Here is a 106,086-nt window from a genome sequence, read left to right as displayed (position 1 = left end):
TCCATCCATCCATCCATCCATCCATCCATCCATCCATCCATCCATCCCACCAGTGCAGGAGGCAGGAGGCAGTGCAGTCGCTGTGCTGGGGTTTGATGGAAGAACTCCCCTCACCAGATGGGAGCAGTGATACTTTTGTTAAACACGGGAGTTGACAGGGTCTTTTCCAACCTTAATGTTTCTGTGATTCTGTGATTACTGAGCAGCCCCACTAGCCAAAACACTGAACGAACGTGATCAAAAGTTGGAGCAAAAAAATGATTTCAGGGAAGTGGAAGCCACAAAACAAACTGGTGCTAATGTATAATTAATATATTCATGTCAGCATTAATAATAATGCAGAGTTTTGTAGCTGATTTAGTAAAAATGCTGCAGCTTTATGTATTAATAAGTGTAGTAATATTAATGCCACTTTCTGCAATAAATAACATTAATAACAGCATTGCTTCTCGGGGGGGTTAAAAATTCTACTGCTTGCACTTTTTGGCCAGTCAGCACCTCCTTCCCACCACTGATGGGTCTCCCCTTGCACCCTGTGCAGCATCTCCCTGCTCCCTGCAGCACCTCTGAATTCCTGGGGTGGGATTTCCTGGGTAATTCCTGCACTTCCAGCCAGGATCAAAGGTCCTCTCTGGTTTTGTACCCCTAAGTTCTTTATTCCATGCCCCTGGTGGGCCAGGGTGTGTTTGGGAGGGTCTTGGCGTCAGAGGTGGAGCATTTTGCAGAGCTGGGAAAGCTGGGGGCTGGAGAGGAAGGATTTTACTGATCAGCAGTATCAGATCATGGCTCCTGGTCCTTGCTGGATGGAGTACCCAGGGCCTGATGCTGTTGGGTACCATGATGCAATCAGTGAAAATTAAGCTTTATCACTTGGCTGAAGACCTGAATCCTGCCCTGTGCTGGGCCTTCCTGCTGAGCACTGACCAGCAGAAGTTTTCCAGCTCATCTGTGCTCTCACTGGGTTGTACAGTGAGGGGTAGGCCAGCTTAGACCTCTTTTTTTAATTATTATTTGTGAGCCTGCAGGCCCCTTGCTGCTGTTTTTCCTTCTTAATTGGCTCCCAGTGTGTGTGTGTGTGGATGTGCATGTGCCTGCCTCCCTCATCAGCAGCACCCCTGGTATTCAGTGGAGTAATTAGAACATCTAAATCTTCCCTACGTGCCATCCAGACTTTGGGAAATTAGCTGTGATTACCGGGCACCAGCCTGCAGACGTGATGGATCCCACCCCGGCTCCAGATAAATGGGATTGCTCCTCCTGATGGATCCCACCCCGGCTCCAGATAAATGGGATTGCTCCTCGTTTCTCTGGGAAGCCTCGTGTGGTTCAATGGCTTTGGCTGCTCTTGGCTTGGGGAGGATTTAGGGGGAGTTGTACTCCACTGAAACCAAAGGTGGCTGAGCAAACAAAAGCCCTGGGTTTGCTGATGGCTCTTGAGTGAATCCTTCTCCTTCTCCTCCTTCCCTGACCCCGTGCTGGGCTCAGCAGTGGGTTGGGCTCTTTGGGATCTGGTGGGAAGAGCTGGAAAGGTGGCCCTTGTGCCCTACCACAGCCTGGGGGGGAGCAGTGGCCCCTCAAAAGAGGCCTGAACCCCCCAGGGCTGCCTCCATATGTGTGTATATGTGTATATATACATAAATATATAAAAAGACTAAATAAAAACTATATAAATAAAATTTATATATATATAAAGACTAAATAAAATTTATATAAATAAAATGTATATATATATAAGAAGACTAAATAAAATTTATATAAATAAAATGTATATATATATAAGAAGACTAAATAAACTCTATATAAATAAAATGTATATATATATAAGAAGACTAAATAAAATCTATATAAATAAAATTCATATAAATATAAGAAGACTAAATGAAATCTATATAAATAAAATGTATATATATATAAAGACTAAATGAAATCTATATAAATAAAATGTATATATATATAAGAAGACTAAATGAAATCTATATAAATAAAATGTATATATATATATAAGAAGACTAAATAAAATCTATATAAATAAAATTCATATATATAAAGATTAAATAAAATCTAAATAAATAAAAATAATATATATTTATATATTCATATATATAAAAATATATAATCATATATATATATAAAATCTATATAAAATCTAAACCCTAAATATAAAGACTAAAACACGGGAGCTGTTTGGAGCACTGGGTTTCCTGCCTTGCCCCACAGGACACCGTTAGTTCTGCTCTCTGAGCTGGCAGCCTGGAGTGCCCATCCCTCCCTCCCTGTGGCTCTGCCGTGTCCGGGTGTTAATGGCCGGTGAGTAACGAGATGGGGGCAGAGGAGGCTGAGGAGCGAGCATTGATCATCATTAATTGCTTGTTAAATGAGGTGAGGCGTTGGCCACTCACCCATTTCCTTACCACACAGGTTAAGTGGTGTCAAGGAATGCAGAATTTTTCTTTCTGAAGTTTTCCTTTCCTCCTCCCTTTTCCCCCTCCCAACCCAACTGGCAGGCAGGGATCAGCTCCACATCTTACCTTTCTTTGTGTGCTTCCCAGATGTCTTTAATGTTTCTCTGCCTTTCCTTGAGGATGGTGGGGCTCTCTCACCACTCCCAATTAAAAAATAAAAGCCAGGGAACTAACTTTGCTAATGACTTTGACTGGAATCATTAAGGACATCTCAGCATCATGGCTGCTCTTCTCTGCTTTTAGGAGGGATATTGATTTCTGTTTAAATTTAAATCTTGGACGAAATCCTTCATTTTTCTCTGGGCTCCCCAGGAGAGCTGGTCCCTGTTTCTCAGGGATGCAGCTCAGTGGAGGAGCAGGACAGGGAGGAAGAACCTTGGGCAGCATCAGTCACAGAGTGGGCGATTCCCTGGCTCTGCCCAGAGAAGGGGGAGCTGAGGGCTGTCAAGGACCTGCTTTGGGAGCACTGAAAAACAGATAATTGAGGGGAAACTGCTTCAGAATTCACCCAAGAGGAGGCCGGGGTGGCATTTGCAGTGGGGAGGTCTAGTGCTCTGCCTTCTCTCTGCTCTCATTAGATATTTTCCAATTGCTCTTATATATGCCTCAAAGGTTAATGTATGTTTGTGATGAGTGCACTTTGTATAAATGTTAATTAGCCCGGGTGCAATTCGAGGGATCCTTTCCCCTCTGAAAGAAATGCTTTTTCTGTACTTTTAGCCACTCTTTTATTAGTACTTATCCAGGAGATGAGAGCAAAGGCTGGGGGGCTGCAGCTCCCCCCTGGAGCAGCAGGGTTTGGGTGTTTGGGGCTCCCAGAGCCACCTCGGGACTGGGACCAGTCTGGTCATGGTGGGGTTGGGGCTGTTGGGTGTCACTGGGTGATGCAGGGACCTGGCATGGAAAATGGGGCTCCTGGGCTGTTCTCACCCTGCAGGAGACGTGGACCTGTGCCCCCCAAAAGCTCTCAGGGCCAAGGTCCTTCCATCCTTAAGCCACGTCCACAAATCCCAGTGGCTCCACGTGGGTTTACAATGCAACTGAAGTGCTCGTGGATGGGGAATCTCCAGCCACAAACTTCATCTCCAACTTTTATGAGTTACCAAGAGCTGCTCTTCCGTTTGCAACTTGTAGGGGGGGCACAAAATGGGATTTCAGTCAGTGGGAAGGGAGAGGCCATTTCCCAGCTCACATTAGCTGGTGATAATTGCTTTGAGAGCAGAGGTTTAATCTCAGATTTCCCTCTCCCAGCGAGTTCCCAGTGATGTCTGTTCTCTGTGGTGACCAACCCCTTCCCCAAGTGCCACATCCACAGTCTCCCTAAAATCCAGAGCCCCAGAGTAGGGCTGCAGCTCCCACAGCTCCAAGGGCATCTCCTCCACCCCCATGGGGCCCAGCCTGGCAGCCACAGGCAGAACCCACAGTGGGCAGGGGGTGTCTCAGAGCCCCCTCTGTGCCTCAACCACTGTATCTTTGCAACACAAAGGTCAATTGAATTCATTACAGTGTAAAAATGAAGTTCTCTGATTGATTGAAGGTTCCTCTTTAACACTTCAAGTAAATGTGTTGGTTTCACTTGATGGAATGCTTTAAAGGTCTATTATAAAATACCCTTTTATATAAGAAGTAATTTTTTTACATCATTTTTCTTTTCCTTAATTTTTCTGGGACATGATTATCTTTTCTCCCCCTCGCCTCCTTTTCTGTTTAATCGATTTTTTTCTGCTTTTCCCTCCCCAGTGCAAAGGAGGGAGCCTTATTTAAAGGGACAGAGACATAAAATAGAGTGGTGTGATGGATACAACGGCTGGAAGATGAGATGGGTCCATCCATCTCAGGCTTCCCATGGCTCCCATTAGTCACTTGATCTCGGTTTTTAGGGTGAGAGAAGCTGGAGGACAATGGGATGCTGAGCTTCCAGCACAGTGTGGGAGGTTCAGTGCACCTTCCCCACACTCATACTGGGAAGGGGGGTGACATGGGGATCCTGTGCCAGCTGCCACTGCTCCAGCCAGGTTGTGCCCTGCTGAAGGGCAGTGGAATAAGTCCTCAGGGCACAGTTGTGACCTGAACCCTGAGCCATCACCACCACAATGAATTCCATCACCACCACAATGAATTCCCGTGCCCTGCTTTGCCTGGCAGGGGATCCTGAGTGCTCTGGGGAGGGATTTGCTGCCCGCCTGTGCAGCAGCTGCTGAGGAGGGAGGACGGGGACAGAAGGGAGAATGAGCCCATCTGAGGGGGTGACTGACGGCTCCCTGCTCAGGGGAGGCTGCAGCAGGAATTAATTAACTCCTGACAGACCCATGCTAATGAACAACTCCACCAGCTAAACCCAGACTAAGCAGGAGCGAGTTGCTGACACTGGATGGGCTGGTGCAGGCACAGGAGGAAACAGGAGCTGGAGAGTTCCTTTTGGAACAGGTTATCCTGACATTGTCCACACCCAGGAGAGCCCTGCTGCTGATTCCTGGGAGTCACTGGGGATGTGGCAGCCAAAGGCAAACCCCTGACCCAGGGAGCAGCAGCTTGTTTGGCTGGGGCTGGCCTGGCTGTGCCCGAGCAGTGCCCTGTCTCCAGGAGGAGTTCAACACCAAAGCCCTGCTGCTCTTCCCGCTTTGCAGTTTCCTCTCCCCAATATTTGGGTTGCTGTGACCTTTCAAACAGTGGTTTGGTAAGCAGGGATGGTGTGCCAGGGCCGGGCTCACCTGCAGGGCTGAGGGAACTCAACAGGACAATGTGCTTAATTCCCATATTAAGGGAAAGAAATCCTGGTGTCTGTTGGTGCCCCAGGGGATGGACACCACAGACCTCCCTGTCTGCACCTCGGGCAGTGTGAGTAATGCTCTTTGTCAGCTCTGATAAAGCCTGAAATCTATCACCAGCCCTTTCCTCCAAAGGTTTTGTTACCGAGAAAAGTAATTACAATTTGCCCTTAATTCCAGGATTGTGCCTGGAAAACTGGCTGAGAGGAAAGCTCAGGAGGAGGGGGCTGCTGGTCCAGGGCGAAGCCACAGCCTCCTGCCACCTCTGGGACCCTGAGCAGCCACCTCAGGACCTTCTGTACCTGGAAATCATGTGGGGAAGGTGACCAGGGATGGGTGAGGAGGTGGCTGCCCTCGAGCAGGTCCTGCAATGCCAATGCTGGGGAGGTGAGATATCCCCATGGGCATCTCCACGAGTCCCTGCCCTGGACAGCTGGGCCTCTCAGCTGATGGATTAGGCAGAATTTGTTTTTCAAGCCCAGTTGTTCAGTCTGGAAGGGGAAAAACTCTCCTTCTGCCTGTGGATGTGATGCGATGAGACATGTGACGGGGAAGATGAATTGAGGGCTGCATCTGAAGTGCCAGATACATAATCCATCCTAAATAGGCTTCATTAGTGGTAACAATTAAAGTTACCATTGTGGATTGGATACGTTTTCTATTAACTTTGCCCTTGTCTGCAGCTCGGACTCACCTCGCAATAATGAGCTGTGTCACTTCTGATCTATTCTTCATAATAGCTCCTTTCTCCTCTAAATCGGGGCAAAATATGATTTATAGGCAGGGCTGTCGTCTGGGCGTCAGGCTTCCACCAGCAGGAAGGGGGAAATGGGGGCTGGAGATTCCAGCTTTTGGTGGCTCTTTGCGAGGAGTCACCCTCCTTGCCCTGGCCAGAGCTGTGGGAAGCAGGACAGTTGGAAACCTGCTCCTGTCCCCTCCACATCCAAATTCCTTTGTCTCAGTCGAGCTCCAAACCTCTGCCACATGGAGACCGAGCCCCAGCAGCAGCAAAACCCCTTCTGACAAATATGGCCCCTCCTCTCGAGGCTGATTGTCATCTCATTATATCAGTAGTGATTAAGAGAGGAAACTGGCAGTTAATCCTCTGCAAGGTGTTTTGATGATAAATTGAGAGCGCCTGGTATAAAGTTGTAGCATATTAAACTTGATTCTGGGTGGATAAAGCAGGAGGCAGCAGTGATGTGACCCTCTGTTCCAGGGCACCACGGTCTGGAGAGCGCTCAGCCCAGGAATCTTAAGATTTTAAACAATTCTTTATTATTTTTGGTTAATGTGAACCCCGTGTTTCGTGCAGGCAGAGCCAGGAGAAGTTCCCACCCCAGAGCTGTCCCAAGTCCTGGCTCAGCAGCAGGACACTTGGGCAGAGCCACAGCCCCAGCACCGGTGGGACAGGGACACCTCCCTGTCCCTGCAGGGTTTGGCTCTCCAGCTGGGTTGTTTGGAGAAAAAATATCCAGAAGAGGGGAAAAAAACCAAACCCACAAGGAATCGTGACAAATACATTCCATCAGCCCAAGTTAAACAGCCTGCAATGCTCTGGGACCTTTGCTGATAATTAAAAGCAGCACGGTGGCTCTTTGCTGGTGAGAATTTATTCTGTCACTTGACCTTAAAGAAGCCCCTGTGCCAGGCAGTGTCACTGGTGGGTGTCAGGGCTGTCACTGGAGTGCTCTGCTGTGGCTGCTGGTGGTTGTGTCCCTCTCCAGTGGTGGTTGTGTCCCTCTCCAGAGTGTCTGGACGGGCACTCAGGGTCCTGTCACCATCTCTGGCTGTCACCTCTCCCTGTGTGTCAGCCCTTCCCTGAGCAGTGACACTCCTCACTGGGGTTGTGTTGGAAGGATTCACATCCATCCCAAGCAAACCCTTCCCACCAGCGAGGCGGCCTCGCTGCCAGCAGGCGGTTGCCATGACGATGCGGGCCTGGAGCGGCCCTGGCAGATTATTATTTTTATTATTATTGTTTATTATTTTAATCAGGCCCTGGTTTGCGTTGTGGGAGCCAGAGCACCGTGAGGCCACTGCTCTGGAGGGTGGGGTTGGTGCTGGGTGTGGAGGGGAGGTGGGCAGCAACGAGGGGATCTGGGGGCAGGAGCAGAGGGGGTTGATGTCCATGTCCATAGCTTTGCTCAGGGAGGACCAGTGGTGGCAGAGGGCAGGGATGGCACTGGGCTGACCTGTGGATGCTCAAGGGGGTTCTGCAGCCATAGCAGTGCTGTACTGGCACTGCCTGGATGTCACCCCAGCCCTGGGTGCTGTGCCAGCACCGCCTGGCATGGGGGGACACTGAAGCCTTTGGAGGCAGGTGTGGCCCCTCCACGGCCTCAGCTGTGACAGAAGTTTCTCCCTGTGCAGGCAGGAGGCTCAGCAGCTGGTTGAGCACATTTCTCCTCCTGTTGCTGTCCATGCTTCGATGGTGGAGCAGTGCCAGGCAGCCCGGCATGTCCGGGGGGACGTGTGGGTGCTTCAGGGGGTGTTGCACACGTTGGTGCTACTTGGGTTGCAAGCAAAGGGACCGAATCTGTCAAGCAGGGTGGCATTACCTCCCGATTAGCTGGTTGAGCAGAGAAAAGGGGCTGATTTTCCTTTCCTGGGTCTTAAGTCACAGCACCACACAGAGCTCTGTGCAGAGCCCTGCTCAGGCAGTGGTGGACCCCAGATAGCTGAGTGTGTGACCCCCACGTTTGTCCCCACTCTCGGCCTTCTGAGAGGCAGGGAATGGGGGCTGTAAAGCTCCCCCAACACCAGGGGTGTCCCCTGCCTTAGGTCTGTGCAGGGCGAGCGTGGGGTGAGTTCCAGCCGTGCCCGGCACCCGCTTGGCACGTCCTGCACTGCAGGTGGCAGCCCAAGGTCACCAGGATGTCACAGCAGTCCTTGGAACTGAGATTTTTATCTTGTGGAGCTGTTCAGTGCTTTGCTCTCAAAGCCATCCTTCATCCCTCCTGAGGGAAGGGACTGCCTTGCCCAGAGGCTCGCGGAGCTTTTCATACACACGGTATCAATCTCCGTGAGGGAAGCACTTTTATATTGGAGATCTGATGGAGGAATAAATTCCCATAGAAGTAGAAAGCAGAAGCTAATAGGCCTTTTCACAATGAAAGAATAGATCTGCTGACAAAGGCATTTCCAGGGCATCAAAATAAACTGTATTTTCTGGCAAGACCACGGCTCTTCCAGGGCTCCGTCGCCTCTGCAGCAGCCCAGCCCAGAGTGGCCATTCCTGGGGTGCCCAGGGCTGGTTCCTGAGCTCCACTGGGGTGACCCCATGTGTTACCCACACAGACCAGCCCTTGCATGGTGCATCTTGGGTCAGTGATGTCCCTCCTGGCTTCTGGTCCCTCTTCCTGGACACTCCCAGCCAGCACAGGAGCATCCCCCCATCCTGCCAGAGCCCTGGGTCCTCTCCATTCTGGAATTCCTTGGTAGCTGGCAGGCAGGCTCCCAGTGCCTTTTTCATTTCCCCTTTTGGAAAATTATATGTTAATTTGTCTTTCCCATCAATTGATTTTCCAGTTAAAAACCACTCCCTGCCTGCCCTTGCTTCCCATCCCACAGGAAAAGCAGCCCTAGCAAGGAAATGGATACCCCTGGTGCTTAGGAGACCAAAATTTACTGAAGACTTTACTCCCAGTCTCCAGAGTGGGGGGAGAGGAAACGATTTGTCCAATTAATTATAAATGTTTGAATTTAAATGGCTAATGTAGAAGACAGTCAGATATAAACCAGCAAACTACTGGAGTGGTTTATGGGTCCTTAAAGAGCAGTAAATGCTTGTTCTGGTTCTGCTAAGATCACTCAAATGAGTTTTCCTCTCAAATTCAGGGTAGGGTGTGGTGGGAGGCAGAGGGGGAGAGAATTCCTCTTGTATTTTACATACCTCCAGGCAAGCTGTGATAAATGTTTAGCAATTCCTTTCTTTGGATCTGGGAATTTGCCTTTGAGAAACACAGTCGTGTCCCGGTGCTGCAGAGAGGTGAAAAGAGAAAACAAAGAGGAAGAAATCCTTTGGGTCAGTGTCACCTCTTGCTGTAGGATCACTCCTCCACCTGCCTCATCCCTGCCTGTCATCCTCCTTGATGTCTCAGCCCATCACACAGAATGGTGCTGCCGGAATTCCGCAGTGATGGATATTCCAGGTACATCTGTCTGCGTTCCCTGGCTGGAGCATGGCACCAAAGCCCTTCAAACACGGCATTAATGAGCTGATTTACATGGGGAGAGCTCCAACCTGCCCTTTATCTTGTCAAAACCACAGAAATGCAGAGTTGTGAGGCCTGTTGTACAGAGAAATACTGCCTGCAAGGGAGGGATCCCAAATGGAAAAACTTCCTGAGTGACTGAGGGAGAAGGAGCCAGTGGGTCTGTTCGTGGCTTCAGCAGAACAGATCATACAATCACAGAGGATCCTGAGCTGGAAGGGACCCACAAGGATCATCCAGCCCAACTCCTGGCCCTGCACAGACACCCCAGCAATCCCACCCTGTCCCTCAGAGCGTTGTCCAAACACTCCCGGAGTTCTGTCGGGCTTGGAGTCATGACCACTGCTCTGGGAAAGACTTGTCGAGCCAGGGCATTGATGGCACCAGGATTTTCCTGCTGATTTCAGCTCCCAGCCCTTCTTCTTGTGGCTTCCAGCAGTTCACACTCACTGTTGCTATCACATTCCCTCCCACTCCAGAGCCCCTGTTCCCTTCCCACTCCGTGACTCCACCAGTGGTGCTGCTGCAAGTTCTTCTCCATGGTTCCTATTTTGTGGCTGAAAAGGAGCAGACAGACTGGGAGGGGCTAAATTCGACACCTAATTAGTGCATTTTCTGGGTTCTATTTTCCTCTCCTGTCTCCAGACCATCGTGCCCTGAAAACTATTTTCCTGGAGTTCTCTTTGTTGACCCCTAGAGCTCCGAAGCTGTTACCTAAACTAAATGGCTTTTCTTTCCATGCTCCAGCAAAATCCCTCTTGCTTCCAGCACAACCCATCTCCTCCCAGGCCACACAGAAACAATTACAGCAGCACAAGGTTTCTCTACTCACAATTACAAGTCCTTGCGATGCACCGACGGGCTGAGCGAGGGAGCCCATGTGAAGAAATTTGGATTTTGGGATTGGAGGGGGGGTTTTCTGCTTTTCTGAAGCACCACTCCATCCTCCTCCAGGGCAGGCAGGAGTGTCGGGAGCCAGGGAGAACAGGGGTGAGCTGTAACCTGCCTTGTTAGAAAGCAGAAAGTCTCTCACAAATGGATTTCCAATTTCCCATCCACCTGCTTAGCCGAGACAGATTTCTTGCTTTTATAATTACTTTTTGGGTAGTTACACGATCTGGTATCCAGGCAACTTGATGCCTCTTAAATCCTCTTGTAAATCTGTTTTTTTTCTGCTGAGTTTTAGGTGTTGGAGAAACATTAACCAGTCCCTTAGGGCAGACACTGTTTCTCTTCCCCAAAGTCTGCTGGATAGACGCGATGCTGTGACAGATTTAGGGGTTCAGGTCTGGGATGCAGTAGCTCCCACAGGCTCTGTGTGGCACCTCTTGATCTCATTTCCAGTAAGATACTGGCCCAAACAGGCTCTGCCAGCAATGCATCTTGCCTTCCCAGCAGCATCCCAAGGCACCCATGTCTTTCCATGGCTTCAGTCTGTCCCTGCTCCACGAGCCATTTGGGCACATGCTCAGGACCTCTTTATTTCGGGGCTGTTTGTGCCCATCCAGGCCAGGGCAGGCTGTAGATGCTTTTGTTAAAGCAGAGCCACAGTTACTCACTCTGGACTGTCCATCAGGGCTGGTGCAGGAGCAGGCTGAGGGTCACCCAGGCTCATCTCCCCACCCTGCAGGGCTGCACAGGGACTGAGCTCCAGCTGTCCCCTCCTTCCATTTATTCACATTTCCATGGACAGCTGAGGGAGGAAGGAAGAAGGGAAAGGAGAGATGGCACACACTGCTGTTCCAGGCCCCACCAGTGCCTTCATTACCATGCAGGGAGCACGGGTAAGTCAAGCCACCCTGCTAAAGGTCACCCATCAACACGTGCTCCAAGGCTTTGACCTGTGCTGGGGAAAGTGTAATTTAATTAACTCCAGTGTCACTGTTCACACACTGGAGTCACTGGAGATCTGCAGGAGGGTCACATCACAGGTGCTGTTGGATGCCCTGTCCCACCACCTGGCTCCAGCCTTGGCAGCATCGTCCCCCTGTCCCTGTCCCCCCAGGCTGGATGTCCTTCAGCACAGAGCGAGCGCTTGGGCTTGAAGCTGCCACTTGTGGTCCTGGTGGCAACAATTAGGCCATCAGTCAATAAACTAATACTCTCATTTACAGTCATTAGGGACTGTGGATCTAAGCATCTGCTTCTGCTAATGAGTTTAAAAGTTGGCTAAATATGGCAGACCTGCTCTCGTGGAGATGGAAGCAACAGGAGCTCGATGCGGAATTGGGCTCTGGTGAACATGACATCAATTTTAATTAGCAAGTGGCTGCAGTTTCCCAACTAGACCAAAATAAATGGGGGAAGGGAGGGTGCTGCAGGATGCTCAGGGCTCATTCTGGGGGCCCAACTGCCCAGAATGGGGGCCCCAGGCTGAGAAAGCTCCAGGGGAGCCCTCCAGGCACCAGGGGTTTGGAGCCCGGCTGGTGCTCAGCCTCGGCTGCGGGAGCAGCCCTGCTCAGCTGTCACACATATCTTTTAATCTGGTGAGGAATCATTTATTTCCACCTCCAGGCCTAACACAGGCTGCCAGGGGGATGCTGAAGTTTGAAAAGCCCTATCATAGATCTGTTGTAGCTCGGAGAGAAGGGAAAAAGCTTTTCCTCTAAATGACTGTAAATGTGTTTTGCTCGGAGACGGTGGCTCACGGGGGGGGGGCCGGCGATTTGTGAGCTGCTGTTTGACCTGGTTGACAGAGGCCTCCATCACCTGTCACCTCCCAAGGCCAGTGCACCACACAGCGTGGTTTGGGGGGAGAGGAGCAGCCTCTTCCCTCAAGGCCTCTAAGTCTGGACGGTGGGATTGCTCCACGTCCTGCCCGTGGGATGTTAAACCTGGACGTGGTTCCCTGTGATCTCACTGGACAGGGGATGAAACACTCCACAGAGCTCAACCCATCACCCCCTCCAAGCAGCACCACTGTTTTCCTGATGGATCCGTTCCTGCACAACGCCAGGCACCACATCCTGCAGGAATCTCAGTGCAGGTTGAAACAGCAGATAAAAGAAACCGTTGGAAAAGTCCTTTTCCCTTTCCTCGTGGGCTCTTCAGCGAGGCAGATTGAGGCATTAGCAGCTGTCAGGGATGTTTTAAGGCATGGCCTGCTCGGGATAAAAGCAAAGTCCAGACACGGGATTTGGCCTCCACTGGAGATTTTCTCTCTCTTATTTTATGAAGTGATTTTTTTCAGTAGCTACAGGAGTCTACAGATCCAGAAAGGCCCTTATGAGTGAGGGACTGTGGCACGGACTGAGCACTTTTAGGTGGCTGTGCCAGGCCAGATGTGTGCAGCTGGTGGGTAGAGCAGCTGTAGGGATTGGCATTGATTGCATGGAAAGGTCAGGTTTGGTGGGTTTCCAGGCAGAGAGACCCCCAAACAGCATCCTTAAAGGGGGGATAACTGAGAACTGGCTCAGGGAGGCTGGGATAGGGGAAAACCTCTTGCTCTGGAATAAAAGCCCAGCAGATACAGAGCAGGGGAGAGTTTGACAGTGTTTTGTGCAGAGGGAGAAAACCCGGAGGCTGCCCAGGGGCTGCCTGGGGGGGACCCAGCGAGATGCTGGAGAGTGGATGTGCATGAAAATATGTCTGCTCCAACTGGGATGCTCAGCAAGGGCTGGAATTTAGGGGGCTGGTGGTCAGCAGAGCCAATCCTGAGTCCTGATGGGGGGAGCCAGGGAAGGAATCAGCAGCAGTGGGAGCTGGGAAGCAGCAGCCCAGGCCCTGCAGTGTGCTGGAGGAAGACTGAGTGCTGCTTCTGTAGCCAACACTCTTGATGCTCTTTTTAATACATATATTAAAAGGGCGATAATAAGCAAATCCGTCAGTTATGCAAATGAGTGGCAATTGCATCTTGAAGAGCATCCCACAGTTTAATTACATCATAATTGCAATGTAACACTTTAATTACCATATGCATCACGAAATCATGAGCACTGTTTCTAATCTCTCCACTAATATTTCAAATCAAACAGATTGCGCCGGGCCCGGCGTTGTGCCGGATCCCGCCCGTGGAAGCGCCGGATCCATCCCAGCAGAGGGGGATGGAGGTCGGGAAGGGGCTCTCAGTGTCCCTGCATGGCTGTGCTGGTAGCAGATGGCTGGATGAGTGTTCTTGGCTGGAGCTTCCCAGCCCGTCCCGCTGGCAGGGATGTGCCGGAGCCGGTGTGTGCCCGCGGAGCAGGGACAGCCCTGGGCACTGGCACTGCGGTGGCACGTGAGGGGGGCGAGGTGGCCACGCTGGCCACTGCTCCAGAATATTCCCAAAGGTGCTGGTTTAGCCCTAGAGCCACTCAGTCTCCATCCCTGCCTGGTTTTGGAGTGATCACAGCAGCAGGTGAGGCGGCTGCTGGGATAAAAGGATGGAGATTTGTACATTCAGGAGAAGGAATTCAGTGAAAATGCTGCCCCTGGTCCTCCCTTCCCCACCCAGCACAGGAAAATGAATTTCACATTCTCCTCCTCGCCCTGGAGAGGGAAACAATAAAGCTTTCCGAGGCACAGCTTTAGCTGGAGGCCTGGGAATTTGATTTAAACCAGTTGATTCCATAAACCTCCCCAGTTTGTGTGCTTTACTTTTCCTCCCATCCTGCTTCTTTCTTTTCCCCATAAAGCCACATCTAATAAGTGACTTAAGTAACAGATTGGCTTAAAAGGGCCTAAAATTCACGTCTAGGGACTAAGGGAGGAATGTGTTTAGGCAGGGATGTGTGTGATGGAGTGATGGATGAGGGGAGGAGTGTACTGGGGAGGGGACACCCTCCCACCTCTGTGGCAGTGCCTGTCTGCCCCTGGCATGGAATGTTAGTGCTGGGAAGGGGCTGGGGGCTCTCAGCTCTCAGAGGGGGGCCAAGGTGGCCTTCCAGCCCCTCCCAGCAGTGCTGCTCTTGCTGCAGGTTGCAGATGGCTGGTTTGCTGTGCCGGGAGCTGGCAGTGATTTAAAATCATCCCGCGCTAATCCATATAAATTCTTTTAATCGTGGATTTAATCTTTTAAGCGCGCAGTAATTAAATTACACACCAGTCAGAGGCACATCAGCAAAAGGTGTGAGGCTGCAGGCCCCTGGGCAGCAGGAAGAGCTTCAGGACAACCCCAGGGCCAGGAAGATCAGTCATTCAATTCCTCCACTTCTTCCTTGTCATAAGTTTTTCCCTTTCTGTCTCTTTTTCCCAACAGAATCATTCAGGCTGGAAAAGCCCTCCCAGCCCATGGAGTCCCCCCGTGCCCGATTCCCACCTTGTACCCCAGCCCAGAGCACTCAGTGCCACCTCCAATCCTTCCTTGGACACCTGCAGGGATGGGGACTCCACCACCTCCCTGGGGAGCCCCTGCCAATGTTTAACAACCCTTTCCATGAAGAAATTCCTCCTGATGTCCAACCTGACACTCCCCTTGCACAGCTTGAGGCCGTTCCTTCTTGTCCTGTCGGACAAGGAGAGGCAGGAAAGGAGAAGATGCAGCCTCAGAAGGAGCTAATGGCCAGGACAGGGCATGGAGCATCTTCCACGTGCTGGGACACCCTTGAGGAGTGGGAGGAGAGCGGGAGGAAAGCACACCCGAGCTCCCTGAGCAGGACACTTTGATGGGCTGCTGTTAATGGAGGGACACACTGTGACACCCAGAAGCACATTAACAAATTAAACTTTGGTGGTGGGAAGGGGAAAGTCGAGCTGAACTGCGAAGTAGAGAGATGACTGACTTGGGGAATGTGACAATTACTGTACTTAGTGGTTTTTTAACGTTAGGAGCCAAATAGGAGCATATATTTAATTCATTAAAGCAGTATGAAGTGGCTCCCTCCATCCCGGTGCAGTTAATCGGTGCTCAGTGTCTCCTAATGAAGGGGTCCCTGTAAGGTCAGCCCGATGCTCGTTAGCTAATCGAGACTTATTTGTTTTGCAAATTGCTCTCCCATTTTGAACCACTTCGCAGTAATTTCCATGGTGGGGAAGCAGGAGAGAGTTCACAGGCTGGGTTTTGAAGCCCTCAATCTGTCATTGGGAGGAGGATAAAAATAGCCTGGGAAAGAGAAGGAGGAGGCTGCTGGGTTTGTTCCAGGAAATCCAGGCCAGGAATCTCGGGAGCAAGGGGTGGCTGGAGGCTGTGTGGGCAGTGGCACCATCCTGCACATGCCAGGGGACTGGGGAGCATGTGTGTGACACTGGAAACTCCTCACCTTGCCTGGCCTGGCACCACTATCCTGCTCTGCCCTTTCCATCCTCCTCCATGGGGGACCCTGTGTGGTCCATGGGGGTCCTGCTGCCCTGCCCATGTCCTCTGCCCAAACACCTGCATCCTTCATGCACAGAAATGGGAGGGGAGGTTCACAGACACATGTTTCCAGGGATGGCAGGTCCCTGCTGGGTCTGGCAGAGGTGGGAGTGGAGTTGTCCCGGGCAGGGGCCCAGCAGGACAGCACCCATGGGGATTTCTGGCTGGAGGGTGAGCAATGGGGACACCCCTTCTACACCCAGAGAGCCTGAGATAAGGCCAAAGCCTGAGTTAGCTGCTGAAACCCTTTTCTTTCTCTCCACGAGGCATCTGAAGCTCTGGCTGCTGTCCTGAAGCATGAAAGGCCTGCTGTGTCAGGGTGCTCGTGTTTATCCCTGATGGAGGAGGCATCTCCCACCCTTTCCGTGGGTGAGGACCCTCCTCCCTTCTCCCTTGGGTTGTTTGTTTTACAGCTGTGCCCCTGGGAACAAGCTGGCTGACAAGGTGTCCCTTTGCATCCAGATCCAGCGCCATCCCTGTGACTCCCCTCACTCCCTCCTCACCCTCCTGCCTCCCCTGAGCCCCTGAGGCTGGAAGGGGCCAGGACGGACCTGGGCTTTGCTTCTGGAAAAACAGGGAAGAAACCCTGCTTTTCGTGTTCAAAGCACAAAAGCAGAGTGATGTGTAAATTGGGGCTGTCAGCCTTTCCTTCCCAATCCATCAGGCAGGAGCAGCCGTGCCCTCCCCTATCCCGCGGTGGTGATTGAGAGCCCGGCGGCCGTCGCTCCCGATTTCCCGGGGATCCTGAGGAACCAGGAGCGAGAGCAGAAGGCAGGAGCTCCCTGTGCTCGTGCTGGGGCTGCTGCCCCGGCTCTCCGGTGCCTGACCTTTGGCCATGAACTTCCAGCAGGGATTTTTCCCCCGGTTCCAGGGCAGGATGACCGGGAGCACCGCAGGCAGACCCCGGCTTGTCCTGCCTGCTCTGCTCGTTCTGCTTGGCAGTCACTGGCACTCAGTGCAGTGCAGGGGGAGAAAGAACCTTTATTTTCCAATATCACAGGCCAAAAATAAAACCCCAACCTTTATTTTAATTTCCCCCCTGAAGTAATAATGCCCACGGTGTAAAGAAAGAATTCCGCTGAGGCAAGAATTTTTTTCCCAAATGTCATGGAAATGGAGGAATTTCAGCAACTGTATTTGTGTGCAAAAGAGGAGAGAAAGTAGATTAATTTTAAAAGGTTACATTGATTGCAGTCAGGCATGAGCCTGCAGCGAGGAGCCCTGTGCAATTCCCACCCTGAGGTGGGGGAGCAAGCTGCTGTCCTCTCCAAGGGCCATTCCACCCCAGCATCTCCCCAGGATGCTGAGGCACCCCCAGTGCCACACACCAACACTCCTTCACTTTGTGGGAGGAGTGAGAGGACCAAACACACATGACCCTGGAGCAGCCCTGGCTCCCAAGGCTTCAGCCATCAGCACATGAGTCCTCATTGAGCTTGGGGTCGGTGGTGAGGAGTTCCCAGGGAACTTTACTGGACTTTTATTTCTGTGCAGGATCCCTGACATCTGGGAAGAGCTCCTGATCCTTCCAGGTGATGAAGCTGATTTTCTGCAGCTGTATTGACACAAGGAATGTGCTCAGAGGCCCCGTTTCCAGCCACATTGAGGGAGAGGTGAGAGCCTGCCATGGTGGTGGAGCGAGTCGAGTTCAGTGGGGTTTCTCCAGCCCAGTCTGGGACTGTTTGGGGACTGCAGCCCCTCTTGACTCTGCTCCTGAAGACATGGGGAACTGGCTGTGTTTGGAGCTGCCTCTTGGAGACCTACCTGGTCCTCCCTGGTGCACTCTTCCATCATCTCCAGAAACCTTGAGTTTGGTTAGTTCTGGAGCAGTTTGTAAGAACCAGAGAGTGGCAAAGGCGGCCTGGAAGGGTCAGCAAAGCCTGTCTGCTGCATGAGGAAAGTCTGGCACCAGATGGGATCTGTGATCATCACCAGAGGAGTTTGGTGTCTCCCTGGTCTCTCCTCAAATGTTCTTGGTCCTTGGGATAGCTCTGCTGATTTGGCTTCACTTTAGTAGAGAGGGACTCAGTCACCTTCTTCAAGCTCTTGCTGACCTTGTGTTACACCGTCTGGCCATCGGCCTTTGCCACGGGGATGGGATGGACACGGGCTCTTGGGGAGTCTTTTTTCCTTGCCACCAAGGCAGCTCTGCTTTCTACCCACAGATGGTGCCAGTAGCAACTTCCACCTTCTTCCAGGCCAGCGGGACATAACCCTGAGTGGCCACTTGCTGTCGTGACTCATTTGTTTCCCTCGCGAGGCCTAGAGCTGGGGGTGAAGTCGCGCGAGCAGAAAACAAAAGTCCGAGTCTCTCTCTTGAGAACACGAGGGGATTTTTAAACCCCAGTGACCAAATTTCCCCCCCAGAGCCCCTTTTCTCCTCTTCCCCATGGGACCAACCCCTGTTTGGCACCAAGGCCGGCGCACAAGCCGTCCCTCCTCTGCCACCGCCGCCGCCGTCACCGCGGCCTTTCCCGCATCGATGGCGAACCAAGGCTGCCCTTGGCTGCCCCCAAAGCTGTACCTGTGTCTGCACATCAATACCCGTCTCCAGCAGGCGCCCTCAGAGCTTGAAAGCCCTTCCTCCCCGCGGGGTCGTGCCCCACATCAGCGTGGGGTTCCCCGCGCCGCCCGAGCCGTGTTGGAGGAGGAAACGCTTCTCCTTGATCGGGAGGGATAAGAATAGCGAGCGGCAGGTGGGGTGCGGATGAAAGGCGGCCGGCTCTCGTTCTTTCCCCCGCCCCGGGGCGATCTGCCCCCTTCTCTTTGCGAGCAATAATTGCGTGGCACAGCCACAGACGAGTGTCAGGCTCCACCAAAGCCCGAGCGCGGCGAGGCCACGGCTCCCGGCTCGCCGGCAATGAGCGGGGAGGCGGCGAGGAGGCTTTTGATCCCGCTCTTCTTCCTCTGACGTGCTGGAGGATTATCAGGCTCTGAGGAAGGTATTTCTCCGGCTCGAGCTTTCCCTCGCTCTGCAAAGGAGGCCAACTGCTGCTCTGCCATCGCCAGGGGCTAGAGCAGCACGTGGTGGCAGCGCCGGTCCTTCCCCCAGGAGATGCCAAGGCCAGACCCAAACCCATCACCCGGCCATCGCCATGGTGGACACCTCTGTGACCCTTCCTGACGTGGTCCCTGACTTTTGGTGGCTTCTGCTCCTAGAGGTCGTACTGGAGACAGCCTGGTCTGGATTCTGGAGCTCTTGGAGGTGTTGTGACCCCTCAGCATTGTGATTTCCAAGCCCAGCAGCTGTGGTGGGGCACAGTGGCCTCTTGCTTCCCTGTGTTTTTTCAGGTGCTTCCTCTGGCTTTGCTTTCATTAATTTATCACACGCACACAGATCGTAAGCGGGCTCGAACCTCCATCTCCAGCAGCTGAAATCCAATAATTACCCAGCGTATCCCACCTGGAGAAGCGTTCCCGGCTGGTCGGCAAATTGTGAAGGAGTTCACTGTATCCCTTAGAGCGAGAAATTATCCTGGAGTGTAAGTTCTGGCTCCAGCAGCCTTACAGGTACAAAAAATGAAATTAAAGGAGTGGGTGAGATGGAGATTTAAATGATGCTGTAGAAAACACAGAGCAGGGGACACCTTGATTTAACTGGGGGATTCCTTTTTCAATGAAGGGGACCTTCAGCAGTGTCTGAAGGAGATGAAAGGGAAAAAAGTGACACAATGGGAGCCTGGGAGCATCTCCCAGGGCAGGAATCTCACAGTCCTTCTCCCTGCATTGGCGTGGTGCAGCACAACATCATCCCTACAGCTGGTTGGTATTTTTGGGGGGCTATTTTGTCCTATTTTTTAGGAAATGCCAGCATGGATTGGGAACCTTTTTTGGGTCTGGGAGGGAAAAGGTCAGCCTGAGCAAATTTCTCAGCCCAAACTGAAAGCAGAGAGGGGTGAAGCAGTTTCCTTGCTGGTTTCCAGACAGACCCACTCCAGCTTCAGATGGAGCTAATTAAAGTGGTGACATTTTAAGACATGATGATGTGAAATCTCTTGCTTCGAGCCAAGTCTGGGCCCTTTTCAGAGTTCAGTCCTGCTGCCCAGAGTCCCCAGGAGTGGCACAAGCAAACGAAGAGGAGTGATGGGTTGTTTTTAATGTAGTATTTTCCTTAGGGCGCGAGCAAGTTTTTAGTCTTTGGAAGAATTCTGTAACATCAGGCTGATGGGGCAGAGATCCCCCTGGAAAACCAGAACTCTCTGGCTCAGGTGCCTGTGACAGTGTTTGAGTTTTGCCTCTGCTGTGTGTTACCCTTCCTGGGATGGGAGAACAGAGGAGGGGAAGTCCCAGCCCCTTGGGATGGGTGTAAGCTGGGGCGGGTGCACACCCCAAAACCTGTAGCATCACCCCAAGAGCTCTGCCCTGCCCAGAGTGACACGAATCCCTGTTTTCCAGAGGGCTGAAGGCTTTTGGGGCCCCCCTGGGGAGGGGAGGAGCGGGTGGGCTGTGGCTGTGGCAGTGCCATGTGCTGCCAGCAGTGCCGAGGCCGGGGCTGGATGGAGGGAGGGAGCTGCAGTCGGGAGCTGTATCGTGGCTCTTGCACAATGCAGCGTTAAGAGACAAGGCCAGCTCGGCTCAGTGGGGTGCAGGAGGTGATTTGGGGGAAGGAGAGACTGGCTCTGATGGGTGGAATGAGGTTGGAGTGATGGAAAGAGCCCTGCAAAGGGTCGCTGGCTCCGAGCCGGGCTGCAGGGCTGGCAGGGTGAGTGTGCTCTGCTGCCACATGGATGATGTCCCCAGGGCTGTCCCCAGGAGGGGCCTGCCTGCACCAGCCCCAGGGGTACGGATGCACCCTGGCACAGGCAGGATGCAGAGGGGTGGATGGACAGATGGACACACAGGCTGATGTGGATGGAGGGGTTGATCGAGGCATGGGCAGTACATGCCCAGACTGCAGGAGGAAAACCTTGCTTTCCATGTGAAGGGAGGACACTGGAGTCAGCAGGGGATGGATGGGGCAGCAGCAGCGTTTGGCTCTGAACTCACTTTAAAGCCCCACTTCTCATCACCATCCCTTGTGCAGGTGCCCAGGGATAATAATTTGGGGATAGACTATTTCACCGGATTAGAGAAGAGGTGAAGCACCCTGAACTCTGCCCCAGCACCACTCACAGGACAGGTGAGAGGCTGGAGGTGAGCTGGTGGGTTTGGGATGGAGCTGAGCTGGTGGGTTTGGGATGGAGGTGAGCTGGTGGGTGTGGGGATGGAGGTGAGCTGGTGGGTTTGGGATGGAGCTGAGCTGGTGGGTGTGGGGATGGAGCTGAGCTGGTGGGTGTGGGGATGGAGGTGAGCTGGTGGGTGTGAGGATGGTGGCCTCACCCCGGCTGAGACATTTTCTGCTCCGTCATCCTGAGTTTTCTGCTCTGTTTTGCCAGACTGTTCCGGGGAAGGCGGCTGTGCCTCACAGCGCGTTCCCCCAATGCCATCTAGTGTCTGCTCCGGCGGCCCCGGACAGTTATTTTAAGGCATCTGAGCTGATTTATTGCAGAAGGCTCTTTGAGGGCCAACAGGCTGCCCGGGCTGATTATTAACAGCAACACGGATAACTACTCAGTGGATGCGCAGGCTGGGCTGGATTATTTTTATTATCGCTCCCGTTTCGCACTAAAAGCCCACCCCGGCAGGATGGAGTGTGAGGATGCAGTGCCTCCTCCGGGGTGATTAAAGTCTTTCAGCCTTCAGCCACCAGTCTTGTAGCCCCGACATCACCTGAGGCTTAATCACTCAGAAAAGTGCTGTCATGTCCTATTGTCGCCGTATTGGGAGCGCGACCTCTTTCCCATTTAGCTGCCATCTCAAAATAATGTAACTTGCCGGGGGACAGGCGTGACTCAGGAGACTGGTAATGGGATATAAAGACTCTGACCTGCGGGTCGCCCATTCGGATGCTGCCAAGGTCAGCGGGAAGGACAGAGATGTCATTTGTACGGTGATTATTTGGCCAAACAACCCAAACCAGGCGTTAAGGGGCCCATCAGCGGCAGTCAGCGGGTCTGAGGGCTGGGTTGGATTCTGCTCCTACTGGGAGAGCATCCAAGTTCCTCAACCCCTCCCCGAGTTTTGGGACTGTGTGACTGCCCGCGGCCCCCTCCAGCTAAGGAGTTCTTCCTTTCTTCCTTTGCCTCCATTGCAGGGGCAGGGGCTGCATAGGCTGAGACACTCTTATTTCAGCCTTTTTAGGGGAAAAGTGCCACAGCAGCATCTCCCCCCTGTGCCCCACTCATCTGCTCCCAGTGCAGAGAAAGGTTTCTCAGCCCTGGCCCTTGCTCTGCTCCCCACCATCAGCTGCCATGATTTAGGTCCCTGAGAACCTCATCTCCATCCCCAGCCACCGCTGACCACGTGAATTTATCTCCTCGGTAGCAAACCACCTCATCGAGGCAGTTTGAGTGTGTGATTAATTAAGGTCTCCCTAGGAATGAGGTTACTCCCTGCAGCCTCAGGTATAAATCCATGATTAATGGGTGCTGGGTCAGGCAGGGTTTGCCTGCTCTCATCCAAACAGGCCACGAACACGGGTTTTCCTGGAAAAGCTTCCAAACAATCCCGTGGGATGGGGAGTGCAGCTGGCAGCACGGTGGGCAGCCACGGGGCTGGGGAGGGGAGGTACCAGGGCTGAGCTGGGCACTGCAGAGACAGTTCGACCCCAACATCCAGGAGTGCTCACACCACTCTCCCGGCGGCTGAGCCAACATCCAGCCTGCTCTGTGTGTTTAATTTTCACTAATCTGTTTGGGTTCTCTTAATTATCTGCAAACAAACAAGGTGCCTTCCTCTCGGAATAACCGCGGTGCTGGGGACAGGGAGCAGCAGGTGGCGAGGCTGTGCCGACAGCCCTTCCCTGCCGCTCACCCCACTCCAGAACTTCACCCAGGACCTGTTTGTGTGTCTCTATCCAGCGTCAGTAGTGGGGTCTCGCCCTGCCAAGCAGCATCTGCGTGCAGCATCTCCAGCAGCAGCAGCAATTCCTGCTGAGCTGGTGTGGAAAAGCCTTCGCAGTCACTGTGTGCTCCGGAGCTGGAGAAGGCTTTAAACACGAGGCTCTTAAATAAGATGAAAACAGCCCTTCCTTTCTGCTCTTTCATGCTGCCAGAGCCCTCGGGTCGTGTCAGGGCCTGGCTCTCCGTGGGCTGACAGGTTTCCTAACTCCCCTCCCTGCACCGTCAGCACAGGATCAGGAACAGCAAATTCCAGTTGCAGCAGCTGGAGGAGGTGGAAGCCCAGCACCAGCCAGTGCCTCTCGGGAACAGCCCCTGGCTTTGTCCCCCCAAACATCCTCAGGAGCATCAGTGAGCTGGAGAAAACCCTGTGCAGCAGGAAAATGTGTCTGGTCCCGTTTACCTGCTGCCTCCTCCAGAGCTGGCTGTGCTGTTTGATTCATGTCAGCAGCTTGGCTGGTGACTGCGGGATGAATGACGCTATATAAATGCAAAGTGTTATTAATATTTCATGTTGTAGTAAAAATGTACTAATAGGGCTTGTTCCTGGAAGATAAAGTGCTGCCATTAATACACCTCCGTGTCCCCAGCACCGGGGACTCACCTGTGGAGGGGTGGAGGGGCTCTACCTGGAGCAGAAAATGCCCATCTCACCTGGCAGCTCCCCAAAAGAGGGGATTTTAACCCAGAAAGCTGCAAAAGCCACTTCAGACACCCATAAAATCAGGGGCACGTGGGGCAGAACATCCCTCCACCCACTGCTGGGTGCTGCTGGGTGGGGGCTGCTCTGGGCCCTCCCTGGGGGCTGCCCATGGGGGACACAGCCCCTGGGAAATCCCTTCACGGCACAGCCACTACACAGGCATGTTAAAAAAAAATAAAAACGGGCTTGTTTGATTTCAAACTGCAGAACTCTTCCCTGGAGCCATCCGCAAACACTGGTAATTTACTTTACAGCTGTTTAGATTTGTTTCTCTGCGGTTTTTGTTTTTTTTTTTTTTAAACCCCAGCAGAATTGCAAATGAAACGTGTGTTTGCTCCTCAAATGACTCCGGCAGCACCTGAACTCCTGCACCCCACACCTTCTCCTTGGAACCACACCTGCTCCTTGGACCCCCACCCCCTCTGACCCCCATCCCTGTGCCCCACAGCCATGAGACAGGGGCTGGACCTCAAAGAGGGGGGTTCTCTGAGCTGGGGACTTGTCCTGGGAGGGCTCCATGCTCTGGCATCAGGGAGGGGTGATGGGGAAGAGGCTTGTGCCAGCTTGCAGGTAAGGGGAGCATAGATAAGCAGCTTATTAATTCCCAGTAAAATAATCAGATACCACCCACTTGTCAGAGGGTGGGGAGGGATAAAGGCTCTCCTAAAGTATTGCCATGGTGTGAAGTTTGAGTAAAGAAAGGATTACAAAGGGAGGTGTTTGACTAGGCAGCTCCTGGTGCCACAGGCAGGGGCTCCCAGGGCTTTGGCCGTGTTGGAGCAAGGGCAGATGGGTGCAGGGAAGGGATGGAGGGACCCCAGGTTGTACTGGGCACCCCAACACCCCTGCAGCATCTGAGAACACACAGCCCTTCCCTGCACAGCACCAGGGTCAGGCCCCTCACACTGTGGGGCCACCCTTCGCCTCGGGAAATCGGGCAGCTTATGGGACACGTGGGGATCTGCCTCGAGCCTCATCCCTTCCCCCTGGGAATCTCCTCCTCGCTCCCAGGAGCCCGGGAATGACTCATGTGGTGCCTCTTGCACAGGTGATGCGTTCCTGCCAAGAGCAAGCAACGACCTGCAGCAGCACCGGCCTCGGCGAGGGACACCTCGGGTGAGTGGTGTGGGGACCCTGCTCTGCCCCAGGGACGTGGGGCTGGGGCTGGGGGAGTGCATCTGCCCACCCTGACCCCGGAGTGATGGGCTCATCCTGCGCTGCTGCCGGAAGCGTGCACGGAGGAGGAGGAATCAGGGGTTTGTGTGTGTCCCCAGGGATCCACCGGGAGAGATGGGACCCAGCGGCTCCCACAGCAGGGCCGTGCACTGGGACGTCTGTGTGAGCAGGAGCACGGGCTGGGCCGGGCTGCAAAGAGCAGGGGATGTGTTCACCCCTGAGAGCCCCTCGGCGAGGGGGAATCTGATTGTTGTTTTCCTGATAATGAAATATTTAAGGAGAGTCGGTGCCAAATGCAGCCCCAGGGGCCCCGCTCGGTGCGGGGTGTGTTCCTCCAGCACGGCCCAGACCAGGCTCAGATCAGCCACGCAGGGGCTGGGGCTGGTGAGCACTGGTGGCCACCCAGCCCTGGGTCAGCTCCTCGGCATTGCAGGGGCCGTGCAGCCCCCCCCAGCCCACCCAGTGCCTCTGCTCTGACACGGGGCACAGTCGGAGCAGGGCTGGGGAGGGCAGAGGCACCGGCAGATTCCAGCGGTGGGAGAGGACGTGGCCGGGTGAGTCACGGCCCGCCTGCTCCTCGTTGTTGTCCGCCCGGGCCAGGCCTGGCAACGTAAGGAAAATTAATAACAAATACCTGGGCAACGAGGCAGGAGCTGGGGCGGGCGGTGCAGGATGGGGGCTGAGCCATGGGCCAGAGCTGGTGGTGGCTGGAGGATGCCGTGGCTGCTGCAGAACCCCAGGCTTTGCCAGGTCCCCCTCTCTCCAAATTGGGGGACTGTGCTTGGTGGAGACACATCACCTGGACCAGGTCTGTGCTGGGGCACATGTTGGTGGGGTCCCTGCATGTGATCGTGGGCCAGAGAGGGTCCCAGGAGCTGTGCCTTGGGGCACAAAGGGGCTCTAGTGGGGGCCTCTCGCTGCTCCCTGGTGACACAGTGTCTTCCCTCTTCCCTGGCCAGCTAACGGGACCGGGGAGCCATGAACTGGAGCACGTTCGAGGGGCTCCTCAGCGGGGTCAACAAGTACTCCACAGCCTTCGGCCGCGTCTGGCTCTCCCTCGTCTTCATCTTCCGCCTGCTGGTCTACGTGGTGGCGGCCGAGCGGGTCTGGAGCGACGACCACAAGGACTTTGACTGCAACACTCTGCAGCCGGGCTGCACCAACGTCTGCTTCGACCACTTCTTCCCCGTGTCCCACATCCGCCTCTGGGCCCTGCAGCTCATCCTGGTGACGTGTCCGTCCCTCCTGGTCATCATGCACGTGGCCTACCGGGAGGCCAAGGCGCAGCGGCTGCGCGAGGCCGGAGGGGACGGCTGCCACCGCCATCTCTTCGCCAACCCCGGCAAGAAGCGGGGCGGGCTGTGGTGGACGTACCTGCTCAGCCTCATCTTCAAGGCCGGCGTGGATGTGGTCTTCCTCTACATCTTCTACCGCCTCTACAGGAACTACACCCTGCCCCGGCTGGTGAAGTGCGAGCTGCCCCCCTGCCCCAACGTGGTGGACTGCTTCATCTCCCGGCCCACCGAGAAGAACATCTTCACCCTCTTCATGGTGGTCACCGCCTGCGTCTGCGTCGTGCTGAGCCTCGCCGAGGCCGCCTACCTGATTGGCAAGCGGTGCCGGGAGTGCCTGCAGGCTGGTGGTGGGCAGAGCCGGCGGCACAGCCAGGACTGCCCGCTGCCCTGTGCCGAGCCCGTGGGCACGGTGGGACAGGTTTTCCATGGGGCAGACTACAAACCCCCCACGGCCACCATCCCACCCACGGCGTCCTGCCCCAGCACAGCGTCCGAGGAGGAGGCTCTTTCCTAAAGCTGCCCGGGACAAAGCAGGAGCCTCTCACCTGCCGGGCACCTTCATCCCCCTCTTCCTCCTCCGTCCTCCAGTGCAGGAGCGCTGGTGGGGACAGTGCCTTGGAGCTGGGCTGTGCCTGAGGAGTCTCTGCTTCTCCTGTTCTGGGGAAGACACATGACATCGTCCTGCTGAATTTGGGGTAAACCACGTGCTGTAGGACACGTGCAGTGCCCGAGAGCCACGGGGACCAGCAGCTCTGTGGCAGCTGTGAACTGGCAGCAGTGCCCAGCCTTTGAGCTGGACAGACACCCTGATCCCCCAAGGAACCCATCTCCCTGTCCCTCAGCCTAAATCAGCCACAGTGTGGGTGCCGGGGCCGTCTCAGACTGATGCAATCGTCATTAATAACACTCATTAGCCGAGTGGGGACAAGAGCAGGTCCCTGGTGCCGCAGCCACCGCGGGGAAGCGCAGGCGTGAGGATCCAGCCAGGCAGGCAGCGCCCGCCGTGGGCTGCTGGATCATCCTGCCTGGCCAGAGGAAAACACCCCAGCAAAACAGCTGAGTACAGGAGAGGAAAAACACCCCAACCATTGATTAAACAATAACGTTAAATGGCAGAATCTGATCTCATTTATTGCTGTGATATGTCGCACTGGGCCGTGACGTGAGCGGCGCTGTCCTTTTGGAGGCCATCACCAAGCATTAGCTGGGATGAATAATTCACAATAATTTCATGGCAAATGCACTCGTAAGTAACATTAACATCGAACATGTAGCTCGATCTGTTACTGGTTTCTCTTTATTTAGAGGGTGCGATTATTATTTTTTCCATGAGCAGTGACAGCACTCGCTGGCTCTGCCCCAAAGGAAGCAGCACAGGGAGCAAGGGAACACCATCCCTGTGGCCTTTAGGATCAGGGCCATTCTTGGTGACAGTTCATTGCAGCTACTGCTGCTCCAATGAACCAGCTCCCACTTGGGCAAAGCTGAGCCCCTTCCCACAGCTCACCTTGGGGAAAGGACCAGCTGGATGTGCTGGAGGGGGAGGCAGAGGGACCACTGTGACCAGGGGGATGCTGAGGGGGATGCCAAGGGCAGGCAGGGCTGCAGCACTGCTGGATGGGAGGGCAGGGCCTGAACCAGCCACCCCATAAGGGTGAGGATGGTGGAGAAGCCCTGGGGGCATCCCAGCCATCAGCCCAGAACCCTCTGGGCACAGCTCCTTGTGCTGACACCACCGGGGTTGGAAACCTTTGGGGTGAGAGGCAGATGGTGGAATACAGGTAGGTTTTTTTCCCACCTCCTTCTATGTGAAGCTGTGCTTGGTGTCTGCCTCCCTCCCATCCGCTCCCATTGCTGGATCATCCACCCAAAAGTTTTCTTTCCTGAGGCCTCTCACTCACGCCAGAGAGAACACAAAGTTGTTCTTTGTGTGCGAGCCGTTGCCCCGATTTAAAGAGCATGGGCTGGGCTGTTTGTTTTCCAGCAAGGTTGGCTGCTCCTGCTCCGGGCTGTCCCGTGGGTGAAACCTCGAGGTGTTCCCTGACACTAATGGGGCAGAAGATGAGCCCCAGGAGAACCTCCCTGTCCCACTTCCCCACATCAAAGCACAGCTGGAGCTGCTGCCCCGTTGCGAGAGACCTGAAGATCCAGTTGCTGGGTGTTGTTGTGCAGTTCTGTGGTGCTCAGGGCAGACATTGCAGCTGCTCCACAGAGCTCAGGGTGTCTTGCACCACCCAGGCTTGGGATCAGCCCTAACCAGCCCCACAAACGGGAGTGTTTGGCTGGTTCTTTCTGATGTGTTTCCCCCCGAGCTGCCCCGGTCGTTTCTGCAGAAATGGGGGTCTGGGAGCTGGGACATGTCCTGGGATACAGAGGCAGGACCAGTGTCAGCAAAGCAAATACACTGGGGGGTGTCAAAATAAAAGTTGACTATTTCCCAGATTTTGCATCATCACACAGGGAATCCCCCTGTATGTTCTTGTGGGGTCCCAGAAGAGCCCCTGAATTCAGGGGAGAGGGGATTTGAAAGAAACCCACCACTAACTGCAGCCCAGTGGAGAGGACTGTGTGTGCAGGTCAGGGGTAGCCTGGCCTCCCCAGCCTGGGCTTGTTTCTTCCCTGGCCAAACCCTGCCTCTCCGCTGGGAATTGAGGAGAAACTCTCTGATTTATGTCCAGTGTGCTGGAACAAGTGGCTGCTCCCAGGACCCCGTGACTCCTGTGCCCTGTGCTCGTGGGGGAGCCTCATCCCTGGGGACGTGGCCCTGGAGCAGGACAGCTGGGATGCTGTTGGCAGGCAGGAAGCTGAAATAAAAGGCCTGAGTCCAACCTCCTGTGACGCCCCATTTAAGACTCTTTAAAAGAGACTTGGAGGTTTTTCTGCCACTGCAGTGGCCACCTGCTCCTCTGATTGGGTTTTTCCTTCGAGGAGGATCCAAGGTGGGGCCTCTGGCTGTCACTGGGTGTTTCAGTGTTCACATCTGGCACTGAAGCCTTTCACCCATCACCCCGCTGAGCTGGAGCAGGGTGGCAACGTGGTGACATACCCGGGGCACATACCTGAAGTTCTCACGTGCTGAGAGCTGCTGAACCATGCTGGCACCTTGTCCCTGTGCCCACACTGGACCAGTTGGCAGAGGGGTGGTGGAAGGGGCACAGGGATGTGCCCTTTGCTGGCAAACACCCAGCTCAGCACTGAGAAACACTGCAAAGCACGGGGTGTTTCTGCTCCCCACCCAACTGCCTCAGGGAAATCTGCCCAGGCCAAAAGCACCTGAACTTTCTCACCACGGCCACGTGGCCTCTCCTGAAATTCCAAAATTGCAGGCAAGAGACTACCCAAGGGGGGGTCTGGCCCCCCCGCTCTTACAGGGTTTGGCCTCAGGGCAGGGAGCTGCTGCCTGCACAAGAAATCAGAGCTGCCAGTGGTTCTCTACAACTTCCCTCTCTCCTGGGTTTGTCATCTCGAGGGTCACAGCCCCCAGATTCCTGACAAGCTCTCTGCAACAACATAGCTCAAATTCCTGATCCTGCTGATAGGACAAGGCAGTTCCTGGCTGAGGGAGCTCCCACTTTGCTCTTGTCCAGGATGGGGGTTCCTGTGTCTGCCCCCTCCTCTGGGCTCACCCCACTCTGCACCCCAGGCATCTCCTGGGCTCCCATTCCTGTGTGTCCCCAGCTGGGCAAACCCTCACTTGCTTTATTTGACCTTCTGGAGCCAAGAAACCTCTGGACAAGCGGCTCCTTGTCCGCCAGGAGAGCGGGGAGCAAACCTCTCAGGCACCAAGCACCCAGGGGCTCTTCAGATGTGTCCCATGGGAGGGGTGGCCCTGGCAAGGCTCCCGTGAGGCTCCCTTGCCACTTGTCTCCAGGGCGTGCCAGAGGATGCCGGAAAAGCCTCAGGGCACTCTAAAGACCAGGTGAACCGAAGGCAAGGGGAGGCACATTCCTGCCAAGCTGTGTTGGCAAAGACCTCAAATGGGGCTGCTCTATGGGGCATCCACCTGCTCCAGCAGGATGGGGCTGACTCAGCCTCCTGGGAGCCACCAGTGCTCGGGGAGAGGGACACATTCCAGGTCCCACGGGGGCACAGCTGGAGGCAGCAGCAGGGCAGGGTCCCGCTGCGTGGGGACCCTGCTGCCATCCTGCTGGTTGGGGAAGGTCCCATCAGACCGTCCCGGCCCCGCCAGGGCGGTGGCTGCAAATTCCTGTTGGTTGGAGATACCAGGGAGCTGTTGCAAAACTCTTACTACAGCAAAATCATTTCAGGAGTTGAGTCATCTGTGGTTCTTAGCAACTGGTGCTGGTGGCCCCACAGCTGGGGGCCAGTGCAAGGCCAGTGTCCATCCCTGTCACCCCAGTCCTGCTGCTGGGTCTGCAGTGCCCAGACCACCCTGGTGGGGGTCAGGGCATCACCTGGCAGGAGCTGCTGGTGTTGCACGTGGAGGAATCCGGCCCCTGTTGATGTCCTTTGTTGTTCAACCCGAGCGTGTGTGTGCATGTGCACAGACAAGAACCTCTCCAGGAGCTGTTTGCCAGACTCACCCAGTTACTGGGAACTGAACCAACCACCCTTCCCCTCCCCACACACACTCAGCTCCACAGACAAGCCCTGGGTGTGCAGGAGGGCTGTGGCTGGGAAGGAGCTTCCCAGCTCCGAGATCTGCCTGGATCTGGACACCTTCCTGCGGCTCCTTCCCTGCGGGACAGGTACCTCCAGGGGCACAGGGTGCTGGGGAGTTGCTGGGGACCTCCGGCCATGGGGGACAGACCCCGTGGTGTAACGGGGCACAGTGGGAGCTGTGTTTGGTGTGACGGGGTGCAGGTGGGAGTTGGGTTATGGCTGGGACTGTTGGGCCTGCAGGGGCCAAAAGTGGGGACCTCAACATCACACAGAGCCACGATGGGACCCCCCAGGCCGTGCCAGGGCTGCTCGCCTGGGGGGTGACACAGGGGGATGGCACAGCGTGGCACCCCCCAGGAGCAGGAATGGCCACCCCAGGCCTTGCTCCTCTGTCCCACCACCCTCCTCGTGGACTGAGCCCCCCAGAGACAGTGGCTCTGCTGTGTTTGCACCCCACAGAGGTGGGAGCCGGGCACTTTCGGGTCCAACGCCCCGTGCCCACGCGGGGCAGGACGCGGCAGTGACGCAGCGGGCTGGCATTCCGGGGGCTGGCTGGCGAGGGTGCTGAGCTCTGCGGGAGGCACACGGGCTCTGCCGGCACAGCTGAGCACACCTGAGCGCTGCCCCTGCCCTGCCTGGCACCCAGCCAGCACCGGGGGGAGCTGCGGGGCTCCCAGAGCACAGGGACTGGCACGGGGCTCAGCACGGAGCTTGGCATGGGGGTCAGATCCCCTTCCCACCCTGCTGCAGGTCCATGGCTGGAGCTGGCACTGGGCTGAGCTGGGCAGGTGGGTGCTGGGTGGATTGCTGGCAGGGCACTGGGGGTGGGGGAATGGGTGAATTGGCAGGTGGGGGGGGGGGGGGGGGGGGGGGGGGGGGCAAGGGCCCTGGAGGTGTGCAGGGACCAGCCCAGTGTTTGGGAGGAAAGCAGCAGCTCCCCTCTCCTGAGTTTAAAGGAGCTGGTTCTAAGGGCTGGGTGGGAATGCTGTGGTTGTTCCCCACCCTGGCTCACTGGTTTGCCAGGGAGGACGATCTGTTTTCAGCAGGGTGGTGAATGAAGGTGGGCATGGGCAGAGGCACTGCCCTGGCACTTGGTGGCACAGGACTCCAGCCCGGCCCCACTTGGCTCAGCTGCTTGCCGAGGTGTCCCTGTGTGGGAGCAGTGTGGGAGCAGAGCAGTGGGTCTGGGGCTCGCTGCAGGGTGGCTCTGGCCAAGGCTGGGCTCTCGGGCAGCCCCGTGGGCTCCGAGCAGTGCTCCAGGCTCTGTTCCTTCCCTGCAGCCCCAGGACACTGCACTGTGCAGCCCCCCCCCTGGATGAGGGGACCCTGATCACCAGAGTGCCATTGCACCCCGGCCATGCCCCGTGCTGGGCACTTCCCACCCCACAACTCCCGGTGAGCAGGGAAGGAGCCTGAGCCTCCTCCAGGTACGTCTCAGAGGGCACCGGGTTGGCCACGGGCAGCGGCAGCTCCTTAAAAGTGGGAATGACCCAGCTGTGGTCCTGTGAATCCCTTTGTCAGGGCAGGCACCTCCACAGCACAGAGGGTTATAAAACCCACACGGGTTTGTAAATCCAGGTGCAGTAAAGCTCTGGGTTGGGCTTTATGTGCCACCCTCCTCGTGTGGGGCAGCCCCAGGCTGAGCTGTGGAGCTGCTTTGGCCGTTGGGGCCTCCAGTGTTGCTGCCGGGGGCAGGAGCGGGAGCAGGAGCAGAGCCCCAGCCAGGGTAACATGCTGGTGACACGCACGGACTGTCCCTTTCTGCTCTCATCTGTGCTTGGGCTGCCTCGGGCATCACCTGTGAGACAGAAAAACCGGTCCCTGGCGTGTCCTGGCAGCCCAGCATTGCAGCAGCCACTTCCCCTTCGGCTGTTGATCCTGGCTCACTCCAGCAGATCTGCTGCCGGTTTGCACCAACACACGCAGTCAGGTGGGGGGTTGGTGGTGGGGACTTGGCCAGGTGGCTCATCCCTTGGGGCAGAGGCTCTGCCAGAAGGAAGTGCTGATAGGTTGAGTCACCTCTGTCACCAGGAGAGCGTGGGGAGGGGTTTTACTGTGTGCAAGGGTGATGGTCCCCCCGCCCCACATGAGTGCAGTGTGGTGGGGGAGTACAGAGGTCAGTGGGATTCAGTGCAGTGAGGGACACGCACCTCCCATTGCTCCTCACCCTCCGCTCCTGCCGCCTCTCCAGGTCGGGTGACTTTGGTCTCCACCGGCCACCATGGATTGGAAAACACTGCAGGCACTGCTCAGCGGGGTCAACAAGTACTCCACAGCCTTCGGCCGCATCTGGCTCTCCGTGGTCTTCGTCTTCCGTGTCCTGGTCTACGTGGTGGCGGCCGAGCGCGTGTGGGGTGACGAGCAGAAGGACTTTGACTGCAACACGCGACAACCGGGCTGCACCAACGTCTGCTATGACTACTTCTTCCCCATCTCCCACATCCGCCTCTGGGCCCTGCAGCTCATCTTTGTCACTTGTCCCTCCCTCCTGGTCATCATGCACGTGGCCTACCGGGAGGACCGCGAGAAGAAGAACCGGGAGAAGAACGGGGAGAATTGCCCCAAGCTCTACAGCAACACGGGCAAGAAGCACGGCGGGCTGTGGTGGACCTACCTGCTCAGCCTCTTCTTCAAGCTTATCATAGAGATCCTGTTCCTCTACCTCCTACACAAGATGTGGGACAGCTTCGACTTGCCACGGCTGGTCAAGTGCACCAACGTGGATCCCTGCCCCAACACCGTGGACTGCTACATCGCTCGGCCCACCGAGAAAAGGGTCTTCACCTATTTCATGGTCGGAGCCTCCTCCATCTGCATCATCCTCACCGTCTGTGAGATCTTCTACCTCATCTTCAAGCGAGTTGTCCGCGGTGCACGGAAGTGGAAGAAATCCACCAAGCGCTCCGTCAGCTACAGCAAGGCCTCCACCTGCCACTGCCACCTCAAGTCGGAGGAGAAGGACAACAAGTCCCAGACTAGGTGTGTGACAGCCCTGACTGCTGTCTGAAGGGTGCTGGGAGGGGAGGGTGGAGGGAGAAAGTGTCCTGGCCTGTGCCAGGGATGGTTGGCACCAGACGTGACCACCAGCGATGTCACCGCCGGACTCTTCAGCCAGGACCTCGATGGCTGGGAGGGGAGGGGGACAAATCCATGGGAACTCTCCCGTCTGGGACCGTGGGCACATCTCCAGGTGTCCCAGTGGCGTGGTGGCAGGTGGGTGCTGGCTGCCTGTGGGCATGCCTGAGGGTGTCTGTTCTTCCCACAGAGGAGAGGAGCTGTGAGCTCGCCCGTCCCACGTGGTTCACATTCCCCTTGGCCCAGCAGCTTTTCCAGCCACCCCTGAACCCTCAAGAGTCAACCTGTGTGAAAAATGACTAAACCCAACAAACTAACATCCCTGGAGAGAGACCCATGGGTGCTTGAGCAGACACAGGTAAGGCGAGGGCAGCCCTGGAGCTCTGCCAGATGCACAGAGTAGTGCCACAAGCTTGGACATCACAGCAACACACAGATCCTCCCATACCTCCTCAGGTCCTCCAGCTCTGCTGCTCCCATGGTGAGTGTGAGTGCACTCCCTGGTGCCCAACCAGAGCTGATGTCACCCAGCATGGTGGCAGTTCCAACTCGCTGTGCCTCACAAGTGCACAGTTCCAAGCACTGTTTCATCCCCCTGTATTTTGTACCAAAAAACCCCAAAGGAATTCCGGGCTCGGCACCACAGCAGGAGCTCTCTTCATGCACCTGAGGCAATGACAGAGAAGCAGAGCTCCAGGCTGTTGCTGACTGTTCTCTTGGCCCAGTTTGCCCAGTTTGACAGTATTGGGGCAGGGCATCTTCTCTCCCTTGGCTCACACGAGCGCCGTGCCACGTCTTGCCCAAATGCCACTGCTGTCTCTGCTGCTTCCCTTGGTGCCTCTGTGTCCCACTCACCTCGGATGGACACGTCACATATGGCACAAGCTACAGATCCAATAAAACATTGCTTGGAGACACTGGAATCTGCTCTGTCCGCTGGAAATCGGGGGGACTGGTGAGGGCAGATGACATGGATTTGCAGAGGTTCCCCAGGAGCCCGCAGCCGGGTGCTCCTCATCCGCCCGAGCCGGGCAGGGCAGTCGAGCCCCGGGTCGGGCTCACTCCTCCCGCTCCGCCTCTCCCGGCTTGTCACGCGTCGTTAAACCTTAACTCAGCAGAACCGCACGCTGGCCCCCAAGGAAATCAAGGAAGGATCAGCATCAATTATTTACTAAACCTTGATAAGTATTATAATAAATAGAAATTATTTCCATTTAATCTCTCCATAAGCAGCGCTAGCGGAGTGTCCGCTGTTCCCAGCTCCGCTCGGCTCACCCGCACTCCGCAGCCCCACGAGCGTGTTGTGGTGTGTGCCGAGACCCCCGGCAGCAAAGCTCCGTCTGAAACTCGCGGGCAGGTCCCGGGCAGGGCTCCCGTGGGGCTCATCCCGGGAACCGGCGGGATGCGGGACCGCGGCCGCGCTCCGGTGGGGCTCCAGCACCACCCAGCGCCCGCCGCGCCGCACGGACCCGCGGGGGCAACCACGAGCGGGCAGGGACGGAACATCCCCGGACACAGGGCGGGGGACGGAGCATCCCGGGGACACCCCGCCGGGCAGGGGATGGGACATCCCCAGGGCGCTGGGCGGGGGACGGGACATTCCCGGGACACGCTGTCGGGCAGGGGACGGAGCATCCCGGAGACACGGGGCAGCGGACGGAGCATCCCCGGGGTCCCTGCCCCGCTCAGCGGGTTTGCCCGGTGGCGGAGCCGCAGCCGGGGACGAGCGGGCGGGAACAGCCGGGTTTCCCACTGTCCCCCACCGGCTTCGGCCCCGACGGGTCCCGGCCGTCTCTGGGGGTCCCCGCTGCCCCCGCCCCGCCCGCCGGGGCCGCCCCCTCGTCGGGGGGCGGTGGGAGGGGGCGGCCCCGCACACCTGCGGCCCGGCCCGGCACTAAGCCCCGGCCCCCCGGTTTCCTGCCGCGCTCCTCCCCCGGGCCCCGCACGACCGGAGCCGCCGCAGATCCCGGCCCGACCCCTCACACTCAGCGCGGCCCGAGCCCGGCGGGACGTTCCCGGCGCAGCGGAGGTGAGTGGGGACCGCCGGGACCCCCGGGATACCCGGGATACCCGGGATACCCGGGATACCCGGGATACCCGCGCCGCTCGGAGACACCGTGCCGGGGACGGGGCACCCCCACCGCGGGCACCCCCTCGCCCCGCCGCTGCAGGGGTGCCTTTAACGGCACGGCCGGCACTTCTGCGCTTAATTAGTAGCGGTTAATAAGGAGCCGGGGCTGCAGCCGCCCTCTCGCTCCTTCCCAGCCGGGCTGGCGGGGCTGAGCACCCGCGGGCTGCGGGCTGGGCTCCAAGGGGTCCCCACAGCAGGAGGAGGTCGGTGAGGGGTGCTAGGGGTGCCCTGGGCGAGGGGAGGGTGCTGGGGGTGCAGCGTCCCACAGCCATGAGCTGCGGGTGCTGTGGGCTGGGTGCTGCTGGGGCAGGTGAATCCCTGTGCTGCCTCTTCTCCCCCTGCCCCGTGTTCCTGCACTGGGCAGGGGGAAGCAGAAGGAGCCCTCCAGGTCTCAGAAAGCCTGGGCGCTTCCCTCAGGTGTGGAATGTCCCTCAGTGGGTTTACTGGGACACTCTGCAGAGCAGCTGGATCCCAAAAAATCATGGGGGTTAGGTGGCCCTACCTGCCCTGTGCTCCTTAGCATGGAAAGAGGGAATTGATGTGCCTGCTCTCCCCTCTCTGCTGGCAGAGGCACAGGCTCCCTAGAAGATGGGTGACTGGGATTTCCTGGAGAAACTGCTGGACCAAGTCCAGGAGCACTCGACCGTGATCGGGAAGATCTGGCTCACCGTGCTCTTCATCTTCCGCATCCTCATCCTGGGCCTGGCCGGGGAGTCCGTGTGGGGGGACGAGCAGTCGGATTTCGTGTGTAACACCAAGCAGCCGGGCTGCACCAACGTCTGCTACGACAAAGCCTTCCCCATCTCCCACATCCGCTACTGGGTGCTCCAGTTCCTCTTCGTCAGCACCCCAACCCTGATTTACCTGGGCCACGTTATCTATCTGTCCCGGAGGGAGGAGAAGCTGAAGCAGCAGCAGAGTGAGCTTCGGGCTGTCCACAGCAAGGACCCGAAGATCGAGCAGGCCCTGGCAGCCGTGGAGAAGAAGATGTCCAAGATCTACGTGACAGAGGACGGGCGGCTCAAGATCCGAGGGGCGCTGATGTGGACCTACATCATCAGTGTGATCTGCAAGAGCATCTTCGAGGCTGGTTTCCTCGTTGGCCAGTGGTACCTGTACGGCTTCTCCATGGTGCCCCGCTACGTGTGCAAGAGGGACCCCTGCCCCCACCAGGTGGATTGCTTCATCTCCCGCCCCACCGAGAAGAGTATCTTCATCATCTTCATGCTGGTGATGGGCCTGATCTCCTTAATCCTGAACCTCCTGGAGCTCTTCCACCTCTGCTGCAAGAACCTGCTCAGCAACATCAAGAAGGTGTCGGGGCCGGTCGTACCGAGCCGGGACGTCTTTGCCCAGGACATGGTGTCGGATCCCTACGCACCCAAGCACTACCCGTTCCTGCCCATGGCCGAGAGCCACGTGCCATCCTACCAGACCTACAACAAGCTCTCCAGCGAGCAGAACTGGGCCAACTTCCACAACGAGGAGAGCCTGGCACTGGGCAGTGGCAGCAGGCCCCTGTCGGACCCCTACACCCCCCGGGCTGCTGAAGCCTCCGCCCCGGAGGAGAAGCCGTGCAGCCGGCCCGGGAGCTCGGCCTCCAAAAAGCAGTATGTGTAGTGCCAGGCTGGCCCTGGCTGGCAGGGGGACCTTCCCCTGTCCCACCTGCCTGCAGAGGTGCTGCCTGTGGGCAGGCAGCTGCCTCCTGCCTGGTGCTGTGCCTTAGGGACACACTCCCCTCCGGAGATGGGATGCTCGGGAGCAGGGCTGAGCGCAGCCTCTGCTCTCTTCTGTTTTCCCCAATGACCCCGCAAGGAAGGAAACTGCAGAAAGTTCCCCGGGACGCCACGTCCCGTGTGCCTCGCTCCGGGAAAGGGAGAAATCCCTGGAGCCACCCTGTGGAACAGGCTGTCCCTGGGGCTGTAGCAGGAGGCTGCTGGCCATCGGGAGCTGCGGCTCGGGCGGACCCCAGAGCCTCTGCCGGGCTGAGAGCCGGGAGCGTGGCCGTGGCCGTGGGAAGCTGCTCCCCCCCAGCCTCCACACGGAGCAGGCTGAGCCTGGGACAGACACGGGAAGCTGGGCTGGAGCAGCACTGACAGATCCTGGCCACCAGCCCCGTCCCATTCCAGTGACCCTGGCATCTGTCCAGGGTTTGCTGCCGGAGCTACCCCCTCCCCATGGGACACAGGGGGGTTAATCCAGTGGCAGCTCTGTCGTGACCAGCAGATCCCGATGGCTGCAGGGTCACCACGAGTGACCCAGGAGTGTGAGTTCCCCCTGCCCTCCCAGCCCTGGACCCTTTCCCATGGGATGTGTGCCTTTAAGTTATTTTTAACCTGCTGGCCTGAGCACGGAGCTTTCTGTCTTAAAGGTGCAGTTTGCAGGGGATCTGGGGAGCCCTGTCCATGTGCCTTGGAGCCCTTGGGGTTATGGGGAGGAATCAGACCAACAACTTCTGGTTTGGAGGGTCACTGGGTTTTATTACTTTGCACTAGTCATCTCCTGCTGTGGGCTGAGGTGCCGGGGGGGGATGGAAGAACCAACTGCTACCATGGGACCTGTCCCCCAACTTCCCCAGCCCACCGATGCTGTGAGAGGGGATGGTCCTGCTGTGACCAAAGGGCTGAAGGTCCTGTGTGACCCAGGCACGAGTGCAGGATGTGGGCACTGCCCTCGGTGCTGTTTCCTTTCCCCCTGGCAGACTCGGTGTTGCATCTTGTTGAATAAAGTTGGATGAATGAGAAAAGGTGAAGTGTGGTGTGACTGTGCTTCCTGAAGCCTCCAGCTGATTCTGGGAGGGCAGGAGAGGGTTTGGGGCTGAGGGAGGGGGAAGGATGCTGTCCTGAGAGTGATGGGACTGGGGGGGAGAGTGGGTCACTCATCCACTGAAAGCACAACTGTCCCTGCTGTAGTGTCCTGTCCCCTTGAGCCCAGCCTCAGCTCAGGGTTCTGACAGGGCTGTCATGGGGGCCCATGGTGGCCCCAGGCAGAGCTCAGCCCCTCTCCCTGTGCTGCAGATAAACCCAGCAGAGGCCCTGGAGCTGCTTGTGGCTGCATAATAGGTGGAAATGAGCTGCAGATAAAGGCACACAATGTGGCTGGGGCGGTTGTTTAGTTTCTCTGGCTGAGCCAGGCCAGGGCAGAGCCTGCTCTCTGCCAAGGGCCTCTCCAGCAAGGGTGGAACGGGCTAAAAATACCCTGGAGAAAATGAAATATGGGTGATACGGGGCAGTATCGCTGCCATTGGCCCCTGGAGGAAATGAGGAGGGAGGCACCCGGCTGAGCTGCCCTTGGGGCAGAGCCGGGCTGGCAGCCGAGCCCACCCTTGGCTTCCTCCCTCCAAGGGATGAGGGGGGTGAAATCCCCCTGGGTGGGGGCCTGGGGTGCACACCACCAGCTCCCAGCTCTTCCCTCTGTGAGGATGCTGGGGTAAACCCTGCCTGAAATAACTCTGCCCTGCTCCCACCATCTCCAGAGGGACCCTGCCCTGCTCCCACTGTTGCCCGATGGGGATCCCCTGGGCCACCCTGGGGAGGCACAGCCCAGTATTCCCTGGGGAATACTGGGGAATATCAGAGCTGCAGAGCCCCACTGTGGCTCTGGGGAGAGCAGCCCAGGGCAGGGCCAGGAGGACGTGCCCGTGTGACAGGGATGGGAGCAGCCATGTTTACCCATCTCTGTGTCCCCCTCTCACCTCCCCGCTCTCCGGGACTCCTATTTTTGTTGGCACCAGGGGAACATCACGCTTTTCCCAGCGACCCCGCAAGGTGGAAAACAAGACGGCCGAGCCCCTGGACACGGTGCCCAAACACAGCTCGGCGTCCCACTATTGTTCCCGTGTTGTGACAAAGAGCTCGGGGCAGCCGGAGTGACCCTGAGCCGCCGGCCCCGCCGTGGCACACGCCAACAACAACAGCGAGGGGCTCACCTGCGGGGAGGGGGCCGGGGTTGGCAGCGGCCCCCCCAGAAGGAGGGAGGGCGGCCCTTAGGCAAATAAAAGTTTGGAGCTGATAAGGGCCCGGGCTGGCCCGGCACAGCCCTTTGGCACAGCCCGGGGACAGACAGTGGCCGGCCTTTCTCACACCTCCGCACTCCCTCCTGAGTAAACAGGTCCCCCCCTCCCCGGTGCCTTTCTGGGAACGGCACTCGCTCCCCCAGCACTGGGATGCTGAGCCCTGTGCTGGCACAGGCAGCCCGGGGGCTGCAATGAGGGGACTCATCATGGGGCACCCCCTGAGTTAGGGAACACTTTGGGGCAGCTCTGCCAGTCCTGGAGGGGCCACACGCTCCCTGGGACCCCAATTCCCTCTGGGGGTGCTGATCTAACAACAGTCACAGCCCCCAGGAGTCCTGTGGTTCCTCTGCAGAGATGTTTCTGCCCTCTTCCCAGTTAGGACCAGTCTGTGCTGGGCTCTCCCTGCCCAGTTCTGCCATGGTCTGGGGCAGAGGGCTGTCCTGCTTGGAAAGCTCTGCCATAGACACTGGATGAGCACCAAGGGGGTTATTTTTAAGCTTTCCCAGTGCACAGCAAACAGCAAGTGTCTAAATCTGGCCTGCTCTCAGGAAGAGCCACAGCAGGAGCAGAATCACAGCTGAGGGGGAGGACAGGCAGAGGGATGGGCAGGGCCATGGCAGGCAGGGGCCCTGTCCATGCCCAGGGCTCTGCCCACAGCTTCCCAGTGCCCCATTTCCCACACCCCTTCAGAGGGAGCAGGACCAGGCAGGAGCATCCTCCCAGGCCAGGCACGGAGCCCTGTCCACAGCAGCACTCACCATCAGGGCAACCCCAAACCGGGCGCAATCCTGCCCTTTCCAGCGAAGGAAAGGCAAACCCCACGGAGCTCCCTTCCTCCCCGGGGTTATATTTAGCCCTCCACGCGCGGGCACGGCAGACAATGCACCCCGTGTGGGAACTGCGGGCGGGAGGAAACGAGCTCAATAGCCCCGACGACTTCCCGCATCCTGACATTGTCGCTCCCCCACCCCGGCCACTTCCTCGTGTGGAGGCACCAGGACCGCGGTGCCCACCCCGGGATGGGTCCTACCCCTGCCAGCAGCTCAGGGCATCGTCCTGATGCGACACCGGGCGGGCAGGGGCTGCTGCCTGCAGAGCCGGGGGCTTTTCCTGGCATGGGAAGGTGGATGCTGTCTGAAAACAAGGAGCTGCGGTGGTCCTGGGGTGCTGGGGATGGGGAGTGAGCCCTGGGCTGTGGCTGCTGGAAAAGGCAATGCCGAGCAGGAATGGAACAGGTCCCACTGCAGCTGTCCCCAGTCAGGGCTCAAGAGATGTCACTGCTCCTCTCCCACGGTACTTCAGGGCCTTTGCCGGCCACAGAAGGAGCCACCAGGCCCAGCCTGGAGGGAGCCATGGCAGGAAGAGGCAAGTGAGATGTGAAGGCTGGGAAAAGGGCAAAACTGGAGCCTGGGAAAAGCCTGGGCTGGGAGGGAGCAGATGTCCCCAGGGGCTGTGGGGGACGCGCTGAGGGGATGAGCTGTCTGCTCTGCCATGCACCCTCTGGGTCCCCGAGCCACGGGGACACCACACCACAGGCAGGGCCAGGGTGTCCCGGGATCACCGCGCTGCGCCAGGACGGGACACGGGAGCGTGAGTCCCTGCAGGCCCCAGCTCCCCCCCCCAGCTCCCACACTGCTCCTCTCTCCCAAAGTGTCATCACCCTTCTGAGGAGGGGACGGCCGGCCCCGGGCCATCCCCGTGCCAGCACAGGGTCACATCACAGCGTCCCCAGCCCTGCACAGCTGGTGTATCCCTGTCTGATCTCACCGGACGTCCGCTGCGGCCATCCAGGTGTGCTGAGAGGCTGGGGGGGGGGTCTCAGTGCCCCCCATCCTGCACAGCAGCTGTCCCAGGCCCCTGAGCCACCCCAGGGAGCTGGGGCACAGCTGGCTCCCGGCATCCTGCCTCCGGAAACCACCACCTGCTCCTCTCGTGAGCTGCTCATGATGGATCCCGGGGACAAACCCAGCCCTGGGCAGGGCAGAGGGTCTGTCGGGAAGCTGCAGCCACCCTCGGAGCCAGCAAGGCACCTGTCAAGGGCACCACAGCCACCTTGACCCCCTGAGCCTGGGACATGGGCACCATGGGCTGGGCAGGGACAGGGAGCACTTGTGGCTGCTGGATTCAATCCCTGCTCCATGGCACCATGTAGCCACAGCCGGCTCTGGACAGGGGGTTATCCCTGAAGCTGGACAAGCCTTGGAGGATGCTCTCCCACAAAATGCCAGCCTCGAGGCCAGGCATGGGACTCCCTGTCTGGGGACAGGCTGGCTGCTGGCACAGCTCCTTGCCACACTCCCACTGCAGTGCCCAGCTGGGCCATGCTGGGAACAGCTGGATTACAAACCCGCTGGAACAGACCAAGGAGCTGTGTGTGAGCAGCTGAGGGCAGGCTCGGGAGGGCAGGTTTTTATGATAATGGTTTATTCAGCAAAGCTGCCTCTGGCTCTTCGTGAGCCACCGTGGCTGCTCACCCCAGCCCCGAGTGCCTCCCGGCTCCTATTCTTGTCCCGCTGGCGCTTCCCAGGCAGCACATTGTTGGGATTCAATGGGAGGAAGGGAGGGCTCAGGAGAAAGGCGACGGGGCTCAGGGAAGTGGCTTCACCCGTCCCAGCGCCTGCGGGAATCCACAGCCCCACAGCCAGGGGGACACACGGGAGTCCCTGGACACATGGGAAACAGCTGGAAGCACAACAGGCAGCCAGGACAGGCGCAGGGCAGGGACTGCCCTGCCAGGTGCCATCAATGCCCAAACTGTCACCATCAGGGCTCAGCCCTCCCCAACGGCATCACTCCACCACCACGCCAGAGCAGCCCCCCCGACCAGCACTGCATGGGCCTGGGAGAGGAAACGGGGCAGCGAGGCCTCCCCAAAGCCCAATTGTGCCCGGCCAGGCCTGGGAACAGGCGGATCAATGGGCTATAAACAGCCGGGGGAGCCACTCTGGCGTGGGGGGAACAAAGGCACTTTGGAGCCGTTTCCGAGCTGGTCCCAGCTGGGGAAAGGGACACGGCCCTGCTCCCACCCCGGCACACAATAGGGACCAGCCATCACCCCACAGCCAGGCTGGGAAAGCAGGAGGCCAAGGACAGGGGCTACTTCAGGGGACAGTGCTAGCCTGGCAGGAGGATGAGGCGGTGGCACTGCGATCCCCAGGGCAGGTGGCAGCGGGACAGGGTTGGGACAGGCTTTGCATCACCCCCAGACTCCTTCTGCACCTTCTCCACCAGGCTCAGCTGCCCTCACACACCGTGGTGGCAAAGGCTGGAGCATTCCTGGGCTGTGAGCCTGGCCTAGGGCAGTGATCCAGCCCAGGACAGCAGCTTGGGAGGCAAACAGAGCCAGGGCAGGGCAGTAAAGCTGTCAGCGGGGCAGGAGCTGGCCCTGAGGCTGCAGGACAGAGTGTGTGAAACGCTGACTGGCTGCTGACTCGGGGCTCTGCTCCGGGCACGGCAGATTTATGGTCCCCGGGAGGGGAAGGCCGGGCTGGGGCAGCACTGGGGCCTTGCTCAGGCACCACGGGAAAAAACAAGCTGGGAGGCAGCGATAACCCCAGCCCCGGCCTCGGCCTGGCTCCCTGCTCAGCACCTCTGGCAGGGCTTCGTCCCTGCTCTGCCAGCAATGCCCGAGGCTGGAGGGGACACCGGCCACCAGTCCCAGTGCTCGCTGCCAGCCTCTCCCTGCCAGCCTCTCCCTGCCCAGCACCCCAGCAGGACCACCCCAGTCCTGTGGGACCCCACCCACCCCACCGACTGACACAGGCCCTGTCGCCGAGATAAGGAGGTGGATGGGAAGCAGATGACGTGGCCGGGGGAGCCAGGAGGGAGGCACAGCCGCAGCACGGGCTGGGATTTCGGTGCCTACCCCTCCTTCCTGCCCACCACCCTGCTGCCAGGCCCCGAGGGCCGTGCCCAGCTCGGGACAGCGATGGCATTTGTCCCACTGCAGGAGATGCTTCTTGAACACACAGGGAGCAGAGACACTCCCTGAGCCAGGGCTGGGGCCGTGCTGATGCAGAAGACACAGAGGCCCGAGGACTGACAGAAGTTTATTGTGGCAGAGGGCAGAGATCCCCCTGTTCCCCACACACCACCACGACAGAGCAGGGCCAGGACTTCCACCTCCCTCTGTCACCCTTCCTCGCAGGGATGATGCAGAGAGGGGTCCCCAGAGATCTCCACCACTGCCCAGGCTCCCGTGGGTGTAACGTGGTAGCGTGGGGCTGTGTTGGGGTTCACCAAGAGCCACACGGCATCTGGAAGCAGGGCAGCAGCTCCTCCTGCTGCCGGTGCTCAGCCTGACCCCATCTCACGGCACTCAGGTCCAACCTTCTTCTACGGTCACGCCATGGAAGAAGCCAAACCTGAGGAGACACAGGTGGAACCAGGCCGGGAGGGTTCTGTGCTTCAGGGGCCAGGCCGGGCCGGGGGCTGATGAGCTCCAGCCACGCTCCGCCTCCTCGCAGGGCCCCCTGCCCGCTCCCACCGGGGTCTGGGGGCTGTTCCTTGGCCACATCCACGGCGCGGGCGAACCTGACCCTCCGGAGGGTCCGCAGGGGCAGGGGCCGGGCCGGTGGGAGCTGTGCAGCTCCAGGGCAGTGCCGGCGGCCGCTCCGGGGCACGGCCTTTGCCCCGGGAACCCTTTATTAACTCTTTTCGGGGCGGTTCCTGTTGAGCACGGCCCGAGGGGCGAACTCCAGCTTGTCCTTCAGGCTCACCACCTTGGTCAGGTCCTCGCCCGCGATCTCCTGCAGCTTGCGGTCCTCCCGCAGCTCCGAGATGCTCTTCTCGTCCTGGGCCGTGGCCGGGGGGTCCCCGCGCAGGAACCACTCGAGCTGCGAGCCCACCAGCCCCACCACGAAGGCCACCGGGAAGGTGACGTAGGGCGCCTTGGAGCGCACGGCCGCCCACAGCACGGACCACATGGCTGCGGACAGCGCCGGGAAAGCGGCACCGCCCGCGACCCCCGCGCCGGGACCCCCCCCCCCCGGGCCCGCAGGGACCCCCCGCCCGGCCCGGCCCGGCCCCGCTCCCCGCGCCCGGCACCGCCCGTTCCGGTCACCGGCACCGCCGGCGGGGCCGCACCGCCCCCTGACGGAGACCGCGGGAACTGCACCGCGGGAGGAGCGGCCGGGCCGGGACACGGGGGGGACACGGGGGACGGGGACATGGGGGGTACGGGGGGATATGGGGGGCACGGGGGGCACAGGGGACATGGGGGACACGGGGGGCACGGGGGGATATGGGGGACATGGGGGGATATGGGGGACGTGGGGGACATGGGGGACATTGGGGACATGGGGGGATATGGGGGACATGGGGGGCACAGGGGGCACAGGGGACATGGGGGGCACGGGGGGCACGGGAGGACATGGGAGACATGGAAGGAGATGGGGGACATGGGAGGACATGGGGGACATGGGAGACATGGGGGACATGGGGGACATGGGGAGATATAGGGGACATGGGAGGACATGGGAGACGTGGAAGGAGATGGGGGACATGGGGACATGGGAGACGTGGAAGGAGATGGGGGACAGGGGGGGACATGGGAGACGTGGAAGGAGATGGGGGACATGGGGACATGGGGGGGCACCTGGTGATGCCCATGGGGAGACCCACGGGAGGAGACCCACTGTGGGAGTCACAGGGGAGGAGTCACAGAGGGAGATAAGGGAGTGACACAGGGGGTTGTCATGGAGAGAGAGTCACGGGAAGACACCCATGGGGGTGTCACAGGGGGATTCATGGGGGGAGTCAGGGGGGGAGAGCCATGGAGAGAGACCCACGAGGGGAGTCAGGCCAGGAGTCACAGGGGAAGACATGCAGAGATATCCAGGGATACACATACACCCACGGCAGGAGATCCATGGGGAGAAACACGTGGAGACAACCATAGGGTGAGACCCATGGGAAGAGTCACGGGGTGATACCCACGGGGAGACCCCTGTGAAGAGACTCAGAAAGAGAGAGACCCACTGGGAGAGAGCCATGGGGTGACCTATGCAGGTACCCACGGGGACACCCATGGGGACATCCCCAGGGAAAGAGCCATGGGAAGAGACCCATGGGGAGACTCGTGGGAGATCTCCACAGCGAGAACCATGGGGAGACCGTAGGCACTCCACAGGAGATCTGCTCCTGCCCCAGCCAGAGCCCCTCTCCCATCCCACGGACACCCATTTCCCACCCCTCAGACACCTCTCCCACCCCTCAGACAACCCCTGTCCCTCCCCACGGACTCAAAGGGATGGGAGACGGGTGAAAGGCGAGCCCGGCGCCGGCCGTGTCCCCGCGGGGAGGCGGCTGCTGGCCCGGAGTAACCAAAGTCATCTTTATTAATTGCGGCGGTTCGTTACAATAAAAAGGGAGCCACGTGTCACGGTCACTGCACGGCGCTGGCCGGGCTGGGGGGCCGGGGGGGCCCTTCCCAGGCACATCCCTAAATCCGAGGTGCAGGGGGAGCGGGGTGGGGAAGGGCTTTGGGTGGCTGAGTGGGCGCTGCCGTCACGGAGGTGTTTAGCACCGAGGGACCCCAGCGAGGCGTCCTCCTGCTTGGCCCCGGCCCCCCCGGCTGCCTCCGGCCCCACCGCCCTGCCCAAGGGCCTGGGGAGGTTTGGCCCCGGATTTTGGGAGCTGCCTGGAACCCACCGGCCCTGCTTTGGGGGTGGCTGGTGATGCTGCGTGGGGCTGCTGGCGTGGCGAGGGACAGGGGTGGGGTCCTTCCCCCTTCTGCCACCAAAAGGGACAGTGGGGGCCACAGGATGCTTGGAGAAGGACTGGAAATGGGGATAAGGACAGGGATGGGGCAGATGCAGCTTCCTGCCCCACCACACTGCTCTGCCCTGCAGGGGACCACTGGGGCACCCCCACCCTGTTCCAGGCTCTGTGCACAGCGATGGAGGAGCTGGGAGCAGCCACATCCCGGGGTGTTCCTTGGCCCCAGGGGGCACCAGGTACGTGACAGCCCCATCTTGGGTTGTCCCATCCTGCAGGGCACCAGGAGCTCGGGGAGAAGGAGTGACCCACCAGGGGGATCTCTAGCAGCCCCACACTCAAGGGGTGGCTGCTGGCCATGTCCACGCTCCCGTCCCAGCCAGTGGTGCCAAACCCAGCTGTGGTCCCTGGCACCGCAGGTAGGAACGGGCTGCGGGCAGGTCTCCCACTGCTGCCGCCTCGCTCACACACCGGGGAAGGGTCTCCCACCTGCAGCGAGGCACAGGGGGTCTGTGTTCCCTGTCCCTGGCTAGTGCCACACTGCAGAGGTGCTCCCAGACTCCAGGATGGCAGGAGGGAAGGACGGACAGATGAGGGGAAGGAGGGCTGAGCGGGAAGGGGAGAAGCGCGTGGCGATGCTCCGTGCGAGGGAAGCGGGGCGGCTCGCCGTGACCGGGGGTCTCTGCTGCGCTGGTCCGTCCCACCAGGCAGGACACAGCGCTGGTCACGTGTAGTTTCTGGTTTATTCCTTGGGTTATATTTATATATGTATATAGGGGAGGGAGCCCTGTGTCCCCACTGCACCTGAGCCGCAGGTGGGGGGAGCAGCGAGGGGACCCCTTTGTCCCTGCTGAGTCCCAGTGGGGCTGGGAGCAGGGTTGGGGGGCTCTGGCCGAGCAGGGGCTGGGGGTCCATCCCTGCCGCACACCGGGGGATTGCACTGAGTACAGAGAGGCGGGGGGGGGCCTGCCTGCAGCCCTCTCCCCTCCAGCCCGGTGGGGTCGGGCACTGAGGGTCACCTCTCTTTGGGTTGGGATGCAGGGAGGGTGTGCAGAAGGGCTGGGAAGTGGGAAAGGGACAGAGAGCTGGGACACAGCCCCAGGGAGGGCAGAGGGAGGGAGAGCCCCGGACCCCAGGAGAGGCTGGCAGGGGCATGCGGGCAGGGGGTGGGGGGCAAGGGACGGGGCAGAACCGGGCTTGCGTTCACCCGCCGTCGGATCCACGAAAGGTCTAAGATAGAAAAGAGAGAAGCTGTGAGTGGGGCCAAGAGCTGCCCCAGGGTGTCCCCGCGGCCCCCTATCACAGTGAGCTACGGCCACGCCGTGCAGTCCGGGTAGAAAAGCGAAGGCCGCGGTCACAGCCGGGTCTGTGCCTCGGGGATGTAGATCTCGATGCTGTCCGCGCTCTCGGTGGCCGAGCTCTGGCGGAAGGACGCGGCTCTCTTGGCCGCCAGGAGCCGCTTGCGGGCCTCCTGCCGCTGCCGGTCCACCGAGTCCAGGGAGCGCTCCTTCACCGGGTGCACCTTGGAGCGCGGCGGCTTCTTTGGTATCGGGGGAGGCACCTTCTTCTCCTCCTGCACAGACAACAGGGGCTTCAGGCTGGGACCTGCCGGGACTGGGCATCCCAGCCAGTGCCGGTGAACAGGAGTGCCGTGGGTGCCAAAGCCACGGTGGGGGGCTCCACAGACCCTCCCACGTGTGCCCAAGTTGCAAGGCAGGACTGCTCATCCCTTCGTCCATCCCATGCCAGGAGCCTGCCCAGCCCCTTGCAGGCAGCTGGGATACCTCAGTGGGAGAGCAGCCCTTCTTTTGCCTCAGTTTTTCCCAGGTCTGTTTTTCCACCGTTTGCTAAAAGCAGTTGCCAGAGGCAGCCCAGCAGTGGTTTGGGCGCAGATGTGTTTGGGGAGGGAGGAGAAGTGACAGGGACGGGTACCAGTGGCACTGCCCTTACCTTGGGCTCCACAATCTTCCACCCATTGGCCTTGAGCTGCTGGAGCTCTGCAAACTTCATGCTGACGTCCTCAATGGAGAGCTGCAGGAGGTCCCAGAAGCCAGCCAGGTCTTGGAAGGTGGGCACAGGGAAAGCATTGGGATCCTGTGGGGACAGAGGGACACAGTGTCATCCATGTCCACCCATGGGACATCCCATCCCCCAGTGCAAGGTGGGGCTCTATGTCCAGCTCTCCTCCATGGTGGTACAAAATCTGTTTTCCACTGGCTGAGGGAATGAGACCCCCCACCCACCACAGCTGACCCCCAGCACCACTGCCCACACTCACCATGTTCTGCTGGCAGAGGCGGTAGAACTGCTGCACCTTCTGGGACATGAGGAGCTGGGCACTGCCCACTGCGCTCCGGATCTTCTCCAGGACTGGGGGGGGAGAGCAGACACTCAGCACTCCCAGGGGGCACAGAGACTCCCCTGTGCACTGGGGACCTGCACCCCCAGGGTAGTGGGACAGCACGAGCAGCTCAGACCCCTCGAACACATGCCACGTCTCCTCCCTCCTCCAGATCCCTCTAGCCCCAGAGGGTTTCCCCACGTGTCTTGCCCTCACTCAACCTCTTCAGCTGTGGCAGGGGAGACGTTTTAAGGGAGGACTGTGACTGTGCCCCCCAGCTCTACAGGACCCACAGCCCCCTGACTCACTCTCCTCGGGCAGGTCATAGTCCTCGGCCTCCCTCTCCATCTGCTGGCACCAGCCCTCCATCTTCTCCACCTCCGCCTGCAGCAGTTTGATGAACCACTCCCCGTCTCGGTGGCAGGGGGAGGCGCGGCCGGAGTCGGGGAGGCTGCGGGAGCCCCTCTCGATCCAGGCGTCCCGCCGGGGCACCTCCACCGTGTCGTACTGCAGCTGGTAATCCTCCCGGTACGCCCACTGCCCCTGCGTGTGCACCGTCTTGTACACGGCGTACTGCCGGCCCGACTCGGGCTCCGAGGAGTGCCGCTGGAACGGCCGCCCGAACTGCAGGGCCTTGTCCTCGGTGGCCACGGCCAGGCCGGTGAAGCCCTCCAGCTCCAGGTCGGCCTGCACGCCCGCCGTCACGCTGTTGGAGCGCTTGAAGCGCGCCCGCCTGAGGAGAGCGAGAGTGGGTGGGGACCCTCACAGCCACGGGGGACCCTCACAGCCACGGGGGACCCTCACAGCCACAGGGGACATCCCCACTGTCCCATTCCCCCTCTGGGTACCGCGGTGGGCAGGAGCAGGGTGAGGGATGCCCACACGCAGGATGGGGCTGGGGATGCCGGCCTGGATCCCGGAGCGCTCGGGGCCCCTGGGAACAACCCTGAGCAGCTGCAACCCATCAGTCCCTCATCTCCCCTGCTCTTAGCCCGTTTCCATGGCTACCGGCGCTGGACCAAGGATGGAGAGGAGCCTGCACTGCACGGGCTGCGTGGGCACAATGCCTGAGCTCCGTTCCCGCAGGCCGTGCAGGTCCTGGCACACCTGGCATTCCCACCCCGGCCAAAATGTCAGGGTTAGCTGCAGAATTGCCCACAGGTTCATCTGCACCTGGCCTGGGCTCAAAACCCAGGGCTGAGCCCAGCGGAGGAGACCCGGCACAGGGTGGGAACAAGGCAAACCTTTCCCTGGGCAGCAGCAAGGGCAAAAGGGAGGTCAGATTCTGCCCCAGATAGGGGCAGCTGGTGTGGGATGGGGATGGTGCTGAGGTCTGGGGGTCTCAGCCAGAGGAGAGAGGGAAAAGATGCTGCGGGGCAGTGGTGGTATGTGGAGCTCAGGGAGCCCCTGGGGACCCAATGCCCCTGTGCAGTGAGTGTGGCAGGTCTCAGCCCAGTCCAGCTATGCAGTACCTTTTGTCCTCCTCCACCTGCACCCCGATGGAGTGGAACTCCCTCTGGCTCCGGCTCTCCGTGTCCGAGTCGGAGGCAGCCTCAACCTGGCAAGGGGCAGAGGGAGAGCGCTGGAGGGCAGCCCGGGTGCAGCACAAAGGCTCAGCATCGCCCACAGTGCTCGGGCAGCCCACGGGGACGAGCGGAGCCCACCTGGACGCCGATGGACGGGCGCCACTTGCGCTGCCTTGCCAAGCTCCGCAGCTCCTCCCGGCCGGGGATGGCCTTGATGATGAGGGTGGAGGGCTTGGGAGCGGCACGAGGCTGCACCGGGGGCAGGTCCAGGGCCACGGCCGTCACCTTGGAGCTCTCCAGGCTCTCGGCAGAGTTGCAGCGGGCCTTGGCGTCTTTGGACCAGGCAGGGCTGCGGGAAACTTCGCTGGGCAGGTAACTCTCGTGGGTGGACTCGGTGCTGCTCTGCGCCGTGACAGAGATGAGGGGTTTGGCTTTGGTTCCTGGAGGGATGGGAGGTGGAGCTTTTCTGTAACTGAAGGCTGTTGTGGGAGAGGCGCAGGATGAAAAGGCACGTGAAAACACAGACACTTGCTCATTTTCCGCCACGAACAGGGGCCCCGGGGAATGGTGCCCACCTCCTCCCACAGCACGGGGCTCTCAGCCCCACAGGGTTTGCCCCTCAGCCAGCTGAGGCTGGAGCTCAGAGGGGCTGTTTGGCCAGTTTTTGGGATCAGAAACCACCCCAGACCCACACTAGCCACACTGCTGCAGCACCCAGCAAGGGGCAGAGGTGGGGACAGAAATGCAGGGAAGGAGGGGATGGTAAATGGGAGCTGGGGACACTGAGCAGCCCCCTGACTGGGACTGAGCCACAGGCAGGATGCTCACGCCCTGTGCCGTGGGCCAGAGGGGACCAGGGAGGGGAGGGCAGCAGCAGCCCTTGGCAGGTGCCCGGGTGAGCAGGGGGGGAGATGTGGGAGTCCCTCACACGGCCGACCCCACACCACCCCCCGGGACTCACAAGTGCTGGGCTTCAGGATGCTGCTGGTGATGGGCGGCCCCGGCGGGGCCGACATGGAGAAGAGCGAGAGGCAGTCGTCGTCCTGGGAGCATCCCGCCTGGATGGCCCGCAGGTAGCTGTGGCTCCGCATGCGGAAGCAGCCGGGCAGGTCCAGCGCCTCCACGGCCTGCGACTCCACCTCCCCGAAAACCGACTCGCACACGGCCTCAAACTGGTGGTTGAGCTCGTCGTTGATCTGGGGAGAGTGGCGGGTGAGGCTTGGGGTGGTGAGCCGGGGCAGGAGGTGCTCAGAGGGACATCCACCACCCTCCTGCCCCATCCTGCCCCTCAGCACCCGTGCCACGGGACCTACCTGGCCGGTGGTGAAGGAGCGCCCGTAGCTCTGTCCCCGCGGGAGCATTCGCGGTGGCGTGCAGCAGCTGGGACAGTTACAGATATATGAATCAGAATAGTGCCTACTTGCAAACCTAATGAGAGACAGTGGGAATAGAAGGGATCGCACCAAAAGCAACACATTCCAGCAGAGCACTTGGAAACGCAGCTGCAGAGATGCTCCCGCCGGCCACCGCTGCTGTCCCCGCTCCTACCTGCCCCAAAAACTGTCACCCACTGAGACCGGGGCACATCCCAGTCATCCCCCTTCGAACATGCCTCTTCTCCCCACTCTCTGCACGTGGCTGCAGCAGCAGGTCCCCCCCGAAGCCCAGCACAGCCACATCCCCCGCAGTGCCCTGACACGGTGCAGACAGGGCTCGGTGTTGCCGCGCTGGGGAGCGTGGCCGTGAGCGGGGACGGTGCCGTGAGCAGGGACGATGCCACTCATCCTCCCAGGGAGCCCCAGGCTGTGGCCCCGCTGCTGCCCGCAGTGCTGGGACGGGGCCGGGAGGTGACAGCCCTTACTTGGTCCTGGCCTGGTCGGCGCTGGAGGAGCGGCGGTAGCTGTCTCGCCGCGTGGCCGCCCTGGGCAGCACTTTGGCGCTGATGTCCGAGTCGGCGCTGTCCTCGTCGCCCATGGCCTTGATGTAGCTGCCGCTGCGCATCCGCCGGCACGGGATCTCCCCGTCCTTGCCCGCTGGGTACCCGCTCCACTCGTCCTGCGGCACCTGGAGCAGGAGGCGAGCGTGGGACACAGAGCCGAGCCTCGTGCCAGCCCACGCCCATCCCAAATCCAGTGTGCCCAGCTCCCCTGCCCTCCCCACACACCCCAGAGCTGCAGGGACAGACCCTGGAGGCTCTGACCCCCTGGTAAGGCCCCTAAATCCAGGAGAGGTGATCCCTCCTAACAGCCACAGCTCCCCGTTCCCAAAACGTGGGGCAGTGCAGCAGCTCCCACCTCGTGGCCCCTCTGGCGGGAGCGTCTGGGCCAAATCCCACCCATGCCAGCACAGAGCCCGCCTGACGTAGCAGGCACTGGTCCCGCCACGTGCCACTGACGCCAGCGCCACCAGCACCACGGGGTCCTTACCAGGCTGTGACAGGGGGATGGTGTCCCCCGGGGCCCACGGGGAGGGCAGTGGGGCCGGCACCCTGCCCCGATGCCCCCGCTGCTGGCGGAGACGGGCCCCAGCCACCCCCACCCCCACCCTGCACGGCATTGCTGCTCCCTGTCTCCTTCCCCCGGGAAAGGGAGAGAAGAGTTAATTAGTTTTTAATTGAAAGGGGGGTGACCTAGAAGGGTGACAAGGCAGGCGGTGGCACCCAGCCAGGCTCACAGGCAAGATAAAAGCCACGAGGAGCGAGCGGGCACAGGGTTGCTGGTGGCCCCGAGCTGACAGAGCTGGTCTGACCCCAAATGCAACCTGCACGGGGCAGGAGGCAGCAGATTGGATTCGAGGGGACAGCGGGGACCGGCGTGGGACACTGGGGGATGGGACACAGGCACCGGGGATGTGCAGCAGAGCTGGAGCATCCCCACAGCACCCTGAGCTGCTGGATGGAGGGTCCCGGTCCCAGCTCGCCCCAAGGCACCATCAGCCACAGTCCCCTCGCCCTGCCTGGCCCCTCACCTGCAGGTACTGGTACGCTCGGTCTTTGGCCTTTGCTTCCTGAAGCATCAAGGTCTTCTCGGTGCCACCAGCGCTGGGATAGGCTTCCCGGGCCTGGCTGACGGTCATGGTGTGCCAGGCGCTCCTCTTGAGCGTCTGGCCATCCAGAGACATGGACATGCCGGCACAGGCCAGGCATTTTCCTTCCCCGCCGCCCTTTAGACTCTTCAAGGTCAAGTCTCTGAAGGCACTTTCGGGAGCGTCCACGCAGTACTGGGTGCCCTGGTCGGCGGCGTGCCGGCCCGACACCATGTAGCTGCTGTCGCTGTCCAGGTTGTCGTCGGAGCTCCACCAGCCCAACATCTTGGACCGGTGCCGGGAGTCCACCTTACGGTCCTTGCTCTTGCTGCGCTTGCCGTGGCGGGACTGGTGGTGGTGGTGGTGATGGTGGTGGTGGTGGTGGTGGTGGTAGCCGTCCCCGCGGCCGTCCATCTTGGCGCCGTTGTAGTCCCGCTTGGCCGGCGCCTCCAGGGAGTGGGACTTGGCGAAGAGCTTCTGGACGGAGTGGACGAGGTGGCGGATGCGGCTGGGGCTCTCGCTGCGGGGCTCGGCGCCGCCGGCCCGCGGGTACTGCAGCGTGTGGAAGCCGTCGTGGTGCAGCGGCAGCTGCTTCTCGAACTGGTCCAGCAGCGTGGGGGGCAGGCGGTTGATCTTGCTGGCGGGGTGGGCGGTCGCCATGCATTCGTCGCAGGAGTCGTAGGGCTGCTGCGCGTGGTGCATCCTCGGGAAGGTGCTGCTGGCGCTGGCAGAGGGCGGCTCGCTCAGGGGCCCGCCCGGGCACTCGCTGGCCGCGCCGGGGCTCCGCGCCGGGCAGTGGGGATGCTCCAGGGAACACGGCTCGCTGGGGCTGAGCAGGAAGGGCGGCCGGCCCTCGGGGCCGTGCGGGATGTAGTCGGCGGGATGCTGGCAGTCCTCTGGGATGCAGCGGCAGCGGTGGCCGGAGGAGGGCTGTGTCTGGCTACGCTCCCCATGGTAGCCCTTCATGGTGTCAGCATCCTCCCCGTAGCCTCGGCATCCTGCAGGGATGCCCCCGCGGGCTCACCTGTGGGGACAGGGACGGGCACAGTGTGAAGCTCCCCTCTGCGCCCCACCACAAGCAAAACATTGGGGCTGGCCCAAAGGAATGAACTAAGGTGACTGGGAAGGTCCCAGGGTGGGATTCGGCCCTGGTTGAGCCCCTTTGAAGTGCCAGAATCATGGGTCGAGTCGGGCACGGTGCCAGGGGTCGGCACCCAGGGTTACCCCCAGCTCGGCTGCTCGGAGGGGGCAGAGGGAAGGAGAAGGCACTGCCGGCAGCGATGCAGGCAGCAGGGCCTGCAGACGGTGAGGAAGGACACGCTACCATCAGCAGCTCCTTGTTTTCTTCTCCAACACCAAATATTGTGAAGTGTTTCTCCGTTAGGAAAACGGTTCTGGCTGAGCTTTTCAGCCGCCGCGATTCGCAGCCCCGCTAATGAGCTGCCGCGGGGCGCGGGGGGAACCGAGCTCCGATGGCTCCACCCGGCCCGTCCTTCCCGCACGGAGGGTGGGGACCCACAGCCCTGACACCCCTACCTGCCAGTCCCCCCGGATGGGGGGCCAGGAGCAGAGGTGGCTGTGCTGTGTGTGGGGCAGCCCCACACTGAGACAGGAGGAGGGATGGCACCGAGCCAGGCTGAGCCCGTGCCAGCCGCCGGAGCCGCCTGCACCCGTGGAGGTTTGTGTTCCTTACGGTCCCTCAAAGGCTCTGCCTTTGGTTTGACTGTAAATGAGGAAATTATTTATTCTCCAGAGCATCTCGGCTAATTAACAGGCATCGTTAGTGCTCTTGTTATCATATTTGGGCAGGGTGCTGTGGGCAGCACGTCTCTGAGACTGGCTGCAGGGCAAGGTGACTGTGGGACGTTCCCTGCAGCACGTGGGGTGTGTTGGACCACGGGGATGGGAAACGAGGGACACTGGGAGGGTCAGGGCTGTGAGGGAGGGGGTTGTGTGCCTGGAGGAGCCCCAGAAGACAGAGCACCTGGGGGTCCCCAGGGGGTGTGGGGATGAGCAGTGATGGCACGTTGGCCGTGAGGAGCAGACAGGGCCCAACTAAGCCACTGCCACCACCTTCCTCCCCGGCTTCAGGGCTGGATGGCTCCATCCTGCACCGCTCCCCACCCTCACCACTGTGCTCCTGCTCTAACGAGGCTCCCTAATTGCTGTGTCTGAAGGGAAGGATGTGCAGCTGGTATAGAAGATGCCTCTCCCCTCCCGGGAGAGCTGCTGCGAGGAGCAGGAGCAGCAGGGCGGGATGGAGCTGCCTCCCTGCCTGGGGATGGAGCAGTAGGATGGATGGACGGACAGACAGACAGGCTCCCAGCCTGGCTCTGCCTGCGCGGGCTGAGCTATCATCTCCTGCTCGGGGAGGGAACTCTCAGCTGATCCAAATATTGTTGCTGCAGCGGGAAGAAGGAGTCAAAATAGCTGCGGAGCCCGTCACCACGAGCCTGCCGGGCTTTTGTGCTCGGCAGGTGCAGGAATTCAGCAGCGCCGGAACCCGCCGGCGAGGCAGCGCCGCGGCTCCCCCGCAGCTGCCGAGCGATGGCAGCAGATGGGGCAGTGCCATGGCGAGGGATGTACTTCCCAGCTCACTAGAGCCGTGCCAGCACCTGTGTCCTGCCCAGGGACCGGCCGGTCCCCCCGTGGGCACCCTGGGGGTGGGGAAAGGCTCAGGAGAGATCCTGTGGGGCTCAGCACAGGCAGCACAGCCGGGGATCCCCGTCCCTATGTCCCAGTGGGGATGGTCACACACACAGGACAGGAGAAGCTGCCGAGCCTGCTCCTCTGCTCTGTCCCAGGTGGGCACTGTGGGCAGGAGGCTGGCACATGGAGCTGGGGGAGCTGGACAGAACGTGGCTCATGGGCTGATGGCTGAGAGCTGGAGCTGTGTCTCACCAAAGGCTGTTCCACTGCTCAGCCCTCGGGATGGAAGGATTTGTGCCACCAAACCACAGACTCAAATCAGGGGGGAAAAACCCAGCCCGGCTGAATTTTGTGCCATTTAACACCAGGGTAATTACCACCAGTGCGAACCTACCGCCCACACAATTATGTGCTAGGATAAACTGGAAGAGCATAATTACCATTACAAATAACTCACTCCTTGCCTTTATTGCTTCCAGATCCTTGAGGAACTCCCACCGGCCACTCCTCATCGCCACCCTCCCTCTGAAATCTCTCCCTGCCCGAGGGTCAGCACAGGGAGGACAGGGGCTTGTGGTCCCCTGTGTTCTGAGCCACCCCAAAATTCAACCTCCTGCTTAATTTCCCACAGGAGCACTTGGCAGAGGCAGTTCTGCTTCCCAGCATCCGCCCCACGAGATCCCTGCCTTGGAGGCAGCTCCATGCCACGGCCCAGGGCTTGTGGGGATTCAGGGCAGCCCCAGCAGGAGCTGGAGCTTCCCTTGGACCCTGTGGCACCCAGGATCCCTCCAGCTCTGGGACCACCAGTGGGGAGGTGACAGGACAGCAAATCCCCACCACGATGTCTGGCCCTGGTGAACTGCCCTGGCGCAGGGTAAGACTGGGTTTTCCAAGATCTCCGGCTCCAACCCCGAGAGCTGGGGTTGATGGGCCTGCACTTGGGGGGTCCTGGCCCCCCGCCCTTCCCAAGCAGCCCCTGGCAGGGGCAGCACGTGCGGGGTCCTGGCACGGCACTCACCGCCCGGCGCTCAGGGGGATGCTGTCCTCATGGCCCCGGCCGGCAGCGGCTCCTCCACGCTGGCTCTCCCGGGGGCAGCAGGCTCTGGGGGAGGAACACGACGGGGGTGAAACCCAGGGAGGAAGAGCCAGGATGTCCCTCCCCAAAACCTCCCCTGACCCACCTCCCTGTGTGTGTTTTTATCAGCCCAGCCTTCCCTCCTCCCCTGAGGCCGCCCCACACCAGTGCTGCCTGTACCAGCAGTGACAGGGACAGCTCTGCACGGCCACGGCCACGTGTTTCACCCAGTTTAGCCCAAAAACCATCCCGGCCCCATCCTGTTATGCAATTCCCTGCCAGCGGGTGCCGGAGCCGGCCCAGCGGCCACCTCGCCATCGACTTTGATTTGCTCCAGATCCGGCCTCACACTCCACAAAACCTCCTCCCGCCACCCCTTTGCCTTCCAGCGTCAGCAAAGGGACTTTTTTTCCCAGCCTCCAGCCCAGGAGAGGCGCGAGCTCGGCCCGTTCTGCTCGGCAAATTAGCGCCAGGTTCTGCCAGCGCGGGTCCTGCTGGGGACCGTTCTGGCTTTGGGATGAAAGCAGGAGAGAACAAACACGCAGCGTGAGCACCCGGCACCACGAGCTGGAGCCTGGGAAAAAAAAAATAAAATAAAGTGCTTTTCCCACTTAGGGGCTGAACAAATTTGATCTATGGTTGTCGGAAGAAAATAAATATGGAATACTGCCAGGTCGCTTTCCACCACGCTTTTAATCTATTTGCTCTTTCCCAATTCATTGTAAGTGAGCAGGATTGTGGAAAGCAAACATTTTATTTTATTACTAATTGCCCTGTTATTTTATGAGGCTGAATTAGTGAAATTTGCTCAGCCTGGAGGAAAAGAAAAGAGGGGCTTAGTAAGAGATCAGCTAATTTAGCACAGAAAGGGGAAAGGAAAGGGGAAGGGGAAAGGAAAGGGGAAGGGAAAGGGGAAAGGGAAAAGGGGAAAGGGGAAGAAGAAAGTGGAAAGGGGAAGAGGAAAGAGGAAAATTGAAAGACAAAAGGGGTGTGAGCAAAATGCAAATATCACAGCAAACGTGCTCAGTGCCATCAGGAAATCAAACCCAGTTACTGTTAATGAAAGAAAACAGAGTGGCTGCAGGGGGGCACTGCCCAAAGAGGGCTGTGAGGGGCAGGATCCAACTGGGTACTGCTGGAAAAAAGGGATGAGGCGAGATTTTTAAAAAGTCATGAGAGACAAACAGCAGCTGAAGATCTGCAAATGTGAGCGGAGGAAGAAGGGTTTACTGAGGCTGCTGAGAAGGGCCAGCAGCACTGTGCTGCCCTACACAGCTGCCCTACACCCCGACAGAGCTGGGGGGCTCTGGCACCTCGAGCCAGGGGCATCTCCCCCGGCTCAGCCCTGCCCTGGCACATCCCTCCTCACTGAGCACAGGTGCTTCCCAGCACCAAACCCAACCCCACAATGTCCCAGGGCTCCCACCAGGAGGCCGAGGACAGGCCGTTCAAGGGGCCGGGCACGTTATTAAGCACATGATTAATTTTGGCACCAGCCCCAGCTGCCTGACAGCTCCTTCTCAGGGCTGGGAGAGCGAGCGTGAGAGGTGCTGCCTCTGCTGATGCAGCGGTTGGTGGGATGAGAAATCCTGCAATGCAGCACTGCTTCTTAATGAGCCATTTGTCTTTGAGTCTTCTTCACTCATTACCATGCTGGGAGAGGGATGGGAGTCGCCCCAAGTCCCCATTTGAGCAATTACTCGTGGAGCAGAGCGAGGAAATACGGCCACAGTGCTCCCAGCTGCCAGGGATCCCGGCCTGGCCGCCAGCGCTGGGACTCCCCAGCACAACACCAGTGTCTCTGGCTGCTGCCACCACGGGGGGAGCAGGACCCCCTGCCCTGCACAGCACACACAGCCCAGGGCGACCCACCGGGACACCCTGGTCCCCAGAGCCAATTCCCTGGGACAGGAGTCACTCTGCTCTGACAGGCTGTGTGAGGGAGCTGGAGCATCCTTGGAGCTGGCAAGGCAAAGCCAGCAGAAGTTGGCTGAGAAGGAAAGAGGTGGCACAGGGAATGGGCCGTGGCAGCATCCCCACGTGGGTGCAGGCAGGGATGAGATGCCCCATGGCACAGGCACCTCCAGCCCCCTCGGCCCCACAGAGATGCTCATCCTGCCCACGGGAGCCAGGACATGGCACACAGGGAGCCAGAGGTGGGACCCCACAGCCAGAGCAGCAGAGCAGGTGACTGAGTCAGGAAACCACACTGGAGGCACCCCCAGGCCAGGTGGGGCCCTGGGGACCCCCGCCCATGCCAGCTGGCACAGGGTTCGTGGGCGCTGTGCCGCACGGATGAGCACCATCACCAGTGATGCCCACGGACAGCTTCCCTCCCATGGACACCCTCGACAGCTGCCCACACTGCCTGGGGCCAGCAGCAGCTAGCACAGTGCTCTGGTGCCCTCCAGGGCTGGGTGGAAAGGGGGGGCGTGCAGGTGACACTGGGGAGCCCAGCGGGATGGAGAGACAAACAGCCTGATGTTCACCTGCAGTAAAGGGAAGGGACAAACAGGGACACCCCTCCGTGCCACATTGGACCTGGGCAGAGCCCCCAGGTGCCCCTCACTGGGCACCTCACTCCAGCATCCCCAAAAAATCAGACCTGCTTGAGTGTCCTGGTTTCAGCGACCCTGAGTCAGAGGAACTTTTCAGGCTTTGGGTGCCGTGGTAGCCCCCGAGGCAGTGCAGGATGAACCCCATTTCCCCATCACCCCCTTTTTCCCCTCCCATCCACATGGAGCCACAGGATGGGCCACATTGCCAGGGCTTAAAAAGCCACTTACCTCCCTGGTGGTGCTGTGCAATGCCTTAAGCCAGGGATCACTCCAAAGCCTCTTTGGAGAGCTGGGGGCAGCACAGCCTTAGCACTGAGTGTGGCAGTGGTGACAATCTCTGGCTGTCCCCTGCCCATCCCTGCTAAGCCCCCAAGGTGGGCTGGCCCTTCCATCCCCAGTCTGCTCTCCCCAGGCTGTGCCAGGGCTCTCACCTGCCACCAGCATTGCTCCTCGTCCCACTGTCCCCAGCACGTGGCACCTTCCACTCCAACCTCAAATAACACCCATCCCAACCAGTTCCCTTTGCAACACCATCCTGTCCCACGGCGAGGCCGCAGGGGCCGGGGTTTCCAGGAACAGCAAGGAAGCAGAGCCCTTGTTCCCTGTGGCAGTCAGGGTGCTCTGGGCCATCGTGCCCCGTTCCCAGGCTGAATCCCCCGGGGCCAGGGCTGGGATGAGCACAGTGAGCCCGAGGCGTGGCACAGCCCAGCTCTCCAGCAGAGGACCCAAAACTGCCGCTTTAATGGATGGGCTTAATTTGCAAAGCTGATGAAAACCTAAATATTTAAATACATAATTCTGCACAAATGCTCTTAGCACGGGGAGGGAGCGAGGGGGGGCACGGTTGGCGGGTGAGGACATGGCAGGGATGGGGACACTCTGGCAGGACCACGTGGATCACCTGGGCACTGGCATCCCCATCACACTCGGTGTGGGGACCACGCACAGCCTCGACCCTGCAGGGTGCAGCACCCACAGAGTGGGTGCCATGGGGTGCCCTGCGAGGGGTGCTCTGCCACCAGCATCCGAGTCCTTCTCCACCACCAGAAGTGTCCCACAGGGAGACGTGGGGAAAAGGGAGCGTGGTCCAAGGCTGGGAGCTGTGAAGGGCAGCAGGATGGGCCCCCGTGGAGATTACACCACCGATATTCCTGCTACAACAGCTTAGAGATAAAAGAGATTTGTGGGATTTACCAGCAATACAAATGGAATATTTAATTTTAGCTGCCGGGGAGGAGTGGGGGCTCGACCTGGGGGCGTGTGGAGGTGGGCCCGGGGCTGTCCTGCCTTTGGAGAGGGATTTCCAGCCCCTGGGAGAAAATGGATTCCAGGGCTGTCCCTGGGGGCTGGGGGGGCCAGGCCGTGCCATGGCAGTGGGATCAGGGTGCCCAACCTGCCCCTAATCCCACCAGCCCCTCTCCTGCCTGGCATGGCCTGTGCCAGCACGTGGGAGCTCCTGTGGGATCATCCTTGGATGAGCCACGTGTGTGGCCCCGGTGCCAGGGATGCTTGGGGGGGCTCGGGAGGGGCCCTGGCCCCACACACCGTCTGTGGGACATCCCTGAGCTGACGTGTGGCTTCCTCACCGTGCTCTCCTCTGCCCTGACAAGTGTCTCCCCAACAAGGCTGTTCCTGGGCAAGGATGTGCCCGGCTGAGGCCGTTTGCCAGCCGGGGCATGGACCGTGCAGGGAATGGGGCTGGAGGCAGCAGGGACCAGCCAGCCCCGAGCCCAGCACGGGGGTCCCCACGGTGCCATTGAGCCAGGTGCCCATCCTGCCTCACCTCTCCGTGGCCACGCTGGCGCAGGTGCCGTTGCAGGGCGGGCTGGGGGAGGATGGCAGAAGATGAATGAGGGAGTCGGGAGGCTAATGGCATTGTCTGGAAAGTAGGTCGTGTGCTGAGCAAAAAGATATTTATATCAGAGCTCGTTCCCCCGCAGAAGCTCCCGAGCCGGGTGCAGGCAGCACCACGAGCCCGTGGCCACGGCCCTGGCACCCCATGACACCCCACACCCCCACGGCACCCCCTGCCCAGCCCCACACCCAGCTCTGCCACCCTGGGCACTCGCTGGCCCCAGAACTGCCCCACTCAAGGGCTGGCAGTGCCAGAGGTAAAGTTACCCCAACGGAATGGGAGCCACGGCAGCTCTTTGCCTTTTGCTGACCTGGCTGCAGGCGCCAGCCAGCACTGGGTTATTTTTATTTTAATGCAACCCTTGCCAAGGTGTGATAATGCCCTGGACGCTCCTGAGATGGGCACAGGGTGCCCACAGCAGGCCATGCTCAGCCCAGCCCGGTGCTGGCTGTGGCACCACGGCCCCTCTCCCTGCAACCAGCCCTGGCCATGTTCCTCACATCCTGTGTCACTCCTGTCCTGAACTCCAGCCACATGTCAGCCTTGTTGCAAAGCTCAGCCACCTCCTTTCCTGCTGGGAGGAGACCTGTGCTCCAGGTCCCCTCCCTCACACCTCCAACCTTCCCAGAAAAGCCAAGAAATCATCCCAGTGAGCCCAGATGGAGCCAGTGTCTGCCAAGAGGTTTTGCCCCCTCTGGCCGTGCTGCCCCAGTGGCTGCAGACACGATCCAGCCAGCGGCCCTGGGGCCACCCAGCCCTGCTCTCCTGTCCCCATCCCTGTCCCCATCCCCATCCCACACCTGGCAGCCTCTGATCCGGCACGGGAGCAGGTTCATTTCCCGTCAGAGCTGTGTCGGCTGAATTTACAGCCTCGCTCCGAGTTATTAATAATAATGGCCTCACTCTTAAGTAGGGCTTTTCATCTGCCTCGCAGCCCTTTCCAGAGGACGTCTGCAGCATTAGCACCATTTTATTCTCGTTTCAGTGGGCACAAGAGTGAGATGGAGAAGGGGCAGCCGTGCCAGGCAGCCGAGCGGGGAATGCCTGGTTCCACGGGGAGAGCAGCCACGATTCCCCCAGGGAAGCTGGAATGCCGAGGCCCTGGAATGCCGAGGCCCTGGAATGCCGAGGCCCGGCGGATGCGGCCGTGCCGTGGTGATTTACCCCGGCAGCGAGCCCAGGCCCTGCCACACGGATAAATCCACTCCAGGCAGCAATAAACCAGCGTCACCGCATCGGTAATCCCAGAGCTCCCACCGCTGGGAGACATCCAGGGGCGACGTGCCTGTGCCCATAAATCCCAGTTCCGTGTCAGCAGGGAGGTCCCTGGGGGGGGGGAGGGAAATTCCCAGCAGAGCCGTGGCCGGAGGGGTGGGTGCCACTAGAAACCCACGAGAGGTGTCAAGGGAGACCCAGGCACAGCAGCCTGGGGATGGATCCAGCACACGGGATTGCAGCAGCCACGTGGGGCTGGGGACATCCCCGAAACGCCCCCCACGTGTCCCCCCGTGGTGCCCACCCGCCCCGGGCACCTCCGGTGTCTCCCTGCCGTGTGCCGCAGCGGGGCTCGATGGGCAGATTTATTCCCCCTGTAAAAGAGCTTTGATCCCAAGTTATTTTTTGTTTACTAGCAACAAGGTATTGTAAATACATCTTTGCCGATAATTATAGAGTCTGGGCGCACACCTTAATCTCCATAAAATATCAGATGCTACAATTTGCCTGATTTAATGAGATCGGAGGCTGATAAGCCGCTGAGGTAAGCTGTAAACCTGGGGGGGAGGAGGGAAATGATTGCAAATGTGCTAAACCACCCTCGCCCTCCTCCTCCTCCTCCTCCTCCTGCTGCTGCTGCCACGTGCCCAGCCCAGGAGCGTGTGCCCAGAGCCGTAGCCCCCTGCCCAGCTCCCGGGGTGGGCCCGGGCTGTGCCGCAGCAGCTTCACGCAGGGATGGGCATTTAGGGCAAACGGAGCTTTTTATACAATTTACCTCATTAAAACTCCAAGAGCTGAGCGTGGCACCGGGCTGTGGCCGGGGGGCTGTGCCTCGGCACACTCTGCACCCCGTGGGCCCCGTGCCGTGCCGGGGGGGGGGGGGTCAGCACAGCCCCGGTGCCAGGCTGTGGCACAGGCAGGTCCATGTGCTGGCTGTGGGCACAGCCATGTGCCAATGGAGGTGCGAGAATGGGGTCCTGGGGGGTGTGGGGGCACAGCTGGGCTGCCTGGGCAGGTGTGCACACCAATGGATGCACACGTGTCCACGTGTGTCCATGCGTGTCCATGCACGCACAGCCCTGCCTGGCATCACCAACCGTGCCAAGGATAAGCTGGGGTGGGGGGCTCGTGCTGGAGGGGGCATGAAGGGGGCTACACACCCAAGGCCACCCACCTGCGTGCGCACAGCAAAGCTCTCACCATGTCCCTCCCCGCACACAGGGCTCCGTGGGGTCCCAGGTGCCCGGGGTGGGGGTCCCCCTCCTACAGGGATGGGGGGCCCTGCCTGGAAAGCAGGAGGCTCCTCCCGGTAACGAGCAGCACCGTTTCCACAGCAACCTTAAAGGCCCACAGCTGATGCCTCACTGACGGACCTGGCTGGTGCCGCTCCTGGGGGACACCGAGCCCATCACCCTGCCCATCACCCCGACCTTGGGCCACAGCACCCTGTCCCCCCACCCACCAGCCCTCATCCATCTCCCCCAGCTGGTGCCTGGGCTCACCCACGGCCCTCTTCCTGCACTGAGACTCCCAAAAAACAGCAGACCCTTTGCACCAAGAGTGACAGGACCCCCCAAACCACCCCTGTTCCCACCTGGACGGTGCAAGGAGCTGGCAGTGACCTACAAATGTCAGGCTGATGGGTTAATTAATTTCCCTCTTCCTCGGGCCGCTATCAGATGGAATCAGACGTCACCTGAGACTGTTAATTGGGCTAATTATTCCAGTTTCAGATTTTAAATAATTAGTTACTGTTGACTCCAGTCTGACTTCCGCAATTTTCTAAAAAGGTCAGATGGTTCCTGGCTCCCAAAACCCAAGAGAGGGGGTGGAGGGGCTGTGGCAGGGCCCAAGTGCACTGTGCCAGCTGGGGACACTGGGGACAGCACAGTCCCCACCAGTGCCACGGTGGGAACATTCCTCGTGCTCACACTGAGCTGGAAGGAGAGGGACGTCCTCTGCCTCCATGGTAATGGAGGGAAACCAGGAGAGACAAGGGCAGATGGAAGCACAGGGTGAAGGGTGGGGGGTGGGAAGGAGCCCCTTCCTCCCTCCCTGCCCCGACATGGTGACACCTGCCTCAGGCTGAGCTCCCTGGACAGACCGAGCCACAGCAACCCCCAGCAGCACCCGGGTCCCCCCGGGTACCTCATCCCTCCTGGTTTGACTCCCGGGGGGAAATCTCAGCCTGGTCTTTCCAGCACCTGTGATTTTCCCACAGGGTTTCCCAGATGTTCGGCACCGAGACACAGTTCTGGGCACGGGGCAGGAGCGTGGGCACATGGGCAGCACCTGCCCTGCAAAGCCTGATGGTGGCCAAAGCGAGACCTGGTGCCCACGGGCTCCCCACAGGGACCACCCACCACCCGCCCGGGGCATCGCAGAGGGGGACACGCCGGGCAGAGGGACAAGCAGAACCAGTTCATCCCCAGGCTCATCCCCCCAGGAACGCCACGCTTCCTCCCAGCCTCATCCCCGCTATTAATAGCCTTCACTAGCCTCCTCGGGAGCCATTTGCATATTTGATTGCAACTCCGGGGCGGGGCAGGGCCCTTCAATCAGCCGCTCCCGCAGTCTCATTTGCATGGGTTGACATTTTGTTCTGGGAGCAGTGACACCGGCACCGCGGCTGGGGACACGGCTCCGGGGGGCCGAGGTGGGCATAATGTCCCCAAGCCAGCGGTGCCACCCGGGGCACTTCACATCAGCCACCCTCTGCCCGCCCAGGAGCACCAAGCGGGGCCGGCAGCCCCTCTTTGGCTGTCCCAAACCCGGCAGGGCCTGACGGAGCCTCGGGGGCCAATGTCCCCCGGCGCTTTGGTGGCCCGTGTCCCCAGGTGCCCCGCTCTGCCCTGCCCCTCTCTCCAGCCCGACTCCCGTCCAACCCGCCCGTTGGGACGATCAGCAGCGCCCGGCGGCGGGCAGGGTGTGCCCAGCCCGGCAGGCAGGGCGTGGGGTGGCGGGCACGCCTGGAGGGTGGCAGGGCGTGGGGGACAGGGCGTGGGGTGACGGGCACAGCCGAGGGTGGCTGCCCGTCCGCCAGCCCTGTCTGGAGCTGCCGCACATCAAAGGCCGAGGGCAGGGCGGGACGTGCCCGGGGGAGCGGGGACACCCCGAGCCCCAGCGCGCCCGTGGGCACCCCGGGGGGACGGGGGTCGGGACACGCCGCGATGCCCTTTGGGCCCTTAGGTCTCAGCGCGGGGCCGGGGGGGACATCAGCGGGGGATCAGCACCGCGGACAGCGCCCGCCGCCAGCGCCACCATGGCCAGAGCCACCATGGCCAGCGCCACCATGGCCAGCGCCGGCACGGCCGCCGAGGCCACCACCATGGCCACCAGCACCATGGCTACCACCACCATGGCCACCACTGCCACGGCACTGCCGCCACCGTGGCCACCACTATAAACTGCCACCATGACCACGAGTGTCACAGCCACCACTGCCACCATGGCCACCGTGGCTACCACTGCCCCACACAGCCTGGAAACATGTGCCTCAGGTGGCCACCCTGCGGCTCCACCACCGGCCCCACTGGCAGCCCCAGGCCAAGGATGCCCCAGACACAGCAGGAGGAGCAGGGCGGCTCCAGGGCCCCGGGCAGGCACAGTCAGGAGCTGAGTCCCAGGACACCATCGCTTCCCCCCAGCTCTTGGCAGGAAAAAACAACCCAGGGCGAGGCGTGGGTTGGACCCTGAGGATGACAGGGGTGGGGAGAGGGCTCTGCTGCTTCCCTCCCTCCTGCCTCAGTTTCCCCTCCAAGAAAACACACGGGAGAACGCAGGCTTGTGTCGTGGAGAGGCAGGGTGGTGGGGGAAACCACGGGGAGGTACAGAGGGACCCAAGTGCCACTGTGACTGTGCCAAGGAGCAAACTGAAGACAGGCAGGGCTCGAAGCACAGATGTCGGCACCGGCTGTGCCACTTCTCGGCAGCGGGGCCGTCTGGCAGGCGGAGCCGGGGCTCCCCGGCTCCCTCCATGGGCCGGCACAGACACCGCGGGGGGACCCCGTCCCTCGCACACACGGAGGTGCAGCACTGCCCTGCTCCCCACCCCCCGAAATGTGCAGCCCCCACCCTCAGCACACGCCCCTCAATGCACACAGCCCCCAGTTCATCTCCCAGCGCACACAGCTCCCGGTCCCCAACCCCAGTACACCCCCACCCAACACACAGCCCCCGGCCCAGCAGACACAGCCCCCCAGGCCAGCTCCGCAGGGAACAGGAGCAGAAACCTCGGGGCTGGGAGCTCCCCATCCCGGCTGGGTGAGCTCCCCGGCTCTGCCGAGGCTTGCCTGGGCACGGGCTGGCCGGGAGCCACGAGCTGCACTCCCCGCACACCAGGGAGGGGGACTCGGCCAGGAAAGGGTTAGAGCTGCGGGCTGCCCGGGGGCTCCCGCTCTGCCCGGGCTGGGGGGCTCCCCGAACCGGCCCCTCTGGGCACAAAGCGGGGTTCTCCCGAGACCGGGGCTCTGCAAGGCACGGCCCCCCCTGCACGGGGCCGGGCCCGCTCCCCTCCCACCCACCGCCCCACTCACCCGGCCGCCGCTGCTAAGCCATGAAGTTGCCGGCCTGGGCTGGGCGGGAGCCGGGGGACGGACGCGGCACAGCGGCTGGATTCCCTCTGCTCCTGCGAAATCCCCGCGGGCTGCCCATGCCGCGGCCAGGCCGCTCGGCGAGGCCGGAGGCGTTCCCCGGGGTCACGGCCACCCACGGCCGCGGCGGCGGCGGCCACGCTCCCGGTGCCGACACCGGCACCTTCCAGCCGGCGAGAGGCGGTGGCGGAGCCGTCGCCCCCGCGCGCTGGGGACACACCCACGCGCGCTCCCCGGCGCGCTCGGCCACCCCCGCGCACCGACAGCACCCCCGGGAAGGGGCTGCCCACGCCGGCAGCGCCGCACGCCCACGCACCGCCCCGCACGCACCGCCCCGCTGCATCACCCCTGCCGGCCGACGGGCGCGCAGCCCCGCGCGGCCGGACGGACACACAGACGCGTGCGGCCAGGCGGACACACACAGACAAGCAGCCCCACACATGGACGGACGCTCAGCCCCGCACACGGATGGCACACGGACACACAGCCCTGCACAGCCAGACGGACACGCAGCCCTGCACGCTGACGGATGGACGGTCACACAGCCCGGCACACCCGGGCGGACACGCAGCCCCACGTGCCTGGATGGACACACGGACACAGAGTTCTGCACACCCAGATGGTCACATGGCCCCATGTGCCTGGATGGACACACGGACACAGAGTTCTACACACCCAGATGGTCACATGGCCCCATGTGCCTGGATGGACACACGGACTCACAGCCCTGCACACCCAGATGGACACACAGCCCCACACGCCGAGGGATGGACGGACACACGGCCCCACACACCCGGATGGACACACGGCCGCTTGGCACCGCTGCACCCCCGTGCACCCACACAGCCACACAGCCACGTGCTCCCGGTTGCTCTGGCACCATGGAAGTGCACCCACCCTGCTGCTCCCTCCCACGGCGTCCCACGCACCCCCACCCACGCACTCCTCTGCACCCACGGGCACCCACGTGCAGCCCTCGCCCCCATCAGCTCCCCACACACTCACACCCACGGGCACCCGCTGCGGTTCCCCCACCCTGGGACTGTCCCCAGTGTCCCCCGACCTAGAGAAGGCCCAAGGGAGCCCAGGGCAAATGTGTGTTGTGGCACGAAACATGAAACACGGAGACCATCCCTCAGCTCAGCTGCACTGGTGGCACTGATGGCACCACCCTGGGGTGCATCAACCACCACAGGGTCTCACCTTGACCCCCTAGCTGGGGACACCAACCACAGCAGGGACAGCCACCTCCAAGACAAACAGCATCTCCCCAGTAACAACCAGGTCACTATTCCCAAAACAAGTGGCCCAGGACCCCCAGTGCCACCACAACCCCTCCAGCCCCTTGGGGAGACAAGGGGTGCCCAGGGCCGAGGTCACAGTGCCAGGGATGGGACACTGGCAGGTCCCATCATGCCAGGGGTACCTTCAGTTTTTGTAGTTCTCTTGCTCTGACATGGCACCCACACACGCCCACGGACAGGCTGTTCTCCCCCTCTGCTCTGCCCACCAAAAACTTCAGCTAATTCCCAGCCCAAATGGCTCCCGGTCCTGCAGCGGGAGAGGCCGGGCGGGCAGCGAGGCCCCATCACTGCTCGCTGCCAGGAGCTGCCGGTTTAAGGCCAACCAGACTCCTGGTGAAACGCTGAGCGCTGGCAACCACGCCGCAAACATCTGCTCTTCCAACGGCATCGTGATTCACAGGCTATTAATTGGGGCTTGGCAGCGCTGGGAACTGTTTGCATCCCCTGGCTTCGCTCAGAGCCACAACTCGCTGCCGCCGAGGTCTGGGTGCCGGGGACGGAGCCAAACCCGGTAGTGCACCGGCCACAGTGGAGCCGCACCGGGACCAGCCACGGGCACAGTGCCCAGCTCCCACACCAGCCACATGGACACCCGGCAGCGATGCAGGGCGAGCCCCAGGAACACAGCAGCAGCAGTGCCTGGTGCTTGGCAGGAGCTGCCGGCACAGCCCCGGTGCCCGCTGGACCCAGGTGCTTTGGCACGGTGGGTTGGTGGGTGCTGGTGATGCCCTGCAAGTCCTTGTGTCCAAACGCCACTGTGTTTCCATAGGGTCTCCCAGCTGCCTCCACAGGTGGCACGGAGGAGTCACTCCCCAAGGCACCGGCTTTGAGGGGAGACGTGGAGGAGACCCTGCTCGGGAAGTAGCAGACAAAGACTGAGAGGAGCCTCCAACAACAGCCAAGAGGAATCTGAATTCAGAAGCTGATTAGAAACCATGTCATGGCTCCTTCCCACTCCAGCATTTGGGGAGGAGTGAGCTGGGGGCCGACATGGAAAATCTAATTAGGGTTGAGGGCAGGTTGCAGAGGTGCTGACAAGGGTACTGAGGGGGCACAGCCACTCACAGGAGGGGGACACGGGGTGCTGCAGAACCCCCAGACTCGTGGAAATGGGGAAAGTACAAATTAATTCTCCTTAATCTGATGGGCACTCACTCCACTGCCACGTGCCACGGCAGCGGGCAGAGAGCAGCCCGGCCTCCCCAGGGCTCAGCTCATGGCTCATGGGCAGTGCTGGCCCAGCCCTCTCTGTCCCCCTGTGGGTGACACCCTGGGGACGAGCTGCTGGGCAGGGCAGGGAGAGCAGAAGGGGTTCAATCCTGCTCGGTTTGGATGAGGTGGGTGTGGGGCACTGAGCTCAGCCTGTTCCCTCCATGGCTCTCGGGGTGGCCTCCCTGTGCTGCTGCTTGTAGAGGGGCTGGGCATCACAGGGCCATTAAGATGATGTCGAGGCCACTTTGTCAGCACAGGCTTTACACCCAGTTCTCAGGGATGGCAAAGCCCTGAGGCCGCCCTGAAGGGCCCTGCACGGGGCACCAGGGCACAGCACCAGGCACAGCTCTGCATATCCCCCTCCCCTCGCCTTCCCCCAGCACCTGCCCTGCCCTGTGCCACCCACGCCATAGGAACATCCTGCCCTCTGCGAGGAGGGGAGCTGTCCCCTCCACCCAGCCCCCCACCGGGGTGTCCCCCAGGGCACGTCTGGCCGTGCCCCCCACCCACCCCGTGAGCCCCTCGCTGCTGGCACGTCTCGCCTGCTATTCTTGGCTCTCCAGCGCTGCTCTCTCCCGGCAGTGGCACCATATATTACTATTATTGCTGGCTGCCAACGTCTTGGAGCAGGCAGCCAGGCCTGCGATGGGGCTTCCACACCCCTGGTGACCTGTGATTCGGTCCCTGCCGGGCTCTGGTCTTCAACAGGCTATTTTGGGAAATCCAATTTGATGGACAGAAGGAGCACAAGCCACACTGTTCAGCCCCTGCGCCAGATCCAGGCTCCTCACGTCACTGCTCAGATCCAGATTTTAGCTTCCCCCGTGATGGCAATAAGGGCCAAGAGTCACCTTTGGCTCCAGATCCAAATTTCTGGCTGGGTAGGATCCAGGATTTTGGATCAGCTTGTTGGAGAGATGAGAGCGGCTGCAAAACCTGGATCTGGAGCCCCAGCCCCCACAGCAGCACCACCTGGGCACGAGGCCTGATCCTGCCCCCGTGAGTGGGCAGAGCTGTGGGGAGACACACACCAGCACAGCCACCAGCCCCCTGCATGGGCTCTGTGCCCCGCAGGTCCTGGAATGGCTCTACCTTCCAGCTGCTGATGGGGAGGCTGAAGGAAGGGCCCTCACCAGGGACCCCCAGCCTGGGCTGCCCGACACCCTCTGTTCCTCCCATGCCTTGCCCAAGCTGCTTGGAGCCAGGCCCAGAAAGAGGGCTTGGAAGGCTGGGGGTTTTTCCTCCAGCCCACATGGCACAAGCCTTGGCACTCAAGGAGGGAGATCTGGACACCGAGAGCTCAGCACCAACTTGCCCAGGCTGGATGGGGACACCACAGTTGTGTCACCCTGTTCCCTGCAGCAGGAATGCCCAGAGCTGGTCCTGGTGCCCAGGCTCGGTGGCACAACAGTGCCCAAGGAAGCCCCAAACACGGCTCATGCCTGTGCCCCCTGTCACCACTGCTCTCACCACCCCCACAGCCAAGAGGGGCCCCTCTGGCTCAGATGCTCCACGGTCACTTTGATGGCTATTTTTGCATTCCCAGCCCTGCCGGCGCTGCAATAACGCTTCGAAAGGGCTGACATGCTCCTTCCAGACGTGCCCATCTCCCCGTGGCCTTCCCCGTGCTCCATCCCCCTGCAGAGGGGGTCCTGGAGGGCCGGGAGCCGTGGATGCACACGTGGGGACAGAGGGAGCACGGGGGTGAGGGACTGAGAGAGACAAAGACCGACATCCATTTCCTGGAGGAGAATCTGCGCTGCCGGCTGGATCCTGCCCCGATTTACACCGAGGGAGGCCGCCTGCTCCCACAGGGACAGCCAGCACCCACCAGCCCGGCTCTGCCCCTCCTGCCGGGGGTCCCGCCGTGGGCAGCACAGCCCTGCACCCCTCGAGGGAGGTGACGTGCGGGGCTGGATGTCACGGGATGGAGAGAGACCAGCGGTCCCAGAGCCAACTTGCTCTGCAGGTTTGGCGCAGGATGGAGGGACCAGACCGGCTCCTCCAACAAAATCAAACCGTCCGGAGAAAGGAAGGCGTCGGGAGGAGGGAGAGCCCAGAGCCTGGCCCCCGGAGCTCTCCTTGCCTGCCAGGCTGGGTCGGACCATGGCGGTGATGGCACCGCTCGGCTCGTGCCCCGCGCCAGCTCCCAGCACCCGGCCGGGCATGGCCCTCGCACCCAGTGCCACCCCCGGCAGGATGGGAGGGGGAGCCCCCCGGGCTGGGGAGGGGTCCTGGGCCTGCCCCGAGCCCTCCGCTGCGGGAGAGCGCAGGATGGCTGCTGTCGCCTTCCAGGGTGAAGCTGGAGGGGCTGCGGGCTGTGGCCCCCTCCCCAAAGCCTCGGGCAGCAGGAGATGGGGATGCCCGCACCCCTTCTCCCGCACCCACCGGGGGATCCTGGCCGAGCTCAGCACCGCGGTACCGGCAAGACCTTCCCTACCATCCGCCGCCTCCATCCCCCCCGGCTCCATCCCGGGCCATCCCCCGGTTCTCCCCGGACACCCTCTCGGCGGGGCTGGATGGCTCCGCAGGCGACACGTCCCGTCCCTACGGGGCCGGTCCCTCCTGGCCCCGGTGCCCCGCAGGGGAGAGCCCCCCACCCGCGCCGGGCACCGCATCCCCCCGGGACCGGGGCCGCCCCGCCGCTCTTACCCCGCTCCCGCCGCCTACATCCTCCGGCGGCTCCCGGGCGGCTCCCCGACGGCCCGGCGCGGCCGCCCCCGGCCCGGCTGGTCCCGACCCGGCTCGGTTGGGCTCGGCTGGTCCCGGCTCGGCCCGGGCCGGCGCCCCGCGGGCGGCAGCATGCGAGTGGCGGCGGCCCCGCAGTGCAGCGCGGGCGGGCGCGGAGCGGCGGGAGCGGAGCGGGGCCGCCGCGGCAGCGCCAAGACACGGCGGTGGATTTTCCCCGGGAGCCAGAGCGGGCGGCGGCGGCGCAAAATGGCTCCGGTGCGGCTCTGCCGCCGCCTCCCGGTGCCCCCCGGGGGTGGGGGGGAACGGGGGGAGCCGCGCGTGGGGCCGGGGAGCTGCCGGCGGAGGGGTGTGCGGGGTGGGCTCTGCCCCGCCGAGCCGGGCTGGCACCGGGACAGGGGGGATCCCTGCCGTGGGCATCCCCTGGGGCAGCCGGGGACTGTCACCCACCCCTGCCCGTGGCCACGAAACCTGCCTGGGAGGGGATGGGGTGCTGGGACAGCCCCAGGGTTCCAGGATATCCCTGGGGTGCTGTGATAGCCTCGAGGTGCCAGGACAGCCATAGGGTTCCAGGATAGCCCTGAGGTACCAGGATAACCCTGGGGTACAAGGACAATTTCGGGGTGCCAGCATAGCCCCAGGGTGCTGGGCCAGCCCTGGGCAGGGTAGAACCCCGGGGGCCCAGCCTTCCCCCAGCAGACCGGGGGCCGCCTGCCCGCCGAGCCCCTGGCACCACACCCTGTAATTTGATAATAATTATAATAATAATAATTACGGCATGTGTGGGCTGGAAGTGCAGGAACAATAACCTGGGTAACGCCTTGCTGCGTGGTGGCAGGAGCAGCACAGTGGCACATGCCCTGTCCTGGTGCCGTGCTGGCCCTGGAACCCCCTGGCACCCCATATGGGAGCCCCTGCCCAGCGTGTGGGAGGACACAGCCCAGGTGTGTGCCCTGCATGGATTTTTAGGCAGTCGTGTCCTTGGCCAGGCTGGCCATGTCCCCAGGCCTTCCCCCTGAACAGGACACCCTGCCAGAGCCAGAGTTTGGGCAGCCCCCATTCCTGGCACGCAGAGAGCCCCCCAGAAGTCCTGCTGCCCCCCCGGTCGCAGACCCCCCCAGGCCCTGCAGCACCCTGCACTGCTGACACGGCTGCTCCTGCTGCACACGGGGAGCAGAGCTCTGCCCCCTCCCTCAGCAGTTACATAAAAGGATTAAAATTTAATATGAACTTCAAAAGGGGAAGAACAGGGTGGTCGAAGGCGGCTGGCCCAGGGCCGGGTGCAGAGCAGAGGCACCCTGGGACATGTCCCAGCTCTGCTGAGAAGCAGCACTGCAGCACATGGAGACCTGCTCCATCCAGCCCTGCCCGTGGGGCCAGAGCAAAGTGCCCGGGCACCACGGGCACCACAGACACCCCGTGAGCCCACACTGGGTTAACTGGGCTGAGGTCTGCCTGGGTCATGTTGATGCACGATTCTCATGAGGGTCTGGCCTTGCCCCACACCTTCACCTCCCACTGGCAACTAGGTGGCCCTTAATAACCCATCACCCAAAGGCACAGCGTCACCCACCCGTCCCGCTGCCACCCTGCCTGTCCCGTGCCAGCAGTGCCCAGGCAGCCCATCTCCTCCTGCCCGGTGCCTCACGCTTCCTTCCCTGCACCGGTGGGTGGGAGCGTGCTGGAGAGGAGCCCTGTGCTGGGGGAGCGAGACCCCCCGGTTCGGGGGCAGCCGATGCACCCCGGCCCCCCACCACGCCCAGACCCCGCGTGGCTGCGCAGCACCCGCGCTCCCGTCGGTGCAGCAGCGGGAGCGGGGCCGTGCTGGCAGCAGAACGAGCCAGGGCTGGGAAAACACCATCTCCCACTCCCGCAGCCGCCCACGGCCCCGCAGCCGCTCCGCCGCCCCCGCAGCGCCGGGGCTCGCAGGGAGGGGGCGGCAGGCGCGGGGCTGGGGCTGTGCTGCGCCCACCGGGGCCGCCCACCCGCGGGCAGGGCAAGGGATGGGGCAGGGGGCGCGGGGCTCAGCCCCCGGTGCAAGAGCCGCCCTGGCACAGGGTCCTGCCGCAGGAGCGGGGCTGGGATGGGAGGCCGGGATGGGGGGCCGTGGCTGCCCTGCTTCCAGCCCTCCCCGGGCTGCAGGAGCTGCTCGGTGCACGGCACAGGCACCCGCCAGCAGAGAGACTGGGGAAGCCTTTGGCTCATTCGTTTTTAATCCTGGCCGAGAGCAGGAGGGACACGGGCGCGAGGCTCGGGAACTCTGCAGGATGGGACCGGCTGCGGGACCCCAAACAGCCCTGCCCAGGAAGCTCCCAGGCAGCCCAGCTCATGCCACAGGGCTCTTTGGTCATGCTTGTCCCTGCGGGATGGAGATCCCCGGGAAAGGACAGCAACCCCTGGGCATCCCTCCCAGTCCTGTCTCCTCACATCCCGCCGTGGCACAGCCCCCCTCGCTGGGCGAGCCTCTCTCCTAGTGCCAGTGCCCCCCCTCCCAGTGCCTGCGGTGCAGGGGCAGGATCTGTGCGTGAGCAGAAACTGTGGGCACGTGGAGATGTGCAGAGAACAGAGCAGGGTGGGAGGAGGAAGAGGGTGCCTGAAGTCAGAGCTCCCCCCACGCTGCTCCCCATCCCTGACCTGGTCCCAGGGATCCCATCCCACCGGGACTGTGGCACCAGGGCGGCCGGGGGCAGGTCCCAGGTGCCCATCCCCCTACGAGGAGATGAAGGAGGACACACGGGTGCCAGGCACAGGCCCGGGGGGGCCCGGCGGGGGCAGCGGGAGGCACCGGCCGATCTTGCGCAGGGTCCGGCCCAGGTCGGCACGGAAGCGCCGGATGGAGAAGCAGTACACGAGGGGGTCCAGGCAGCTGTTGAGGCTGAGCAGGGCCACGCTCAGCGCGTGCAGCACGTCCAGGGTGTCGGGGGGCCCGCAGGGCGGCGCGGGGGGCCGGCTGCCCACCCAGGGGGCCAGCGTCAGGTGGTAGGGGGCCACGCAGACCACGAAGACCAGCAGCATCCCCAGCACCATGGCACGCGCCTGCTGCCGGTGGGAGCCCGGCGAGGCGGCGGCGGCGGCGGGCACCGAGAGCGCCCGGGCGATGGAGGCGTAGGTGCCCAGCACCACCAGGAAGGCGGCGGCGAAGAAGCCCACCATGGCGTAGGCGTAGGCGCGGTGCCGCCCGTGCTGCTCGAAGCAGGCGGTGGCCCCGGCGCGGGCGGGGAAGGTCTGGCGGGCGGCCAGGGTGGGCACGGCGCAGCCCAGCCCCAGCAGCCAGGCCAGGGCGCAGGCCAGGGCGGCACCGCGGGGCCCCGTGAGCGGCAGCGCCCGCCGCGCCGCCCGCACCGCGCAGAACCGGTTGAAGCTGATGAGTGCCATGAAGGTGACGGCGCTGTAGGTCGCCAGGTAATAGGCGGCCCCCGCCAGGCGACAGGCGGCCTCCGACAGCAGCCAGTCCCCCCCGGACAGGTAGTAGTGGATCCAGAGGGGCAGCGTGAGGTTGAAGAGGATGTCGGCCAGCGTGAGGTTGATGAGGTAGATGCGGATGGCCTTCCTCACCTTGCCGCTCTGCAGGAAGACCAGCAAGGCCACCAGGTTGCCCGGCAGCCCCACGCACAGCACCAGGCAGTAGACGACGGGCACCAGCACGAACTGCACCGGGTCACTGGGCGGGCACTCCTCCGTGTGTCCCGTCGGCAGCGGCCCCGGTGCCGAGCTGTTCATCCTGGGCTCCTGCAAAGGCAGGGAGCAGTCAGAGGCACAGCCCTCAGGGACAGGGAAGGGGTGTTGACCCACACAGGACACCTCTGTGGCTGGCACCTGCAGCACTGCTGGATGCCAGAGGCAGAGCCCCCGCTGGGATGCCACTGTGTGCTGGAGGGGCTCAGACCTCACAGGAGATGAGGAGACCCCAGCTATGTCCCCCCACGCCACGAGGGAGCCCAGAGGTTGCCATCAGCTGCCCACCCAGGGCTCCCTGGGGAGCGGCAGGCGCAGCTGCACCGTGTCCGAGGGACAGAGCCGCGGCCAGAGGCACCCGGGGGTGCTGTGCTGGCTCCAGCCGGCAGCTGTGGGGCTTAACACCTCCCACACAGCACGTGCCTGTAGGGCCACCCACCCCAGCCCTCTCCCAGCACCCCAAATCCCCCCAGAAAGTCACCCACCGGCTCAGGGTGCACCAGAGTGAAAAGACCCAGGCACAGACAGGAGGTAGGAGCATGGGGCCAGCAGCCCCCCGTGGCCCCCAGCCCTGCAGGGGTAGGTTTGCCTCCAGTTCTAGCCATGGGAAACCACGTTGTGCCGCAGTGGCTGTATCCAGGGCTGCAGCTATTTCACCTCCCATCACCGCCTGCCCACACCTCGCCGACAGCACTGAGTCACCAGCCGGTGTTTTCCAGCATGGCAGGGCCGGATTCGGCACACGCAGCACCCAGCACCGGGCTGAGGCATGGAGGGTGTGAGCTGCTGAGCCTGGGGGGGATTCAGGGCTTCGGTTGGACCCCTGAGGGCCCCTGGATCCCTCAGTTGGCCCCCTTTCCTTCTCCTTCCCCCACCGTAAGCACTGGGGATGCTCCATGTCACCCACCCCAGTGTCACCCACCCCACGATGGTTACTCACCCCACCAGGGCGGGCTGGAGAGGCTGCGTCCCCTCCGGCTGCTCCTCACAGTCTGATCCAGCGGGGCTGGGGAAGTCTTTAAGTGCTGGGGGAGGCAGGGGCTGCCTGACCTCCCCCCCACCATTCCAAGCCCCCTGCGGGACAGCAGCTGGAGTGGGAGAGCACCTGTGTGTGTATGTAATGGGGGATTCCCTGCTGGAGCCATGCTAAGACCCCCGCACCGGCTGCCGGGGCTGGGGGCATGTGGGGGTGGCCAGGACTGCTGACCCCCTGCGTGCCCCCAGCCACATCCAATACCATTTCCCAGGGCCCTGCTCCCACCCACGCCCGGATGAAAGCATTGGAGGGTCAAGTTTCTGCACCCGGCAGCTGGGGGAAAAGGGGATGCCCTGAAGGGATCAAAGCAGGAATCTGCCTCCTCCCAGCTCTTGGTGCTTTTGTTGGCTTCAAAGCTGGATTTAGGGGGAGCAGCATCCCAGGCCCCCCAAGCTCTGTGAGCACCCAATTCACTGCTTTGCGTGGCCCTGCAATTTGTGGGTGTTCCTTTGGGACACCAAGGGTGGTTCAGGTCCTGCTGGGGGTGCAGGGGTGTTGTACCCCCTGTGCTCATCCCAGTCTCCCCCCACAGCCATCCCAGCCCACGTGCCAGGAGATGTGCTGGGTTCAGATGTGATCCTGGGGTTCATGCCCGTCTGGGATGGTAGAGTCATCTTGTAGGAGCAAGATCCCCAAAAACATGTGGCTGCCCAGGCACACTGTCTGGGGGTTGTGGTGCTGCTGTCACACCCTGGATGTGCAGCAAGTGGCCTGGCACATTGCTGGGTGGCTCCAGGCGGCTGGGGGGGTCCCACCCCCACACAGGCTCTCCCCGCTGTCCCTCTGTCTCCACACCAGCTGCCACCAGCTCCCACGTGTCCCCAAGCCTTCTCTGCAGGCACTGCTCCTGGGGACTAGGGCCTCCAGCCCCAAGAGGTCGCCTCAGCCACCACAGCTCAGCACGGGGGGGGGGGAGGCAGAAATAAACAGGAAGGCAAAACATGAAAAACAAGAGGGTTTATTCCAAAATACGAAAGCCCCCAGGAGAGCAGAGCCAGCCCCTGCTCGGCGTGGCCAAACGCCGGGAAGAGCCAGACACCTTGTGCAAGTTTAGCAACGGAGCTGCCGGAGCGGCGGCGGTGCCACGGCAGTGTCACAGTGGTGCCACGGCCCCAGCCCACAGCACCAGCCCACAGCGTGGGGACAACCAGCACCAGGGTCCCTGGCAGAGGCAGGAGAGGACACACTGGGCCTCAGCAGCAAGTTACCTTGCAGGAAGCGATGCCATCCCTGAAAATACCACACAGGCATCGCTTCCTGCTGTCCGAGCCGTCCGTCCTTCCTGCCTCCGGTCACTCGAACTTGGGCCGGGGGGCAGCCGGGTACCCGCGGATGTTGAGCAGCAGGAGGAGGCCGAGGCAGAGGGTGGCCGGGGCACACATGGCCAGTGGCTCCCGCAGCGCCAGCAGCGTGTAGATGGCACCTGGGCGAGGAGCAGAGCGTGGGAATGGGGGTCTCCAGCCAAGGATCCCCCAGACCCCGTGCGGGGTGGCAGGTGCCCGCTGGCTCTCACCGATCATGACGACACTGAGGACGAAGTTGCTGATCTCCTGCAGCAGTTGGGGCCCAAGTGCCAGCAGCAGCCCGGCCGTCGCCTCCACCCAGCCCACGGCCGCCAGGTACCCGCCCGGCTCCGGCACGAACCCCAACTCCTTCAGGGGAAACACCTTGGCAAAGCGCACGAACTCCGACGCCTGGGAAGGGTGGGAGGGGAGCGGGGCAGCCCTGAGCCTGGGGTTGGGGGGTACAGCCCCTCCAGGCGGTTTGCTTTGCTCTGCTCTGCCCTGCACCCCAAGGGGATCAACCCTGCACCCTAAACGAGTCAGCCCTGCACCGCAAGTGACTCAACCCTGCACCCTGAGGGGATCAGTCCCACGCTCCACGGGGCTCAGCCCTGCACCCCAACCTGCTCATTCTCGCTCAAGGCTCAGCTCCGCACCCCAATTTACTCATTCCCCCCAAGGGCTCGGTCCTGCACCCCAAGGGGCTCAACCCTCCACCCCAACCTGCTCATTCCCCCGGGGCCGGCCCTGCGCCCCCCACGCCCCCTCGCTCACCATGTGCCGGTGCAGGTCGGCAGAGAGCCGGTCCGAGAGCTTCAGGACGCCGGTCAGGAGGAAGAAGAGCCCGAGCAGGACGCGGAGGGCGGTGAAGGCCGCCGCCATGGCGGGACGGGCGGGCCCGGGGGCGGAGCGGGGCGGAGCGGGCCGGCCCTGGGGAAGGACCGGCCGGGGGGATGGATCGGCCCCGGGGAAGGACCGGCCGGGGGGATGGACCGGCCGGGGGGATGGACCGGCCCCGGGGAAGGACCGGCCGGGGGGATGGACCGGCCCCGGGGAAGGACCGGCCCCGGCCCCGCACAGACACGGCCCTCCCAGCCCCGGGGTGCTGCCGGGGAAGGGGATGCTCAGATCTGCAGCTTCACCCCCCGCCAGCAGCACCATCCTCCCACCAAAACAGAACGGGGGAGGGACAAAAAAAAAAATGGGAAGGAGGAGGAAAAAACCGCACTCGAAATCCTACAGCTTGGTGGGCTCCGTGAGCGGGTGCGACCCACGGCAGCACCCGGCGGCCGGGGATGCGAGGGGACAGGCAGGGCACGGACAGTGCTGCCCGTGGCTCTGGGGGTCACACAGGGCACGGACCGTGCTGCCCGTGGCTCCGGGGCCAGGCAGCAGCCGGGTGAGGAGGCAGCAGCATGAGCGAGGCCGGTTTGGGGTGACGGGGTGGCCCCCGCGCTCCCCGGTCCTGCGTCACCGCCTGCGCCAGCACCGAGCTCCCGGGAAAGGCAGCCCGGCATTGGCGAGGGGCCCGGGGGAGCCGCGGGCACTGACGTGTGTGCAAGTCAAGTGGAAATATTTTTTTAATGCCAGTAAGTCATGAGAGCGGGAGGCGTTTTCCAGGCCCCAGGAAGCAGCGAGGGGGGACAGGGAGCACGGCCGGGCTGGACCCGCAGCGACCCCGCTCAGCCAGCGCCGGGCAGGGGCTGCCACAGGCACCGGTTCGACAGCGAGCAGGGGCAGTGACTATTTTTACTCCTGGCAGCACATGATTCCCCAGCTCGGCTGGGAGAGCCGCGGCCAAGGAGCTGCGTGCCATGGTTTGGAGCTCTCCCTGCTCCAGCTGGCACGTGTGGAATGACAGACAGCGACAGGCCAGGGCAGGCTCCAGCCCGTGGTGGCTTGGAAAGCTCCTTGGGAGAAAAGGAATTTAAAAAAAAAAAACAAAAAACCAAACCCTGAACAAAGGATTGCAGCAGCTCAGCAGACCCACAGGGCTGGGGCATCAGGGCATCTGTCACTGCTCTCAGGATATTGTTCAAGTGTAGCTGCTCTCAGCCTCTGATTTTTTATTAATTACAGGAGCCGCTTAATTTGGTAGAAGCAGGTGATTGGCTTCACCAGCCAAAGGACAATAACCTAAGGGGTGGTAACAGCCACCACCAGCACTGGGGAAAAGCCATCCCCTGTCCCTGCAGGCCAGCCTGTGGTTTGCTCATAAAGGGAGTTGAGGTGAAGTTCGCACATGGAACGCTGGAACAGTCTCACACAGGAAGCAGCCAGTGCTGCAACAGTGGAAATGAGGACAAGTTACTGGAAAATAACAGAATTTGAAGGAAAAAAAGGCTGCACAAGCTGCAGTAGCTGTGGAAACAGACACCAAAGCCCAGCCCCTGCAGCGCAGCTACTGAGGAGCCACAAACCTCACCGAGGCCTTTTCAGGACCCAGACAATCCTAAAGTCACAGTGGAACACCTTGGTTTGCCCTTCCCCAGCACCTGTCTGCCTGAGAGAGAACAGCAGCAGCTCCTAAAGCACCCCCAGGCACCCAGACACCTCAAGTGTCTGTGTCACTCTGCCACATGAAATTCAATTTATTTTGCTCTAAACTGGCAAAGCAGGTCCCAGCCAAACGCTCACGACTCCTCATGCCACTGCAGGAGGAGACCCAGCTACAATGAGCACAGTTACCACTGGTGTATTTTAACACATTAACAGGTTTAAACAAAAGATGATATTTAATGAGTGACAGCATGTGCACAGTATGTGCACAGTACAGCTGTCAAAGCATCAGGTGAAGCAACACGAACCAGGGCAATTTGTGCTGCAAGAGCTAAACCCAGCACTTAACTCTTAACTTTGGCATCTCAGGCTTAATTACTGGAGTCATCACCAAGAAAGCTATTAAAAACCAATCAGGCACAGGTTAACATTTGGAATTCTATCATACAGAACTACACAAGACTCAAAATGGGGATAAGGAATGGGTGAAACATCCAGAAATTCAAGTTTCTCAGACCCAGCCACACTGGACAGACTGCTTACTCACTGAATACACTGGAATAAAACAGAAGCCATTTATAAAAATAGTAAAATGTTTTATTTTTAAGATTTGTATCTTCCTGGTTCCTCTTCACTGCAATCAGACTTCTCCTTCTGCAAGTACAAAGCATATTATCAGAAAGACTGAAAACACCAGCAGAAATTCCATGTCATGACATGGAATCAGCATCACAACAGGCCACGTGCTTGCCAAACATTATCTAGAACTTTCTCACATCAGATCTGAGATTAAAGGAATAGAATTCACGTTTCTAAGATCTGAAACAGCTTTCTGTGTTTTCCTATGCCAGGGTCAAGAGCAGCAGTGACAAACCACACAGGATTCTACAGGAGTGCACCCACTGAATCCCACTGGCTTCACCTCTTACAGCTTCAGTTGTGCATCTGAGCTGTTACTTACCTGTGACTTCTGAGTGAAGGTACTCAGCATGTTGCTCCTCACACAGGATTTTAAATATGTGAAGTTCCCCCTTGTAGTTTAGTGGCAAATTAGAGGGAAAATGTCAAATTCCAGCTCTGCAAGTCGGTTTATTTCCCTGAATTGCCATTTGCTTGTGCTCCTGTACATGCTGATTTATACTCCAGGTTATTTTTAAAGTTCAGTGTTAAAGTATTTCAGCCAAGTAGCTTTTTAAACACGGTTTAGTTGGGTTAACATCTGAGAAGCAGCTGCTCTGCTCTCCTTTTTCCATGCTGACAATCACCCACCCCATTCTCTGTAGCCTGAGTGCAGGAATGGTCATTTCTTGTTTGAGCACCTGCAGCTCTCGAGAGGACGGAGTTTATTTGCTGCTGCAGGGCTGAAAGGCCTCAGACAACGGTGACATTTTGGCACCACAGAAGCAAGATTCCGAAACTTTATATAAAATTGAGATTAATCACGATTTTCAGGCAGGAACTACATAACCCACCACAGGGTGATGGGCTATCAAACTCTCACAGCAGTGTAAGGACACCGACTACTTACTTGTCCACCTGTTCCCTTGGTCCCTCCACACACCACTGGGCACCGTGCTGGATGTGCTCATGCTCGGCTCCTCGACTGGAAAAACATTCCCAAGTTATTATACCCACAGTGATTTTGATATCTTTTGTACAAACCCACGTCTAGAGAGGTATTTTTAACCGCTGCTGTCAAGATATGAAGCCCAGATGGAGTCAGGGTGCTCAAGCCCACGGCATGACAGCAGGCACTAAGTTCTACCCTACACATTTAATTTATTCACTCTTTCCAACTTCTCAGTATTCTCCAATTCAAAGGTACTCAGTGACTGAACATCAAGTGTCCAGAAACCTTTATTATTTTATCCATGCAGAACAAGAGTGGTACTTACTTCCCATGGATGAGCACTCTGGTGTCACTCAGCTTTCATCTTCACCTAAAGGATAACAACTGAAGTTATTAGAGTCATACACAGCAAATCTGGACCATTTCAAAACTAACTTAAAAATAAGGGTTTAAGATACATGGACTGATTAGTTATGAGGGGTAATTTATCAGTTATTCCAAACCATTAAGTGGAAGAATAAGGGGCAGAAATAGGCTGGCCTTAACACTCATCAAGAGCTGAAGGAATATGCAGGTAGTTGCCTGAAGAACTGCACCTTGTGTGAGCACAAACCATAACCCCCCATCTGAGCACAGTGAGGTTTGATTGCAGCCAGAGGTATATTATCCCTTATGTGAAGGCATTAATTTTGTCAGCTACTTCAACTATTTGACCCTATTTGTGTCCTGCAGCAATGCCCTCTATTCCCCTTCCTGAGGGAGTGCAGTGGCCCTGGACTGTAGGAGCCCTTGGGTTCAACAGTCCTACAAGTGCTTCAGAAGCCAAAGGCAGACACTAAGATTGGCACTGTCACTGCTTTTATCCTCAGCAAGGTTCTTCCCTTCTCGAGACCCCCCTTTACTACAGCTGAGGGCAGCCTGCAATGGTGAGAGCTGGGGATGTGGTCCAAGGCTCTGCACAGCTCCAGCTGGGAAGCAGATCACACCTCGGGCACAGCGTGATCTGACCAGGCAGGGACAAGTTCAGCATTAGTGTCCAACCCACCACCTGGGTTTTCTCATGGCCCTCAGGAGCAGGAGAGTTATGCACATATTGTTTTCTCTGCCATAGCAACAAACCCCATGCATAAGGGATACTATATCTTTGTGCATCCTTTAAACACTGCAGATTCCCTACTGGCCACGCTCCTCCCAGCCCTCCCCAGTTAGCTCTTCAGTACTGGTGTTCAGAAGCAACATGTATAGAGATGGGGTATTCACAGACCACTGCGGGATTGCACAGCCAAGTCCTAACGTGTCAATCATTACCTAGCAGCAATGACACAGCTGGGAGAAGGCCAATCCTCCCATTTTTTCCTTTGCCAGGCAGCAGCTATTTAACAGCCCCACTAGCTGGTATGGAGAGAGAAAAAAAATCTGAAGCTAATTAGCTGATTCCAAACTTGCTAGTAGTGGAAGAAGCCAAGTGATTCCCCAGAGCACTATACTTGGATGCATCCTTCCCAACATGCTCAGCCTCACTGAACATAATGGAACAGAACACTGGCCTTCCTGATCATGTCACTGCAGCTGGCAATGATTAACAGAGACATGCAACCCCATTACTGCTCGAGTCCTAAACTACTCACAGGCCTCAGTGTTTAGCTATGGGGAGAACTGCAAGCAAATCAACACTTTGTATGCTTAATGTTACAGTAAAGCCCCATCCACGCTGTGCTGTGCTCTCCTGCCAGCACCAGGTCTGCTCGGAGGGCCTAGCAGTACAATGTATTCTGACACCACACTTCTGAGCTTCAGGTAAGCTTTTGAGAAAAAGTGTTTTTCACACACAGATAAAACCAAGATGAAACACAATGCAAGCACTTGAATGGCATTCCTTGTACCCACTTGTTACAGACTGACTTTGAGCAGACATGACTATTTAAAGTTTGCTACCACACCAAGTTTCATTACTGCAGCCAGAGCTGCTCTGAGCCCACGGTTCAGTCACAAATTGCTCGCTCCAAGAGTGTCAAAAACGTGCTAAGTTCAAGTACATAGAACGAGGCAGATGTGCCAGTAACCCCTCCACGACATTCCTGAAAGTCAAGTATCCAGGACTGGATAATTAGAAAAACTGAAGTCAGATCTGAGCACTGGTTTAAGATCACTAATTCAGTTTTGCTACAGGACAGCACGCTGGCTGCCAGCAGGTTTTCTACTGGATCCCAGTTCCAAGTAAGGGTGAGCAATCATGTGGATCCCAGTCACAGGTAAAGGTAAGCCATCACAGAAAGTTAAACTGACTTTGTGACAAGGTGTCACTGTGTGACCAGCTGGTGTTGGCTACACTCACTGGGGTGTAACCAAAGACCTGTTGTCAGGATCTCAAGGTGCAGCTGCTACTTCAAGTGTCCAGTGGAACATGGAAAGGTGGCTACAGCAGAGGGTAAGGCTGTCCAGCAGATCCCTGTTCACCAGCAAGAGTCCTGCCTGGAAGGTAACACAGAAGGGTCCAAAAGTGACAATAATACCAGAAACAAGTATGCAAAGCAAAACTTTGCAGAACAAGTGGGAAAACACATTACAACACCTGTGAAATAAACTGAGTATCAGACAAGAGCCAGACTACATGCAGGAACAAGGGACCTTGAAATTCAGGTTCAAGAATAATGCAAAAGAGCTGGAGATCAGCATGTCTGGATGTCTGGCAAGGTAAGCATATTAATCCTGGAACACTGCAGTCAGTAGTTGTAGTAATGAAGAGTTTAGAATTACATCCCCAAGACTGATGAAAAATGAAATTGAGCATTACACTACTAGGATGACTCTACCAGGCAGAAGTAACAGAATCTCATCGCTGTCAATTAAAGCACAGGAATGTATCAGGCCTGTCAATCAAAGGCTAAAATAAAGACAACTGCAAAGTCCAATATAAGCTTTATGAAACTATTCATGGGATATTAATTCAAGCACTCGTTTATGTTCTCAAAAATATTCCAGATCAGTCTCAGAGCTGCCTGTACCAGGAGTTTGAGGTGACTCACACAGCACACACGAGGCAAGAGCAGCGGTTATTAACGCATTCCTACCGAGCCAAGACTCTACACAGGGATGAGCTGAGGATGGGCCACTGGGTCACTACAGAAAGTTTAAACAAGTTCTTTTCTAGGCACTGAGAGCACCTAGTCGACTAGTCGAGTGAGTCCAAGATCACAGTCCCTCTTCCCCACAGTGCTCAGCTAAGAATATCTTCGTTACATCGGAACTAAGAAAAATCCACCCAAGCCGAGTCGTATGCGCAGAGGAATCGGGTCTGGAAATCCTCAGCTAAGAACCACAGTAAGTTGCTCGTTGCCTCTGAACGAGACAAAGCTTCAAAACCGAAAACCACACAGCTTTTGATGCAAGCTCAACATACAGGTATGGAGTGCTGCACTGTAATTCCACAGTCAGAAGTGTGATGTCAGAATACCCACAGTATAAGATTACATAGAAAGTCACCAAGTTATATTATATTGCTTGTTACCTACCTGGACGCAGTCGGCAATGAGAATCTCGGAGCAAGCAGGAATACTACATCCGGGTCCTAATGTCCATTGCCATTTGTGGTACTACGTTCCTCACAGTTATGAACTGCAGAAATGCTGGCTAAGTGCAGTTATGTAGCAGGCCACTAGTTTTTTAAAGTGTAAATTGCAGTCTCAAAACTCCAGCAAGAACTTGCTGCCACAGTAAATGGTTGCCAAGGAGAAGCCAAGAATTTGTCTACCACAAAAATACCACAAAATCTCAAAAGCAGTTTCAGTTTCTCATCAGCTGTATAAATGATTCGTGTAATGTGTCTACACCAGAAAGTTAAGATTATTCTGTATTCATTTCTGAGAAAGTGCAAAGACATATGTGTAACGATACCAGTTTCTACTTGCTGCAGTTTTCAGAGCTCTAAATGTCAAAATGGGCTCAATTTTGATAAAACAAACTAAATTGCAACAGCCAATGTCCTCCAAGTCCAGTACAAAAATGTGTTATGCGATCCAGACCATCCAAAAACAGGTCTGTCCAGCAAACCACTTTTCTGAATGGTTTTAAAGATTCCATTATATAAATCTGAGTTTATGAAAAAAGTCCAAAACCTCATAGGAACAGATCAAAGGAACATCACTTTCTCGCCTCCCACATTTAGTAACTTTACCAGATTTGAAAGTTGATGTGTTTGCCAGCTTTTAAGACACCACTTTTAAAAGGTCTTCAAATGAAGTTGGCTAATTCATCATATGCCTGTTTAGTACATGCAACTCAAAGCAGAACTTGTTTTAGAAATTCTGCTTATGCAGCTACAACAAAGCCAGATTTAACCAAACTTTCAGATGTTTTGAAAACCGCCAAATCTTTCAAAATATTTACTAATCACGGTTTTGCAACTCAGCTATTTTAATACCTAACAACAGTAGCTTACGTACAAAACAGGGGTACCCAAAGACAAGCTCTGTAAGGTACAAGGACAGCAGCATCCTTCACTCTTCCAAGTTACAGAACTACAAAAGAACATACTTTAGGATATGCACCAGCATCTCTTTTAATAAAGAATGACATGTAATCTGAAAAATAAACTGAAAAAATTAATTTAATGTTCACGTTCAGAATTCCCCACCTCGGACACCTTCAGCTTCTGTGGGTGTCCCACGAACACCCTCCAGCAAACACATTGTTTCAAACTGCTTCAACAGCCCAAATTGCATCTGTACTGCTCCTCTGTGAACTATCCAGTACAAGGACTCCCAAGTAATTGGTCTGCAGTTTAGGAACTGCCAATTTGGAATTTCCTGAAGAGCAATTAATTGTTGTAGCATGTTATCAACCCCCAAACTTTTCTGGGTAACTAAGAAGCGTTCACCAAACAAGCTGAGTCAGTCTTTAGTGAGCTTCATGTTCCCAGTCAGCGTTACCTGTATCAGTATTTCCCAACTTGCTATACTTGTCATTTAAGGGGTAACAGTACTTCAAGAGGGATCAGCCATCTTCACTCTAAAATACTGCAATCTGACACTAAAGTTTTAACCACAGAGAAAATTTAGCATAGAATTTAGAATTAGCCAATGCTTAGCACAAGGAATGGAAAGGTATTGGGAAGATTAAAGCTACTCCCAGAACACTGGTGGCTGGGGATCGTGTGAAGGTACAGCCAAGCTAAGTTTACAGACTCTGTGCCAAGCAGGTTGATGTGTCCTGCATTAACACTCAGGCATTTGACACTGGGAAGTCACGTTCCCAGCTCACCTGGTACAGTGTAATAATAAGCAAAGCAACTACCTTACCAATGAGTCCAGAATGCTCTGAAATTCTTCTGGGGCTTAATACAATGAACAGCGAGCTAACGAATTCATCAGATCTTCTACAAAGAGAACCTTAAAGGGAGTTTATTTGCACTGTGTAGTATTAACTCTTGAACTCCAGATTCAGATACTACTTTTGAAGCATTATCTCCAAACATCAATAATAAAAGAGCGATAACCATCATGCAAGCAAGCTGATTGCTGTGTTTTACATACAGGATTTTAGGATTTGCCCACCAGCTACACGATTTAGGAATAGTTCCTGCAGTCCCCATAATACAAATGATTGTATTCTGAACTAGGCAAATTAGTCCACTGTTAGCATGAGGACATAAGCAAGTTAACCTTAATCACTCGAGTAACACTTCTGGTCTTTTTGCCAAGCAATTTCAGGCAGGTTTACAACACTGAGCAAAGGCCAGATCCTGTGATCTCAAGACAGCTTAAGAGCATATAAATATCACATTAACAATCCTTTAAGTTAGGAAGTCAGCCAATGCAAGGCATTCTATGAATTTATTTTAAAATAACCATTGCTAGTCTTCTGCTTTAAGTTTTTAAAAGATTCCAAGCAGTGACTACCAGGGTGGCAAGTGCTACCATCCCACCACCCTCAGCCGTAGCTAAAATATGGAATTTGTTACTATGCTGCTTGCAGTGGAGCTTTAAATATTGTATCTTACAGCACTTGCAAGGTTTCCATTTGCTTCCTTATTGCAGCACAATGACTGCTCAAAAAAAATCTGCATCTACTGCAAAGTTCGGCTACAATTTAACCCAATCTTTAGCTAGAGAGGCATTGTGGGAAGAGATCTCACTCCTCGCTGCAGTTCCACACCCTGGTCTAGGCCAACCTCGACTCAAGGCTCTCGGGTTACTGCAGCAGGTCTGGGATTCAGCCTCAATTGTTTAACCACGACTGGCAAGAAGAGTTACTACATTTAGTTTTCTATTTATTTGAAGCACAGTAAAAAAAAGGTTGGTACACTTTGGGAATTCAGTGGCACAAGGTACACTGCCATCAAGTTAGGGACGTTATACATCAAAAAAAAACAGCTAAATTTGATTTTGAAACACTGCATTACATAATTAAATTGTACTCGCCCAAACAGACCACTTACAAATATTAGGTCAGTAAGTTTCTAACATCCATAAAAACGTAGCTTTCTTACTAAAATGCAAGAATTAAGAAGTTGGTGTCTAAACAAGACAGACAAAAAACAAACTGGAATGAAACTACAGGTCACATCTAAAATCGGGGCTTTTTGTTTGGGGCTTCATATTCTTCTCTCCCTCTACCATATCCTGCTGGTGTTCCAGGCCCCATTCCTCTGGGACCCTGGCCACCCACGGGCCCCGCACCTCCCTGCCCAAAGCGTTCAGGACGCTATTGGAACAGAATTAACAGTTCATTATAGGTAGTTGATGTCCATGTGTGTTAAGTATATATTTTTAGAAGGTTCCGTAGTCAAGGTTCGTCGATACAATCACCATTGAGTCGATCCACAGGTACCGGGAACATAGAAAGGAAAAAAGGGTAATTTAAAAATTAGTTTATTGTAATACATGCCTTGAGGTATGTTCCCACTTGATGCATTCTCATACATCTGTTACAAAGAACAGATCCTCCCTGCAGTGCTAGAAATGTAAGCATTAGTGCAGATGTGAATTAACAACTTTTCCAAATGAGCTCTAGCAAAATTTTTCAACCAAGTTAATGCAAATAGCTTGCAAACTTCTCACCTTTAGTGCAGTAAAAGCTCAGATTACATCACTGTCGTTTCCAAATAAGCCTAATCAGAGAAGGCAGCTCCGGTTGGCTGAAGCAGGAGCTGACATTCATCAAATGTAACAGAATGCCTACTCACCAGGACTGGCATGTGCTGTCTAGAGAGCATGAGCTTTTCAAGATGGGGTTAAGACTACGGTCTGCTGACTAAACTGCAGAGGCCTTAGGCAGTACCAGAACTCATTGTGAGCACTACTGCATTGCAAGAAGGGAAAAAAAAAAAAAAAAGTGAAAAAAGCTACTGACCAGTGCTTTTCCTAAACCATCACAACTGCTCGAGCAGAGACTGGCACTTGTTCAAACCCCACATACTCCAGAGCTGCTGCTGCATCAGATGCAAAAAGTGTTCCAAGCGCTCGGTGTGTCCAGTTAGAGCTATGCACAGAGGGGGTGTGCATCCAGCCAGTACCTCCCCTCCCACCCCACCTTCACCACAAGCTCTTGGGAAAGTCACAACTTCACAGCACTGAAAGGTTTCACACCAAGGTGTAACAGCTGAGTTACTCTGCAGTAAAGCAGACACTTCAGGTATATTTTTACTAGTACCTCTAGTTGCATGTACTTTGTTCAGTTACTGTATTAGTAGGTGTGATCAGCATTCAACCTACAGAACTCACACATTATGAGGTCAAAGAGAGCTTTAAACTTTCATTTCAACCAGGTTTCCCACTACTGAGTCACAGAACAATGGTAGGTGGTTTGTTACAAAAAGTATCTGCAACTGACAATCCACACTTCGAGTTCCTGACTTCTGAAAGTCAGTGTCACTCTTTCCAAGAAAGGAATTTCAAACATTATTTAGGTTATTTCTGCCTAATTCATGGCAGCTTCAAGCTCATCTCCAATTCTGTTTAAAGGTATCAGCACAGGAACTGTGACAGCACTGTGTGGCAGAGACCCCCAGCCTAAGAAACTCCAGGCAGTTAATCCACCTCACTGTCACCCCTTTTGACCAGATCACGTTTCAGGTATTACACAAGTTCAACATGCACCTGTACCAAGGTTTTGAGGAGAAAAATGTACACAGCATCCACCACACACTGCCTAACTGCTCACAGGAAGCTTAGGAACTGCTTAAATATCAGTAGATTATCGAGATACCTTAAGGCCAACGGCACTGTCTACTGAATCAATGATGATGCTCTGAGAAGTTACAATTCCAAAGATATGGTTCCCCAAAAAAGTAAAATGGAAGATATCCAACAAGCTGCTGTGGTAGCTCAGCATGTTAAGCCCAAGGCCTAAACCCACCCAAAAATCATTTAGTTCAGCTTGTGCTGCAGGTGTCACCCTTTCAGGAGGGTGAGAGCACACTGGCATTGCCACCTAAGCCAACAGATTCCCATCCTGCCCATTAAGCATTTCTTTAATCTACATCCATGGTGCTTCAGGGTGGGAACACCGAGCAGCCTCCAAGCCCAGGCACACATGTAGTGTGCTAAAAATAGAACAGTTTGGAAACATACCTCAGAACAGGAGATATGATGTAGCTTTAACAGGCTCTATCTTTGTGTCATACCCAACATGGGAGAACACACCAGGCTATCATTCCTTTGGGACACAGGAACCACAAATGGCTACAGTCCAGGATGGCTGGAATATGCCTGAAGCTAAAAACCAGCATTTCTGCTCTTCTACAGCAACATCAGCACAGACTAAGGGATATGCTGTTTACCACTGATCACTTAAGTTAATCTGCTGCTGAAATCAGAGACCTGAGAGCAGATTCTGTACTCAACAGCATACCCAGACCAACATGCATCCAGCCTACCTAGGCTTGGAAGGGCCAAAGAAACAGTGTTACACGTTGGGAAGGAGAACAAAAATCTCTCTTGTCCATCAATACAGAACATCAAATTACTGAAAAACTACTGCATTATGTACTTTAACGAAATTTGTCAGATTCTCTAGAGTTTACAAAAAAATCCTTCCAAGCCTAACAGTGACGCAGAATTTCCAAAGTCCAATGAAGTCTGAGTTAATTGCAAATATGCTTAACAGCACATTTGAATTCACTTCCAATCAACTTCCACGTGTGTAAGCTACCATAAAGGTTAACAACTACTCTAGTGCTACACACTGCCACAGTCTGTGTTAAACATCTGACCAGAGTCAGCAGTTAACAGTGACATTTCCACATCCATCCGAACACTGGAGAGAACTCATTCCCAACCACAATTCCCTTGTGCTAAGCTAAAGCCACCAGAGGATACGTTACCATGTCACTTCCCATCATAGAACCACTCATGGCTGCTTGGCCAACTCCTGGATTAGCTTCATAACCTATGCCGCCACCACCTCCCAGAGGTGGGAATTTCTGGGCTGCTGAAGCATAAGGATCTAAGAAAGAGAAACATATAATCATATTCTGACAATCTCTAGGTTAACCACATGAACTAATTACTTAAAAGATTCTTTACCTCCCATGTTCATTGTGGCAGCACCACCCATTCTCATGTCTCGCTCCCTCTGCGTAGAAGAAACAACTTTTAGCATGGCTAATAAAGCACCAAAATCCAGCCTTTTCAGGAGATAAAGCACATGTACAGCCAACTACTGCCACTGCCCCATCACTAACACAGAGCAGTAGCAAACCCAAAGGAAGCGGGACACAGCAACCTTGAAAATACATCAGCAGAATTCCTCAGCATGGTAAGACACCCAAAACCCGCCACGATTTCACTTACTGGATCCATGTAACCCATTCTACTATAATTCTCTTCCCTCTGCCTTCTCATCTGCTCTTCCATCTCCCGCTGGCGGATCATCATCTCCTCTTCCCGCCGGCGACGCTCCTCCTCCTGCCTGCTCACCCCAAAGCAGACTGTTAAACCCCAGCAGAGGAAGGACACCCCTAACATTTACCAACGTCATTTGTATCAGCAATTTCAAAGGCACTGATTACACTGAAGCATAAAACCAGACTCTCTAATGCCCAAATATCTGAGGAGACACTTACACTGCAGCTCAACTCGCACACACAAACTGAAGCAGCGAGGGTGCTCTTGGAAAACAGAAACTTTCATACGTAAGTAATGGAAAAAAAAAACCCAAACCAACCCATAAATGTAACTGAAATCTCATGAAAGCCAAACCAACCTCAGCTGAATTTCCTTGCGCTTCTGCATTTCCTGATTATGGAGTTCCTCCATCCGCCTCAGCTCCTCCTGGCGCCTCATGAGGTCTGTGGGAATGAAGCCTGTGAGCAGCTTTTTCACAGCATCATGCCAGACTCTAATCAGATTTGAATCAGATCCACCTCAGCTGCACTGTGGCAGACAGGTACCTTCCAATGTCACTCTTCTTAACAATACCCCACTGAAATAAAAAAACCTACCAGTTGCTCCTTTTTTTTAACTCTGAAATTCTCAAGTTCACAGTAGGAAGCATAAATTTACTCACTAACCCACTAAACAGACATGCATCTAAGCCCAGCATTTAAAGCAAAAATACAGAATTCAGAACCAATTACCTTGACGCAGGAGGTTTGCCTGGTGCTCGTGATAAGCATCTTCCATCTCGCTTTCAAGTTTGTCCTTGGCATCTTTCATGTTTTTTGCCACTTGCTCTCTCTGCTGTTTTTCCATTTCATCTAAAGATTTCCATCTCTGGGAATATTCAAATTCAAAACTGCCAGGCTGAGCAAAACGGGGAGGAGTCTCTCTTTCCCTGCAGAAAGGAAAATGCTCGGAGTGGGCAAACCTGGAAACTCAAGGTCAGTACAAGATCACGAGCAGAATAACTGAATTATCAGGGAACATCAAGGGAGCCCTGAAAATACCTGACAACTGGGGGACAAAGAACTTGCTGTGATGGGAGTGCAGCACTTTACACACTTAAACAGCAGCATTTCCCACGAATAATTATCACAGCAGATATGGAGACTCCTGCACTATCACGTCCAGGCAAATCTTTAGAGTGCTACCACTTGTTTATCTCTTTCTTAACTGTCTTTAGACTCTCCACTGCTGGCAATTCCAGGTGCAAAATCCTCAAACAAGACAGGCCTTTGCCTGCACAGGCACAGCCACTCAGAGCAGCAGCACACAGAGAAGTGGATTTTTCCAGTGCCAAAGCACTGTGTGTCAAAGGCAAATAACAGCCTTCACTTTCACTTAAATAGTTCTCAAAATCCCTGAGGGCCAACAGTTTATTCTGTCATATAAAGAAACCGGAGCCAAACATTCAGTAATTAATGACACAAAATCATGAAAGTTCAAAGTTTCCCATACATTAACAATATAAAAGTACTTCAACGTTTTAGGAACGCTGTATTAATCCACATTCTTTTCAAAGCTGTCTCTAAACTACTCACAGTTTTTGATCAAAGCAAGAATTTTGAGAACTTTCTCTGCCAAACAAGACTGACTGGATCTCCCTCCCTGCTCTGCCTTCTGTGATCTGGGAAAATACAACAATCCTACAAACAGGTTTAATATACAGATTCTAACCTAAAACTGCTACTTTGGAAAAGACTCCTCTAGACTCTTTAACATTCCTTTATGCCAATGGTCAGCACATATGGCGAATCCACAGGCAGCAAGTTTCTACTAATCATGGAATGAGTTAAAATTTTACTTCATTTCTCATTTCAAAGCATGAAAACCAATTTCCAAGTTCCCCATGGGATCATGAACACAAGACATGCCTTGAGGGAGATGACAGTTCTCAACAATAGGATAAAACAGTTCAAGTCTGGTTTTCAAGAGTTTCTCCACACACCAAAACCATCTGTTACTGGGCTTCTATTTCTCTGTGACACAATGTAGAAAACTGCTTGTGTAACGAGCATACTAAACGAATCAGTATGTTACTTTATACAAAAATACGAACAAAAAGAGAGAACTGGCAATACATCCCAAAATTCAAAGCCTGTTTCTCAAAAATTACTCCACCCCCCTCAGAGCCCAGGACAATACTACATAAAACATCACCTGTATCCTGTTTATAACAAAAGACAGTGCCTACTTTTGATACATCGGATTCTTCTGAGCAAGCTTTTCTGGGAGACCATCTTCATCATCCAATTGTTCCAATGGTTCCACAATAACTGGCCTGGGAGTGCTGAACAGAAAACACTCATTTTACTTCTCTCCAAGAACTTCCACTCTGAAAAACTAGAAGCCTACAATCTCTACTCAACTTAAAACGATAATCCTGGGGAAGTACTTACGTTGTCAACAAAAACACCCCCTCAGTACACCGTTCAAAGGCTTTCCTGGCAGCTGGCTTTGATGCGAACTCAACAATGCCTTTTCCTGTTGATCTACCTCGATCATCTACAATCACAACAGCTCTTTCCACCGGACCGAACTGGGAAAAAGCTTCCTCCAGCAACTCGTTGGACACGTAGGGTGAGAGGTTCCGCACCGACAGGGCAGCGGCGTGTGTGGCAAAGCGAACGCGGAGCTGCCGGCCCCGCATCGGGGTATCGTCCAACTCCGCCTTCGCGATTTCTGCAAGAGCCCTAGATTCCTGGGGGAAGTTTAAAACCCGGGTTTAGAGAACTAAGTTCCACATCGCTAATTGGCGAGAATTAAACGGACAGACACACAGCAAGAGCGCCTACCAATTTAATGAATCCAAAGCCTTTTCCCTTGTTGATAAAAACCTCTCCTGGCTCCCCATATTTGGCGAACAGTCTTTTAAAGTCTTCGTCTGTGATATCAGCGGGCAAATTCCCAACAAACAACCTGCAGCGCTGTGTGTAAGTCTTCTCCCCAGGCCGCCTCAGGAGGGAGAGGTTCGCTTTAAACCCCTACAAAGAAGCAGAGCGTTCCAGCCATCACTACGTGCTGCACCATCTAGCTGCGGGGAGCGCCGGGGACCTCGGAGAACCGCGAGGGGACACAAACACAGCCCTGGGACCGCCCGGGAGAATCGTAAGGGAACACAAACCATAGTCCTGGGACCGCCCGGGAGAACTGCGAGCGGACACAAACCACAGCGCCGGGACCCCCCGGGCACCCAGGGGACACAAACCACAGCGCCGGGACCCCCCCGGGCGCCCAGGGGACACAAACCACAGCGCCGGGACCTCCCGGGCGCCCAGGGGACACAAACCACAGCGCCGGGACCTCCCGGGCGCCCAGGGGACACAAACCACAGCGCCGGGACCTCCCGGGCACCCAGGGGACACAAACCAGAGCCCCGGGCCCGCCCGGACCCCGCCACCGCTCCCCGCCTGCTCCTCCCCTCAAGATGGCGGCGCGGGCGCGCGGAGCCGCCGCCATCTTGTGCCTGAGGGAGGCGCGTGTGGGGGGGGCCGCGACTCACCTCGTCCGAAAGCTTCTCGCTCCTCTCCGCCGAGCCCTGCTGCGCCCCGAGGCTCTGCTGGCCCTGGTGCTGCTGCCCGCGGCCCCGCGGCTCCCCGCCAGGCCCGCCGCGGTGCCCCGGGCCGCCCTTGTGCGGCCCCTGCTGCGGGCCGCCCGGCCCCTTGGGGCCGCCGCCGGGAGATTGTCCTTGTCCTTTCTTAGGGCCGCCGGCCGGCGTGGGGCTCGGGCTGGGCTTGGACTGCGGCTGCGGGCCGGAGGGAGTCGAGGAGGGCGCCGACACCGGCGGCTGCTGCTGCGGCTGCTGCCCCGCGGGCAGCGCGGAGGATGGAGGCGCTCCCGCCTGGCTGCCGGTGGGTCCTGCCGTGGTGGCGGCGGCTGAAGAGGACGAAGAAGGCGGAGCAGAAGTGGACGTGGGCGGCTTCGGCGGTTCGGGCTTCGGGCCACCGCCCGGCGGGCCGCCCGGGCCTTGCGGGCCGCCCGCCATAGGGCCGCGGTTCTGCCCCATGCCCATGCCGGGCGGTGGCGAGCGGAAATCGTGGTTGGGGCCGCCGCGGCCGCCGCCACCGCCGCGCCGGTGGAAGCCGCCGCCGCCGCCGCCACGGCTACGGAAGCGATCCCGCGACATGATGGAGCGGAGGGAGGAGGAGAAGAGCAGAGAGCGCGCTCCGGCCGCTGCCGCTCAGCACCCGCTACCCAAAATGGCGGCGGGCTGAACGGCCTCGCCGCCGCCTTTGTCCCCCTCTAATATAGTGTTCCCGCCCCCGGAAACCTCCCCCTGTTCCCCAGCAGCCAACCGCCGGCCCCGGCGGCGATGACCGACAGGCGGATTCACCAATAGCGTGGTCGCTGCTCCACTAACTCTTTGATCTCATTGGTAACGAACCTGCCCTGTGCCCATTGGCGCCTTTGACCGCCGACGTTGGCACGGGACGGGCCGTTAACCTCCCGCGCGCTGATTGGGCGGTTTGAGCAGAGAAAGGCGGAGTCACTGTGGAAAGCGCGGGCTGTCATTGGCTGGCTCGACTGTCAGTCAGGTGATGCCCGCGGCCCGGTACCGCCCCTCGGGCCCTCAGGGATCTTTCAGCCACGGCTGAAAGAAGGCTGGAAAAGCGTCAAAAAAACGCGTTTTCAATTATAATTCGCTGCTTCGGCGCGGCCGGAGCCTTCGCTCCGCTTTGAGAGCCAATTTGAGATAAAAAAATATCCGATTTATGCATTCAGGGGTGGTAATGAAACCCCAGCACAAATGGAGGGGGCTACACTCACACTATTTTGTGTGAAAAGGAGGGCAGGGGAGCACCAAAATTGAACCCTGAGCTGTGAAAAGCAATCCACGGCTTCCAGACACCCTGGGAATGCAGGGCACGTCTTGGTGCTGATAAAAAGTGAATGCCAATTCCCTCAAAACCGACACAACGCACTCTTAGTTTAAAAATAAAGCAGCTGTACAAGTTCGTAGTCATTATGGTGCAAATATTCCGTGCTCTAACACAGAAAACCAGCCAAAAGTCCATTCCATCTCTTTAGTGTCCCTGGTTTCAGTGGTGCCATGCTGGATACACAAGAAGACTCCAACACGATGTTTTTATGGGGTTTTCACTCCCTCGAAGTCTTGACCTCTGAGGGATGTTTCATATTCACTTTCGGGTCTGGAGAACCAAAACCAAACCAAAGTCCTACATTATTTGCCACAGACACCATAACTGGTGCAAGGCTGTGATTTAACATTATTGGTCTCATAAAAGTCAAAGGCTGGCTTCGTTCTTCGTAGGATCATGGAATCATGGAGTGGTTTGGGATGGAAGGGAACACTTCCAGGGATGCGGCAGCCAGCCTGTGCCAGGTGCACACCACCCTCACAGTGAAGAATTTCTTCCCAGTATCCATCTAACTCTGGGAATTTGAAGCCATTCCCCCTTGTCCCGTCGCTCCAGGCCCTTGGAAATAGTTTCTCTCCATCTCTCCTGTAGCCCCTTCAGGTCCTGGAAGGCCACAATCAGTTCACCCCGAAGCTTCTCTTCTCCAGGCTGAACAATCCCAATTCTCTCAGCCTTTCCTCACAGGACAGGAAGAAAATTAATTTCCCCCTGGTTTTACATTGTTTAAGTAAAAATGAGCCATAGATCGATTCCGTCCCCGAATCAGTGCTGTACTGGCTGTAGGACTTTGGCCACTTCCAAGTGCTGCAGAATGGAAGCCTCAAGCCATTGTAAAATGGATTCTCAGCCATGTGGAACCACTGCCAGCAGTGAGTGTTTCCACCACGAGGTGTCTCAGAGGTTAAAACACTGGAAGAACAAATTTGGGACTGGCTCTTATCACACACAAACAACCTGGCGTCGCCTCGCTGTCACACCTGGTTCTGTCTGCTCAGGAAACAAAAAATATGGAGTGGAAAAGGGTTGGGTTTGCCTTTGTTGTGTCCTAAGTATAAGAGAACTGGATTTTATGGAGCTACTAATTTTTAGCATCACTCTAAAGAAATAAAGAGTATGTATCTGCTCCTAATCCTGCAAAAATCTGTACAACAAAAATCAGTACAACAAAAAAAGGGAGGGGCAGGCAGTGATCTCTGCTCTCTGTGACCAGCGATAGGAGCTGAGGGAACAGCTGCAGCTGTGTCAGGGGAGGTTTAGGATCTCAGGAAAAGGTTCTTCCCCCAGAGGGTGGTTGGGCACTGCCCAGGCTCCTCAGGGCAGTGGGCACGGCCTCAAAGCTGCCAGAGCTCCAGGAGGGTTTGGACAACACTCTGAAAAATCCATAGAACAGAAATCTGTAGAACTTATCTGAAGTTCACAAGTGGCTTTGAATTTCCACAGATCTAACAGAGGCCAGGATAAGATTCTGTGTTTTGCAGCTGCAGTATGTGTCTTTATTGTGGGCTTCAAATCAAAGAAACATTGATATCTGAGGAGGACTTGAAATAAAAACGACCTCTGGTGACAATCACCTATTTTGTAAATATTCGCACCTGGCAACTTGCTGGTTTCACACAAAAACAAACTAAGCTTGGGATGTTCTCCCCAGTATGTTCCACTGTAAATAAACATATCTGAGAGAGGAAATTCTCTCTGACAACTGGGATAATACTTGAAGTATTTCTCCATCCTTCACCTTGATCTGGTTATTGGCATGTTCAGTGCAAACACACATTAGTTTAATAGGGGCTGCTGGGAGAAACAAAACACCAAGGAGAACTCAAGACCCTTCTCTTCCCCAAAATATGAATCTATTTTAAAAATAACACCAGTGTCACTACTTCTGAAGGCATTTCACACTGTACAACTGATCTACAAATTGAATTAAGCTGTGGTAAGAAGCAGTCCATGACTAATGAGAAAAAGACCTGTAGCAGCTTTAGAGGAATATGACAGAAGGAATCAGGCTGACACTAAGGTGCCTCAAGTTCTGAATGTCTGAGCCACCACAAACACAGGGCAATCCTCAGGTAATCCCTGCACGGAGCTCAGCAGGTTGTTGATTTAAATATTTTTTTTCCCTAAATTGTTTCCTACTCCTATAAACATAAACACAAGACTGACAAGGAGAAATCTGCATTATCTCTGTGTTATTAATTGCAGATTGCAAGAGGAAAGAGCAGCATGTGTCCAAGCTGCTAATTAGGAATAATTACCCCATGAGGTTCTGTAAGTGTCCCAGGTACAAACAAACACGAATCCCAGTAATATGCACCACCACTGAGGAAGCAATTAAGTGTTGTGAGGAGATGCCATGTCTGCACTCCCTGGGCATTTTTGACCAGGAAGGAAACAGTTTAAGAGCTGTTTGCACAAATTCCCAGAACCAGTGGTGCTCAGGAATTTTAAGAATCACGAGGGCAGAGCACTGAGGCACCCAGAAGGTGCAGGGTCAGTCCTTGTGCCGCAGGCTCTGCTAAGCCAAGTCTGTGGTGCACTGGGATAAACCTGCCTGGAAGAGCCAGGAGTTCTGCAGACCATCTCATCATTCTGGGGCTCATGTTCACAGTGTCACGAATAACAGCACCACTGTTCATAGAGCAAAGGAGGCAGTAAAGTGCCAACAGAACCCCTGGTACCTGAAGCTGAGGGGCAGGACAGCAGGAGTGGTCTTGGCCACTGGCACAGGTTGCCCAGAGAAGCTGTGGCTGTCCCTGGATCCCTGGAAGTGTCCAAGGCCAGGTTGGACAGGGCTTGGAGCAACCTGGGATTAGTGGAAGGTGTCCCTGCCCATGGCAGGGGGTGGCACTGGATGATCCTTAAGGTCCCTTCCAACCCAAACGAGTCTGTGATTCTATGACAGTGAATAATGTGACAAGAACAGGAGGTTATTGTTACAGAGAATCCTGTTCTTCCATCTCACAGATGCAAGCCCTGCACAGGAAACAGAAACATCAGCCCTGCAAAATCCCAGCAGCCCTGGTTAATGTTCGGCTATGCCAGGAATGTCAGTGGGGCAGGAGGGAGGAGACTCCCAATGCTGGATTTCATCAGGCTGCCGGGACTTTCTTAAAAATCTAAAGACTGGCAGTGTCTTCTCTGTATATATATTTCTAATCCACTGTTATTTCCAAAAGATAAACTCACACGAGAGGGGGAACAGTGGGAACATACAGAACCATAAGAAAACGTGGGGTTTTTTTCTTTTTCAGAACAAGAAAATGGTGGAAGTATTAAAATGAACAGTTTCATTCTGCATTTGGAAAAAGTGATGTAGTCATGGCACCAAGTTCAGGGTGATGTTAAATAGCAGCAACCAGAGTTTGTGAGAGGGCAAAACAACACAAGTGGCCAAAGAGCTCCAGAGATTATTCATGTCAACCTTCACCCTCAACCTCCTACAGAGGAGATACTCCCATGTCCTCAGGGGATATCAAGCTGATGGCCTACAGATAAATAAGAAACTCGGTTCTCCCTCTGGGTTTTGTGCTTCTGCCATAGACTTTTTTTTTCCAATAGATCACCCAGTACAAAAAAGAAACTTCACAATGGTGCACAGACAATTTTTAAGGTTCCAGAGTAAGAAAGTCCCCGAAGCAGAGCAGCATCAGCTGTTTGTAACACAGAATTATCTATGACAGTCTGGATCCCACATCTGCATGTTGGTCACTGTCTGTTTAAATATTTCATGATGTGTGCAATTAAGTTCCTTCCTCACTGTTGACTCTGGGATTTTAGAAATCCAAAGTACTTATCCTGACCCACGTTCTGGGCTTACTTTCACATTTGCACAGCGACAATGAATGAAAACAATTTCCTTTGTATTTACAACCAGATTCACTTTGGGGAGCTGAGAGCTGCCATATTTGGTGTGCAAAAACTGCTGTCTGGCATGTTTGGAAACAAAAGCCACTGTTTTTGAGACTTAAAAAGAGGATGCAGAATAGATTTATAATTATTGTAATTAGAATAAAAGCATGATTGCACTGAACTTAAATCCTGGTCCAAATTTCATACACACTCACAAACCATCCAAAAAGAAATTAACTTCATAATTAATATTGGATCATTCCCATTACAAAAAGGCTCTATTAATTATTGATGATGCTTGTGCTTTTCCCTGGCTGTTCCCATCTTTTCCCCTCCAGTTCATGGCGTGCTGGGGGTAATGCAGCATGTGCAAATAAATCCCTCAGAGGTGTGGAAGTGACTCTGCTCTCCTGCACGCAAAAGGACCTGCTCCTGGATGTTCTTATCAAGCAGAATACAGAGGGGCATTTGTTTGCACGAGCAGAGCTGGAATATTCTCTTTAGAGTTCAGCTTCCTCCTTTCATCCCACCCACCACCAGACACTTCCTGACATTTCTCCTGCAGGCAGAGCAAGGCAACTGCCTTTTTTTTTTTTTTTTCCATTTTCAACGGCTGCTCCTTCAGTTATCTGTGGGTGGTGGGGGAAGGGGATGTTATCTCAACAGCAAACACAGCCAGAGCAAGTCTGGGACGTGAGGGGGAGTTTCAGGATGAAAATAGGCCTCTGCCAGCCCTCCTGCCTCTGTGTCTCTGTGACTAAGCACGCTGAAAACTTGGCTTTTCTCTTCCCTCGACCCTTGTTGTTTCCAAGCCTCCTGCTCCCCTTTGTCCTGGCAGCCCCGGGGGTCCTCGCAGGGGCAGCCCTGACATCAGCAGGGCCAGGGAAATGCAAATCCCGCCCAGCACATGGAGGGACAAAGCCAGAGCAGCTCCCAGAGCTGGGAGACAAACCCACCTCCTCACCACCCCCCGGGCTCAGGCCCTCAGAGGAGACCCCACTGCAATTGTTTTTCCATTGAAATATTCACTGGTTTTTCTTATGACATTACAGCCCTGCCTCGGCAGTGTCTGCAGTCCAGGGCCACCCAAAATTAAGAGGTTTCCACAGTTTTGCCCATCTCTGGGACAGAAAAGGCCACTGGCTGCTCATCTCCACAACCAGCCTCGGTCCCTCAACACACCAAGGATGAAGAAATGCCCAAAGCACCACATGGTTTAGTGGTGAACGTGGTGGTGCTGCTGGGTTGATGATCTTGGTGATCTTAAAGGTCTTTTCCAGCCTTAACGATTCCAGGGTTCTCTGTGGATGAAACATCTGCCGTGTTCCTCAGCCCACCTCCCAAAGCTGTCCTGTTTGGAAGCTCACTGGAAAGGACACGAGATTATTTGTTGGTATTAATTTGTGTTTGGCCCGAAAGGTGCAGCAGGACTGTTCCACCTGCAGCTGGAATTCTCTGCAGTGGCAGAGGCAGGAGTGCCCCATCCGTAGGGCTGGCAGGTTTTCTGGGTGATCTATATTCAGCTGTGCATGCCCGTGGGGATGTGGAAAGATCATTCATCCAGTTCACTGAGCTGCAGCCTGCATGTGGAGGGAGCTTCGTGGTGCCTTTTCTAAATGTCACTGCTTTAAAGAGGAATGGTCTCACTCCGGACTGTGTAGCAGATTGGAATTTGGGCACTCCAGGGGTGAATTAAAAAGCAATTCAGAAACAATACTGTGGAACAATCTTATCTTTTCCCTGCCTTATCCAGGCATTCATCTGGTCCTGTTCTGCAGGAGCCATCACCACATTATCTACATATTCTGCAGTGTCTTTTTTAGCCACATTAGTACACAGACAGTTCGTTTAGAATAACGGAATTCCAGGATGCTTTGGGTTGGAAGGGACCTTAAGGATCATCCAGTCCCACCCCCTGCCCTGGGCAGGGACACCTTCCACTAGCCCAGGTTGCTCCAAGCCCCGTCCAACCTGGCCTTGGACACTTCCAGGGATCCAGGGGCAGCCACAGCTTCTCTGGGCAGCCTGTGCCAGGGCCTCCCCACCCTCACAGCCAAGAATTCCTTCCCAGTATCCAACCTAACCCTGCCCTCTGGCAATGGAAAGCCATTCCCCCTTCTCCTGTCCCTCCAGGCCCTTGGCAATAGTTTCTCTCCATCTTTCTTGTCACTCCCTTCAGAAGGCCACAGTTCAGTCACCCTGAAGCTTCTCTTCTCCAGGCTGACCAAGACAACAACAGCTCTCAGAGTCAAGGGTAAGTCAGGTCTGAACAAGCTGGAGAGAATCCTGCTCTAGTTCTGACACCCTGCAGAGAACGGGCTGAGCTGTCTCAGACCACACCAGGGCTGAGCAGGTTTTAAATGTTGACTCTCCCTGTCACCCCCTCAACTTCAACAAACCTTCACCAGGCAGAGACTTCAACAGCACACACTTGATTTATGACCTATTTTAGTGACAGGATCTATTTCTAACAAAAAACATTTCATGTAGTGGCCTGGAAGCACTTTCAGTTGCATGTTGAGAGTTCAGATATTTCCATCACTCCCCAATTTCCTGAGGAGAACCACGTGATGAAATAAAGATGTGTGTTCCCTTTAGAATGCCTGAACAAAGTATATATTTTATACAGTCCTATTTACAGTGTAGCCCCAAGGAGTTACAACAGTTTGGTCGAGTCTTGTGAGGCCACTGGAATTCTCGTGGTATTTGAGGTTATCCTGAATGCTGAGCACTTGGCACTGGGCTTACATGAAAATACAGGTTTAATCCACACAAACACATACACTTTCTGAAGTTCAGCCTGAAAACATGAAGGCAGCCTCTGTAAAGCCTCAGGAACCAGAGGGCAAAAAGAAAAAGCAAGTGTCTGGGGGAACCCTGACATGTGCAGCCCTATATTTAAATTATATTGGAACTTCTAACTCTTAAAGAAAATTTCTATAAAAAATTTTATTGTTACTGTATTTTGTGCCCATTCAAAAGATTAAAATTTTCATTCTGTTCGTTTGTAGCTATCTAAGGATAAAATTATTTTTAAAATAACTGTGAAGTTTCACATCAAGCTCACAGTCCACATATAACATCTTTTACCACTAAAAAACCCCAAATTCTTTCATCAACTGGAATTATGTTAGACTTCAGGATAAGGATTATTTTAGTTCAGACTTGAGGATGAGGATTATTGTAGAAGTGAAAAGCATTATTAAATTATCACACTAATTATCTCTCTCTCCTTGAAATGCCGTGATTTCTAAAGAGAGACCTGACAGGATTTCCTAAATGAATCCCAGTATTCTGTATTTAGGATTTCAGGCCAGCAGTGTTTACACAAGGATCACTTCAGTCACCACTGAAATGCAGCTGCTGCTCAACACCACCCTTTAATTGTGCAAATCAGATAAACTGGGAAGTGGAGATTTCCCTTTAAGACAAAGTTTTAATTAGCAGTTAGATTATTTAATTATTAAAGAGACAGGAACACATTGTCCTTATCAGCTTGTGGGTGCTGGGAATGTCTGACATCATTCACAACAAAAAACCTCAATAATCTGTATCTTACACACAGTTTCAAATGTTCTCTTAACAAGCCTATGTCCTGCTAAAGCTTTGAGTGTGTGAAATATTTGTAAGGAGAAAAATGAGAGTCAATGCTCCAGAGCTTTAAATATTTAGGTTTTAACCTTGAAAGGCTACAGGGAAATGTGACCTGTCAGATATTTCAGGTTAAACAGATATGCAAATCTTTGTGGATTAAGTCCTCGGAGCCTTCTATGAACTTTTGATCAACACCAGGTAAAAGAAAAAACGTGGTCAAATAGAAACCATCCATTCCAACATCAAAACATGGCGGGTTTACATTGTACCAACGAATGTTACATTCATTAAAAATTTACTTACTGTTCCTTCCTGAGTGATGCAGCAGAGGCACAGCACACAAAACAGGCGAGGGGGTGCCATGGAGGTGTGATGCTGTTGTCCACGAACATCAGTTTTGTTCCCCCCTGTGCAACAAGCCCATAATGACACACTCCAGGGAGACACTGATTATTTATTTCAGAGATGGGTGCTGGGGGGGATTCCACAAATCAAGCACCCCAACTATCCAAACTGTTCGCTATTTATAGATTTTAGCAAACAAAGGAACTGGCTACAACTTACAGGCTTCTCATTAATTAGTGTTCTATCTTCTCATGCTAATTAGTGCCATGCTCAGTCTTTCTCTTCTTTTGGGTTGGGGGATTTCTTGGGTCGTGATCTGCCCCTGCCATAATTACCTTTTACCCAGTTAGAGCTGATTTCAGCACAATTGCCAAGTTGGATTTATTAGTTTCTTCTGTATTTTGGGAGTTCTACCAGATGTCCCATAAATCCTGCATTCTTTGTGTCCACTTTTAGTGGGCATCCTCCTTTCCCAAGCTTTGTTAACCTCCCCCTGGATCTGAGATCACTGAAGCATATCAAGACTTGAACTTTAATTCGTTTTCCCATCACCTGGACATCACCTAGAGCTCCTTGGCTGCTTTTTGTTTCACAGATTAAACCTCCCTTCTCGTTGATTAGGCTTGGAAGTCTACAAAGATCAGACAACAGAGAACATCCTTTCTTAAGAAAATTTGTACACCTTCGACATTTTGGAGCAGTACCAACGAACGGTACTAAAAAGTTCACAAAAAAGTTACTTAGTTCAGAATTAATTAATTCATGAGGGATGAAGCACAGGCGCAACAAACCCAACGGGTGAGATGGGTGCCATGTGAGGGAGGTGCTGTGGCCTGGCCATGACTGGGCACCCAGAGCCCCTCAACACCCCGGTGTTGAAAAATGTGGAATATGTAGAAGTTTTCTGAAGAAAGGATGGTCACTGGTGTTTCACCTTTGTAGACTTTAGAGCCTAGAAAGAAGGGAGATTTGATCCATGAAACGGTGGGCAGCCAACCAGCTCTACGTGATGTCCAGGTATTGGGAGAACAAATGCTTTTTGGTAGA

The 106,086-nt window shown here is 57.3% G+C and overlaps 8 protein-coding genes across 15 annotated transcripts; 3 read left to right on the top strand and 5 right to left on the bottom strand.

Annotated features, from left to right (window-relative positions):
- Positions 1-25,502: 25,502 nt before the first annotated feature.
- LOC113955643 (gap junction beta-5 protein-like) lies at positions 25,503-26,344 on the top strand. The gene has a single exon (XM_027661377.1). The coding sequence runs from the start codon at positions 25,514-25,516 to the stop codon at positions 26,342-26,344; it is 831 nt and encodes a 276-aa protein (XP_027517178.1). The 5' UTR covers positions 25,503-25,513.
- Positions 26,345-30,334: 3,990 nt separating this feature from the next.
- Positions 30,335-34,536, top strand: GJB3 (gap junction protein beta 3). Its single transcript, XM_027661378.1, has 3 exons — positions 30,335-30,539; positions 32,645-33,432; positions 33,719-34,536. Exons 2-3 carry the CDS (start codon positions 32,675-32,677, stop codon positions 33,732-33,734), a joined length of 774 nt encoding a protein of 257 aa, XP_027517179.1. The 5' UTR covers positions 30,335-30,539; positions 32,645-32,674; the 3' UTR covers positions 33,735-34,536.
- A 926-nt stretch (positions 34,537-35,462) lies between these two features.
- On the top strand, positions 35,463-38,400 carry GJA4 (gap junction protein alpha 4). Its single transcript, XM_027661376.1, has 2 exons — positions 35,463-35,557; positions 36,228-38,400. Exon 2 carries the CDS (start codon positions 36,248-36,250, stop codon positions 37,277-37,279), a length of 1,032 nt encoding a protein of 343 aa, XP_027517177.1. The 5' UTR covers positions 35,463-35,557; positions 36,228-36,247; the 3' UTR covers positions 37,280-38,400.
- Positions 38,401-43,705: 5,305 nt separating this feature from the next.
- SMIM12 (small integral membrane protein 12) lies at positions 43,706-44,651 on the bottom strand. Of its 2 annotated transcripts, XM_027661433.1 has the most exons (2): positions 44,396-44,645; positions 43,706-44,038 (listed from the first exon to the last, which is right to left on the bottom strand). In XM_027661433.1, exons 1-2 carry the CDS (start codon positions 44,597-44,599, stop codon positions 43,910-43,912), a joined length of 333 nt encoding a protein of 110 aa, XP_027517234.1. In that variant the 5' UTR covers positions 44,600-44,645; the 3' UTR covers positions 43,706-43,909. The 2 variants fall into 2 exon arrangements, with proteins under 2 accessions (XP_027517234.1, XP_027517235.1); XM_027661434.1 differs by having other exon boundaries at positions 43,706-44,651.
- A 1,287-nt stretch (positions 44,652-45,938) lies between these two features.
- On the bottom strand, positions 45,939-72,461 carry DLGAP3 (DLG associated protein 3). Of its 4 annotated transcripts, none has more exons than XM_027661323.1 (12): positions 72,395-72,461; positions 56,950-57,033; positions 53,226-54,306; positions 52,120-52,322; positions 51,572-51,686; positions 51,220-51,454; positions 50,397-50,737; positions 50,205-50,290; positions 49,041-49,465; positions 48,670-48,761; positions 48,342-48,485; positions 45,939-47,964 (listed from the first exon to the last, which is right to left on the bottom strand). In XM_027661323.1, the coding sequence occupies exons 3-12, from the start codon at positions 54,246-54,248 to the stop codon at positions 47,746-47,748; spliced, it is 2,883 nt and encodes a 960-aa protein (XP_027517124.1). In that variant the 5' UTR covers positions 54,249-54,306; positions 56,950-57,033; positions 72,395-72,461; the 3' UTR covers positions 45,939-47,745. The 4 variants fall into 4 exon arrangements, with proteins under 4 accessions (XP_027517124.1, XP_027517127.1, XP_027517125.1 ...); XM_027661326.1 differs by having other exon boundaries at positions 51,572-51,638; XM_027661324.1 differs by lacking the exon at positions 72,395-72,461 and adding an exon at positions 67,170-67,387.
- A 2,678-nt stretch (positions 72,462-75,139) lies between these two features.
- Positions 75,140-76,150, bottom strand: LOC113955671 (platelet-activating factor receptor-like). The gene has a single exon (XM_027661440.1). It carries the CDS (start codon positions 76,148-76,150, stop codon positions 75,140-75,142), a length of 1,011 nt encoding a protein of 336 aa, XP_027517241.1.
- A 1,933-nt stretch (positions 76,151-78,083) lies between these two features.
- TMEM35B (transmembrane protein 35B) lies at positions 78,084-79,344 on the bottom strand. Its single transcript, XM_027661241.1, has 3 exons — positions 79,199-79,344; positions 78,655-78,835; positions 78,084-78,564 (listed from the first exon to the last, which is right to left on the bottom strand). The coding sequence occupies exons 1-3, from the start codon at positions 79,304-79,306 to the stop codon at positions 78,434-78,436; spliced, it is 420 nt and encodes a 139-aa protein (XP_027517042.1). The 5' UTR covers positions 79,307-79,344; the 3' UTR covers positions 78,084-78,433.
- A 2,154-nt stretch (positions 79,345-81,498) lies between these two features.
- On the bottom strand, positions 81,499-96,798 carry SFPQ (splicing factor proline and glutamine rich). Of its 4 annotated transcripts, none has more exons than XM_027661065.1 (12): positions 95,874-96,798; positions 95,167-95,355; positions 94,771-95,072; positions 94,566-94,661; positions 93,070-93,266; positions 92,697-92,781; positions 92,285-92,402; positions 92,018-92,066; positions 91,816-91,937; positions 82,819-82,863; positions 82,452-82,526; positions 81,499-81,577 (listed from the first exon to the last, which is right to left on the bottom strand). In XM_027661065.1, exons 1-10 carry the CDS (start codon positions 96,495-96,497, stop codon positions 82,843-82,845), a joined length of 1,803 nt encoding a protein of 600 aa, XP_027516866.1. In that variant the 5' UTR covers positions 96,498-96,798; the 3' UTR covers positions 81,499-81,577; positions 82,452-82,526; positions 82,819-82,842. The 4 variants fall into 4 exon arrangements, with proteins under 4 accessions (XP_027516866.1, XP_027516865.1, XP_027516868.1 ...); XM_027661064.1 differs by having other exon boundaries at positions 82,819-89,195; positions 95,874-96,797; XM_027661067.1 differs by lacking the exons at positions 81,499-81,577; positions 82,452-82,526; positions 82,819-82,863 and adding exons at positions 89,083-89,195; positions 89,677-89,792.
- Positions 96,799-106,086: the final 9,288 nt, after the last annotated feature.

Source organism: Corapipo altera, unplaced genomic scaffold (assembly GCF_003945725.1).
Source record: "Corapipo altera isolate COAL_440 unplaced genomic scaffold, ASM394572v1 201, whole genome shotgun sequence".
Classification (NCBI taxonomy): Eukaryota; Metazoa; Chordata; class Aves; order Passeriformes; family Pipridae; genus Corapipo; species Corapipo altera.
This window is presented reverse-complemented; position numbering and strand designations above follow the sequence as displayed.

Bases quoted from the DNA above. Each gene is read 5' to 3' on its own strand.
- LOC113955643 (XM_027661377.1), top strand. From the start codon at position 25,514: ATGAACTGGAGCACGTTCGAGGGGCTCCTCAGCGGGGTCAACAAGTAC.
- GJB3 (XM_027661378.1), top strand. From the start codon at position 32,675: ATGGATTGGAAAACACTGCAGGCACTGCTCAGCGGGGTCAACAAGTAC.
- GJA4 (XM_027661376.1), top strand. From the start codon at position 36,248: ATGGGTGACTGGGATTTCCTGGAGAAACTGCTGGACCAAGTCCAGGAG.
- SMIM12 (XM_027661433.1), bottom strand. From the start codon at position 44,599: ATGTGGTCCGTGCTGTGGGCGGCCGTGCGCTCCAAGGCGCCCTACGTC. The intron at 44,039-44,395 runs GTGGTGAGCCTG...GTGTCTCCTCAG, and splicing joins CGGGCGAGGACCTGACCAAG to GTTTGGCTTCTTCCATGGCG.
- DLGAP3 (XM_027661323.1), bottom strand. From the start codon at position 54,248: ATGAAGGGCTACCATGGGGAGCGTAGCCAGACACAGCCCTCCTCCGGC. The intron at 51,455-51,571 runs GTAGGTCCCGTG...CACTCTCCCCAG, and splicing joins GCTCCTTCACCACCGGCCAG to ATCAACGACGAGCTCAACCA. The intron at 50,291-50,396 runs GTGGGCTCCGCT...GCCCCTTGCCAG, and splicing joins GCCCGTCCATCGGCGTCCAG to GTTGAGGCTGCCTCCGACTC.
- LOC113955671 (XM_027661440.1), bottom strand. From the start codon at position 76,150: ATGAACAGCTCGGCACCGGGGCCGCTGCCGACGGGACACACGGAGGAG.
- TMEM35B (XM_027661241.1), bottom strand. From the start codon at position 79,306: ATGGCGGCGGCCTTCACCGCCCTCCGCGTCCTGCTCGGGCTCTTCTTC. The intron at 78,836-79,198 runs GTGAGCGAGGGG...CACCCTTCCCAG, and splicing joins CCGACCTGCACCGGCACATG to GCGTCGGAGTTCGTGCGCTT. The intron at 78,565-78,654 runs GTGAGAGCCAGC...CTCCTCGCCCAG, and splicing joins CCTCAGTGTCGTCATGATCG to GTGCCATCTACACGCTGCTG.
- SFPQ (XM_027661064.1), bottom strand. From the start codon at position 96,497: ATGTCGCGGGATCGCTTCCGTAGCCGTGGCGGCGGCGGCGGCGGCTTC. The intron at 92,782-93,069 runs GTAATTGGTTCT...TCATTCCCACAG, and splicing joins GGCAAACCTCCTGCGTCAAG to ACCTCATGAGGCGCCAGGAG. The intron at 92,403-92,696 runs GTTGGTTTGGCT...TGGGGTGAGCAG, and splicing joins CGCAAGGAAATTCAGCTGAG to GCAGGAGGAGGAGCGTCGCC.